General features: G+C 43.8%; 3 protein-coding genes, 1 long non-coding RNA gene and 1 pseudogene across 7 annotated transcripts; 3 read left to right on the top strand and 2 right to left on the bottom strand.

The window, feature by feature from the left end:
- Nucleotides 1-789: 789 nt before the first annotated feature.
- Nucleotides 790-9,708, bottom strand: LOC115202587 (nuclear factor 7, ovary-like; annotated as a pseudogene).
- Nucleotides 9,709-9,938: 230 nt separating this feature from the next.
- Nucleotides 9,939-11,172, bottom strand: LOC115203933 (uncharacterized). The gene is made up of 3 exons (XR_003880282.1): nt 10,763-11,172; nt 10,408-10,502; nt 9,939-10,128 (listed from the first exon to the last, which is right to left on the bottom strand). It is a non-coding gene; the product is annotated as an uncharacterized LOC115203933 (long non-coding RNA).
- Nucleotides 11,173-11,499: 327 nt separating this feature from the next.
- LOC115203934 (AP-3 complex subunit beta-1) lies at nt 11,500-67,942 on the top strand. The gene is made up of 27 exons (XM_029769032.1): nt 11,500-11,821; nt 16,865-16,940; nt 17,173-17,247; nt 18,941-19,036; nt 19,619-19,779; nt 19,905-19,971; nt 24,271-24,453; nt 25,200-25,355; nt 26,262-26,359; nt 26,488-26,542; nt 26,987-27,058; nt 27,151-27,213; nt 28,045-28,177; nt 29,207-29,316; nt 29,435-29,611; nt 31,563-31,749; nt 32,584-32,714; nt 34,673-34,823; nt 34,947-35,100; nt 38,334-38,481; nt 40,134-40,200; nt 40,482-40,585; nt 46,814-47,042; nt 51,548-51,632; nt 51,964-52,061; nt 53,000-53,138; nt 67,022-67,942. The coding sequence occupies exons 1-27, from the start codon at nt 11,682-11,684 to the stop codon at nt 67,173-67,175; spliced, it is 3,309 nt and encodes a 1,102-aa protein (XP_029624892.1). The 5' UTR covers nt 11,500-11,681; the 3' UTR covers nt 67,176-67,942.
- Nucleotides 67,943-104,775: 36,833 nt separating this feature from the next.
- Nucleotides 104,776-115,969, top strand: LOC115203935 (tubulin-specific chaperone A). Its single transcript, XM_029769033.1, has 4 exons — nt 104,776-104,943; nt 109,261-109,387; nt 113,377-113,463; nt 114,446-115,969. The coding sequence occupies exons 1-4, from the start codon at nt 104,891-104,893 to the stop codon at nt 114,524-114,526; spliced, it is 348 nt and encodes a 115-aa protein (XP_029624893.1). The 5' UTR covers nt 104,776-104,890; the 3' UTR covers nt 114,527-115,969.
- Nucleotides 115,970-120,722: 4,753 nt separating this feature from the next.
- Nucleotides 120,723-125,473, top strand: LOC115203936 (homeobox protein orthopedia B-like). 4 transcript variants are annotated; one of them, XM_029769034.1, is made up of 3 exons: nt 120,723-120,880; nt 121,433-121,860; nt 124,804-125,473. In XM_029769034.1, exons 1-3 carry the CDS (start codon nt 120,805-120,807, stop codon nt 125,329-125,331), a joined length of 1,032 nt encoding a protein of 343 aa, XP_029624894.1. In that variant the 5' UTR covers nt 120,723-120,804; the 3' UTR covers nt 125,332-125,473. The 4 variants fall into 4 exon arrangements, with proteins under 4 accessions (XP_029624894.1, XP_029624895.1, XP_029624896.1 ...); XM_029769035.1 differs by having other exon boundaries at nt 121,433-121,839; XM_029769036.1 differs by having other exon boundaries at nt 120,723-120,841.
- The last annotated feature ends 18,706 nt before the right edge of the window (nt 125,474-144,179 follow it).

Consider the following 144,179-nt stretch of genomic DNA (forward strand, 5'->3'; position numbering starts at 1 on the left):
TGAAGAAGAAAAAAACTGGGTAAATCAATGAGTATCCAAATGTTACAGCACAGAAGATACCGACACTACCAGTACGCTTGTTTACTGAGCTGCACTGGGTCGTAGCGCAATCATGGTTACATTAAGACACCGTGGAGCCGGCACCAGATATGTTCCGAAAAAATGATCCCTTTATCCACACTGCTCCATCCAGAAGATTGAAATACTGCTAGCTAGCAGTAGCCACAGCAGCCATTATGGAATAGCACGTCGCAATGAACAATGTTCCAAAATGGTTGAGGTGGCTACTGTTAGCTAGCATAAGGACAAAAAGGGCAGTTTCCGGGAAAACCAGCAGTATTTCAAGCTTCTCGATGTATCAGTGTGGATAAAGGTAACATTGAGTACAGAGGCATATCCCATTCCTGCACTGAAGTACGTTTTCCGACCCATATCTCACGCCAGGCTTCATGGTGTCTTAATGTAACCATGATTGCATTCTGACCACAGTGCAGCTCACTAAAAAAGCATAATGGTAGGGTCAGTATCTTCTGTTCTCCTTTTGCTGATGTTGGTGAACATGGCTGGCTGAATGTGCTTCTATTTCACAGTCAAATTAAGTCAGCAGTTTGCAGTCATGCCTAATCAAATACTGGTCCATTGCTGCCATCTACAGTAACAGACGTTCTTCAGGAAACAAACAGTTTCATTGATGAAACAGTGAAACAGTATTATGCTGAGCTCAGATCCAGATGGCAGCGTGAAGAGATTTATCAGAATAATAATAATATTAATAAAGAGTGACTTGCGTCCGGTTAAAAATGAATTGTTTTAATCATGTCTTAATGGACTCATTAACCTTTACATAAAATATTCTCTTCTCTCAAGACAAAAAAATGGCACAATGAAAATATATCTTGGTGACATATCAACATGAAACATCAACTAAAATCCAAATGAACAGAGCATTTTGCTTACAACAAATGCCACTTGTATCAGCTGGTTCTGACTGCAGTTCCACTGAAAAACATCAAAAGACACCAGTTTTCGTGATCTGAAAATGACAGACAAAGAAGCATTCTTCTTCAATTCATCTTCATTCTCAGAGTCTGGATCGGCTTTACACTTGACAGGTGATATCACTAACGTTACCTCCCCAGGTAAGATCGTCAGAGGGTATTTGCTGTTATTACCAAGATGTGGAAAGACTCTCTCAGTAAAGGTGTGTGTGAACGTGTGTATATTATCTGTGGCATTATCAGGGTTAGAGAATGAGAGTGTCCCTTTGTCCCAGTCCAGCTGCACTCTAATTGTCCTGGTATAGTCTACAGTGAGGAGGATTTGGTCATTTGGTGGGGGAAAAGCTTTGTATGTACCATACAAGTGTGTTAAATCCCAGGACTGGTCTCTAGTCTTTATTTCTCCCTTCCTCAGGGCAGACTCTGATAGAACACCCACCATCCACTCTTCATTTTCCACAACCACAACATCCTAAGTGTGTAAGCCTGAGTCAAAGCCCTCAGAGCCCAGGACCGAGGGCCATTTATCAAACCTCTCTGGGTTGTCAGGAAGCTGCATGCTGTGCTCCAAGTGTGTGCCAATGGTAAGATCATCAGACAGGACAATTTGTGAGTGGGCAGTGTTGGGGTCCAGAATCACAGGAGCTGAGTGGAAAGATCAGAGATACTTTAGTGTTAAATCAGTGGGTGATTTTTGTTGTTGTTGGTTTTCTCGTTGTTTGCACCCTCTTCGGTCTTCTTGTTGAGGCGACAATGAACGAGTCAAATTCCTAGTAGTTGTGTAATTCAGGGTAGTTCCCTACTCAGTGATGGAGTTAGCGTGTACATTACATAGTAACATTTGTATGCCCTAAGCCTTAGGCAAAGGCACAGATACCTGTTGGTTAATGTGTACACCTGGGTACCAAGGCACATACCAGTGATAGTATTTTTCTGAAGAAATAAACTTCAGTGGGAAAAGTATTTACGAGTGATGGGCACCGATATGGAAAAGAAATGCAATCGTTATCAGTTGCATTTTTCCGAGCTGATATCATGATCATATCGGTTTGTAGAAAATTAGGGCTGTCGAGTTAATGACATTAGTTAGTCGCAATTTTAGAATTTGCTCAAATTTGGTCCTAAAAAATGTTGTTTTTTTCCATTAAAAAAGCAATGCATTGAGTTACAGGCATACTATGTTTTGACAGTAAGGGACGGAACAACTAAATTATCTACATCTAAATGTTAATAGAATTTTACCATTAACAACACAAATGTCACTGTAACATACAGCTTATCAATGTTCTTGAAGTTGAACACCTGTGCACAGCACACACACACACACACACACACACACACACACACACACACACACACACACACACACACACACACACACACACACACACACACACACACACACACACACACACACACACACACACACAGCAATCTGTACTGTTCAGATCATTTTAGTCTTACACTCTCCCTCCCTCCCACACCTGCTCTCTCACTTACTCTAGCTTTCACACACATCCTCTCACACCACACACAATCTCTTCACAATCTCCCCTCTTGCAAATGCAGCCTACTGTACCTTTGAAGCATCTCTTTGAGTAGCCCAACCTGGTCTCAGAGCATTTCATATTATTTTGTAAGTAAACCCAAGACACTCCATTTAGTATGATACGTTACATTTCGTATGGTCTGTATTCATTTGTGGTTGTCCATCACCCTTTTAGTATAATATGTTACAAATTACAATTCGCATTATATATATATATATATATATATATATTTACGATTTATATTACGAATTTTCGAAATGTACAATATGTTACGAATTCTAGCTAGGTGGCTAACATTAGCTTGGTTAGGGTTAAGTTTAGGAGTTAGGTTAAAGGGTTAGCTAAAAGGGTTAGCTAACATGCTAAGTGGTAAGTAGTTAAAGTTGCTAATCAGGTAAAATGCTAAAGTTGTCCGTGACAAGATTCGAACTCACAACCTTTGGGTTGCTAGACATTCGCGTTATACATCCACCCTCCTTTTTTTTTTTTGAGTAGCCTATTCCTTTTCAGTTCTTCCTGTGCCCAGGGGCGGAAATCCCAGGGGGACGGGGGGGACACGACCCCCCCATCCTGGGAAAAATATGATTTGTCCCCCCCAATATATCACTGTAAACATAACTATGTAATTTAAATAATATTAATAATACGCAATGAAAGCAATTGTGCTGATTATAGACACTTAATAGCGTGTTTTTAAGTTTCAAAAGATTGCGACCCCTCCCCCACCTTTTGCCTCACAATGGTTTGATCCACTGCCAGTTCCTTAGTTGTCAAGGTAACAGAGGGTTCGTGTTTACTGTCTGAAAGGCACTCAATGCACGTAACTGACGGGAGGTTCATCCAGTCAATCGCGCCTGGGTTCACACACACACTAGCTGAATTTGCAGAGCTAGCGCGCAAATATTATCTATTAAGCTAGCTAGTACCTATTCCATTTATGTGGCGTCGTCAAAGATGGAATCTTTGCTATCGTCAATTTATTCCTAGATCAGCATGCATGTAAGTTAGTGCTTCAAAGTCCCTGTGATAAAGGTTATCGATAAACTGAACAGAACTACACTCTCTTCTACCATTGTCTTAAATATATTTAATGGTCTTGTTGCAAAAGCTAAATTATCGCAAGGGAACTTTTATTTATTTATTTTATTTCACCTTTATTTAACCCGGGTAGCAAAGATTATAGCAAACACCACTGAAACGGAATTGGTGCTCGCTAGCTTTGCAAATTCAGCTATTGTTGGAAGCCAGCCAATATGAAACAAACTATTAAAATTACAAAAGGTTGCAGCATATGTTGTGTAAATGGTGAACTCATACAGCTGTCAACTCTTGTCACTGCAATCCATTTCACATTTGCTAGCTACCTTTTAGATTGAAGCCCATATAGAATGATAGAAGATAAGTTGGTAGAAGCCCATCTCCTACTGTAAATAACCTACACACTGTGTGTGTGTATGTGTGTGTGTGTGTGTAGCCAGCCAGGTAGAAAAATGGCAGAAAAAAGACGGACATTGGTGTGTTTTTCAGTACACCGAAACGCAAAGTAAGAACCCTAGTAGCCTAATATCTCAAAGACTAGTTGATAAAATGTTCATAAGAAAGAAGTGAAATTCTAATTGAAATGTTTCACAATGATGTCATTAGGCAGAGCAGGCAACAGATGGCACACAGACAGCAGAGCTGGGGACAGATATGCAGGGACAGACTGGCAGAGACAGGGAGTCTCAGGTAAGTTTGTTGAGTCTTTCTTTGGCAACATTATGAAAGGTTCTCAATTTTTTTGACTTGTAAAATAGGAACATAATTGGAAAATGCCATGGATACCACCACTCTCAACTTAAACTGGTGACTGAACTAAGATTTGTTAAAGGCAATGGTATTGCTGTTGTGATTAGTTGTGTCGTTTTGGGTACCGGTAGTTAGGAGTACGGCAAACACCTTATTTCTTTGGTTCCTCAATATACATTTACCATATTACAATGTAGGCCATGTGTTACAGCACTACTTTTGGTGTCCCCCTCAGGAATTGCTCTTGAGAAAATGTCATGTAATTGTCCCCTCCAAAGTTGATATCAGATTTTCGCCCCTGCCTGTGCCATCCAAATTTGTGCATAGCCAAGTCAGTGGTAAAGTTATCAGGTTGCTAGCTAGCTAGGTAACATGACTAGCTAGATAAACAATGTTTATTACCAAACCCCAAAATACCGGCTTGCGACTAGTTTAAAACGGCCCGCGACATGCTCATGAATTCATGACAGAAAGAAAGAAAACATATCTCCGGTAATATTGGGCATAACTTTTACATGATTTTGGCAAGAGGCACACAGTCTTCAGAAATGTAAAGGGGTTGTCACTAGTTACCATAGCCACAAAGTCATAAACACCACCTATTTCAATTTTTTGTTTTCATGAAAGCAAATGTTTGTTATCATACATTTTTTACGATATATAGGCTATATCGTAAAAGTGAATGAAAACAAAAATGTGCTTTTGGTCTTAATTTAAGGTTAGACATAAGGTTAGCGGTGTGGTTAATGTTAGGTTTAGCCAATTTTGACTTTGTGGCTGTGGTAACTATAGACACAATAATGTAAAGGCGCAAGCATTGACTGTAGGCAAAGACTATGGATATACTGACAAGATTACATGTCTCTCCGCCCTAACAATGGGAATCGTAGTCCATAAAGCAGAACAGCAGGATGTCTAGCTCCCGGCTATCCTTTCTTTGGATTGGTGGATACATCTCTTTATTGTAATCCTTTTTTGAATATTGTTGACGTCAACCGCCTGTATTCAATGGAGATAAACGCTATGCTACTAGCCTCATACTACGAATATGCATAGCCACCTCGAGACAACTCCAATATAAAGTGTTTTTTCTCAAAGTTGCCGTGATGTCACGTGTCATATACAGTGCATTCGGAAAGTATTCAGACAACAAAAATGTTTAAAAAAATTCAAGGTAAGTTACAGCCTTATTCTAAAATAGATACAATTATATTATTTCCTTATCAATCTACACACAATATACCCCAAAATGACGAAGTGAAAACAGGTTTAGACATTTTTGCAAATGTATTAAAAAGAAAAAGACAGACATACCTTATTTACATAAGTATTCAGACACATATCATATCAATCATATCTGAAGCACTCTATCAATCAGGCCTTTATGGTAGAGTGGCCAGACGGAAGCCACTCCTCAAATCAAAATCACATTTTATTTGTCACATACACATGCTTAGCAGATGTTATTGCGGGTGTAGTGAAATGCTTATGTTTCTAGCTCCAACAGTGCAGTAATATCTAACAATTCACACAAACTGAAAGTAAAAGAATGGAATTAAGGAAAACAACAATTAGGATGAGCAATGTCGGAGTGGCATAGTGTTCCATTATTAAAGTGGCCAGTGATTTCAAGTCTATGTATATGGGGCAGCAGCCTCTAAGTTGCAGGGTTACGTAACCAGGTGGAAGCCGCCTAGTGATGGTTATTTAACAGATGGCCTTGAGATAGAAGCTGTTTTTCAGTCTCTCGGTCACAGCTTTGATGCACCTGTACTGACCTCGCCTTCTGGATGATAGTGGGGTGAACAGGCAGTGACTCGAGTGATTGTTGTCCTTGATGATCTTTTTGGCCTTCCTGTGACATCGGGTGGTGTAGCTGTCCTGAAGGGCAGGTAGTTTGCCCCCGGTGATGTGTTGGGCAGACCTCACCACCCTCGAGAGCCCTGCGGTTGCGGTCAGTGCAGTTGCCGTACCAGGCAGTGATACAGCCTGACAGGATGCTCTTGATTGTGCATCTGTAAAGGTTTGTGATGGTTTTAGGTGCCAAGCCCAATTTATTCAGTCACATGACAGCCCGCTTGGAGTTTTCCAAAAGGCACCTAAAGGACTCACAGACCATGAGAAACAAGATTCTCTGGTCTGATGAAACCAAGATTGAACTCTTTGGCCTGAATGTCAAGCGTCACATCTGGAGGAAACCTGGCATCATCCCAATGGTGTAGCATGGTGGTGGAAGCATCATGCTGTGGGGATGTTTTTCAGCGGAAGAGACTGGGAGACTAGTCAGGATCGAGGGAAAGATGAACGGAGCAAAGTACAGCGAGATCCTTGATGAAAACCTGCTCCAGAGCGCTCAGGACCTCAGACTGAATCGAAGCAAACAACCAAGACAACACAGGAGTGGCTTCGGGACAAGTCTCGGAATGTCCTTGAGTGGCCCACCCAGAGCTCGAACTGCAACCCGATCTAACATCTATGGAGAGACCTGAAAATAGCTGTGCTGTGATGCTCCCCATCCAACCTGACAGAGCTTGAGATGATCTGCAGAGAAGAATGGGAGAAACTCCCCAAATACAGGTGTGCCAAGCTTGTAGCATCATACCCAAGAAGACTAAAAGCTGTAATTGCTGCCAAAGGTGCTTCAACAAAGTACTGAGTAAAGGGTCTAAACCCTTATTTAAATGTTATCAGTTTTTACTTTTACTGTTTTTGCTTTGAAATGATGGGGTATTGTGTGTAGATTGGGGGGGGGGGGGGGGATGTAATCAATTTTAGTATAAGGCTGTAATGTAACAAAATGTGGAAAAAGTAAACTGGTCTGAATATTTTCTGAATGCACTGTATATATACAGTGCCCGTCAAAAGATTGGACAAACCTACTCATTCCTGGGTTTTTCTTTATTTTGAATATTTTCTACATTGTAGAATAATAGTGAAGACATCAAAACTGTGAAATAACACATATGGAATCATGTAGTAACCAAAAAAGTGTTAAACAAATAAAAAAACATGTTATATTTGAGATTCTTCAAAGTAGCCACCCTTTGCCTGGATGACAGCTTTGCACACTCTTGGCATTCTCTCAACCAGCTTCATGAGGTAGTCACCTGGAATGCATTTCAATTAACAGGTGTGCCTTGTGAAGAGTTAATTTGTGGAATTTCTTTCCTTTTTAATGCGTTTCAGCCAATTAGTTGTGTTATGGCAAGGTAGGGGTGGAATACAGAAGATAGCCCTATTTGGTAAACGACCAAGTCCATATTATGGCAAGAACAGCTCAAATAAGCAAAGAGAAACGACAGTCGATCATTAATTTAAGACATTAAGCTCAGTTAATGCGGAAAATTTCAAGAAATTTGAACGTTTCTTCAAGTGCAGTCGCAAAAACCATCAAGCGCTATGATGAATCTGGCTCTCATGAGGACTGCCATAAGAAAGGAAGAACTAGAATTACCTCTGCTGCAGAGGATAAGTTCATTACAGTTAACTGCACCTCAGATTGCAGCCCAAATAAATGCTTCACATAGTTCAAGTAACAGACACATCTTCGGGGGAGAATCAGGCCTTCATGGTCGAATTGCTGCAAAGAAACCACTACTAAAGGACACCAATAATAAGAAGAGACTTGCTTGGGCCAAGAAACACGAGCAATGGACATTAGAGCGGTGGAAATATGTCCTTTGGTCTGATGAGTCCAAATTTGAGATTTTTGGTTCCAACCGCCGTGTCTTTGTGAGACGTAGAGTAGGTGAACGGATAATCTCTGCATGTGTGGTTCCCACCCTGAAGTATGGAGGTGTGATGGTGCTTTGCTGGTGACACTGTCAGTGATTTATTTAGAATTCAAGGCACACTTAACCAGCATAGCTACCACAGCATTCTGCAGCGATACGCCATCCCATCTGGTTTGCGCTTAGTGGGACTATCATTTGTTTTTCAACAGGACAATATGACCCAAAACACACCTCCAGGCTGTGTAAGGGCTATTTGACCAAGAAGGAGAGTGATGGAGTGCTGCATCAGATGACCTGGCCTCCACAATCACCCGACTTCAACCCAAGTGAGATGGTTTGGGTTGAGTTGGACCACAGAGTGAAGGAAAAGCATCCAACAAGTGCTCAGCATATGTGGGAACTCTTCAAGACTGTTGGAAAAGCATTCCTCATGAATGTCAAAGCTGTCATCAAGGCAAAGGGTGGCTACATTTTTATTTGTTTAACACTTTTTTGGTTACTACATGAGTCCATATGTGTTATTTCTTGGTTTTGATGTCTACACTATTATTCTACAATGTAGAAAATAGTAAAAATAAAGAAAAACCCTAGAATGAGTAGGTGTGTCCAAACTTTTGACGGGCACTGTATATATACAGTGCATTCAGAAAATATTCAGACCACAGTACTGCACATACACGCATCAGTACACTCGTAACAACTTTGGCATTAAGAAACTTCTATTCGATCAAATAAACCTCATGAGGCAAATAAGCCATTCAGTTTTTTGTTGACCAAATTCGACACTCTCATTGATCTCCATACAAAAACTCCTTACCTGGTGGGCAAAAAAAATTTGAGAAAAAACGCCCCCTGTTGGAGGGAAACAGGTTTTCCGCCAAAAATCTGGTATGAGGATAGTAGCAAAGCACCTCTCCATTGAATACAGGCGGTTGACCTCAACAACCCTCATTGAGTATTCAAAAAAGGTTTACAATAATGAGATGTATCCACCAATCCAAAAAAAGGATAGGCAGGAGCTTTTTGGACAACGACTCCCATCGTTAGGGCGGAGAGACATGTATCTTGTCAGTATATCCATAATTTTTGGCCTCTCTCCCTCTCTGCTGTAGCTGTGTTCCGTGTCGTGTTCTGCGCCTAAAAGGGCCCGTGCGGAAACACGTGCGCTTAAAAAGTTCTGTGTGGTGAAGAAATGGAGACGTGATTAATGGCATCAAAAAAAGTTGCGGCAAAAAACATGTCATTCCTTAACAGGTTATTAACGTTAACAGCCCTATATAACATTTTCACTTTTCTGTTCACTTCCACAGCTCTGTGAAGTCCAGACAACTGCTTGCGGATTGCCCATTGGGCTAGGTCAGGTTAACAGGAATAATAAACCTATCACGATATGCCTTGCTCATATCAATATCATATCGAATTATCAATATTGGTGTCCACCACCAGTATTTACTAAGATAAAAAAAATGGATACAAACTGTAAGTGACAATCCCATTCCTCTGCATCTTCTCCCAAGCTTTGAACTGCAGATTGCCCAGATGTTTAGCCACGTCAATCAGTGCTCCTGAGACCAGCTGTGTATCTGGATGTGGCAGTGTGCACTGGGCTCTGGAAGAATCTTCAGGAGTCAGTGGGAGTCAGTTGTGCTGTGGCAGTTCCGAACACACAGAGAAGAGAGAGACAGGATGCAGCTCACTTACCTTTCCATTATAGTCTTGTAGTTATGCAGAAGAACAAACTACCAGATTCAATTCTGATATTTATCTATCACTATTTACCAGTATAAATGCACCAACAAATCATGTTAATTTAGAGCAGTCCTGACCTGAAGGAATGAGGTGTCTTCATCTCATAGCTCATCCTCTATAGCTTCAATTGTGTTTACAAGTGATGACATCTCTTGTCTCCACTGGTCAATTCTATTAACCCATTGCTGAAGTCTTCACAAACTGTTCCTGCCTCAGTGTGTCAATCCTGGCCTTCTCTTCATCTCTAAGAAACTGCTGAAACTCCTTGAATTCATGCTTGATCTCCATCTCTGTGTCTTGGAATTGTCTCTGGAGACAGTGGGAGAACTGTTATTACATTACGTTACTGGAATTCTCACATTTCATCCAGAAAACCAATTCCCTGGTTTGGTTGACGGACTCTGGTCTGATTTTAGCTAGCCATCAGTACAGTAGTGCATGAATTAGTCCTACTACAGAGTCTAGCTGTGCAAAATTATGATTTAGCCATCTCTATCAAACATTTGGCAACCAAATGCAAACATAATTCAATATTGATCTAATACATTATTGCTGCTTTCTCTTATATTAGACTCAATGTCGTCCTACCTGAATGTGAGGCATTGTGGGAGTACAGATTTCTGTAGCTTCTTTGAACACCTTCAGCATCTCCTGTAAGGGTTTAGTGCTCTCTGGAGTTCACCCTGAAACGAAAGGACATCTTATCTTACAGTAGAATAATCTGTATACAGTATTTATAAACACCTCACATAGAAAATGTATTATGTTCAATAAAAACGTGACTCTGTAAAACGCATGTCTTTACGTCGTTGTGCCTTGTCCTTGAGGTCCTGAACAGCTTCCTCTATGGGGCAGCAGTCATTACTCTTGTGTTTTCTAGAAGATTGATACACTGAACAGATGGGCTGCTTGTCCTCCAGACAATAGTACTTGAATTTCTCACCATGCAGACTGCTGAGCACTTTAGACTCTCCTCAAGGTAGGCCTCACACAGGTTCTATAGTGCCAGGTTACAGGGAGGATTACCCATTGAAAATCTCTTTCTGCAAACGGGGCATTCCCGAAACCCCTTCAACTCCCAGCAGTGCTGCAGACAGACTTTACAGTAGCTGTGGCTACATGGTAGGAGGACGGGATCCTTGAAGATGTCAGCACACAGGACGGGTGAAATCTTCCTCTGGAAGAGATGATCTGGAACATGAAGCCATTTTCTCAGCCCCACTCACAGTCCAAGCTCCTAACGTTAGCTACATGTGGAAGCAAGATGCAGGTATTTAGACAGGCAGCTAACCATCTAGCTCTGAAATGTACTTCTTGCGACACCCCTAAAACAAAAATACTGGACGCGTTCGTTTAGCGCGCACGCGCGTCACTGAGTATACCCCTAAACTCATTTGATTGGCTTGCGGCCAAAGTTGCCATGGCAACGGGGCTACCACAGCTGCAAAGTCAACATCGGCTATCGTAAAAATTAATGAAAACTAAAATTAGCCTTTTGGTCTTCATTTTACGGTTAGGGTTAGGCATACGAATAGCAGTGGGGTTAAGTTAAGCTTAGGGTTAAGTTTAAATACAATTTTAAGTAAAGAATTGAAGAAATAGGCGGGGTTTATGACTTTGTGACTGTGGTAACGAGGGACGACAGATTTCTCTTCCCCCTGTCATGTGACTCTGACACAACGTATCCAACTCATACTTCCGGTACTGCGTGGATAAGCGGAAAAAAGTTGCACGTTCAGGACAAAGTTTTGTTTTGCGTTTCTCCTTCTAATTGGCATCAACAAGCTGTTAACGACTGGGATTTTGGTTCCGATAGTTTTACTTTATACAATAAAACATTCTGTACATTTGTGAAACGTCAAATGTTGAGCATGTCGACGAACAACTTGTCGTATAACGACCAAGGAGGATCGGATTCAGCGGTGGAGGTTGGTCAGGAGACTACCCCGACCTCCTCCAATGCTGGAGCTGGATTTGGCCTGTTCAGCACCAACTTTAAAAAGTAGGTAAATTAGCTAGGAAACATTTTATTAGCCTACTTGTGTGTAAACTGTGTTTGCAACTTAATTTTCTATCTAAGATGGATGCTAGTGGTAACTAGTTGGCTAGATATACAGCTGGTAGCTTCACGGTTTAAAACGCTTTTGTTGACAGCAAGCAATGTTTCATTTACCGAAGATGCCGTGTGTAAGGAATACATGTTTACATGAACAAAAAAGCAACAAGTTGACAGAGACACCACCAGACATTTTCTCTAACATGCATATATTTTACATTCAGCAATGTTTTTCCACCACGTCGTTTTGTGTTTGTAGAGTTGTGCGAGGTCCATGTATTCTAAATGAACATCTACACGGACATAATGCTAGCTGTGCTATGCACATAGGCTAAGCTCTGTTGTAGTTGGTCTGGCTACCCAACTCAATTGACGTGGTCCTCCAAGGTCCTCCGTACAACGCAGGTAAAAAAAATAGCCCATCTTTTTCCCCTCACTGTCATAAACGCAAGTGATTAGGATAAGTGTCAAACAGTAGCATATCATTAAAATATTGTTTAAAATCCTTGTAAACAACCCATTTTAAATAAATAGTAAAAAGTGAGATGGAAAAGGAACTGATTACGTGTGAAATGTGCTCTATGTCATCAATCAACATCACGTTATGATACCACTAGAGGGCAGTTCCATCACTAGGTCGGCCATCCTCATCCTGTAGTCATGATGTGTCTCTTACTGTAAATCAGGGCCTGTATTCACGGTGGATCTCAGAGAAAGTGTGCTGACCTAGGATCAGGTCCATATAGCCTAATCTTCTTCATTATGATTTTGAATACATGCCCAGTAGTTGACTTACTCAGCTGTAGGATTGAGTTTACTGTGAATCAGTGTTTCCCAAACTGTAGCCTTGGAGTTGGGATCAGTTCTAATTTCACTATCAGAAGGTTAGTCTTTCCCCAGACAAGGCCTCAAGTCACTGTCTTCTCTGAAGGCCATTTTCTCCCGCAAAGTCTCCCCAACAGTCAGCCATTATCATATGAAAGTCTATTCAACCTGATTTATCATGGAAGCTTTGAATTGTCCACTTACTGTTAGTTTGTCTCTTTCTCTACACTTGGGCCTGTTTCCCTTATCTATCAATTCTATCAGTTTTAAGAGGTAGCCCACCCGTAGAAAGGTTTCATTGAAAATGTTTGCATTGTGCTCGTGTCATCATTATACAATGGAATGTTTACTGGTACGTCCGTTCCATGTAGCCTAGTGCTGCTCTTCATAGCAGCGGGCAGTAGAACACTTTCAACCATCTGTCTCCGTCGAGCAGTGACTTGCGTCAGCCTAATATTTAACGTGGTTTGGCCCTAAGGCAATCTCTTAAGGCCTCTCACATGATCAGATGGTTGGTCTGTTGAGCAGCGAGGCAGGGCCAGTAGGCCAGGTCTGGTAATGGAGACTAGATGACTGGCTGAATGATTCCACTGTCCACACAAACTATGACACACAATGCCTCGGCTTTACTATGAGATATAGTAGGGAGTCTGTCCTATCAGTATCACATCTTAACATAATCTAGGCGTTTGTCAGGCATTCACAAGTTCACTCGCTCTATATTCACCATGAGCCTAATTCCCTTTCCATTATAGTTTTCAAACGAATCGTTTTTTTTCTTCTTCTGTACTCCCCAAACTCAAGTCAGTGACTGATAGCGTTGTTCTATGAAATCAACCCAGTAGTCCCACATCGCTCGTAGATCTGAATTCAATGGCTGGATGTAAGCGTAAGGTAGGTGGAGGTTTTTAGCATATTGTGTACACCCATTCAATCCTATTATTTCTTCAGGAATAGCTTCAGAGGAGGGTCATGAGGTTGATTTCTGAGAATATGTTGCTCTGTGTAGTTCTCTATCTTGCTGTGATTGCACCATAACACTAGATGGCAGCCTTGAATGGTAAGTCAGAAAGCAGCGAAGCGCTGATGGAGCTTTTATGTTTTCTTTTAAATGAAGCTATCGTCAATGTTACTTTACTTGCCTTTGACGTATATGCAACACCCGTAAGCTTAATCCCCTCTTGCACTTTATTGCTCATAAAGGTATCGATAGGTGGCCTTTTTTGTTAGTCCGCTTTCTCCAATGAAATGAAACCACAGTCAGTTTGCTGTTTGAATAATGTCATGTGACACAGTCAGAGTCAAAGTCACGTTCCTGTAGATTATCCTGTATTGGCTGGGCTCTTGTTGCCTCCCGGTCCACTTTACTGCTCTGGCCTTGACAGAAGCACAGCAACATGTGACTGGCTGGTTGTCCCCAAGTGATCAGCTGCTTCCTAAAACGCCATATTATTTCACTGCGGTTCAGTTTCCCATGTTCTTATAGGGCCTCCACGTGAAGTCAGATTATTTATTAGGCTATATCACCTGAGCCATGTCCGACAACATTATCATCCTGGTTATAAACACTAGAGGACATGGCACACAGTAGTAGGCTAAATAGCATCAGCTGATTGGAGCTGTTTACAGTGCTTTACCCTACTGGTCGTTATGTGAATGAATGACCAGAGAATCTTCCCAGGCTGGTTGGTAGTAGACTTGCTTGCCAGTCTTGAAAACCTGGAAAAAGAGACTAGGCTGGTTTTAAACATGAAGAGAGACATGTAGAGTTGTTGGTTGTTGGGTGTCGTTCTAACTCTGTGTGGTTCTTCTGGTGGTGTGTGAGGCTGGCAGGGCCTTTTTTATCTAGCCCTGGCAGCAGTTCCCTTGAAGGGCACTGGGCAGGTGTGAAGCGTTGTGCTGTGGACTGGACAGAGGTGGTGAAAGCTGCTCACTGATTCCCCCGAGGCTGATAAGGCCTTCCTGTTTCCCCTGGAGGAAGTGGCCTCAGGCAGAGAGAACCAAACTACCACCCAGCTACACACAGACACAGAGAACTACAGTACGGTCAGAGAAGAGAAGGAGGAAGTAGCTCCTATCCGAGAGCTACAGATCCATCAGGCAGGCAACTTCAACCCGTCTCTGGATTGCATTTACAAGCAATGAAGACTCAAAGCCTACTAGTAGCCATTTTAAAAGAGGGGCACTTCATCTTGCCACTCCCATTATCATCTTAGAACTAAGGATGTGGTGGTCCCTTAATTGCTTAGTAGCCTGATACGTTAGATTAAGGAGAAGGTGCTGTCAGTCACAGCTTCAGTTTACAGAGAGAGAGAGCATACCAGAGAGAGCATGAGTAGTGTCTGTCTGTGTGTGTAGCAGAACCACTAATGCTAGATCATTAGCCGGCAGAATGGGTATCCTGTGACCACTACAGTTGGTCTCTGCCTGTGAAGTTGGAGGGAAATAGCCACAGCGAACATGTCAGTCAGGAAACGTGTGTGTGTGTGTGTGTGTGTGTGTGGTGTGTGTGTGTGTGTGTGTGTGTGTGGACTCGCGGGTACAACCGGATGGCCAGGGGGAGCTCTGTCTGTGCCAGGGCGAGGGCCGGAGCTTTAGCCAGCAGAGAGGGCATCCTGTGACTTCTCTTATCAGCTGAGAAAGGAGGAGGAGGAGGAGCGAGGAAGATGGACAGAGAGAGGAGAGCAACAGACGGGCCTGTGATTTTTCTCGGTGCTGAGGCTGCCTGTGAAGTGCAAAAGCGGTTGGAGGGAAGTAGCCACAGCGATCGTTACTGCCAGCTGACAGTCAGGAAGCGTGTGTGTGGACTTGCGGGGACTGTGAGGACAGCTCTGGTGTCTGCTGAGAACTTCCAGCTCAACTTAAAGACCGAACTTCGCCAGGAGGAGCAGCACCCTCACGCACGCCAACGGAGGCCCCGACGAGGCGCTCGCCAAAGGGTTCTCTACAGTAGTATCACATGCTTGTGTGTGTGTCTTTTCAAGTATACCAACTCGCCTAGTTTCCTCATCTCTCTAGCTGATTATTGATTGTGACATTATCGTGAGTCACAACGTGACTTTCTTTCCTCTGCGCCTGGCAACAACTCCCAATATGGTTAATTTGTGTTTTTCCATTCGCTCTCTACCCATGCGTCCTCGTGTTGTTGTTCAATGTGAAACATCTGCCTGGTGTGTTGTTGAACCCAACAGTCCATTCTGATGCAGAAACATTTTGTCTCTGTCTCTCTGACCGTACCTCTCTCATTGAGGGTCCTTAACCCTCTCTCACTCTCACTCTCACTCTCACTCTCACTCTCTCTCTCACTCACATATATATATATATACATGCATACATGCATGCATACATACATACATACATACATACATACATACATACATACATACAATCAATGACCTGCCGTGTGGCTTCACGTTCTTCTGTTGAAGGTTAAGGGTCGTGTAGGCCTGTCTGGGTGAACATCACGTGAGATTCTGCTCGTTCTCCGGGTTGACGGCGTTTCCATAGCGACGCTGTGCTATTTTCAATGCGTCCACTTGAGATGTGGCGGTACGGTAAAGGGGTGAACCGTGGAAGCGGTTGTTGATAGTTTGAGCATCGTAGACCGCGTGGGAGAGTATCCTCAGAGAATAGGTCATCTGAGACCCTATATTGACGTTGATGGAACTAGAACGGTTCTCCTACCGGTATGTGTAAGCTACACTCTCTTGAAAATGGCTGTTTATTGCGGAGAGGTTCTCCACATGACTACCAATTTCTAGCAGGAGCCAAGTTAATGCAGGACATAATGCTCTCCATAGATCAGTATTAGTCTGGGTCTTGGCAGACCTTTGGCCTGTCTCCCACCAAGGACACGGCTAGAGATCGATCAAGTCAGGCTGCATCTCTTCTTTTTTTTTTTTTGTGCGATAGGATTGTAATTTGATCAAATAACTCAAATCTCTGTTATAAGTGTACCGCAGTTTTCCAGTCCCAATTCAATGACGTTCTTCAACTCCATTAGCCTAATGAATTTTACACCGGTGGAAGTGTAGAATTCTTGGCTACACCGGTGGAAGTTTGTCAGGCGTAAAGAAGGCCGTCCGCTATGCAAATAAAAAAAGCAGTGTGTTGATATTAAACAGCCTACAGCACATGTTCTGATCTCTTTCTCCTCTCCACCAGGAATGATGACCTGAAAGAGATGCTGGAGAGCAATAAGGACTCCCTCAAACTGGACGCCATGAAGAGGATCATTGCGGTGAGCACCACCTGCACACACATTCCAGGCCTGATGAGTGCACTTCCTCTAAGTGCCGTGCATTCTCAGTTCAAGTGTGCTTCGGTGTTCCCGTCTCAATTAAATTAGGCCAATTGTAAATTCCTCCTTTTGAAGAATTGATGGACAATTTCCAAAATGCAATTTACAGTGCGGTACATTGTTAATAACACATTGAATACTGTGAAACATGCAAGTGATGTTGTGTCAACAGCTGATCGCCAAGGGGAAGAATGCCTCAGAGCTGTTCCCAGCTGTGGTGAAGAACGTGGCCAGTAAGAATATAGAGGTATGAGTTCCATTCTGTTTGCATAACGTTTAGTAGATTCTATCTAAGACAAGATGGATGAGTTCCCTCCCACTGCCAGGAGGAGACCACCGAACCACTGCCTGGTAATATTGATCAGCAGAATAAACAGGCTGTACGAGGGGCAGTGTGTGTGTGTGTGTGTGTGTGTGTGTGGCAGGGCAGCCCATGGTAGGGAACTGGAGCATGTGGGTGGGGGTAATTGGCAGAGGAGAGCCCGTGGCCACGTCTCCTCTCTCTCTCTCTCCCCTCACACATACCAGCTGCTAGGGTAGTGCTAGGTCCTTCTCTGTGTGTGTCTCTCTCTCTCTCTTCACCTCTCTCTCTCTCTTTACCTCTCTGTCTCTCTTCACCTCTCTGCGGGCAGCTCAGTCAATCTGTCTCTCTTGCCCCCCCCCCCCCTCTGCTGCTGTGCTGTGTGTTATTGATTGTCTCTAATCAGAAAGCAGCACTGGAGGACACAGAGTATTGACGGACTAGTGTGATTTAATATCAGGATGCTTTGTTTACTTCAACCAGCGCTAGCAACAACAACCCGAGACTTGAAAGCCTTGAGGTGTGTGTGCGAGAGGGATGGAGGGCCATACGGAGTACGGTTATTGGCATTTGATAACTGATCAAATGATAGAAATGAGATCACTAGCATATTTGATTACTATTCCTAATTTTGAGCATCTATTTTCTGCGACGTTTTCGATAAGATGTGATTCCCCTCAGACGAGGCCAGAAGGGTTATGTCCCCTCTTACACTCGGTAATGATGTTAATTCACCCACTAATTACAGCAATGATGATTGAAAACCACAGCTGTACACCGAATAACACTGAAGTGAATCAGGGCAAACCTTTAAAGGGATACTTAGAGATTTTGCCAGTGCGGCCCTTTATCTACATCCACCAGAGTCCGATGAACTTGTGGATGCCATTTGTATGCGTCTGTGTCTGTCCGGTATGAAGGAAGTAAGAGGTCATTTCGTAAGCCGACGCTAACTGGCGTTAGCGCAATGACCAGAAGTGTATGGAGTATCTGGCAAGATACCCATAGACTTCCAGTCATTGCGCTAATGCTAGGTAGCAGTTGCGCTAGTTAGCAGCTTCCTTCATACTAGAGTCTAGACTTGGAGACATTAAAAATGGTATCCAGAAGTTCATCTGAGTCTGGAAGTAGATAAAGGGCGTGGGTGTTTTTGAAGGAGCTGGCAGGAGGAGAGCGGGGGCTGCACTCAGGCTCATTGCCAAAATCCAGAAGTATCCTTTTTAACTCAGTCGGACACTGGACTAATCGTAGCTAAGTCTCCGCTACGTGTGAGGAGCGAAGAGGGGGAGGAAGTCAAACAAACTTTCAGAAACTTTCTGAAGTCAAATAACTTTTTTTTTTAAAATTTTATTTGTATTTTTTAGCTCATTCTCTGCTCTCCCCGAAACAACATGCCATCTAGACTGTAATAATATCCAACAGGAACACTTTCAACCTCCGCTTTCCCCCCTCTAAAACAACCAGCCAAAGAAATACATCCGAGGTCTAGCCAAAGCCCCATTCTCTCCACTGTGTCAAAGAATAGTGTTACCGAAACATTTTGGAATGTGTACTGAGCTCAACCCAAAAGTGAATCAATAGACTTGGGATTTCTTCATTGACTAAATTCAACGTGTGTGTGTGTGTGTGTGTGTTCCAGCTGAAGAAGTTGGTGTATGTGTACCTGGTGAGGTATGCAGAGGAGCAGCAGGACCTGGCTCTACTGTCCATCAGCACCTTTCAGAGGGCGCTCAAGGTAACACGTGTGGTGTGTGGTGTGTGTGTGCACAGCAGGCTTTGATGCAGAGCGGTTTTTTTTCTTTACCATTTTGAATCCCCACACACTCATACAGGTGTTGGAGGAAAGTGTCATGTTTGGTATGTACGTGTATAAAGGTGTGAGTGAGTGTGTGTGTGTGTGTGTGTGTGTGTGTGTGTGTAGGACTATTGAGCCATTTATAGAGAAGCTGTCTGTCTCTGTGTAAGTTCTATGGACAACAGAGTTGTGTTTTTTAGACAGCCCACCCCGTCACCCTGATGTGTCTCAGGACCCAGAGCTGGAAAACCCATTTCAGCCCCTGCTAGCTCTACACCATGCTTCACTTCCTGTGTGTGTGTGTGTGTGTGTGTGTGTGGTACTGTATCATATCTTCAGTATCTCTTAACCCAAACCACATGAGATTTATGTCCCCAGTCCTTTTATTTTTTTCTCTTTTACTTTCCTCACTCTGTCTCAATGTGTACATCTTTGTGGAAGTGTGTGTGTGTGTGTGTGTGTGTGCACGCTCGTGAATGTGTGTTAATATTATCCTTATATCCCCTATCTGTCCTCTGCCAGGACCCTAACCAGCTGATCAGAGCCAGTGCTCTGAGGGTTCTGTCCAGTATCAGAGTCCCCATCATCGTTCCCATCATGATGCTGGCCATCAAGGAGGCTGCCTCTGACATGTCCCCTTACGTCAGGAAAACATCCGCCCACGCCATCCAGAAACTCTACAGGTAGTGTGTGTGTGTGTGTGTGTGTGTGTGTGTGTGTGTGTGTGTGTGTGTGTGTGTGTGTGTGTGTGTGTGTGTGTGTAAAGCACTGGAACTGGGCATTGACTCAAAGCTTTCCTTCTCCTCAGCCTGGATCCGGATCAGAAGGAGCACCTGATAGAAGTCATTGATAAATTACTGAAGGACAAAAGCACTGTGAGTAAAACCAGCTCCAGTCAAATGTTTTCATTGTAAACATAAACGACTACAACCAGATATAAAGTATGTAGAAAGATAATGGAGCTATATATCTTTTTATAAGATTATCTTTGAGACTAACGATCACCGAAATAAAAACTTGACAGTCGGGGAGAATCTAAAATTCCCCAAATGTCATTACGTGGGGGCCCTCATTGTTTGAGTCACTCAGATGGTGAAAGAACATGGCATAAGCCATGACAAAAATTTTAGGAGCCTAGGAAACCAATTTTAAAACTGTTAAATGTTCTCTCCGTCCCATGGCAAAATATGTAGAATTGCAGGAAATTAGGTTTAAAACAGCAACATTTTGTCTCTGCTACCAAGAGGAGCCCCCCCCTCCCCCCACGCTAACTTTGCCACCGCTGCTGGAAAAAAATCTTTGGGGGAAACACTGGAGACCGCATAATCTGAACAAAGCAGTAATAAGTATGGATTCAACTGTAATCATTCTGAATCAGATAGATAGGTTTACGTCCATTTCATTCCTTTGATATCAGCCGGGTTCAGCAGTCAGTCCTTACTCAATGCATTCATTCAAACCAAATCCATGATGTCACTGGTCTACTAGGTGCAGTAATCCCATCCAGCCACCAGAGGGTAGTCTAGTCCAACAGAACAGTCCCCCCCTCATCATCATCCCTCTCTCCTCTCTCTCTCAGCTCATTCACCAATGCCATGCTTTGTTAGCGCCCACTTAAATCCACACATCTTCAGATGCTCCTAGTTAACTGTCGATTTAGAAAGGCATTCTCTCACTGATGCTGGTGTCACCTTAATTTGCTTTCTAAGGCAAGTTATTTATTTTTTTCCTAGATTAGCCTGTTGGCATTCTCCAAGTCCAGTGTTTGAAGCACAAATACAGTCTCCTTCCACTATTAGGCTAATAGATGGCGCATATTCTCCAGAAGGTCACTATAAATGCATATGCTCCTATAAAGGCTAGTTAAAATAATGAAAATTGTGCACGTGCTGAAGTTAGCATATAGAATGCCCTGTGCATGTTAGTAAATACAAGCCATACATGGTCTTTCTCTCTCTCTTGCAATTAGGTATTCATAGCATGCATCTCTCATTATATAAAATAACCCGTAGCACTAAAAGGGGGGGGGGGACCCAGGACCAGATGCATAGCATATTTAGCTTCAGTCACTAACGAAGATAGATGATTTCTCCCCATTGAAACACTCTCTCAATGAGGCTGGCTGGCTGGGGGGACACTGAGAAAGGGCACAGTCACACAAGTCCGTGCGCTGTGTTTTGGACTGGAAGAAAAAGATTAATAAGACCGGAATGCTAATGTCTTTTCTGGAATAGTTGTTGTTGTGTTATGATTTGTTATTAGAATTTCAGAGAGCTTCTATACCAATTTATTTACTGCCAGTTTTAGCTCTTTGCTTTGTGTCGGTGATCCATCGTGTTGTTTGTCCTGTTATTCAAAGGACATCTGCATTTATATGGATAAAATTCCCTTGATCTTGACCAGAGCATCATGAGAACCATCTTTGAATGTGTTTTACAAATGCCTTGTATTACCTGTTTTATCACCGTTCATCCCACAGTAGTATTTCAAATCAAACTTTATTTAAAGTGCATTTACACAAGATGTCATACAATATACACTTGGCAGACTAGGCTTTTATTTATTTGCCTGGAGGAAAAATAAAGCTTTAAGCTTATATTCCCCTTCACTTTGAGATAGCAACTTCCTATCATTCTGGAGAGTGAGAATCACAGGCTGACCATGTAGATATGGACTGTGTCACATGAGTGTCTAGGGCAGTATATAAAGCTGAGGTGTCCCAAACATGCGGCCCAGGAGCCAAGTGTGGCCCACCACCATCAGATCTTATGTGTCCCCTACCTGTGCCCCAAAATTAGCCTCCACGATTATTAGAAATGATTGTGCGTTGTAAAAATAAGAATTATCATCAAGGTGGGGAATTCACAGTTATGTTGGGTATGTTACAATGTAAGTATATTTGGAGAGATATAAAAAAATATATATATATATTTAGCTGTCTCTGTTGTAGCCTTCGTGACATTGGTCTGAACGGTGATGGCCCCTTTACGCTAAATTAGTATGACACCCCTGGTTAAAGACAGGATGAAGAGAAGGGCTATAGAGAGAGGGGGGGGGAGAAACACAACACAGGAGGTTGTGCAGCTGTTTTACTGTGATGGATCTATTATCCAGCCATTACAAGATAAATGATCGATCCCTCCCATCCCGCCGCCCTGCCTCTCCCTGCACCTCCTGCAAAATTGAAATGAGAACAGGGAGGAGTGTGTGTGTGGTAGTGTGTGGTATGATTAGGGGCTAGGTGGGATGCCCATTCATTTAAGAGAAAGAGGAGGGAGGAGATAGAAAAGGCAGGGAGGGTAGGCCGACCGACCCTGCGCCGTGCCATCAATCAAGGCGGCGCGCCGTCTCTGGCGTGATGACCCAGCACTCGCCGCCTCCCTGGCGCCCTAATTAGAATTCATGACAAAATAGATGCAAGGAAATGGTTTGGGCCCTTCATAATTTTATACGAAATTTATTGTTATTAGAGGAACCATTTGCTTAGTGTGATTTTTCCATTACTGGCTTGTCACGTAGTGTAGATAATACGGTGGAAGTGGATGGGGGAGGGAGGTGAGGGAGGGAGGGAGGGATGGTTGTGGACTCCATAGATTGGGGTGTCAGTTTTGTTGATGGCGCATGTAGTTTACCTGCGTCTAATGGGGGAAGTTGAGAGGGAGGTGGGGGAGGGAGGGATAATGCACAAAGAGAGGCGGAGGCAGGCCCAGAGACACTGTAATAGGCTAAGAGAGAGAGAGAGAGAGAGAGAGACACGTCGAAGGGAACATACAACAGGGCTGAGATACTAGGAACCTCAGTGTATCCGTTGACGCACACAGGCACAATTTTCGCAAAATTCCTGTCAGTACTTTACTCCAATATAAAGGGCTATGCACTAGATGAGGTTTGCAGAGTTGGATCTTTACATCAAGCATCTGTTAGTTCTGAGACCATCCACGCTGTGCATAACAATTAAAATCCACACATACATTTCCCAACTAGGCCCCTTTCCAATTATAAACCACAAGCACGTCCGTTAAACTCTGCTTATATGAGGTTTCTTATTGCCTGTGGGTTTCTTAATTGCTTGCTAAACCAAGTGTTTAAACAATGTGTTCCTTGCCTCTGTTTTGATTTGTTTTCGCACATTTAAAAAAAATATTTTTTTAACGAACAGCTTGTTTTTAATTTACATTTTTTTTCATTTTGGTTGCCAAGTTAGGCCAATTCCAAACACGTATTTTACCTCGCACACCTTTTCTATGGTTTTACCAGTCATTTAGAAGCCTACCCCCTAAAGCTGTCCAGATTGTTGAATGATTAGCTCTTCGGTTCCCAGCTCCCCAGTTGTCAGAGGGCCTCAAACGCATACGCACACACACCTACATAATCAATGCAGCTGCACGGCAGGGATGATGGGTAAATGTACAGGGTTTCCACAGGGGCCACCAGGGGCCAGTCTTTTCTGATGGGAGAGACCGGATTCCGCTACCCCTCTCCTCGCCTACTCCTTCCTTGTCCCCCCTCCCCCCCTTGCTTCTCTGCGTTAATGCTGTTTGCATATTAATACACAGCCATGTCAATCAGTCAGTCTGCCAGCCAGCAGCGCTATAGGAATAGAACACGGACCAGACAAATGGATTTTTCTCCCAATAAAATGTACTTGATTGCCTCCCTTTCCTCCCTCTCTCCCTCCATCCTCCCGTTTCCCCCTTTCTCTTGTCACACGAATAGAACATTCAATTAGTTATGAGCTGAAGGAAAAATTTAAAGTCTGTGGTGAAATATGAGAAATGTTTTGGATGTGTATGAGCGATTTAGAAGGCTGCCTTTTACCATGGTGATGCCAAATTAGATTTGTTCAGTAAAGACTTTAAATGTGGTAATTTTCCACCCAGTTACTCCTGTCCTGTTTGGTGCCTGGCTCTTAGATTATAGCTAACTGTTCATAAACAAAATTCTTGCTCTTAGATCATGAAGTACACTGTCTTTCTAACCAAGACGTAACCAGGCATTTCCGTAGGCCGTCATTGTAAAATAAGAATTTGTTCTTAACTGACTTGCCTAGTTAAATAAATACACATACAATGGGACTCTGGCTAAAGCAGGGCTGCCCAAGACGGATCCTGAGAGTTACTGGGTGTGCAGGCTTTTACTCTAGCCCTGCAGTAACCCAACGTCTCCTCCTATAGCTGGTAGCGGGCAGCGTGGTGATGGCCTTTGAGGAGGTGTGTCCGGACCGTATTGACCTGATCCATAAGAACTACCGTAAACTCTGCAATCTGCTGGTGGACGTGGAGGAGTGGGGTCAGGTGGTCATCATCTCCATGTTGACCCGCTACGCCAGGACGCAGTTCACCAGCCCCTGGAAAGAGGTGAGAGATGGGAGGAAGAAAGATGGCGGCGGGGGTCATGTGGTCATCGGCTCCATGTTGACACAGCGCACCAGCCTGTGGTGCGAGATGGAGGGATGGCGAACGAGCGCAAGGGAGGCGAATGTGTGGTTTGTGTCAGAGCGGCGTCGTGTGGCGTGAGCTCTAATGAACGTTTTTTTCATTTAGTTTTGAGATGATTGAGATGTAGTGGCTTCTCTTGAACGTCTCATCAGCGAACAAGGAAAGGGCTCAGTTAGGGACTAAACACCAGATATCTATCAAACATCAACACTGAGGTAATAATGTCATTATTGCTTCAGTGTGACGAGTCAAATATAGCCTACAGTAAATGAATCAAAAAAGACTAAGTAGACATGTCAGTCAGTGTGTTTTTTTTATTTTTTTATTGTTAACTATTAAGTTATTTCAATAATAAACAAAGAAACTCAACACAAGATGTGCTTTCAGTATCCATCTAGTTGTCGTTACTTGACGAAGGTCGGAAGAGCAAAACGTTAGCGCAGTAAAAAAGTGATAGTTAGCGAGCACACTTATGCAAACAACTTCTAGATGTGAATATGCATCTGGCTTGGGTTGGCTAGCGGGCGTTGGCGAGCGGGCGTTGGCGAGCGGGCGTTGGTAAATAGCACCTGAAGGTAAATATGCGGGTGATGTGCTATCAGATTGGCATGTCTGCGGTGAATAACAGAATGAAAGACACGTGTGTGTGTGTGTGTGTGTTTCAGGACGGCCAGTTTGATGAGAACAGTGAGACGGCGTTCTATGAGTCTGATGAGAAGAAGACGAAAAATGGGGACGAAAATAAGTCCTACGTGATGGACCCCGACCACAGACTGCTTCTCAGGAACACCAAGCCTCTACTACAGAGTAGAAACACTGCTGTGAGTCTCACCACACACACACACACAAACAGATGCATAAACACACACGCATGCAGCAGTAAACTGTGTGTGGAAGTGTTGAGTACTGTTCAACCTGCTGGCTGTGAGGGATACAGGCAGCCTTGATGAAGGCGTCTGAGCATGGGGTTCTGTTGTCACTCCTTCCGCACAGCTGTCTCCGGAACCGAGGCTACACCACGACTGATGCTGCGCGCGCACACACACACACACACACACACACTGAGCAGGTCTCCATCACCCAGGAGACTCAAGGTCTGTGCGGCTGTGTAGCAGCGGGAGGAAAAATGGTCCCAAATGAGCATGTTGATTGAAAATGTGACGTGTTGTGTCTTTTAACAGAGAGAACGCAATGCGGCCCTCCATCTTACCGACACTTAACGTCACGTCTTCCAAATGTGACTCCTCAGTCCTTACTCTGGCTGTCTGTTACCTTCTAAATGTGACTCCTCAGTCCTTACTCTGGCTGTCTGTTACCTTCTAAATGTGACTCCTCAGTCCTTACTCTGGCTGTCTGTTACCTTCTAAATGACATTCCTCACGTAAAAAAAATTAAAACCGCATGACTTCAGTGTTGCTATTTGATATATGGAGCTTTTTAAAGAGCTTTGTGTCCTGAGGGAGGATGAAAGACCCGTCCTACACGAGGAGTAGATACAGCACTGCCTGATCCCAGGTCTGCTTGTATCGTCTTGCCGAATCCTAGGGTCTGTGACGCCAAACAATGGCGTGACAATGACCGCAGGACTCGGCAAGACCGCACCAATTCAACGTGGGACCAGGCTAGGTAGGGCGTGACTGGAGTTGAGAAACAACCGCCTGTATTTGAGGCGTGGCTAGGCGGCCATGTTAGAGGGGGGAAAAACCTGTTGACGTCTGTCGTTTCAGGTGGTGGTGTCAGTAGCTCAGCTGTACTGGCACCTGGCTCCTAAACACGAGGTCGGCGTCATCACCAAGTCACTGGTCAGACTGCTCCGAAGCCACAGGTACACCCCAACCCCTCTCTTTACGTTCTTTGTTTCTTTTCTCTCTCCGTCTCTGTGTGTCTCTCTATTGTGAGGACAACAACAAAAAAGGCAGCCCATAATGTTTCCCCTCTGTCTCTCCCTGTCAGAGAGGTGCAGTACGTTGTCTTACAGAACATAGCCACCATGTCTATCCAGAGGAAGGTAAGCTCCTCTCTTCAGTGTCTGCTGGTGTGTGTGTGTGTGTGTGTGTGTGTGTGTGTGTGTGTGTGTGTGTGTGTGTGTGTGTGTGTGTGTGTTACCTGTCACTGTTTTACTATCAGAGATGGCTTAACAACCGTACCTTCATCGCCTGACGTACTGTGGCACATGCTCAGAGGAGACACAATTCTCTCTCGTTGTCTGTGGTTCTAAACGGCATGATCGACATGTTGTACGCACTTTGTCCGTTGTAAACGTCACGATTGTGATGACGTGGACTACTACCTTCTGTTGTGACCAATAAACGACACGCTGGGCAAACTTTGCCGTGGGTTTTGAACGAATAACATTGCAGTATTACAAAGCGGTGGGAAGAGCAGTTCAATCCAGTCGCGCGGCCTCTGCCTTTTATTATGAAGTAACATTCTGGTTCTTCTCTCCCGCCAGGGCATGTTTGAGCCTTACATGAAGAGTTTCTATGTGAGATCCACAGATGCCACTCACATCAAATCACTCAAGGTAAGCTCCCTCGTGATGACCAAGCTAATGTAAAAGTAACCATGAGGTCAGGTGTGTGCATGTGTGTGATCAGACCTATCTTGTCTCCCCAGCTGGAGATCTTGACCAGCCTGGCCAACGAAGCCAACATCTCAACCATCCTTCGAGAGTTCCAGGTAAGTCTCTCTCTCTTTGGTTCTCTCTGTAACATTCTCTCTCTCTCTCTCTCTCTCTCTCTCTCTCTCTCTCTCTCTTTGGTTCTCTCTGTAACATTCTCTCTCTCTCTCTCCTCTCTCTCTCTCTCTCTCTCTCTTTGGTTCTCTCTGTAACATTCTCTCTCTCTCTCTCTCTTTGGTTCTCTCTGTAACATTCTCTCTCTCTCTTTGTTTGTTTCTCTCTTGTAACATTGCTCTCTCTCTCTTTGGTTTCTCTCTGCTAACATTCTCTCTCTCTCTCTCTCTCTTTGGTTCTCTCTGTAACATTCTCTCTCTCTCTTTGGTTCTCTCTGTAACATTCTCTCTCTCTCTTTGGTTCTCTCTGTAACATTCTCTCTCTCTCTCTCTCTTTGGTTCTCTCTGTAACATTCTCTCTCTCTCTCTCTTTGGTTCTCTCTGTTACATTTCTCTCTCTCTCTCTCCTTTGGTCTCTCTGTAACATTCTCTCTCTCTCTCTCTCTTTGGTTCTCTCTGTAACATTCTCTCTCTCTCTCTCTTTGGTTCTCTCTGTTACATTCTCTCTCTCTCTCTCTCTCTCTCTCTTTGGTTCTCTGTTACATTCTCTCTCTCTCTCTCTCTTTGGTTCTCTCTGTTACATTCTCTCTCTCTCTCTCTCTCTCTCTCTTTGATTCTCTCTGTAACATTCTCTCTATAATTCTCTATGATGCTCTCTGTTACATTCTGTCTCTCTCTCTCTCCATACTCAATGTCCCTTTCCGTCACTGGCAGCAGTTCCACATATATTATCACCTTTTAGCTACAATGAATGGCTCCACCTTGTGCTTTGAACAGACTTATGTGAAGAGCCAGGACAAGCAGTTTGCAGCCGGTACCATCCAGGCCATCGGCAGGTGTGCCACCAACATCTCTGAGGTGACAGACACCTGCCTCCAAGGACTGGTGCTGCTGCTCTCCAACCGAGACGGTACGGAACCACTGACCCACTGGTCCTCTTCGTCCAGAGAATCAGTCCATCGGTTGTCTTTATCCAGCTCCTGTTCAAAGTTGGACCTATATGTCAAACCCTCTCTTTTGTATGTATTGTTTTCACCTCTTAGATGTAAAGTCTCCAGTTTTAGGCACTTGCGTGGTTCTGGTACAAGTTCTTCTAAATGGATATGTGGACACCATAGCTTGAAGTGGTTTGCATTGAGCGGTAGCCCTGCTTCTCATGGACAGAGGATTATATCTCTTCTGCCTGTGTGAAGCAAGGTGTGAAATCTGACACCAGTGTCCAACACCACTGTCTAACACCTGGCTGAACATTACTTCACAGCCACTAACATTGCATATGCCTGGAATCCTTACATTGTAACGCAGCAGGAGAGATTGGTTTTGTAGCTGTGGCACGTTCAGAGAAAATGATTCCTTGATTTTGAAACAAACACTTTCTGTTTGTCAGGGACAAGATTAATATGAGATGAAAGGCGAGTCCTAACGAGTTCAGGAAGCCAAGCTAGAGCTCTGTGAGACGCGATGGGGGCAGACGTTTTGCACATTTTATGCACATTTTCTCTAACACAATATACAAATATTTATTTTAAAGTTATAAGGAAGGTGAAATCTCATAGTTAGTCATTTTATACATTTATTATACTATATTTAGAAAACATATGTAACTTCAAGCCTTTTTCATACTTTTGTTGAATAGGCAATACATCATATACAATATTTGTATTATGTTTGTACTGTGTACTTCAGCTTGTGTCCTCCTTGTGACTACACCTAGCAATTGATAAAAATGACCAGAAAGGTGAGATTTTAACCTTTCTTGGAGTATGCAGCAACGATCCCCAAAAAGTAATGATTTATCATGAGGGCCATAAACAATAACTAGTAATTGTTTATGGCCCTCCTCATGATAAATAACTGCTTTTTGGGGATTCCGTATATATTAAATTTTTGATTACCTTTAGTTACATTTTGAACTCGAAATGTGTTGCCCCCTTCACAGAGACGGTGGTGGCTGAGAGCGTGGTGGTCATCAAGAAGCTTCTCCAGACCCAACCCACCCAGCACAGTGACATCATCAAACACATGGCCAAGCTTTTCGACAACATCGCTGTACGTCTACCGCGACCTCCGTGCGTCTGTGGACTTGCTCTTGCGCCCGAGCGAGTCGGGACTCAAAATGCACCCTCCCCCCCAAAAAAAACAGGACTAACCCCTCTTGTGTGTCAAGGTGCCGATGGCGCGGGCCAGCATCCTGTGGCTGATGGGAGAGTACTGTGAGAGGGTCCCTCAGATCGCCCCCGACGTCCTCCGCAAGATGGCCAAGAGCTTCACCTCCGAGGAGGACATCGTCAAGCTGCAGACTGTCAACCTGGCTGCCAAACTCTACCTCACCAACTCCAAACAGGTACATTAGCCTACGCTAAACAGGAGCTACACAGAACAGTCGAGTCAGCAGTACACGTCGCAGCATTATTCTGCCCTAAAATAATTCATCTTATTCAACTTTTATTATCGTGGAGAAGAGAAAAAAACCGTCATTAGCCTCCAGTTTCTTGTTATTTGGCTACTGCGATCTAGTTTTCCCCGCTTCCTTAAGTGCAAGCTTTAATGTTGCGCGTCGTGCCATTGCCTTGCCTCTGTTTGGTAACTACAGATCCGTTCTATCAGATGCAAAGCAACATGGCGGCCAGGCTGGGTTTATGACCACACTGCAGATGCTGCTGCTGCCTCCTCCTCAAATGAGCACGTTATTAGACCTCTTTCCCCTCGCTAATGTTTCAGAGAGATGAGGATGGATGGACGGAGGGAGGGCTGGGGGAAGAGAGAGTGGGATGGTGAGAGATTCGAGGTGGACGGAGAGGGAAGAGGTAAAAAAAGGGATGAAGAGAGAGGGAGTGTGAGAGAGTGCTAATGTCGTCCTTCTGGGGGTAGTAACTTGTTTTTATACCTCCCTAAATAATATATGTTAAAGGCAAGCGCTCCCCATCTCGGACCATAAACCCACCTGGCACAGAGAGAGGTTGTCACTCATACAGCTAGAGAGGGGGAGCAGACTGGAGGAGAACAGTGTTTGTATGAAGAAAATGTAGCGTGAAGCACCATACTGATTCATGAGCTTACCTTAATGGAGCTGTGTGTTTAATGTTGGATTGGCGGCGTCTTCTCTCCCGATCTCCCTCTGCTCCTTCTCCCGCTTCCTCCCCTCCACCTTTCTCTCCCTCTGCTCCTTCTCCCGCTTCCTCCCTCCACCTTTCTCTCCCTCTGCTCCTTCTCCCGCTTCCTCCCTCCACCTTTCTCTCCCTCTGCTCCTTCTCCCGCTTCCTCCCTCCACCTTTCTCTCCCTCTGCTCCTTCTCCCGCTTCCTCCCTCCACCTTTCTCTCCCTCTGCTCCTTCTCCCCGCTTCCTCCCTCCACCTTTCTCTCCCTCTGCTCCTTCTCCCGCTTCCTCCCTCCACCTTTCTCTCCCTCTGCTCCTTCTCCCGCTTCCTCCCTCCACCTTTCTCTCCCTCTGCTCCTTCTCCCGCTTCCTCCCTCCACCTTTCTCTCCCTCTGCTCCTTCTCCCGCTTCCTCCCTCCACCTTTCTCTCCCTCTGCTCTTCTCCCGCTTCCTCCCTCCACCTTTCTCTCCCTTGCTCCTTCTCCCGCTTCCTCCTCCACCTTTCTCTCCCTCTGCTCCCTTCTCCCGCTTCCTCCCTCCACCTTTCTCTCCCTCTGCTCCTTCTCCCGCTTCCTCCCTCCACCTTTTCTCTCCCTCTGCTCCTTCTCCCGCTCCTCCCTCCACCTTTCTCTCCCTCTGCTCCTTCTCCCGCTTCCTCCCTCCACCTTTCTCTCCCTCTGCTCCTTCTCCCGCTTCCTCCCTCCACCTTTCTCTCCCTCTGCTCCTTCTCCCGCTTCCTCCCTCCACCTTTCTCTCCCTCTGCTCCTTCTCCCGCTTCCTCCCTCCACCTTTCTCTCCCTCTGCTCCTTCTCCCGCCTTCCTCCCTCCACCTTCCTCTCCCTCTGCTCCTTCTCCCGCTTCCTCCCTCCACCTTTCTCTCCCTCTGCTCCTTCTCCCGCTTCCTCCCTCCACCTTTCTCTCCCTCTGCTCCTTCTCCCGCTTCCTCCCTCCACCTTTCTCTCCCTCTGCTCCTTCTCCCGCTTCCTCCCTCCACCTTTCTCTCCCTCTGCTCCTTCTCCCGCTTCCTCCCTCCACCTTTCTCTCCCTCTGCTCCTTCTCCCGCTTCCTCCCTCCACCTTTCTCTCCCTCTGCTCCTTCTCCCGCTTCCTCCCTCCACCTTTCTCTCCCTCTGCTCCTTCTCCCGCTTCCTCCCTCCACCTTTCTCTCCCTCTTTCTTTCTGTCTCTCCCAACATCCAGACCAAGTTGTTGACCCAGTACATTCTGAACCTGGGGAAGTATGACCAGAACTATGACATCAGAGACCGCACGCGCTTCATCCGCCAGCTCATCGTGCCCAATGAGAAGAGCGGCGCACTCGGCAAGTACGCCCGCCGCATCCTTCTGGCGCCCAAACCAGCGCCCGTCCTCGAGTCCACATACAAAGGTACCTTTGGAAGTAGTGCACTAAACAGGGAATAGGGTGCCCTTTAGGAGACACAAGGGTGTTTTTAATATGCTGGTGTGAGTCTGTGAATGGCAGAGGGTCCAGGGCCCTCTCTCTCTCCCGGCTCTGATGAGATGGGTGAATTATTACCTGGCTAATGATAACCTTTGAGATGCAGATAACACACACACACACACACACAGTTAACTTGAATGAGAGAAAGACAGAAGCCGCCTCCGAAACATTATTATTCTGCTGTGGTCTCTGCGTCTACTAGATGTTTATGGAAAACGTTACCACTCCTGTCATTCTTAATATTCACCCTTTTAACTCTTGATTTCTTTTCTCCCTCTCTTTTTCGTTAGAGAAGGCCGACCTCCCCAGGCACTTTGACTGATTACACCTCCTATATTGACCATTAGGGAGGGAGAATCGTTTTACTCTTGTGCGTGTGGGCTCCTGGACCCTTTATTAAACAGCAGTGTGTGTGTGTGTGTGTGTGTGTGTGTATACAGTGACATTTCAGAGTGTTTAATGCCAATTACTCTCTGTCCTGTTGATTGAGAGCGCACTGCTGTGACATTGAGACCCCTGCCTCTTTCTCTACCCCCTTCTCATCCTCCAATGTTACTCATTATGTTTCTCTCGTCCCTCTTTTCTCCCCTCTATCCCCCCACCATTTTCCCTTCGTCCTCTCACCCCCTCTCCCTCCTCCAATGTTACTCATTGTTTCTCCTCTGACATTTTTCCCCTCTTTGTCTACCCTTTTTCCTTTACTTCCTCCCTCTCTCCGTCTTCTCCTTTTCTCCTCTCCCCTCCATCACTCTCTGTCAGACCGTGATCGTTACCAGTTGGGAACCCTGTCCCACACCATCAACACCAAAGCCAGCGGCTACCTGGAGCTCTCTGATTGGCCTGCCGTGGCTCCTGACCAATCAGTGAGGAACGTGGAGGTGATTGAGCCGGTAAGGATCAATCTTCTACTCCCTGTTCCCGCTCACCACCCAGGCCCTACACCAAGGGTGGCCATGGCCAACTCCGACATTTTAATACAGCTCCGTGTTGATACACTATAAATACAAACGTATGTGGACACTCCTTCAAATTAGTGGATTCTGCAATTTCAGCCACACCCGTTGCTGACAGGTGTTTAAAATAGAGCACAGAGCCATGCTATCTCCATAAACAAACATTGGCAATAGAACGGCCATACTGAAGAGCTCAGTGACTTTCAACGTGGAACCGTCATAGGATGGCACCTTTCCAACAGTTCGTCAAATTTGTGCCCTGCTAGAGCTGCCCAGGTCAACTGTAAGTGCTTTTATTGGGAAGTGGTAACATCTAGGAAAAACACCGGCTCAGCCGCGAAGTGGTAGGCCACACAAGCTCACAGAACGGGACCACCGAGTACTGAAGTGCGTAACATGTAAAAATTGTCTGTCCTCGGTTGCCACACTCCCTACAGAGTTCAAAATTGCCATTCTAGACAATTCTGTGCTTCCAACTTTGTGGCAACAGTTTGAAGGCCCTTTCCTGTTTCAGCATGACAATGACCTCTCCCAACATCGGTTCCCGACCTCACTAATGCTCTTGTGGCTGAATGGAAGCAAGTCCCCACAGCAATGTTCCAACATCTAGTGGAAAGCCTTCCCAGAAGAGTGTTGGTCTTATAACTTTGTTATAACAGCAAAGGGTGGACCAACTCTATATTAATGCCCATGATTTTGGAATGAGATGTTGATGAGCAAGTGTCCACATAAAATAACAGTCACAAGTTTGCACACCTACTCATTCCAGTGGTTTACTTTATTTTTACTATTTTCTACATTGTAGAATGATATTGAAGACATTAAACTATGGAATCATGTAGTAACCAAAAAAGTGTTAAACAAATCAAACTATATTTTATATTCTTCAAAGTAGCCACCCTTTGCCTTGATGACAGCTTTGCATTTTCTCAACCAGCTTCATGAGAAATGCTTTCTTGAAGGAGTTCCTACATATGCTGAGCACTTGTTGGCTGCTTTTCCTTCACTCTGCAGTCCAACTCATCCCAAACCATCTCAGTTGGGTTGAGGTCGGGTGATTGTGGAGGCCAGTTCATCTGATGCAGCACTCCATCACTCTCTTTCTTGGTCAAATAGCCCTTATACAGCCTGGAGGTGTGTATTCGGTCATTGTCCTGTTGAAAAACAAATGATAGTCCCTCTAAGTGCAAACCAGATGGGATGGCATATCGCTGCAGAATGTTGTTGTAGCCATGCTGGTTAAGTGTGGCTTGAATTCTAAATAAATCACTGATAGTGTCACCGGCAAAGCACCCCCACACCATCCCATCTCCTCCTCCATGCTTCACGGTGGGAACCACACATGCGGAGATCATCCATTCACCTACTGTGTTCATGAAATTTTCCGACTTGACTGACTTTCATGTCTTAAAGTAATGTTTCTCTTTGCTTATTTGAGCTGTTCTTGCCATAATATGGACTTGGTCTTTTACCAAATAGAGCTATTGTCTGTATACCACCCCTACCTTGTCACAACACAACTGTTTGGCTCAAAGGAAAGAAATTCCACAAATTAACTTTTAACAAGGTGCACCTGGTTGAGAGAATGCCAAGAGAGTGCAAAGCTGTCATCAAGGCAAAGGGTGGCTACTTTGAAGAATCTCTAATATAAAATATATTTTGATATGTTTAACACGTTTTTGGCTACTACATTATTCCATATGTGTTATTTCATAGTTTTGGTGTCTTCACTATTATTCTACAATGCAGAAAATAGTAAAAATAAAGAAAAACCCTGGAATTAGTAGATTTGTCCAAACCTTTTGACTGGTATTGTACTTTTTGGTATTGTACTTTCCTTACTTCCTCTTACTGTACCTCCCTTCCTCTGACCTCACTTCCTAATCCGTTGCCAGGTGAAGGAGTGGGCTCCGTCGCTAGGGAAGACTGGAAAGTCCAAGCTGTCCAAGTCATCAGATGATAAGTTCTACTCTGACTCTGGAGAGGAGGAGAAGGAGAAGGGCTCAGGGAGCAGTAGCAGTGATGACAGCAGCAGCAGTAGTGAAGGTCTGTGTTTGTCCATGTGTGTACCATAAAGTATAATGTTATTTTGTGAGTGTTTGCAATGCCAGTCAAGGTTGTATTCATAATCGTACGAGATGAACCTGTGTGTTTGTGTGTGTGTTACAGAGTCAAGTAGTGAGGCGGAGAGCGATGAGGAAAAGAGCAGTAGTCAGAGCAGTGAAGAGTCCGACAAGTCCTCCAGCCAATCGGAGAAGAGTTCCAGTGAGTCCGACTCTGAACAGAAAACTAAGAAACCACAGAAGAAGACAGTCAAAGACAGGTACCACACTATAATGAAATATTCAACATGTACAGTGGCGGTTAAGTATGTTGGCACCCTTGTACGATTCACTATTTTAGTGCTGAGGGGCTAGTGCTTTCTGAGGTCGGCTCAGTCTTTGAACACTCCTCACGGTTTTTGATTTGGGTTTTGATTAATGCATTTATTGCAAAAATATATATGAAGTCAGTTGAATTCTGTAACACAGAATACAACTATTAATAAAAGCCCATTGCTGCTTATCGCTTATTCTGGGTTTTTTTTCACATTTTAGTTGGGTATGTTAAATATTTGTTTTAGTATGATGACTTTAGTAGCAGTTTCATTAATGAAAGCAATGCTAATGACTAGCCATCTGTTATCCCATGACTTTAACACATTTCAGTTGTGTAATATTCCATTATTTTCATATGACTTTGGTATTTCATGCCGAGTCATCACACCTCTGCTCAGGCAGTAGCAGCCACCATCTATTGCTCTGCTCCCCAATGTGTCATCCTAGTTAGGCTAGCTAGCTGGTGGACGAAATCACTATTTTAGTAGTTCTTCAAAGTGCATAAGGCATACCTTAAAACCTGTTTTTAATGCCAGCTATCAGTCAATTACATGTATTATTGGCTAGAGATGGGGCTACCTCACGAAGCAACTGTTTCCAGTTCTGTCCCACTCCCTCATGTCACGCTTTTCTCTCTTTCTTGTGTGTGTGAGTGTGTGAAGAAGGCTACGTAATGGCCGTTGTAGTTAAGTACCATGTTTTCTGCGGTAAACCTTTTGAAAACGACGACTTCCTACAAAGTCCGACAACAGTGCTTTGAGCTCACAGAAAATACCAGAACTAAATGGAATTAGACTCATTGAACAGACGTTGGTCGATTTTAGTTTTTTTTACAGGAAATAAAACGACGTTTCAGCTGATCGCACAGCTCAATATTAATTCAAAAGTTGAAATTCGAACTTTTGGTGTTTTTGTTTGATTTACAACCGCACATGACCAAGAAATTCAAATGAATTTGGTTGGAGGCAAGTGATATTTGTTTACTGTGTAATTCATCTCCCCTGTGGTAAATAGCCGTTCAACTAGTTTTGAAAAGAGGAACTTTGCTTTATTGTGCTCCATTGTAAAGTGCTCTCATACGGCAGTGCAGCTGTGGATTGGTCATTTAGCTTCCTGGTGGTAGCAATGAATGAGATCTGAGACATTACTGTTGAACACAGACACACACTGGCAAATTTTGTCCCTGACACGTTCTATTTCACTCTCTCACACACACACAGACACACACACCCTACCTGCTCGCGCTGTGTGACAGGCCGGCAGCTGACCCTGTTCCCTCCATTAGAGGGTGTAATTATCCCAGCTCACCCCAGTGCTTCCACGCACCCACATGCTATACCCACTATCCCACACACACACACACTATCTCGCTCTCAAACACACACCCACAGTAATTATCCCAGCTCACCCCAGTGCTTCCACAACAAACACAGCATAATGCCCTCATTACGGCCCAGTCATTCCAGGCAGGGCTTAATCAGGCCCGCTCTGATTTATATCGCTTTTTCCTGTTCGCAACAAATGAAATCTGTAGGCCAAATTAATACTGGCTTCTCATCATCGGCCAAGTTAAAAAGCCAGTTACCGTCACAATTCTGCTCGTTAATTTAACAGCTGAAAATCCCAGGCAGCCCGAGTAAACACTCATTATCAGGACAAATTGGAGAGAGAGATGGAAAGAGGAGAGCGAGCGAGAGGGAGGAGGAGAAAAAAGTTTCAATGAAAGCGATATTAAATTAAGTGGGCAAACCAAAACAGATTGATCTTGGTTGTTCTGACAGAGTTTTTAGCATGAGCTCCAGCAGACTGCAGGACGTGGTGGGGGTGGAAAGGGTTTTGGTTAGAGTGCCTTTAATGGATAGATTCATAACGCGTTCCCCTTTTTATAATGAAACTTTTCATGTTTTAATATAGGAAAACCCCAAGTTAGTTATATTTCAATCTGTGTTTATAGATGGAATCCGCGGTAGGGGGAACAGCGCCACCGTCTGCCCCAATGTTTTTGTTGTCGAAGTGGAGATGAGGAGCATCGCACAACGCCATATCCAAATGTCATTTCGGTACATATTCTGCTGTTTGATCACACGTGCAATGATGTCGGAGTGGGGAAAATCCCAGTGTTCATTGTTTGCCATATAGCAAACGGTAGTGGCAGTTTTCACCACTAAGGATTCCATCTTTTGACTCTGTAATATTACTCTTTTTGTTTTCCACCCACGGAATAACCCTTCAAGATGTTCTCCTTAATCTCACAGGTACGTATAGAAGACGCTCATGGAATTTTGGATGACGGTTATTGGCCAGCCAATTAATGTTTAGCTGCAACTCCTGGCTACATGTGCTGCCATAGAAAGTCAATGGTTTAACAATGGTTTAATAATGGTTTAATAATGGTTTAATAATGGTTTAATAATGGTTTAATGCCATAACGGGTGGACTGGCGGCCATTGCCAGTGTAATAAAAAGGGGACCACCGAGCTGTCCTAGAAGCTTGGGCGCTGCACAAAAACCCGCGAACCCAGACAAACAAATGGTGTGATGGGTCCGCACCAAAATAAAAGATGTTGCATAAAGCTTACTTCAGCTTACTCCGTTGCAAGCGTACCCATAGGCTAAATTATAGATTTTCCACCTAGCCCATAAGAGCACAGCAGGAAGTAAAAGCAAAACGTTTACCCATCAATCTGTGCTGTGATTTGTTGATTCAACTCCACTGACAAAACAAATGCATTCCATTGCACAAGCCTCATCAGTAAACGTAATTTGAATGAAAATGTTACATGGAAATTATTGCATCACATTACCGGGCAGCCATTGCGAGTTTACCAGTCAAATTGCCAGGGTTAAGGGATACCAAGCCAGTTTTTATTAATTCTATCTCTGTGTGCTGTTGCTGCGGTAAGGGGGGCGTTGCCTAGGCAACCGAAGACTTGTTTGCTCCAACACCTCGCTGGTTTCAGCTAGGAGCAACAAATTGTTACAACGGAGTCAACCACAAGAATGTCCATCCCGTCGTCCCACAACAACAAGAAAAAGTCACGACGGTTATTTTATTTTCATGACTGTCTTCATCCATAACCCTCTGATATACGGTAATTGTACCAGCCCCCCAGTTGTATTGTGATTAGGCAGTTTTAGCTCTCTAACACCCTTTCGTGTTATTTCTCCTCCGTGTCAGTGATTCGGATGAGAATGGGAACGTACCTAAAGAAGCCAGCAGTTCGTCTGCAGAAGAGACCTCGTCTGGTTCCGAATCTGGTTCCGACGCAGACTCCCACTCAGGCACCGAACGCAAGAAGAAAACCAAGTCTAAAGCCAAACCCAAGGTGAGACAACCAACCGTGAGGGCGACCGCTTGCTGGGTGCGTCAGTTTTAACATGGTTAACACCTCAGAAATAACCCCTAGTGGGGTTTTCCTTTAGCTGCAGCTGATTGAATTGAGGCCATGGTCTGAGTCTGAACAGATGAACTTCTGTTGACTTGTGGCCAATCTGAGCTCTTCTCCACACTGTAAATAAGACTGTTTGAACCAACCTTCTGTTCGTCATAGTACAACGCTATATAATGTGTTAGCGTGAACTGTGGGAGAATCTCAATTGCATCCTCTCTCCTCACCACCTTCTCAAATCCCGTTGGCGTAGAAGGTCCGGTGGCAGGGACTTCTGGCCTTCTCATCCAATGGGTTTTGAGAAGGTGGTGAGGAGAGAGGACGTGAGGGAGTATGCTATTGAGATTCTCCCACTGTCTAGGATAGGCACAATGAGAATCGCTATACAGAAAAAACACAGGGAAAGTAAATCATCATAGCACATCCATCTGGTGACATTTTTCTTTACTTGAATAGTGGAGCTAGTGGAGGCCGAGAAATCAGATTCAACACAGTGGAATAGGATTTGGTCTGCTTCTACCTCAACCCCCCCCCCCCCCTTTTCCTTCACTCATCCTTCCTTCCCTCTCTCTGTCCCTCCCTCTTTCGTTCTCCGCTATGAAATTCTCATTTTGCATACTTTGCTTCTGTGACCCATGCATCTCTCTTTTGCTCTTCCACTTTCTTTCACCTCGCTCACTCCGCCTGCAAACAAGGGTTCCTTCTCTATTATACCGCCACCAAGCGTCAATCAGAGACGATTTGATAAGATACGCCTTCAAACTTTGTTTGTTTTCACGATTACACCTTCTCTGTCTGTCTGTTAGTGGATCCCGCAGTAAGCAGAGTGTAATTTTACGCTTCTTTTTATAAGATGTGAACAGGGCCGTGTTGGTTAGGAGGGCATGGAGAGCGAGAGAGGGCCGTAAAAGCGCTCGTATGTTTAATAGCGTTTTTAATGCTGCCCGTTTTGTAGTGTAGATCTGGCGACGCACGTCCTAATATTCCGAGTCGCCTTTTGACAAGCCTGGCCTGGCGGTTGGCGGTAGAGTCACTAGAGTGCGTCGGGTTGGGACGGGACACGCCTCACGGCTGGCCCATGCGGATCAGAGACACGCTTCAGATGTACTGTGTGCATGCACAGCAGCCTGCGAAATAGAATTGATCTCGAATTGAATTTTATGTACATAGCACATATGTTTAGAAATGTCATGTTACATTGGATTGACGCTGTCAGTCAAATTAGGTAGCGTAGGCCACATCCCCCCCCCCCCCCCTAAACAATACATATGGCGTTTACTTCCAATATTCTGCTTGTCATCTTTTCTCTCCTCCGATTGTTCCTCTATCTCTTTCATCTATATCCTTCATTCGTCTCGCCGTTCACGTTGAAACATTTAGCTAGAAAGGGAAACTGTATATGTTATGATATACCGTTCTGTCCTCTGCCAAGTGTGTTTTACTATAAATTTGTTTCCCAATATGACAAAGACCTAAGGGTCGCACATTTGAATGAGTATTTATTTAGTTTTCCAGCACCTGCTCCAAGCCAGTGGACATCTGTATGCTCTAGAGTTTGTTTCTCACGTAGGCATCTGTTCTTCCCCTAGATGGAGGTGAAGTCAACGAAGGAGGTCTCCCTGTTGAAGGAGGTGTCCCTGCTGGATTTGGATGACTGTACGTTTTCTGTCTGCACTACAGCACGTAACTGTGAAAAAATACATCAACTGTTGTCATCACAATATTTCCAGTGGGAATTAAGCCTAATTCTGCCGTAATAAAAAATAAATAAATATATATATATATTATTTTTTTATTACGGCAGAAATGGGCTTAATTCATATATATATATATATATATATTCCATTTAGCAGACACTTTTATCCTAAACGACTTACAGTAATGCGTGCATACATTTTACGTAAGGGTGGTCCCCGGGCCTTCTCTTTGTCCTGTAGTCACTCCTACACCAATGACCCGGCCCAAGATGTCTGTCCTCTCCCCCAGCCTACTCGGAGACCTGGAAGGCCTGTCTCTCTCCAACATCTCCTCCACCATACAGGTGTGTGTACTGTCTGTGTTGGTTTGTCTATCCCTCCCTCTGTAAGTCCACTGGGTCCTGTGTGTGTCTGGTTGACAGAGCTTCGAGAGAGACAGCATCCAGTAGTGTCTCTGAATGAGTCGGGTCTCTCCGGTGGCTGAGATGTCTCCTGAGGTTGGCTACTGACCTTTTTTTTCCTCTTCCCTGAACATATTTAGTACTCCTCTCTCCTCCTCCTCCCCGTCCCTCCTTCTCATCCAGGTGCAATGCCTGTGCTTTTCTCTGTCTCTCTATCTGCCCTGTTCATACAGCCTCCGATGCCACCCTCCGTCCATCCGTCTCTCTTTCCACCTGTGTGCGCGTTGGCCTCGCGCTAGTTTAGCTGAGGACCGTGCGTGACCAACCAATCAGCTAATCCGTTAGAGACCCGATATGTCCCCATAACGTCGCCATACGGACCCGTAATGTCCACATTTATACGTTCCTAATCTCAGCTACAAAGAAGTTCCCTCGGGGGAGAAGTTCCCTCGGGGGAGAAGTTCCCTCGGGGGAGAAGTTCCCTCGGGGGAGAAGTTCCCTCGGGGGAGAAGTTCCCTCGGGGGAGAAGTTCCCTCGTGTAGCCAGTCTTTGTGTCCTTTTTGAATTGTTCTGTCATGACTCGTCCAAGGCGTGTGTGATTGACAGCCCTTCCCAGGCCTGTCTGTATGCAGAGTGGTGTGTGTACTGAAAGGTGAAAGCCCGGGCAGTAATGGAGAATAGAATTGCAGATTAAACAGGGTGCTGTTTGTGCATCAGCGTCTGATTTGAGAGTCAATCCTATGCATACATACATGATGGCCATCAGGATTCATAGACTGGGGGGTAAATAACCTCAAAACCCTCTATTGATACTTACTTTCAAAAGTGTACGAACAGACGCGCACACACACACACACAAACACGCGCGCAGTGTCACCCACTCACTCACTATCTTTCTCTCACACACACTTACCCCTGTGTCTTTTCTATATCATACCAATCCGCCTGCAGAAGCGGTGTGTGTCTCAGCTGAGCGCTTCAGCCCTTTTTAGAGAATTACTGCCTGGTTATCAAAGATATTTACATTAACCCTGGTCACCGTCTCTGACCCCCCCTCCCTCTCCTCTCTATCGCCCTCTCTCTTCTCCTTCTCCCCCCTCTTTTTCCCTTTCTCTCTTTTCTCTCTCTTTCATGCTCCCTCTCTCTCTAATAACATTTTGATATTAGAGGATCTCTCAAATGCCTTTTAAACCAACCCACCCTGCCACACACCCTCCGTGTGTGTGTGTGTGTGTGTGTGTGTGTGGGGGGGGGGGGGTGGGGGGTTGACTAAGGCTGATAACTTTTCATTCATAATTAGCATTGGGCGAATGGGGCTGCGTTGGGGGGAAATTGAACTGTCAGCAGCAGGGCGCGGGCCGTTTGACCCCATCACACCCAGAGGGGGCCATCATAATTTGTTCATTTGGTGCCCATCAGACGGGCCTCTCCTCCCCCGTCTCCCCACTCTGACCTCCCCCGGTGTGGGCGCGATGGGTTAAGGTCTAATTATGAATCAGCAGTGGGCCGGGAAAGGCTGGAATATAGCAGCCCTGCCCTCCACACACCCCTACCTGCCACTCTCTCTCACACACACACACACACACACACACTGGCTGGGTATAAATAGGTTTAAATGCCCTGTAGGAAATAGTGCAATATGCAATCGGTTGGTTTTGATGGGATGTGGCTGGGTGAGTGTGTCAGGGTTGTCTGTCTGTCTCTGAATCAAGTCCCTGATGCAAAGGCTTCAATTAAACTGGTGTACTGTACTGTACCATAACTATCCATGATGGTTTGAAAGTAACCAGATGAATCACTTAAAACAAAATCACATTCGGTGATGATTTACCCCTGATGAGCTAACCTCTGTCGATGTGCTCTGGGCTAACTAACTCCTGTTGGCTTAATATGGTTGTCGGTGACTGCAGTGACATCTAGTTGACTCCTAGTCAAGGTCTTCTGATAGACTGACTCAATTAATTGTCAGCTCCTGACTGACTGAGGGGAGGGGGAGGGGGGCAATTACAATCAGACGCACGTCTCTTACACACCTTTCTCTTTCGCTCTCTCTCTCCGTCGCTCTCTCTCTCCGTCGCTCTCTCTCTCCGTCGCTCTCTCTCTCCGTCGCTCTCTCTCTCCGTCGCTCTCTCTCTCCGTCGCTCTCTCTCTCCGTCGCTCTCTCTCTCCGTCGCTCTCTCTCTCCGTCGCTCTCTCTCTCTCGTCGCTCTCTCTCTCCGTCGCTCTCTCTCTCCGTCGCTCTCTCTCTCCGTCGCTCTCTCTCTCCGTCGCTCGCTCTCTCTCTCTGTCGCTCTCTCTCTCTCCGTCGCTCGCTCTCTCTCTCCGTCGCTCTCTCTCTCCGTCGCTCTCTCTCTCTCTCCTGTCGCTCTCTCTCTCTCTCTCTCCGTCGCTCTCTCTCGCTCTCTCTCCGTCGCTCTCTCTCCGCGCTCTCTCTCCGTCGCTCTCTCTCTCCGTCGCTCTCTCTCTCCGTCGCTCTCTCTCTCCGTCGCTCTCTCTCTCCGTCGCTCTCTCTCTCTCCCTCGCTCTCTCTCTCCGTCGCTCTCTCTCTCCGTCGCTCTCTCTCTCCGTCGCTCTCTCTCTCCGTCGCTCTCTCTCTCCGTCGCTCTCTCTCTCCGTCGCTCTCTCGCTCTCTCTCTCTCCGTCGCTCTCTCGCTCTCCGTCGCTCTCTCGCTCTCCGTCGCTCTCTCGCTCTCTCTCTCTCCGTCGCTCTCTCTCTCTCTCTCTCCGTCGCTCTCTCTCTCTCTCTCTCTCTCTCTCCGTCGCTCTCTCTCTCTCCGTCTCACAACGTAATGAAATCCTCTTTCGGAAGTAACAAGCCGCCAATGTCACAAAAGCATAAATGGATTTTCAATACGTCCTCGTACATCTCCTAACACGCACTCTTTCTCTTTAAATTGGACATCTTATGCGTCCACATGCTCGCCAGACGCCCGGTTACGGTTAGCCCCTTTTTGAATATGTCAGCGGGATTTTCAGGTCATTTACCAGAGAGGATGCTGGGAGGGAGTGATCGCGTCGTCCCGTTGTGTGTGTGTGTATCCGGGCCCTGAAGGTGACTGGCGTGTGTGTATCATCCATCACAGTAGCATCCTTTAAGTTGAGACATAATAAAGCCTCTCAATCAACTTCCTCACCCCATTGTCAGCTTCCCTCAAGTCCAGGAGAGCCAGAAAGAGAGACCCTGTGTGTACGCCACAGGGGAGTCAAGGTTACATCCCTAGCCTGCTGTTATTTACACTTTGGGTCCGGGGGATGCCTCCGGTGGCGGAAGACGGGGGGGGGGGGGGTTGTGTGCGTTAAGCCGTCACTGTCCGTTGTGTGAAATTGGTGATGATAAGCCCTTTAAAGCCCTGTCCTATCCTGCCCTCCTCTCTGTATCCCTCCCTCTTCTCGGGTTGTGTTAGACAGGACCTTGAGCGCGGGTTGGAGGCAAGGATGTGCTTGTCAGGAAGGTAAATCTGCTTTGTGACGGGGTGGCAGACGTTACGGCCAGCTTTATCGACAGCGACTGCTCTGACACGGGCGAAAGTGGCCCGATAAATTTCCCTCGTTGGCGTGACGGGCGAGTGTGAGGGCGGCGCGCTACGCCGGCAAATGTTTGTTTGACCCCCCCCCCTTCCTGTCTGTGTGTCCAGGATGTCTGAGGGTACGCAACACAGAAATGTCACGTCAAGGCTGACTGTTACCATAGGAGGTTTGAGAACCTCCTCTTCTGTGTCGTTGTATGAAGATTACCACCTCTCCTACTGTATTTTGTTGTGTATATTTTTTATTTAACAAAGCGAGTCAGTTAAGAACAAATTCTTATTTACAGTGACGGCCTACCTGGGGAACAGTGGGTTAACTGCCTTGTTCAGGGGCAGAACAACAGATTTTTACCTGGTCAGCTCGGGGATTCGATCTAGCAACCTTTTCGGTTACTGGCCCAGCGCTCTAACCACTAGGCTACCTGCCGTCTGTATTAAGAAGACCCTTTGACTGTGATTAGCCAGTTTCTGTTTTACTAAAGTAAGCAGTGTCATTGAATGCTGAGTCAGTTAGGGACCCAGGGCGGTAACGCCCCAGAGACGGCACTTTTGACTTCCAGTTCTTCAGCACCCTGTTGTATTTCAAACCTGATTCTCCACACGCCATGACAGCCCTGAGAATTGTTTCACACACATCTCTTCTTCTCTCCCTTTTCCTTTCGTCTGACCCGCCTTATCTCCTGTCAAACAACGTGTTTCTGACACCTCTCAAAACCGTGTGTGTGTATATTCCCATTTCAGATATGAGGAGTTATATTCGCCCCCTCGTTTCACTCTCACCGTTTCACACGTTTGTTTTTCTTGGGCCCATTTTATCTTGCTTGTTGACACTTTTGACGTTGCGTTGTGAGATTTCTCACACCTCTTTCTATTGTTCCCCTCTCTCTCTCTCTCTCTCTCTCTCTCTCTCCCTCTCCATCCCTTCCCCTTACTTCCTCTCCATCTCTCAGCTTGTGGAGGTGAACGCATGGCACCAGCAGCCGCAGGTGTAACGGAGGGGTTCGGGCGTTAACTACTCGTTTTAGCGTTCTGTCACTTTACTCTCATTAACACAGTTGATATCTGTGTCTGTTTGACAGAGGTTCATGTTAAGCTGGTGGAGTTATGGGCGTTCTATAGCCTAGTTAGTATATATGGCCATGACAGTCCTGATATTTAGTTTTGACAGCCACGCCGTCTTTACACTCTGAAGGCAGCTTGGCTGTCGAAATGTTGGTTATAAAATTATTGCAGCTGAGCTCCTAGAGTGTGCGACTCTCTCCCTTTTTATTTTTCAAGTGTTCTACTCCGCTAGCCAGCACCTCGCCGAAACAGGTGTGCGTTTGTTTCGCGTCCTGATAGTTTGACAGTTATGTGTATACTGCATGGCTGGGCTGAGTGTCACCAGGGCAGCCTTTTACTGCTCAAGAGGAGGATTGAGCCACAAAGCAACGTCACATTTGTATGAGTTTACTTCCTTATTCGCACTTGGATGCGACATGAGTGGTTACACATCAATGTTACGAAATGCTACTTTTCAATCCTCATTAAAAAGTAGCTTTTTGATTTTTGTAACAGTTGTTGATGGGGATATTGCAAAGGAGGGTCGTTTTGTGCCTATGCAAAGTGTTACGAAACCACCGAGCCGACTTAGGTTTATTTGTTTTTGCATGTAGCTTAATTGTTGTTGCACCCGTCTTCGTCTGTGAAGTAGATGACTTGTACTACAACACGTCGGCCTAGGTACAAGTCCATGTACAATGCTAATGTAGGGTAGGTCCTCTTGAGTCGAGAGGAGGCCGTCGCCACTGTCAAACGGATGAGTCGAGAGCGAGAGAGAAAGGGAAGAGTCGAGCCGGTTTATGCACCGGGAAAAGAATGAAAGGACCAGAATAAGAGCGGGACCATGCTAATGCAGGGAGCGGGAAAATAAAGAAAAAGCAAAACACTCCAAAGGACAAGAAAAACACTCCACTTAAACCCAAGAATGTCTCTCTAAGTTTCTTCTCCTCCTGGCGTGGTGTTTTGTCCTGCCTTTCTGTGCTATGGTAATTCCATTTTCTGCTGGTGAAAAGGTAAAAGCTCTGTTTAATGGAGAGTTGAATGGCAGGCCTCTAGTGTTCCCATTCATTAAGCCTGAGCAGTCCTTCAGCCTGCCATCAGACCCACTCACTACTAGTCTGCCTGATTGGGGAATAATACCAATAATAATACAGTGGGTTTATATGGGGCTTTTCTAGGACATTGGAACGGGCCCTTTTCAAGGGAGAAAGGTTGTGTTTTAATGAACAGAGCTAAGCTTAAGTTGTCAACAAACCCTCAGTTATTTTGCGGTCGAAAACAAAATCGAATAGCATAACCACTGAATTGTAGATGGTGAATAAATACTGAGTGCTGGGCCTACGCTATTAAAGCTATCAACCAACAAATGAAAAGAGTAAATAAGTATTTGTACGTGTACCTTTTTACAAAGACCATGTCGGTCAGAAAGTTATCAACCAACCTTTTTTAAGATTATACCTTCTTCATAGTGCCTGTCCTCTATCTGTGGTCCCGGCGAGCGGTTACACGGTTTTGTCCCGAAGAAGTGCCTGTCTCGCTCTCTCTGTTTTCTCTCTGTATACTCACCCCCTGTCCTCTTTCCTGTGCCGCCCTCCTCCTCCAGGTGAGCGGCCCGGCTTTTGTCCCAGAGAAGAGCCATGACCTGCTGCACCGTATGACAGGTAAAGGTCTGTCAGCCCAGTATCAGTTCCCCAGACAGCCTTGTCTCTACCAGCCCACCATGGTGTCAGTCCAGATCAGCCTGACCAACACCTCAGACCACCCTCTGGAACAGATCCACATCGGAGACAGGAGCCCCACAGGACTCAACATGCACTGCTTCAATACTATAGGTGGGTTAGATAACATAATACACTGCTTCAATACTATAAGTGGGTTAGATGGTAGCATAATACACTGCTTCAATACTATAGGTGGGTTAGATGATAGCATAATACACTGCTTCAATACTATAGGTGGGTTAGATAACATAATACACTGCTTCAATAATATAGGTGGGTTAGATAACAACATAATACACTGCTTCAATACTATAGGTGGGTTAGATAACAGCATAATACACTGCTTCTATAATATAGGTGGGTTAGATAACAGCATAATATACTGCTTCAATACTATAGGTGGGTTAGATAACAGCATAATACACTGCTTCAATACTATAGGTGGGTTAGATAACAGCATAATACACTGCTTCAATACTATAGGTGGGTTAGATAACAGCATTATACACTGCTTCAATACTATAGGTGGGTTAGATAACAGCATAATACACTGCTTCAATACTATAGGTGGGTTAGATAACAGCATAATACACTGCTTCAATACTATAGGTGGGTTAGATAACAGCATAATACACTGCTTCAATACTATAGGTGGGTTAGATAACAGCATAGTACACTGCTTCTATACTATAGGTGGGTTAGATAACAGCATAATATACTGCTTCAATACTATAGGTGGGTTAGATAACAGCATAATACACTGCTTCAATACTATAGGTGGGTTAGATGACATAATACACTGCTTCAATACTATAGGTGAGTTGGATAACAGCATAATACACTGCTTCAATACTATAGGTGGGTTAGATTACATAATACACTCCTTCAATACTATAGGTGAGTTAGATAACAGCATAATACACTGCTTCTATACTATAGGTGAGTTAGATAACAGCATAATACACTGCTTCAATACTATAGGTGGGTTAGATAACGGCATAGTACACTGCTTCAATACAATAGGTGGGTTAGATAACAGCATAATACACTGCTTCAATACTATAGGTGGGTTAGATTACATAATACACTGCTTCAATACTATAGGTGAGTTAGATAACAGCATAATACACTGCTTCAATACTATAGGTGGGTTAGATTACATAATACACTGCTTCAATACTATAGGTGAGTTAGATAACAGCATAATACACTGCTTCAATACTATAGGTGGGTTAGATGACATAATACACTGCTTCAATACTATAGGTGGGTTAGATAACGGCATAGTACACTGCTTCAATACTATAGGTGGGTTAGATAACGGCATAGTACACTGCTTCAATACTATAGGTGGGTTAGATAACGGCATAGTACACTGCTTCAATACTATAGGTGGGTTAGATAACGGCATAGTACACTGCTTCAATACTATAGGTGGGTTAGATAACGGCATAGTACACTGCTTCAATACTATAGGTGGGTTAGATAACGGCATAGTACACTGCTTCAATACTATAGAGTGCATTCAGAAAGTATTCAGACCCCTTGACTTGTTTGATCGCTCTGGCTGGGCCACTCAAGGATATTCAGAGACTTGTATCGAAGCCACTCTTGAGATGTCTTGACTATGTTCTTAGGGTCGTTGTCCTGTTGGAAGGTGACTCTTCGCCCACATCTGAGGTCCTTAGCTTTCTGGAGCAGGTTTTCATCAAGGATCTCTCTGTACTTTGCTCCGTTCATCTTTCCCTCGATCTTGACTAGTCTCCCAGTCCCTGCCGCTGAAAAACATCCCCACAGCATGATGCTGCCACCACCATGCTTCACCATACTGATGGTGCCAGGTTTCCTCCAGACGTGAAGCTTGGCATTAGGATGAATAGTTCAATGTTGATTTCATCAGACCAGAGAATCTTGTTTCTTATGGTCTGAAAGTCTGTAGGTGCCTTTTGGCAAACTCCAAGCGGGCTGTCATGTGCCTTTTACTGAGGAGTGGCTTCCGTCTGGCCCCTGTACCATATAGGCCTGATTGGTGGAGTGCTGCAGAGATGGTTGTCCTTCTGGAAAGTTCTCCCATCTCCACAGAGGAACTCAAGAGCTCTGTCAGTGACCATCGGGTTCTTGGTCACCTCCCTGACCAAGGCCCTTCTCCACTGATTGCTCAGTTTGGCCGTGCGGCCAGCTCTAGGAAGAGACTTGGTGTTTCCAAACTTCTAACATTTAAGAATGATGGAGGCCACTGTGTTCAATGCTGGATAAATGTTTTGGTATTTCAATGCTTCAATACTATAGGTGAGTTAGATATTTTGGCCATGTAGTGTATGTGGACACCTGCTCGTCGAACATCTCATTCCAAAATCAATGGCATTAGAAGGTAGTTGATCCCCCCTTTGCTTCTAAAACAGCCTCCACTCTTCTGGGAAGACTTTCCACTAGATGTTGGAACATTGCAGCGGGGACTTGCTTCCATTCAGCCACGAGCATTAGTGAGGTCGGGCACTGATGTTGGGCAATTAGGCCTGGCTCGCAGTCGCCGTTCCAATTCATCCAAAAGATGTTTGATGGGGTTGAGGTCAGCGCTCAGTGCAGGTCAGTTAAGTTCTTCCACATAGATCTCAACAAACTTTCTGTATAGACCTCTCTTTGTGCACGGGGGCATTGTCATGCTGAAACATGAAAGGCCCTTCCGAAAACTGTTGCCACAAAGTTGGAAGCACAGAATTGTCTAGAATGTCATTGTACGCTGTAGTGTTAAGATTTCCCTTCACTGGAACTAAGTGGAACTAAGCCCTACCCATGAAAAACAGCCTCAAACCATTTTTCATCGTCAACCAAACTGAAGTTGGAACTATGCATTCAGGAAGGTGGTGTTCTCCTGGCATACGCCAAACCCAGATTCGTCCGTCAGACTACCCGATGGTGAAGCGTGATTCATCACTCCAGAGAACGTGTTTCCACTGCTCCAGAGTCCAATGGTGGCGACCTTTACACCACTCCAGCCGACGCTTGACGTTGTGCATGGTGATCTTAGGCTTTTGTGTGGCTGCTCGGCCATGGAAACCCATTTCATGAAGCTCCCAACGAACAGTTATTGTGCTGATGTTGCTTCCAGAGGCAGTTTGGAACTCGGTAGTGAGTGTTGCAACCGAGGACAGACAATATTTAATGTGCTTCAGCACTCAGCGGCCCCGTTCTGTGAACTTGTGTGGCCTACCACTGAGCTGTTGTTGCTCCTAGACGTTTCCACTTCACAATAGCAGCACTTAAAGTTGACCGGGGCAGCTCTAGCAGGGCAGAAATTTGACAAACTGACTTGTTGGAATAGTGGCGTCCTATGACGGTGCCACATTGAAAGTCGCTGAGCTCTTCAGTGAGGCCATTCTACTGCCAATGTTTGTCTATGGAGATTGAATGGCGGTGCGCTCGATTTTATACACCTGTCAGCAACGGGTGTGGCTGAAATAGACAAATCCACTAATTTGAAGGGGTGTCAACACACTTTTGTCTATATAGTGTGTTTTCATTCATAACACACACACACACACCCCTCTGAGCGCGGACATTAAAGAAAAGCAAAAGAAACGGGGGACCAAGATGAAAAGGTGTGCACTCAAGCGCGTTAAAAGCATCAATTGGCTGTGGATTGATTGGGCATTGAAGGAACTCCGGCAGCCAAACACTGGGTAATTGGGATCGATTGAGCTTAGAGTGTTGGTGTGCGTGAGAGTGGAGTTGCTTTTCATATTGAGCAGAAGAAAGTGAATGCAGACAGAATACCTTACTTTACCCCACAGTGTATTTAACCTCATAAAGACATGTTAGACTAGCACTTGGCTATTCCTACTGCAGCATAGCCCAGTGTGTTACAATAGATCTGTCTCTTCTATATGTCAGCACCTACTGGAGTAAAGTCCACGTTTCTCTTAAAACTAAAATGGAGAGTGAGAGAAATGGGAAGACGGAGACAGGGGGGTGATGGAGGGATAGAAAGCAGCTTTGAGAAGAGTGGAGAGAAATAGTGTATGATGGCTCTGGTGTCCAGGGTCCTCTCCTCTGTGTGACAGAGTTCCGCTCCGCAGAGACACAGGGAAACACATGGCTGCTCAGGAGACCGTCGAGGATCCTTCTGTCTCCTCTTTGCCAATCTCTCCCTCATTCTTTCTCTCTCCCCTCGGTCTCTCAGATCTCTCTCTCTCGTTCTCTCTCTCGCTCTCTGCTTCATGTCTTTCTCTCCCCCCTCAGTCTCTCAGATCTCTCTCACCCCAATCTCTTTTCCTACTTTATACATATCCATCTCCCCCTCTTTCACTATTTCTCGCTCTCCTCTTTAGACCCTGACATTCTCTTTGACAACCCTGTTGTTTTGGAAATATGCTACTCCTTCATTTTTTGTTCTGTCTTTCATCTCGTTGTGGAGGGTGAGATTTGAAGGATGGATTTGTCACACGCGGTGGCCTTGCTTTGTGAAGTAGAAAACACAAGTGGCGTCTGCATGCCTGTCTGTTTCACTCTAATGACCTCCCCCTTTCCCTCTCTTCGTCCTCTGCCCCTTCCTCCTCTGCCCTTGTCGCTCACTCCTCTCTTTTCATCCTCCTCTCCTTCCTTCTCTCCGTTCTCAGAGTGTCTGCTGCCAGAGGCCTCGGTGACTGTGTCTTTGGGCGTCGACTTCAACGACTCAACACAAGCGGCCAACTTCCAGCTGTGGTAAGATACTCTGGCGTCTAGTCGTTCTAGACAGTGAGGCTGAAACAGCTATAGCCTCTTCTTCCTTGTTCCTATCCTGCTTTTCTTCCAGCTGTAGAAGGAACCTCTTCTCTTATCCATGTCTCTGCTCTGCTTGCTGATCAATAGGTTGATCAGATAACCTGTTTGGGATCGAGGGAATCAACATTTCCTAAAATGCCAATTGCCCAGTGTGTTTTGCATGACAATCGCAACAGAGATGGAGAAAACGTCAAACACACACGCAGCTGTACACACACACCACTAATTTCAAAGAGGGACTTGTTGGTCTGTCGTCCTGTTTGTCCATCAGCACGAAGGAGGACCAGTTCAGTGTGTCCATCCAGCCTGCCGTAGGAGAGCTCTTCCTACCCGTCACCATGACTGAACAGGACTTCCACAAGGAGCAAGGCAAGTTATCATACGCTGTTAACTCCCCCCAAAAATATCCAAATCATTATCTTGCACAATCAGACAGAACATTAGCTGACCAATCACGGGTGTTTAGGATTAGTCACTGTTAAAGATGTGTGCCTTAGTCCAAGCAGCAACATATGTAGTGTGTAGGTAATGGCTTCATAAGTGGGGCCAATAATTACTGGCCTGCTTTCAATGGAGGCTTTCTATCAATTGAATCAATAAGAAACATTCAACTTTGATTCGCCTCCCAAGAGTGGTTGAATATCTTTTACACACACACACGCAGAGAGAGACAGACACACACACACACACACACACACCCCTCACTCTCCTGTGAATATAAGAGGCATTGAGAGAATGCAGCGCTCTTAAGTGCCTGCTAAATGCCTTCCTCGTCTTGTTAATTCATTAACGAATCTTCATTCACTCTAGTCCTATTCTGGGCTCTCCTCCTCATAGCAATCAGAGGGAAGAGGATAGGAGACCGAACGGCTAGATTTAACCCGCCCTTCTCTTTTAAAAGAAGATTATTTCAACCAAACCACTTTACTTCTCTTCAGGTGGTCTTTAGAAACAGATTTGTTGTTATTTCAACCTGAATGGGGTATTTTCCCTTCGCTAACTTGTCCCCCACCACCCCACTCACTCTAAACTCCATCCCTCCCTCCCCCGGTCCTCATTAAATGCTCTTTCTGGAGTGTTGGGAGCTCTTGTGTTGTCCAAAAGTGCGCTTTCTTTCTTCGTCTTCTTCACAGTCAAGCTCTTCAGCATTATGTTAATTTCCTGTCGTTTGTCACAATCAGACTGGCTGTGTGTGTTGAGCACAGTGAACAGTTAGTGAGGATTCTTCTTCAGCGCACCTGCAGCGCAACCTCCTCGATGTGATGCGAGTGCATCATTTCACTTGTTTCTGTTTCTCACCCAATCAGGGAAACTGCTGGGCATGAACGAGAGCTCGGCAACCATCACCATGGCAGCAGAGAACACGATCAGCCAACCAATCAGCAGACAGGTGGCAACCGTGGCCAACCTGGGAGTGGTTCCATCCGGTCAAGACAACATCCACAGGTGAGATGTGTGAAGGCTTGTTGTGTAATTGGTGTACACATGGTGTGCTAATGAGCTTCCTCCTCCGTCACGCACACCCACACACCTGACGGATAATTACCCCTCCCTCTATCTCTTTCTCTCGCTCTCTGTTTCCTTATGTCTCTTTCACTTCCTCTCTGTCCCTCTTCCTGTCTCTCCTTTTATCTTTCCCTCTGTCTCCCACTCTGTCCCTCTTTCACTTTATCTTTACCTCCCTGTCTGTCTCTCTATCCCACTGACTGAATGTCCGTCTCTCTCCCTCCTTCCCTTTGTCTCCCCCGTCTCTTTCTGTTTGAGAGAGAGGATGAGAAACAGGGAGGGAGAGGATGAATAAGAGAGCGAGAGCGGAAGAAAGAGAAGTGGATGGAAAAATAGAGGGGGGTATAAAAGGTGAGAGGGAGAAAGAGGAGAGTGGGAGGGAGATGATAGGAGACACCAGCACAAGGTTACAGGGAGCTGGGAGGAGAGGAGAATCAGTGGAAATCAATGTTAGCCGGTGGGAGAGGCCTGCCTCCAATAACCCCATACTTCATTTAGAATAACCAATAGGACAAATGATTCTGGACTATCAATCTCTGTCTCCTGGCTGGCTGACGACTGGTGAGGAAGCTGCACTCTACTCACCGTCCCTTAATGATGACACGCTCTCTTCTGGTCTCACAATGATGACCTGGGCCTGTATCCACAAAGGGTCTCAGAAATGTTCCTAGGAATCCTGTTAACCTTTTTTTTAAGACAAAAGGAATCCCACCTCAGAATAGGTTTTAGGATGTTCAGACAAACGGTTCAGACACTGAGCCAGGAGTAAAATCACCTCCTAAAAGTATCTCAGCTGGTCATCGCGACAGTTTTTAGGTATCGCAAAGGAAAGGTGACAACCAAAGATACAAGGAGCATCTATATTCTTCTCCCTCTCTGATCGAAATAGAATCAGTGGTGCTAATTGACATTGTTGCAAATGATGGGGAATAACCAATCCCGATGAGGCATCGCCAGCTTGATTGTGAATGTACATCCAAATGTAGCGATGGTAAACCGTTTATCGTTTTCATCTGACACGACCACTTTGCCTACTCTTAATTTTTGGTTAGTATGTTGGCCTGCATAACCTTTAACATTTATTTTTACCAATTCTAATATTTCGAATAATGTGAGGCATATTGTACTGAATCATACAGTATAATGGTTGTTACAAGCAGGATTTTAAACGTTTTCTACACTGCATGGCAGTTTTCCCCAAAAGTTTTTCTGCTTTCTTGAACATACTGGTACGTTTGCTCCATTTGGTGGGTGTGACTTGAAGCAATGAGTGCCGTATTTAAAGGGCAGGCGGTGCACAACCCAACCCCTCCAGATTTCAGAACATGTCCATAGTCTCATCACACTCCAGCCTGGAAGGTGGCTTTTTCACCGGTTAGTATGGCTCATGAGGTCTCCATAATTACCTGTCGACTAGGTGAGACTCTTGTGGCTAAAGAGGCCAAAAAAATATATATATAATAATATTTAAATATAACAATAAAAAACAGCAATACCTTATATACTTCTTTGCTATGAGACTTGAAATTGAGCTCAGGTGTTTCCATTTTTCATCCTTGATGTTTCTACAACTTGGAGTCCATCTGTGTTAAATTAAATTTATTGGGCATGATTTGGAAAGGCACACACCTGTCTATGTAAAGGTCCCACAGTTGACAGTGCATGTCAGAGCAAAAACCAAGCCATGAGGTCGAAGAAATTGTCTGGAGAGCTCCGAGACAGTAATGTGTCAAGGCACAGATCTAGGGAAGGGTACCAAAACATTTCTGCAGCATTGAATTTCCCCAAGAACACAGTGGCCTCCATCATTCTTAAATGGAAGAAGTTTGGAACCACCATAACTCTTCCTAGAGCTGGCCGTCCGGCTAATCTGAGCAAGATGGGAGACTAGTCGGGATTGAGGGAAAGCTGACCGGAGCAAAGTACAGAGATCCTTGATGAAAAGTCTCAATGTCCTTGAGTGGCCCAGCCAGAGCCCAGACTTGAACCGGATAATGACCATCGTTATGTTTGGAGAAAAAAGGGGGAGGCTTGCAAGCCGAAGAACACCCTCCCAACCGTGAAGCACGGGGGTGGCAGCATCATGTTGTGGGGGTGCTTTGCTGCAGGAGGGACTGGTGCACTTCACAAAATAGATGGCATCATGAGAGGAAAATTAGGTGGATATATTGAAGCAACTTCTCAAAACATCAGTCAGGTGGTTAAAGCTTGGTCGCAAATGGGTCTTCCAAATGGACAATGACCCCAAACATACTTCCAAAGTTGTGCAAAATGGCTTAAGGACAACAAAGACAAGGTATTGGAGTGGCCATCACAATGCCCTGATATCAATCCTATAGAAAATGTGTGGGCAGAACTGAAAAAGCGTGTGCTTGCAAGGAGGCCTACAAACCTGACTCAGTTACACCAGCTCTGTCAGGAGGAATGGGACAAAATGTACCCAATTTTTTGTGGGACGCTTGTGGAAGGCTACCTGAAACGTTTGACCCAAGTTAAACAATTTAAAGGCAATGCTACCAAATACTAATTGAGTGCATGTAAACTTCTGACCCACTGGGAATGTGATAGAAATAAATCATTCTCTCTACTACTATTCTGACATTTCACATTCTTAAAATAAAGTGGTGATCCTAACTGACCTAAAACAGGGAAATTTTACTAGGATTAAATGTCAGGGATTGTGAAAAACTGAGTTTAAATGTATTTGGCTAAGGTGTATGTAAACTTCCATCATCAACTATATATATAGGGCAGCAGCTTCTAATGTGCTAGTGATGGCTGTTTAACAGTCTGCTGGCCTTGAGATAGAAGCTGTGTTTCAGTCTCTCGGTCCCAGCTTTGATGCACATGCACTGACATCGTCTTCTGGATGATAGCGGGGTGAACAGGCAGTGGCTCAGGTGGTTGTTCTAGATGATCTTTTTGGCATTCCTGTGCTGTCGGTATCCTGAAGGGCAGATAGTTTGCCCCCGGTAATGCTTTGGGCAGTCCGCACCACCCTCTGGAGAGCCCTGCGGTTTCGGGTGGTGCAGTTGCCGTACCAGGCGGTGATACAGCCCCACGGGATGCTCTCAATTGTGCATCTGTAAAAGTTTGAGGGTTTTAGGTGCCAAGACAAATATATTCAGCCTTCTGAGGCTGAAGAGGCGCTGTTGCGCCTTCTTCACCACACTGTTTGTGTGGGTGGACCATTTTAGTTTGTCAGTGATGTGTATGCCGAGGAACTTGGAGCTCTATCTGCAAGTCTCTGTTGTGCGGCGCATATGAGATGATGACGTTACACTTGTATGCAAGTCACTACTAAATATTTGCCATCATATCTTATGGCTTTCTGCCAGAAGTCAAAGAGCTCTGGTTGAGTTGTCATTTTTTCCCCTGTACTTCCAGCTAGTGTTTTTTTTCTTCTTCTCCTCTGTTCTCGTGTACACATGCTGCCCTTCCTTCAGAAAAGCATGCGTCACAACTTTGTTCATTTGCAGAATTTCACTCATTCACTTTTTCTTGTAAATGGCCATACTCACCGAATATTTTATTTGATAGCAACTAGCTCTGCTTGTATAAATTTATGAGCGGGATTTGCTTGTCTTGGCAAATTCTTTAACAGCGTCTGTGATTTTGCTCTTAGTTTGTGCTGATTTGGATAGCATTCTGTTAGAAGCCTAATGGGATTTTCTAGCGTTTTTAGCGCCCCCTTGGGTGCTATGCCGGTAATACCATAAATTCCTGTATGGGAGAAGGATGGTATGACAATATGAAAATCTGGATACCACCAAAGCCTACTGAAGAACCTCCCCTTCTGTCTCTGCAGAGCTCAAGGGGTTAGGTATATACTGGAAGGTTAGGTGGAGCCATCTACGGTTTCCTTCAGATGTAAAAATCCCACATGGGTGGTGGTATCTCATAGGTGAGGTATGTCGATGCTGCACAATTACTAGTGCTCACAGACACCACAGACTAATGCTGACACAAACGCACACAGTAGGAATGAGAGGGATCCATATGAGTGGATACACACAGAGAGCTCATTGTGGAGGTCACTTTGCATTAATATTACTGTGATGGAGGTGACCTCCACTAGGACCCCATCTCCTCACCACCTCTCCCCAGGGACAGGCCTCTCTGGCCTGGGCACCAGCACGTCCATGCCTGGGGGTCAAGGTTCAGACTTAATGTAGAAATAATGATCTGAAAATGGTATCATGTTATACCATTTATATTGTGTGGTGCTATTAGCTACAAAACTGTTACATTTGTTGTGGCTATTTGAATATTATTGTGGGGTGCTTTACTGCATATCTCAGGTTATCTTTGGTGTGTGTGTGTGTGTGTGTGTGTGTGTGTGTGTGTGTGTGTGTGTGTGTCAACACCTCTACCTCTCAGACATGTAGTCCCGTTGATCACCAGCAGGGTGCAGCCCTGTTGTAACCGAGGAAACCCTAACCACCACTTCAACACAGCCCAATTGATTGCTGGAAAGGAGGCTGGCAATAAATCAAGCAGAAAAGCAAATGTAGAAAAAGCTGTTCTTGTTTATGTCTAAACAGGAGGAATAGAATAAATCTGCTCTATTTTTCACTCAGTTTGAAAGCAAATTTGATTGTGTTTGTATGCTTTGGTTGGTTAGAGACCTTCATTTTTAAAAGTGCACCTTTGGAATTGTGAGCTATGTTTTCGCTTTGCTTCAATATAATCTATTCATATATCCAGTTTTGTTTCCATTTGGTGATAACTGATATATGACGTTAAATACAAGTAAACTTTTTGTTCCATTAGTCTTAAATGAATGAGGATGTTGAATATGTTATTCCATTATTTAAATAACCATTATAACTGTCATAATTGTTATTTGATTAGCACTTCTAATACCAACAATTTGCAGTCTAAAGAACTTTCATGACGTAATAATATTTATTTGTTTTATTATTCTGCGGCATCCAATTTGTGTCGGGTTTGTGAACTTTATTGCTGAATGTGCAACCAAATAATTATAGCTGTGAGCTGCAATGAATGGGATTCACAGGATGACAAAGGGAAAAAATATTATTTGGGTAACAAAGCAAGCACTATCATGTAGGAACTATCTTCCTTAATGTGCAATCAGTGAAAGCATTACGTTGTTTCTCTCAATACCACAAGGATGATGCAAGTGAAGTTTAGTCTGTAGGTTTGATGAAGCAGGTAATCATTCTTAAAGTATTGCGTTTATATACCAATTCTGGGGTAAATTTGACTGATGGTTTAGGTTAAGATTTGTGAAAATATTTCAATCTTAGTGTATTGGTATACAGTGCATTTGGAAAGTATTCAGACCCCTTACCCTTTTCCAAATTGTGTCACTTTACAGCCTTATTCTAAAATTGATTAAATAATTTTTGCACATGTATTAATAATAAAAAAAACTGAAATACCTTATTTACATAGGTATTCAGACCCTTTGCTATTAGACTCGAAATTGAGCTCAGGTGCATCCTGTTTCCATTTGATGATCCTTGATGTTTCTACAACTTGATTGGAGTCCACCTGTGGTAAATTAAATTGATTGGACATGATTTGGAAAGGCACACACCTGTCAATATAAGGTCCCACAGTTGTCAGAGCAAAAACCAAGCCACGAGGTCAAAGGAATTGTCCGTAGAGCTCCAAGACAGGATTGTGTCAGCATGGGGAAGGGTACCAAAACATTTCTGCAGTATTGAAGGTCCCCAAGAACATAGTGGCCTCCATCATTCTTAATTGGAAGAAGTTTGGAACTACCAAGTCTCTTCCTAGAGCTGGCCGCCTGGCCAAACTGAGCAATCGGTGGAGAAGGGCTTTGAGGTGACCAAGAACCCAATGGTCACTCTGACAGAGCTCCAGAGTTCCTCTGTGAAGATGGGAGAACCTTCCAGAAGGACAACCATCTCTGGAGCACTCCACCAATCAGGCTTTTATGGTAGAGTGGCCAAACCGAAGCCAGTCCTCAGTAAAAGGCACATGACGGGTACCTTTTGTCAAACTCCAAGCTGGCTAAAGAACTCAGACCATGCGAAACAAGATTTTCTGGTCTGATGAAACCAAGATTGAACTCTTTATCCTGAATGCCAAGCTTTACGTCTGGAGGAAACCTGGCACCATCCGTACGGTGAAGCATGGTGGTGGCAGCATCATGCTGTGGGGATGTTTTTCAGCGGTAGGGACTGGGACACTTTTCAGGATCAAGGGAGGAAAGATGAAAGGAGCAAAGGACAGAGAGATCCTTGATGAAATCCTGCTCCGGAGCGCTCAGAACCTCAGTCTGGATCGAAGGTTCACCTTCCAACAGGACATCGATCCTAAGCACACAGGCAAGACAACGCAGGAGTGGCTTCGGGACAAGCCTCAATGTCCTTTAGTGGCCCAGCCGGAGCCCGGACTTGAACCCGATCGAACATCTCTGGAGAGACCTGAAAATAGCTGTGCAGCGTCGCTCCCCATCGAACCTGACAGAGCTTGAGAGGATCTGCAGAGGAGAATGAGAGCCACTCCATAATACAGGTGTGCCAAGCTTGCAGCGTCATACCCAAGAAGACTCAAGGCTGTAATCGCTGCCAAAGGTGCTTCAACAAACTACTCAGTAAAGGGTCTGAATACTTACGTAAATGTTATCAGGTTTTTTATTAAAAAATTTAACATTTGCAAAAATGTCTAAAAACCTGTTTTTGCATTGTCATTATGAGGTTTTGTGTGTAGATTGATATGGGGGGGGACTATTTTAATCAATTTTAAAATAATGCTGTAACAAAGTGGAAAAAGTGAAGGCGTCTGAATACTTTCCAAAGGCACTGTATTGCGGTCATCTTTGAATTATGGGACTTTAATAAAATAAAATTAGTTAAGGCAATTGGGATTCTCCAGAATTTCTGAAGGCAATTCGTCCAGAGGCAACGAGGTGGGAATAACACACATTATGGTTCATTTCTTATAGGGTGTGAATATATTATGCCACTGGTGCCAATCTAAGGTTGCGGAGACTTTTATATTCGCACAGCTTCTAAGGACATATACATAAGGTTTACATACCAATATGTTGGCCCCATGTCCATTGGTTCAGTTCTTATAGCCCTGTTGTGGTATGGTGTCGTCTCGTGGTGTAGCGTGGCCATTTTTTAAATGCGGCAACTAATGATTCTCAAGTTCTTTTAGAGGCTAATTTATTGAGTCTATATGCTAAATCTATAGGTATAGTGCGGCCATATTTGAATGCTGCATCAACAAAAAAATATCTATACCATTCAGGGATACTATGGGATTTTGGCAATGAGGATGGATACCATTTTTTTATGTCTATGCGTGCAGTTTGAAGGAAGTTGGTAACTAGCACCTAGCGCAATTGCTAACTGGTGTTAGCGCAATGACTGGTAGTCTATGGGTACACTATATATATATATATATATATATCTCACACACACACACACAAAAGTATGTGGACACCCCTTCAAATTAGTGGATTTTTTATTTATTTCAATCACACTCGTTGCTGACAGGTGTATAAAATTGAGCATACAGCCATGCGATTTCCGTTGACAATTGGTAATAGAATGGCCGAACTGAAGAGCTCAGTGACTTTCAACGTGGCACCATCATAGGATGGCACCTTTCCAACAAATCAGTTTGTCAAATTTATGCCCTGCTAGAGCTGCCCTGGTCAACTGTTAGTGCTGTTATTGTGAAATGGAAACGTCTAGGAGCAACAACGGCTCAGCTGCGAAGTGGTAGGCCAGACAAGCTCCCAGAACGGGACCACTGAAGCGCGTAGCGTGTTAAAAATCCTCTGGCCTCGGTTGCAACACTCACTACCAAGTTCCAAACTGCCTTTGGAAGCAAAGTCAGCACAAGAACTGTTTGTCGGGAGCTTCATGAAATGGGTTTCCATGGCCGAGCAGCCACACACAAGCCTAAGATTGCCAAGCGTCGGCTCGAGTGGTGTTAAAGCTCACCGCCATTGGAGCAGTGGAAACACGTTCTCTGGCGTGATGAATCATGCTTCACCATCTGGCAGTCTGATGGACGAATCTGGATTTGGCGGATGCCAGGATAACGCTACCTGCCCAAATACAAATTGCCAACTGTAAAGTTTGGTGGAGGAATAATGGTCTGGGGCTGTTTTCCAGTGTTCAGGCTAGGCCCCTTAGTTCCAGTGAAGGGAAATCTTAACACTACAGCGTACAATGACATTCTAGACAATTCTGTGCTTCCAACTTTGTGGCAACAGTTTGGGAAGGCCCTTTCCTGTTTCAGCATGACAATGCCCCTCTGCATAGAGGTCCACAGTGTGGAAGAACTTGACTGGCCTGCAAAGAGCCCTGACCTCAACCCCATCAAACACCTTTGGGCTGAATTGGAATGCTGACTGCGAGCCAGGCCTAATCTTCCTAAATCAGTGCCTAACCTCACTAATGCTCTTGTGGCTGAATGGAAGCAAGTCCCCGCAGCAATTTTCCAACAGCTAGTGGAAAGTCTTCCCAGAAGAGTGGATGCTATTATAGTGACAAAGGGGTGACCAACTTCATATTTACTCTGGCTATGGAACCCCGAAATGTTTGTCGGACGTGCTCCCTGGTGTCAACATGCTTTTGGTCATGTAGTGCATCTGCTAGCATGTCTATGGGCATCGGCTAGCATGTCTATGGGCATCGGCTAGCATGTCTATGGGCATCGGCTAGCATGTCTATGGGCATCGGCTAGCATGTCTATGGGCATCGGCTAGCATGTCTATGGGCATCGGCTAGCATGTCTATGGGCATCGGCTAGCATGTCTATGGGCATCGGCTAGCATGTCTATGGGCATCTGCAGGCTAGCAGATACCCGTAGACGTCGTCATTGCGCTAATGCTAGTTAACATCGGCTCGCTAAACCGCCTCGAACTTCCTTTTTATACTAGACACGGAGAGATAAAGATGGTATCCACAAGTTCATCTGACTCTGGGGAAGTAGATAAAGGGCCTCACTGCCAAAATCCCGAAGTATCCCTTTTTAAAGACTGATGAAATGAGTCTCTAAATCCAAAACCTGGAGTGAATCTGACGTGCGATTCATGAGGAGAACATGATTTTGAGCATTAGCGTTACAGATGCATAGAATGAGTCGTTAATGGTTTCCTTGTCTTATGTCAATACCAAATTCTGTGTGGTTCATTATAGTGATGACAAGTTTCAAATTGGTAGGCCACTGTGGAGTGAATTAATTAACTGGACGTGTAAAAATTATATTTTTTATATTTGTCAGTAATTCAGCCATCTTTTGACCAATCATTAGCTTTTCTCAAATTAAGACAAATTTGGTGTCCATTTTGGACCTATGGTTCATAAGAATGAGGATTTTTGTATATTTAAGCACATTTGAGCATATTAGCATATGGCTAATATGCGTCTGCTGGTATAGTGTGACCATCTTAGAATGCGTTGTGATGAGTCAAAATACCAAATATGGAGTTAATCTGACTTTCAGTCAATGAGTAGAAAAATGTGTTATGATTATTTTAAGCATTAACGTTACATAGTCTAAACAGTGAATTGTTCATAGTTTCCTTCATTTTTTTTTTAAAGGTATCATTGCCAAACTTATCATGGTTCATCATAATAATGAATTGATGACCTTAAAACGTTTCAAGTTTATAGAACATTGTGGAGGGGATTTACAAAGGATTTGAATGGAATTGTGAAATCTGATTTCCTGATTTAATCAATACCTTAGCTTATCTCTAAGTTAAGAGATGTACCATGGGTCTACATACCAAAATGTGTGTTATTTGGACTTACGGTTCATGAGACGTTTTTCCAAAGGTTTTCAAAAATGTTCAAGATGGAGGATAATCTATCCTGGCAGACCTTATGGGTCCTTGAGGCAAGTTCGTTCAGCATGAGGAAAGACTCCTACATACAACGTTTTAAGTCTAGGTCAAACGATGTGACGGATATGAGGGTTTAAGTGAGGCTTGTTGTAACAGCTCCCCCTGTAGGACAATCAGTGCCATTATTTTTGACCAAATTGCTTATGGCCTCTACTTTCTGTGTTCCTAATGAGTTATTTGACCGTGTAAAGAAAATAAATTCCACAGAAAATAACAATAGGTATTGACAGCTTTGCTGTGAACCCCTAAAAACACTGGTAGCAATGGTTATTTATGAACATAACCAATAACAATGTGTGTGTTTGAGTGTGAGTACTCTCTCTCCACAACCCCAGCTCTGCATTAGTTAACACATCTGTTTACTGTCCTTGTGAAGTGGACACTACTTTCTCTCCCTTTTCTTTCTTTTCTCCCCTCCTCCTCCTCTCCCTCCCTCCATCTAGTGGTGTGTCCATATGGGCCGTAGTGTGGTCAGTCAGTGACCGTATTGGCAGTGTCTTGTGAAGTGTCCTGCTCTCCTAATAGGGGTTAATAACAGTAGGAGTCTGGCTGTAGCTGGTCTGATCTGGCCACCCTGCTGAAGGACACTTGGTCTTGGACACTCGTCGGATCACGTGGCCAGTGAACCCCAGCTAAGCTCATTCAGGACAGAGTGTGAGGTTGCTGGGAGCGCGTTGCCGCGTTAAGGGTTTTAACCAGGCAGGGCCTAGTTTAGTCCACCAGGCAGGGCCTAGTTTAGTCCACCAGGCAGGGCCTAGTTTAGTCCACCAGGTAGTCTAGTCCACCAGGCAGGGCCTAGTCTAGTCCACCAGGCAGGGCCTAGTCTAGTCCACCAGGCAGGGCCTAGTCTAGTCCACCAGGCAGGGCCTAGTCTAGTCCACCAGGCAGGGCCTAGTCTAGTCCACCAGGCAGGGCCTAGTCTAGTCCACCAGGCAGGGCCTAGTCTAGTCCACCAGGCAGGGCCTAGTCTAGTCCACCAGGCAGGGCCTAGTCTAGTCCACCAGGCAGGGCCTAGTCTAGTCCACCAGGCAGGGCCTAGTTTAGTCCACCAGGCAGGGCCTAGTTTAGTCCACCAGGCAGGTGCTGTCTGTCTGACCACATGATTAAGATAGTGGTCAAACAGAAATCTAACTAACCAGTCAAAACACCATATGTTTGTTTTTTTGGTTGAATATGTCCACAAAATGCAAAGTGCATTGAGCACCTGGAAAAGCTTTTCTAAATCCAACCAGGCATAATTGTAAAGCATCTCAAAGCCAGTTGGTTATGGTGGGTGGCAGACTGAACCTTGTTCTTCCTCACCCAGCCTAAGGTTGAATGTAAAGGTGAAGCCCACTTAGTGTTTGCATGGCGGAGGAGAATGGAGGGAGGGAGGGATGGAGGTGTAGGAGGCAGATGGCAACAGGGTGAGGCTCTTTCCACTGAGGAGAAACACAGATAATTGGAGAGTGATGCTTAGCGGCAGCCTGGCGGTCGATGCCAATCTCCCCTCTAAGTCCAGGGGTTATGATTTTCTTTTCATGCGCTGCAATTAATCCAGTGTTTAGCCCCACACACGCCTGCCTGAAGAGAGCACGGGCATACCAATGACCTGGTTTAGACCACGATCACCCCCGCTGATCGCTCTCTCTGTGGTTGTGTGTGGAAGTAAAGATTTGGGTCACGTCTGGTTTGTAAATGGATGCTCCTCGGGTCTCCACTGTGTGCCCTGTTATGATTTCTCTCCTCTAGTCGTTGGTGTGTGTGTGTGTGTGTGTGTGTGTGTGTGAGAGAGAAATCAGAACCAGGCAGCATCCTGCCCTGAGGCCTTCAGCACAGAACTAATGGATCAAGTAATTGTCCACCACTACCAAACTGACCTGTACAGAGAACACACACACAAACAGACTCTCTTAGAAGTACAGAGCACACACACAAACCAAACTCTCTTAGAAGTGCACACCATCCAGTGACAAATCCAACACAGTCTTCCCTGGTTCCAACACAGTCTTCCCTGGTTCCAACACAGTCTTCCCTGGTTCCAACACAGTCTGCCCTGGTCCCAACACAGTCTGCCCTGGTCCCAACACAGTCTGCCCTGGTCCCAACACAGTCTGCCCTGGTCCCAACACAGTCTGCCCTGGTCCCAACACAGTCTGCCCTGGTCCCAACACAGTCTGCCCTGGTCCCAACACAGTCTGCCCTGGTCCCAACACAGTCTGCCCTGGGCTGCAGTGTTCCAATAAGTGTCTTCAGAAAGAGAGAGAGAGAGAGAGAGAGAGAGAGAGCCCAGCCTCAAAGAGCAGCCTCGGGGCAGTGTTAGTGTTAATGATAGATTTATATCCTAAACCCATTAACAAAGCCACAGGGACCACACACACACCACACACACACACCTCAGGCTGCTGGCATGGAGAGAGGCTAAAGCACAGAACACAGTGGCGAGGTAGGACTTTTTTAAAACGCTCGTTTGTGCAATTACATGTGATGTCCTGTGATGAATAACAAAATTGGCAAAATTACATATTGAGGCCTATACAACTGCTGAACTTACATCACACTTTTTGGCTAATACTTAATATTTAACAATAAGAGAAGAGGGGATGAGGGGGCAAGATGGGCGAGGGGAAAGAGGGGCGAGGGATTAGTGGTGTTTTCAGTGGAGTGTGTATCCTGTTGAAGTGGCTAATATTTTAATTAGGTCTGAGAGGACTGAGAGCTGCCTGATAAACTCCCTCTCCTCTGTTGATGGTAATTTAGGCGCTCCCCAGGGGCACAGCCAGACACACTACTGTGTGCGTGTGTGCGTGCCACCGTGTGTGTTAATTGGTGGTCGTGCCGTTTATCTGTACCCGGAGACGGTGACAGCTGGTGACCCCTGGTCCAGCCTACAGGCTCTGCTCCAGCTCGATCTGTGAGGGGCTCCTCTCTCCTCTGCTCTTTACTGGGGTATTATCAGGCCTGAAGGAGGGTCTTTGTGGCCTGGTTGTCAGTCCTAAGAACGGTTATTTGTGAGGCCTAACCAGGGGCACGCAGGGGGTCTTTGTCCCAGGGATGTAGTGCTAAACGGAGGCAGATGGCTGGGTGGTGTCAGACTGTCAGCCACGTGGGGCTCCAGAGGACCAGAGGGAGCAGGAGAGAGGGGGCTCAGCCCAGACCTGTCACCCTAAATAGGGGCTGGGTCACCCCGGGTCAGGGCCCCTGCTTGGCTCTTGTTAGCACCCGCAATGGGCACCATGTGCACCCTATTTTGGTCCCCTGTCTGCGGGGCTGGTGTCCTAGGAAACTGGGCTGCTGAGAATTCTCCCAGGGGGAAGGAAGGGTGGGGGCTGTTCCTCAGGGGCCCACACCCTGCTCTCAGATTCCCCACACTGGGGAAAAGGGGGGTGAATGTGTTTGATTGACAGAATGGTGTGTCTCCTCCCTAATGGCTTTTTAGTTAGCTGGATAATAGACTGTCTTTCTCTCTCCTGTGTCTCTCTCTCTCTCTCTCTCTCTCTCTCTGTCTCTCTCTCTCTCCTCACTCTCACACCTTCTTACTAATGCTGTGTAATTGCAGGATTTGTAATGTTTTGGAATGTTTCTTAGTTGAGGATTTATGACGGGCTCGGTGTGCATAGGCAGCTGGCGCCCACATTGATTTTTCATTTCATGCAGTTTAGTTATAGGTCAGCTATTCAGCCTTTACTTTGGTCCCTGAACTTGGAGAACTAGCCCCAGATTAAAGACTAAATGTGTGTTCAGTAATTCTCTCTTTCTTGTATCCAGTCAGTCATGTTACCCTGTATCTACTCATTCCTGGTACCATTTCTCATGTACTTAGTCTGTCCTGTTACCCTGTCTTCTACTGTATATCTAGTCCGCCATGTTACCTGTTCTGTAACCCTCTCTCATATATCTACTTGGTCGTGCTACCCTGTAACCCTTTATTCAGTCAGTGTTGTAACCCAGTCTCCGATCTCCTGTTCCCTGTAGGTTTGCTGGTAAGACGGCCAGTAGTGGAGCTGTGGTGCTGGTGACGGTGGAGCTGAGGGGGGAGTCTACAGCTCTGATCACCATCAACACAGAGAAGAGTGTCATGGGCCCCATGCTGCTCCGAGACCTGAAACGGGCCCTGGCCCAGGCCTAGAGCCCCCCCCAGCCCCAGTCCTCCAACACACAGAGAAAAATACTGCTGCCATGATGACATCTCAAACTCATTCATCCAAAAACACACACGCACGCAATGTCTTTCTCTCTCCCGATCTCTCATTTTCTTCCTCTCTTCCATTCTCTGTCACACAAATACCCACTTACATGCAGGCAAGGAGATCTCAGATCGTCTCCAGAAAAAAAAATGGTATTGCTTAGAGAAAAGCACTCCTAGATTCCTTATAGCCTTATTTAAATACTGTTATTGGAATTTGAAACCTCCTGAAGCGTTTCAAGAGCCAAAAGCCAAGACGAATGAACTACCATGATGCTATATAGTGTATGACATTGATATAAACAAGATAGTGCTTTTCTTTTTAGCTGAAGGTAGCCTAGCGGTTAGAGCGTTTGGCTACTGACCAAAAGGCCGCTGGTTGGAATACCCCAAGCCAACAAGGTGAAAAATATTTGATGTGCCCTTAACCCTAATTTGCTCCTAGGGCGCCGTACTCTTATGGCTGACCCTGTAAAACAACACATTTCACCCCACCTATCTGGTGTGACAATATAAAAAAAATCCACTGTTACTGTGCCTCATCCATTCCAAACCCTCATATTGTTTCCAACGGAGCAACACCTGTGAAGTGCCTTTATAAATGAAGAAAGTTATGTTTTTTTAGGTAACCAAAAATGTGTTCATCAATCATTGAGGTATGTATCACTATTGGTGAAAAGAACTGAATTTATTAAAATGGTTAAGTGAACGAACAGTGGTTGTCTCTTGATTGTTGATGGCGGTGCGTATGCTGGTGTGTAGAGATGTGGTGCAGTGTGTTTGTGTGTAGGGTTACTTTAGAGTGTGTGTGTGTGTTGGGTTGCGGTGCATTGGAGTGCAGTGTTACTGGCTGTATCTTGGGATTGTGCAGCGGTTTGTCTGTGTGGGTTGGATTAGGGTGCAATGTTACTGTGTAGTGGCTTTGTGTGCAGTGTCAAATTTAAATTGTATTTGTCACATGCACCGAATACAACAGGTGTAGACTTTACCGGGAAATGCTTACTTACAAGCGCTTTCCCAATAATGCAGAGTTAAAAAGTAAAATTTGCTAAAAAAATAAAAAAGTAACACAATAAAATAACAATAACGAGACTATATACAAGAAGTACCGGTACCGAGCCAATGTGCAGTAGTACCAGGTAGTAACGAGGCTATATAGAAGGAGTACCGGTACCGAGCCAATGTGCAAGAGTACGAAGTAGAAGTAATATGTACATGTAAGTAGGGGTAAAAGTGACTGGGCAATCAGGATAGATAATGAACAGTGTAGTGTGTGTGCATAGAGTCAGTGCAAAAATAAAGATGTCAATGCAAATAGTCCAGGTAGCCATTTGATGAACTGTTCAGCAGTCTTATGGCTTGGGGTTACTGGTAGAAGATGTTCAGGAGCCATTTGATGAGCTGTTCAGCAGTCTTATGGCTTGGGGTTACTGGTAGAAGATGTTCAGGAGCCATTTGATGAGCTGTTCAGCAGTCTTATGGCTTGGGGTTACTGGTAGAAGATCTTCAGGAGCCTTTTGATGAGCTGTTCAGCAGTGTTATGGCTTGGGGTTCCTGGTAGAAGATCTTCAGGAGCCTTTTGATGAGCTTTTCAGCAGTCTTATGGCTTGGGGTTCCTGGTAGAAGATCTTCAGGAGCCTTTTGGTCCCAGACTTGGCACTCCGGTATCGCTTGTCATGCGGTACCAGAGAGAACAGTCTGTGGCTGGAATATTTGACCCTTTTTATGGCCTTTGTCTGACATCGCCTGGTTTAGAGGTCCTGGATGGCAGGGAGCTCGGCCACAGTGATGTACTGAGCCGTACTCACTATCCTCTCTAGCGCCTTAGTCGGATGCCAAGCAGTTGCCATACCAGGCGGTGATGCAGCCAGTCAAGATGCTCTCAATGGTGCAGCTGTATAACTTTTTGATGATCTGAGGGCCCATGCCAAATTCATTCAGCCTCCTGCGGGGGAAGAGGCGTTGTCGTGCCGTCTTCACGACTGTGTTGATGTGTTTGGACCATGATAGGTCCTTAGTGATGTGGACACCGAGGAACATGAAGCTCTCAACCCGCTCCACTACAGTCCTATTAATGTGAATGGAGGCGTGCTCTGCCCTCCAGTTCCTGTAGTCCACGATCAGCTCCTTTGTCTTGCTGAGGGAGAGGTTGGTGTCCGGGCAGTCTCTGACCTCCTCCCTATAGGCTGTCAACGTTGTCGTGATCAGGCCTACCACCGTCATGGAGTCGGCAAACTTAATTTATGGTGTTGGAGTCGTGTACGGCCACGCAGTCATGGGTGAACACGGAGTGCAGGTGGGGACTAAGCACGCACCCCTGAGGGGGCCCCCGTGTTGAGGGTTAGTGTGGCTGATGTTTTGTTGCCTACCCTCACCACCCGATCAGGAGTGAGTTGTTTAGTCCCAGGGTCCTGAACTTGGAGGGCATTATGGTGTTGAACGCTGTAGTCAATGAACAGCATTCTCACATACAGTAGGTTTTCCTTTTGTCCAGGTGTGAAAGGGCAGTGTGGAGTGCAATAGAGACTGTGTTATCTGTTGGGGCGGTATGCGAATTCGATTGGGTGTCTGGGATAATGGTGGTGTGAGTCATGATCAGCCTTTCAAAGCGTTTCATGGCTACAGATGTGAGTGGTACAGGACGATAGTCATTTAGACAGGTTACCTTGGCATTCTTGGGCACAGGGACAGGTTGAAAGTCTCAGTGAAGACACTTGCCAGCTGATCAGCGCATGCTCTGTGTATGCATCCTGGTAGTCTGTCTGAATCGGCATAAGGAGAGCGTGATCACACAGTCTTCCGGAACAGCTGGTGCTCACATGCATGGTTCAATGTTGCGTGCTTTGACTCGAGCATAGAAGGCATTTAGCTCCTCTGGTAGGCTTGCGTCACTGAGCAGCTTGCGGCTGGTTTTCCCTTAGTAATTCGTAGTAGTCCCGCTCCTTGAAAGCGGCAGCTCCTGCCTGTTGGGTCGGATTACGGTGCTATGTGCATTTGTGGTTTGCGTCTGGCCGCGTTTTGGGTCCGAGTATAGTGTGTGTTGGGTTTGGGTGAGGTGTTGCTGAGTGTGTTGAGTATGGGCGAAGTGTGTGGTTTGCATCTGGCTGTGTTTTCCGGCCCATAAGCGAGGTGTCTCCGAGGGCTGTAGAGAACACCTGTCAGATCATCTGTCAGTGCTGCACTGCACCGCTAGCATCCATCACCTCTCCCTACGTACCCATTCCCCCTGCCAGCTGTTCCCAGCACAAACACACACCATGGCACATCATACACACACACACCTCGACAGTAGATACACACACGACAGGCCGCATTCCCACCTCTACATACAGTATACCCCGTTGCATGCCGTCTTCCCCTTGCACGGACAGACACCCTGGGTGCTGCTACTGTACCTGGCAACTGTGTGGGGAAAAGGCTTGATCTTCCATTATGACGCAAGCCGTTAAGGCCTACTGCAGCCGTAACTTCCAGCTCCACACTGAGCTACAAACACACACGCGTTGGCATATAAATCTGGATCTTTTACACTCCCGGCATGGTGACGTTTTTATGTCACATTTAGAGAGGGAACGGTCTGATGCTGATACACACCGACTTCGGGCAGCGAGGGACGAATGTTTCACTCTGCCGTCGTCTTCACAAACACACCTCCATCACCACTCTGTTGGTCCTAATGGAACTAGGCCATTAGGCTGGAACACATAACAACCCATTCTATCCTGTCGAACATTAGGCATGCTATCCGGACTATAAGCACCACGGTCGGTTTATAGTTGGTGTTAGAGTTGCTCTATAAATCAGCGGTATTCTTCCAACACTGGCAGACTGCTGGTTCGTACACGGACCTAGTGAGGCTGAACCGAAGCCATGTATGTTTGCCTTCCATATTTCTCCCACTATGAAGATAGTCACAGTATTGTTATGATGAATGTGTTTTTAAGATGTTCTCATGTTCAAATTCACTTTGTTAGTAATTTATAGTAATCTGCTTTGTGTGAGCGACTGAGTTTGAACTGGGATTGACTGCGGGTCACAACACGGTGTAAACCCGCTTAAGTACTGTGAACACAATTTCCCTTCACATTCAGTCATTAGGTGCGGTGTAGAAAAGAGCATCTTAGTGGTAGAGTTGTTTGACTAATGGAGTGTGTGTCTGTGTGTTTGAGAGGACCTTTCATCTGTACATTGACTAGATTGGTATTTCCCATTAAAACACAAATCATGAAATATGGGAGAAAGAGAGTAGTCATTTATCATGTGATAACAACCAAATAAAGCGAACTCGACAAGCAAGGTGGTCGACTACCACACCCGTGTTCTATTTAATTATTCAGAATGGTTGCATGACCGGATTCTCTGGACGCTTCTTCCCGATTTAAATAATCATACATTCTGTGCATGTGCTGCTATACATTGAAAGGCATGTTCTTCTTTGTCTGCTGTAACTCTAATGAACCGTATTAAACAGTATTACAAACATGCAGGACACAGTCTAAGTAGTGATTTAATGTTGTACATTTTTTTTTATAATGGTTTTCATCTGACCGGCTACATGGTCTGACTGATTACTGGAACGTAAACAGAGTCCTAATTATACCGGGCGTCGGTGGCTGTTTGTCTTCTTGTTGTGATCACCACGGCAACAGCGCCACATCTACTATCTCAAAGTTCAGTCGCCTTCCTAATTTGACGTAGGCAGCGGCTGAGTTGTGTGGTTGTAGCTAGAGGAATGGAAACGACACGGAGAATAGCTACGCCGAGCCGTCGTGGTCTTGTATTCAATGCCTTTGACTGAGTGTTGGCCCTCGTAAGAAATGGTATATAGGCTGAGGTAGACAAACTAAGCGAACACACGCACAACCGCTAGTCTAATTTGTAGGGGTTGCTACAGTGGCAGTGTGGATGCGTGTGTAGCCTCTCCCTGTGTGTCTGATCCTTCTCCCAGGTTGGCACCAGCTATAATGGGGGGGGGGGGCTGCCTCTCTCTCCCTCCTCTCCCCTCTGGTCGGCGGTGACAGCCTGATTTTGTGCTCTCTCAGGGCGGCAGAGCGGTGACATGATGGGCCTGTTAATATGGACTCTTCGTGGTGTCTGAGGAGAGGGGGGGGGGTCCCGGACAGACAGTAAAGGAAACGGCTGCCTGACCTAAGCAGAGAAGGCACTTCTAATTAACCACAGTGTCTCCCTCTGCCTTCATCATCTGATGACAGGGAGACAGATGTGCGGACACACACACTACAATTCAAAGACACCTTCACTAGCAGCTTGCACTAGCGCACCTTTGTATATAAGTAATATACGGTATAATATGGGGCCATTTCAAAGCCTAAACCTGGACTGAAAGGTGACGTTTTAAGCTTTTTAGGTCTTCATCCGTACACTAACAGAAACGGAGCCTCCTCTCCAGACGTCTTCCTCACAGTCAGACCTCCTGCTCTTCTTTCCTCCCCAACTTCAAAGCGTTTCCTTATCGTTCCATCCACTTATTCTAGCTGTACCTCAAGCCATCTATTACAGCAACTGTATTTGAAGCTGTGCATTGAATGTCCCTCTCTTTCAATTGCATTTGTTTTAGCCAGACTCCCCACATTGATTTCTCCTAAATATGATAACAAACCAAGGGAAATAGTTGCAAACAAGAACTCACACTTTTAGGCAATACGTGGACAATTTACAAACCATAATACTTAAATGTTGATTTTATTCATTTGTGAGGTAAAGTGGAACAGTAACAGAAGCGCGATAACAGAATAGGGTGTAATGAATACTGTGTGTTTGGAGGTAAGTGGAAAATGACATATCTACACCAAATACAATCTTCTGCCCCAAACCCATCTCTTGTCTGTAACCAGGGGACCCCTGGGGATGGTGATTGTGGTGATTAGTCTTAAATGGATGCTTCACTGCTTATTGTGTCTCTCCTTTCATTGTAATTAGATTTTTTTTTTCTTCTTCCCTGCACTGAAGTTTATTTTAAATGCTGCTCTGAAGCGTGGAGCCTAATGAACTACATGTCCCCCCGCAGAAATGTTCAATCAGCTCCTTGTTAGGGCCACAAGACACATTCAGGCTCTCAGTACTTTAGATTTTCCCGCTGATACTTTTCGTTGCATTCGCATATATCTGTCTGCCTTGTGGAGACGAGTAGGGAAGGAACATGTTCTGTAAGAATAAGGTGGGGGTTTGATGGAATGTGTGCACATGCACGTGTTTGTGCGCGGCGGCCCATTGCACGCACACACACACACACACACACACACACACACACACACTGATGGAAATGTCCATGAAGTGATAGAGCAACCCAGTCTCATGAGCTATACGTTCAACGTAGAAGAAAAACAAAATCCAAGTAGTTGCATTTTAACTATTTTAATTTTTATTTTACTGTAGCGCATCGACTTTCCTTTTATAACGGGCGTATAAACCATTTAGAAAGTACAATAACATGTGAAGTGTTACCAAACCCGGGTTTTTGAGGAGCAGCATGCAGCCAGGTGCATTCTCCCTCTCCTCTCCTGCCCGTGTCTCTTCTCTCTGCTCTCTAAGTGACTGCACCATGGAAACACAGAACGCCTTTATGATCGCTCTCTGTAAGAACTCCCCCCTCCCCACCCTCCACCCTACCCAGTTCTTAATTAGCGTTTGATTGTGCTGTAAAAACCAACGGAGTGCATTAAAGAGGGATCAACGCAGTCCAAACGGAGACTGGCTTCATTAACACGGATGGGGGAAGTAAAAAGCTTGAGTGTGTTGATTCAAGCCGAGGTAAACACATTTTGTGCCTCACCTACACACACTTTATTTTCTTGCGACCATCATTTATTTGCAAGCAGCGGGGGATCTCAGGCACGAGGCCCCTGACAGGTTAAAATGAGTTAATGTAAGTTAATAAGTTAAAAGGGGTGAGAGGAAGGTGAGTGCCTTTTAAAGTGCTTGCCTGTCCTATTCAGGAGCAATTTGGGCCCATAAAGGCTTGCACTAAAACAGACTCCGTCGGACGTAGTGGAGTGTTAGCGACACAAAAGACATAAACCTCTGTGATTCACGCTCACAAAAGCCCCTTGGCGCTTCTCCTGTCCAGGCAGGCCCCTAATGAAGACCTGTATTTCACAGCACCTACACAATAAAGCGGAGTGGAGTGCTCAGGGCTGGTACTCTGCCCGGCCTATACAAGCACTTTGCATCTGCCTCTTCCTCCCTCTTCACTCTTGACTCTAAAAGCCACAGCAGGGAGAGCGATAAGACACAACCAGGCAATATCTATTTGGGTTGATCCGCCATGTTGCTTTTTAAATTATGGGACTCATTGATAGACAATTAGGGTTGTTAAAGCTCTGACCTGAGATACCAAAGTGTGTGTGTGTGTGTGTGTGTGTGTGTGTGTGTGTGTGTGTGTGTGTGTGTGTGTGTGTGTGTGTGTGTGTGTGTGTGTGTGTGTGTGTGTGTGTGTGTGTGTGTGTGTGTGTGTGTGCGTCCGGTCACATGCTCAAGAGGCAAGGTGAAATTCGAAGTCCTCCCAGGTTTCTCTCCTTATCAGGAGATGACTTTAAAAAAAACGGCCACTAGGGGCAACGGTAAGCGCTATTACTGTCAAGCAGACCAGCGGTTTGCGATGGCGTCGTGGACAGGGATGGCGGATGGGCATAAGATGCTCGCTCCGGCTCCGAGGGTCGGTTTCCCAGTCCTAGGCACTCGTTTTTATTTTGGGGTTTTAATCCTGTCCCAAACCTTAACCCTTACCTTAACCGTTCGGAACGAATGCCGAAATTGTACGTTTATGGACAAATGTTGGATTCTGAAGTGAGACTGTGAGAGCTTGTTTGTGTGTGTGTGTGGTGTATTTGTATTTATTATGGATCCCCATTAGCTGCTGCCAAGACATCTGCTACTCTTCCTGGGGTCCACCCAAAAACTATATTTTGATATTTGTTTCAGTAGTCTATTGTTGACATGGTCCCAAAATGTTTTGCTTGTTAGCAGTCAAGTTTTCAAGATATGTAACTTTCAAAATACAGAAATCCTCTCCATGTGATGCATTTTGCATCATATGGTGCTACGTTTTGCATTATATGATGCAAAATACATTATACAGGGACGATTTCTGTATTTTGAACGTTACATATCTTGGAAACGTGATTGCTGACATGCAAAATATTTTGGGACTATGTCAGCAATGGACTACTGAAACAAATACCAAAAGATTGTTTTGGGGTGGAGTTTTCCTTGAAGGCAGTTATATATGATTGAAACATTACATCACATTTCACAACAGATTTCAATACCACAGATTTCAATACCCTATTCCAATACCACATATCTACAACACAAAATCCATGTGTGTGTGTGTGTATAGTGCGTGTTATCGTGTGTGTGTGTGTGTGTGTAAAAGCATGAAAAAATGCAAAGTGGCTACAAAAGGTACAGAATACTTTCATTTGCACCAAAGGAAAAAGGAAATGGGCTGCTTATTTTATTAAAGAAGCGCATGTCTATGTTAATGTAAGGCACATGTTAATTCAGTGTGTATTTTCTGTCTTGGGAACTGAGAACACTGTGTACTGTACATAGCGTGACTGGAAGCAGCAGTGCAGTCAGATCCATGGACTGTTCAAATGGGGTTGCATTAAATGTTTTAACATGTTTCTTAACCAAATTTCAGTTGTTTCATGGTCTATCATTTATACAACACGACAAGAAATGAGGGACAACATGATATTTCGATCCGTATTAATCGTGTGTAAAGATGATACACGTTGGTCAATATGACAGAGCATTTGACATTTTGAGTTAGTCGCTCTATGAATGGTGAGAAGATTACTAGAAATTATATTGGGAACAAACCATTAGCCTGCTATAATTTAGAACACAACAAGCTCTCACAGTCTCACTGCAGAATTAGACGTTTATCCACGTTTCTCCAAATGTCAAATTTACAAGGGTAAGGTTTTGGTTAACCTTTCAGTTACGCTCTAACTGCTAGGCTGTCCACCTTCTGATCCAGAATGGTTAAGGTAAGGCTTAAGGTTTGTGATAAGGTTAACACAAAAAAAATTTAAACCAACATACAACCTTCTGATCCAGAGTCATGGGATTAGATCCAGAGTCATGAGATTACGCCCATCCTCCACCCCATCCACAACACCCTAACAAAACCCAAGCCTACTTGATGGTAATTGCGCTCACTGTTGCCACTAGTGGCCGGTTTTGAAGGCATTTACCGACGTCCTCGGGACATGGATAGACGTCCAATTTCGAAGTCACTCTTGAGTGAACTGCCTGTGGGAACAACCAGCTCAAACAGTGCCAAACCCATTCCAAGCACAACCACCCACCAACCTCGCCAGATCAGAATATGTTTTACAAATTGCCTATTTGTGTGAAAACTTAGAACCGATCCAGCAGGGGACTAGGCTGTATAGCGTGTCCATGGCGGAGAACTCCATTTTTAGCATGGAGGGGCTGGAGATTATGTCACGGAAGTGCGCGCAGAGTCATTAATATACCTCCTCCCTGCTCCCTCTCTTTTCAGAGGCGTGGGGCCTCCCGTCCCAGTGCCTCCCTCCATCCATGTAGCTCTCATCTGAATGCTAATTTCCTATTTATAATCCACCCTCGCGAGCGGGGATGGGGTGTGTAGGGGGGACGGAATGATTCTTCTAGAAACCACAGATGTAGAGTATCAAACCCTGGCTGCTGCTGGCCGCTCCTCCTCGTGCTCTGTCGCATTCAGGACCAATTAATTAACCCGCGGGGCGAGCAGGTACCCTACTCCTGCGGTGGCCACAGGCGGTGGACTTGCTAGCGCTCTCAGATTTAAATGCGCATCTCATTTTCACGCGATGAGCACGCATGCACCGCACAGCCAGGCACTTTTGTGTAGAGAGAGAGAGAGAGAAAAAAAAGCACAGTTTTGATATCCCTCCATCCCTCCCTATCCACCCCTTAATCCCTGAGGTCCATGGCCTGCGGTTTGGAGGATCTCAGAGGCGGCTCGTGGGACGGTCCAGTCGATCAGCAGTTTTGGAAACGCTTTTTAAAGGGTTCTATTGTTCTCTCCACGCACCCGCCTGGCTCTCCATAGAACGGCTCAAATAGAAAGTGACTGGCCTTTAATTGAAGTGGTCGGTAAGCAGTTGTCATATGGAAATATTTGAATAGAGATTATGTACGGCACTTCACTCAAATCCACTCCGTTTAGAGAATTAGAAGTAACCTATTTGGAAGGGCAGCGGCGAAGCCAAGGGGATTATATAAATGGACTATATTCAGACAATTAACACTTTAACGAGATCAGGAACAGGCTGGTTAACATTTGAAAGGAGTTCGGGGCACTTCGGTAGAGACCGTCTCACGTGGTGAATGACAGATGTGTCATAATAGCCTACCAGGGATTACTCGCTTTAATAGTTGTAATTTTGTCACTCATCACGCCTATAAATCCTGCTTCCAAATCACATATAAATGGACTACCAGAAAATAAGTCCACTGTAGCCTAAATAAAACAGTAGCCATATATTGAAAAATGTTACTAATCGTCAATTTCATCTAGTTTTTATTGCAAATGATTTCATATCTACTTTTCCAAACAACAACAAGGAAAAGCGGAAACAGCAGGCAGTGTCGTTTATATCGGGTTTAGTTTATATGGCATCCCTAATCATGGCGTTTCCAATTGTATGATTTATGTTGGGTCTCTAAATGTAGGCTATGATTAGGGGGCTTGGTGGTGGCGAGGCTTGGAGCCGAGTGCAGTTTGGATGTCTCCATGAGGCGATGCAGTAAATGGGCGTTTTATTTATCGCCGTGCCAGGGCCCCCCTTAGCGGAAGAGCGCTCTCCCAAATTGAAATATAGCGGAGTTTACTCTCCTGATTAGGGCCTCACGCAGCCCAAGGCTATCATCAAACAGAGAAGCCCCGCGCGCTCTGACACCTAATTGCGTGTGGATTAATGTGGTCGAGAGTGACAGCGGTAAAGCCTCAGTCTCCTTCCCTCCCTCCTCTCCACCCCTCGCTCGGACACAATAACCACCAGCCAGACAGCAGGACCCTAAATCGAGGACTGGCCTTTTTGAAAAGGACATGTGCTAAAATGGATCCTTGGGACGTCAATACTCAAAACCCTAACCTTAACCCTTACCCTAACCTTAACCATAACCATAACAATAACCCTTACCTAACCCTTTACATTTTAATTTCAATGGGGTAGGGACGTCCCAAAGATCCCGGACCTTTTAATAAAACGATTAATTCATCTCCGATTGGTCATTTCTTTGATTAGGCTACATTACATTTTGAGAAGCGATTATGAACATTTTTAAATATAGGCCATAGACAGACCCATGTATTGCCAAATTCTATGAATGGCCTACCCGAAAAGGCACACATTTCCCAAAAGACAATGTCAGGTGTAGTGGCAGGAGACACTTGAATGCTCAGATTGTTGGAGTACACTTTTCTATCTACATTTATTTTAAAAGACGGTGATATAAACAGCACTTGGGGGGGAAAGGCGGTTCAGATCAAACTCTGACCCGCCACTGTTATGACAGGTTCCTTAATTAATTCAGCAATCTATAACAAGATGATTAAAAGCAGGCCTACTACCGTAATTACATAATCAACTTAGAATATTGTTCGCTTCAGAGCTCGAGCCAACCGAAACGACTGCAGGCTTACACGTGCAATACTGTTATTTTGTTACTTTTGATTCAGAGTTGTTTATTGTGGGCACATGGTGGAGATCCCAAGTGGTAATTTTTTGGTGTATTGAATCATCAAGAAAGGCAAGCGGGGTTGCTTTCAATTCGTTGTTTTCCATTGAAACGTTTCAGTAGGCTACCATTTCAGAACCACGGCCAGCGACAGAATTGGTGGCTTGTTTGATGTTCAGCAACACAAGGCAGTGGACAGCGACGGTCTCAGGTGAAGCTGCAAATTACTGGCCTCTCTGGAAAACCCCATTTAATGGGAGAAGAGGCCTACACAGCCAGGAGTTGGCGCCCGGTGCTACTATCTTCATCCATACTGGTTTAAACCTCCGAATTGTGAAAAGGGAATAGGCCAGTATCTGCGAATAATTGCAACAGACTTCTCCAGTGAAACTGCATCTACAAATAGCTCAAGTTCATTGAAAAGCCATTCAGGGCACCCTGCCTGTCTCTGCCCCTCCGTGTGAGAAACACGGAAATGTGTCTGCGGCGCGCGGCCCTGGAGGAGCTCACCTGAGCGTTGCTGTGCAAACCGGAGAGGGCTCCCATAAAGTCGCGGCATGCTGTGACCTTTACCGTAATTCATCAGGCGCCGCGGTGACAGGGAGGCCCTTCACGCGCCGATAATTTGATTACTATAACATCTGTAACATCAATAATGTCTGATGAGATTGTTTTGCGCAACCAAACATGCAGAGGCCGTAAAGGATGGCGAGCGAGAGGCGGGAGAGAAAGAGAGGGGGGGGACAGCGAGAAAGGGACGGGTGAGCGAGAGAGATATAGAGGGGGGAGAATGGAGAGATGGGTGTCATATCGTCATTGACGTTTAACCCACAGCATGAGGCCACCTAGCCATTAACGTTGAAGAGGGTAGGATTTCAAAGGTGACGTCTTCCTCAGATGATGATGATGACGACGATGGTTATGACGATGATAGTAATGATGATGTAATGGCACATGTCATGAAAAAGTGCCGCCCCCCCCTATTATACATGAATCTAAACTGTTTGGCACAGCAGCATTAAACATTTATCCAAAACAACATTAATCAATGAATCATTATGCCTGATTACCATCAACATGCTCTAACTGCCATGAACGGACAAGGATGCATCGAACAAGATCAAACTAACTAGCCTATCCCTGCAAAACAAAGTGCAGTGAGAGCGTGCCGCACTCAGGTCTTATTTTGGGCCTCATTGTGCGCACGTGCATCTCCCGAAGCCCAGTTCCCCGGTTTCCCCTCACACTCAGAGAGAGAGAGAGAGAGAGAGAGAGAGAAATGTGGCGGATATAAATGTTTTGCTTAACTAGAGGAAACATCGCTGCCGCTAACCGATCGCCGGATCCATTAAGCTAATTTATTAAACGCAATTTGCCTTGTGTCATTGGGCTGTGTAGCGCTGCAGAGAGAGAGGGTTGAAAACGGGGAGACAAGGGGCCGATGGCGGGACAGCGGGGGAACACTGTTCTGACACACAGAATTAGAGGCGAATTAAGAGCCTCAATGAAGAGGTGGTTCCAGGATAAATACAGAGGAAGAAGAGACAGAGAAGAGAGGAGGATAAGCGTTTCACTGTAACATCTACACCTGTTTTATTCGGCGCATGTGACAAATAGCATTTGATTTGAAAAGCGATAGACAGAGAGGAGGGGACTGAATGGCTGTTCAGGGTTTACCAGAGGTTGGGTGTCAAACACAGAATAACCTCCACCTGTAATATATTCAAATAGCCTACATAGGCCTATGTCATTAGCAATCGACTTATACTGGGGCGGCAGGCTAGCCTAGTGGTTAGAGCGTTGGACTAGTAACCGAAAGGTTGCAAGTTCGAATCCCCGAACTGACAAGGTACAAATCTGTCGTTCTGCTCCTGAACAAGGCAGTTAACCCACTGTTCCTACACCGTCATTGAAAATAAGAATTTGTTCTTAATTTGTTCTTGCCTAGTTAAATAAAATATTCAGTGACTTTAGGCATAGTCTATTTTTCATAGCCTACTTCAGAATCCTGGATACCATTGTGACTTGAGCTCGTGCTTGGCAGCGAGCCCACTTGCAGGTAATCATGATTAGCGCGTTTCTCTGCTGGCTAATGTGGTCCTAGTTGTTTTCCCCACGCATACATTTACATTACATTAACGTCATTTAGCAGACACTCTTGTCCAGAGTGAATGTATACATTTCATACATTTTTTTTTTTTTTTCCCTGTGCTGGCCCCCCGTGGGAATCGAACCCACAACCCAGGTGTTGCAAACACCATGCTCTACCAACTGAGCTACAGGGAAGGCATACAGCGTTAAATCATCCCGCAGTTTGTTCTGCTCGGAGGGTTCCACTCATGAGGGTTCCCATCGTTCTGGTTCCACTATTAGGGATATTTAAGGCGCTCTAACAAGGCTCCAAACCTAACTTTTCCAAGGTTGCCTTATTTGTTGTGCAAAGCCACACCAGCTTTTTTTTTTGTCTCAGCAGCTGTTAATGTTACATTGGGTGTTTGATATTTCATCAGTTTAACCAATATTGTTCCGAGATAACGAATGTAAAATGAAACCGCAAGGAACGCGTTCGAATTCCCTCAGAAGGTTTCAGGGAGAAGAGTAACAAAATAAATAAATAAAAAATCCCATTCACCATGGCTATTAGCTTGGGTGATTTATTTTGTGTATGTCACAAAACAAGAAGGCAAGAAAAAGAATACGGCCTTTATTTTCTATTACCAAACATTACACTCGTATTTCCATCACTGCACCGTTAAGTAATTTGCGAGAAGAAGGGAAAAAAGCCGATGGACTCTGGCGGCATGCTCGTGGCATGTGTTTAAACCCATTACTTTGCCTTTTAATCAAACCGCGCGCTCGTGTCAAAACGCGCTATTTTCGCAATGCATCTCCTCGCGCTCGTTCCAATTCACCAAGTGACCTTGAAAATGTTTGCTCTCCTAAACGTCTTCCCCCGCTCCTTCCCTCTCTCTCTCTCTCTCCCTCTCTCCCCCCCTTTTCCCCTTTTCCTCTCCCTCATCCCCTCCAAACCTTAGTTTCTGCCTTACCGGGGAAATACACATCCGTGTGAAACGGGGGGAGAGCGTGTATTGGCAAAGTCATCTATTTTTATAAGGTGATAATGATAACGATGATGGTGGCGGGGAAGAAAGCTTGGCTGTGTGTGAGAAACTTCTAGCACACTGACGCTGCAGCAGACTGTAACAGACTCCTGCCTGAACTAAAGTGCCATATCGAAACCAGAATTCATTCACACCTTGAGCCCGAGTGCCTCGCGAGTTTAATCGAGTTATCTACATGTATTTATGTTACATAAATCATGATTAACAGAAAGAATTAGATTAATATTCGCCATAATTGTTCCGCCGATGTTATCACCCCAGTCTCCAGGCCTTGATAATGGATGGGCCTACTATATTAGTAACAATTACACTGGTGATATCAATTGATTTAACCCGAGCGGACATGGGTTAGTGAATTCAAGCAACACAATGTGAATTAGGCCTATAGGAGAGACTTTTTGGGGGGGCTGTGCGTGGTTCTCAGTGGAGATAGCTAGGTGTAGGTCTATTGGTATATTTCACATCGACAAAAAACGCGCCTCTAAAATAGGCTGTTGTTGTTCCAAGAGCTTGCCGTGCACGGTTTGTGTGTGTGTTGATATGGGGGGGAGGGGGGGGGGGGTAAACAGCAACATTCGGCCATATGATTTATCGCAATCCGGGGAAGGCAGCTCCGGTGTTGGGTCTGCGCTGTCCTAACGCATTTCGCCTCAGCCATCAACCGTGATTAAACACCTGCTGTTGCCGGGAAACAAAACGCGCTAATCCAATATGTATTTCTGACATATTAAATATCACCCAATCCCCTGACATCACGCGCCGCTTTTCCGCGGCATGGAATTCTAAAACATATTTTTCTAATTTATGGACGGACGATAAATCAAAATTAAGCTTGCGGACAACGAAATATACATCAGTGCAAACTGACGCTGAAGCAAGCTCATAGGTATATAGGCAACGTGCCCGGAGACAGCGGGAACATATGCTCTGTTCTGTGGTAGCAAGCTGTGTGTGAGCTGAGCCGAACTCTGTTCTGTTGTGTGGATACACTTGTATGCCGAGGCCACTCTTGTTCCCTTGGAGCAGATGGCTTCTCTTGAAACTCTTGTGTTAAACTAGGAGGTTGTTGCGGTCCTAGTCCTACCTACGTCTGTAAGGGACCGTGACAATATATCTGGAAAGTTAATGTCATTGCATATTGACATTAATTAGGCTTACTGAAATATCAAATGGGACTCACTCTTAAAATAGGCGAAAGGTCAAATTAAAAATTAAGCAGGGTTCAGTTTTTAGAAAACTACACCACAGAAAAAGTTCAGATGCTTTGAATCGCCTCCAAGTCTCAGAAAAAAGAAGGCTATTAATCCAGCTGTTTTGTATTTGGCCTAATTCATTCATTTACATTGCAATTTATTTACGTAATTAAGGCATAAGCATCAACACGTATTTTTGTGAGGCCGGTCCCTACAAACAGGCCCGAGTTAGAGGCAGGGGGTGGAGAGGGAAATTCAAATGGCGTAAAACGTTATCATTGGAGAATGTCTATAGAGCCCTGAAATAATGCATCCAGATATAGGCTTATACCCACAAACAAATAACATGTTAGTCCAATATCAATGGATCCGCATTAACGCACAGTGCTTTTTCCCTTTTTCAGTAAAACGATACAATCCGCAGAGAAGTGCAGTTTCCTTCTGTGTAATATAACACACTCAGCACAAACACACTGCTAAACCTCTACTACAGATTTGTCACTGATGTTGAGGTAGATCCCCTGGCCTACACTCGCTTTCTCTCTCCCTCCCTCTCTTTGTCTGTCCCCCCTCACCTCAGAATGTTGTTACCATGATGACAGACACCAAAGAGCACGCGGCGGGGTCCACTCTCCCCCTCCGCCACTGTCCTCCGTGCGGTGTGACACTCATTGTATGTGACTCCTCAATTCCGCTGCTTCCCCGAATCTCCTGCCCATTCTTACCGCGCTATGAGCTATCTGGACAACTAGTTCTTCTCTGCCCACTGTGCCCAGGTAATGGATCTGCCGGACCCGTCTGCTGTGCGGAAAATATCAGGGAAAGACGCATACACACATGCCGGAAATGATACAGGCCCCATCAAAAGGCAGACTTGTATTCCATTTGTTGCATCTCTGCCCCTTAAGGTAACCTAACTATGCTAAAATGGCCTCTGTATTAGTGGACATGTTTAAAAATGATAGGCCTACTGTGAAGTTTCTTCCATCACCACAATGACCCATTATAGGATAACGGAAAGGCGAACCTGGGTAATTGTTTATAGTGGCCTTTAATGAATGCATAATGATCGCATTTCATCCTTCCTAATGAAAATAAAGTATATTTTCAGGCGTACAAGGTTTGTGGCCAGTATGGCGGGTAATTCGCGTAATATTTTGTTATTGATATTTATGTAAATAATCAACTATTCTTAATTCAATCATTTAAGATAGATGAAAACGTTTGAATAGCACACAGGAATTCATTTAGCTTGTGGAAAATGAGGGCGACAGTAATTTTCAGCACCATGGACAACATGCGTCAAAAAAAGAGATGCATTCGGCTAAATTTGCTCACTCAAATCTCGCATTGTGTAGTCATAAATCATTCGGTGTTATTTGAATGCTTTTGATTTTCCGCAGTACCGGGACTTTCATACGCGCTATCATTCGGCTGAATTATTGGACTTTTATTCTTTGTAATGATGAATTTAACCTAGATGTAAACAGGACTGACTCTTGGCCTCCAACCTGGAACTATTTTCTCGTTTCTCTAGTTTCTCTAAATCTTTTCTTTTCTCAATATTTCGATAAAGGTGCTATATCTACATGCCAGGCCTATTATGTTGCGTAATGAAAATGGAGGAACTTTTAATGTGAGATGAGCAGTTGAAGGATAACCAATTAATCGAGCAGTTGAACATGGAATGATGATATTTGTCCCCAACGGGTGTTCAAAAAGACATCACCTTGTCAAAATGTAATTGCAGAAAAAAACAGTAGGCCAACAAAAAGATAAATGGAGAGAAGGAGAGTGAAACATGTAGACATTCCTATCTATTCAGAGACATTTATGTCAGACAGCACAATTTAAAGGCGACGTCAATGTCCAGAAAATGAATGCTTGCTTTAACTGTAATATTCATTTCCCTGACAAATTGCCTTCCTTTTCTTAACATGCTTCCCACAGCTCCACTTACCTTCTAGGGAGCAGGGTTCTATCCTTTATTTTGCAGTATTTGTGAAGCAAGCCATAACAACACAAGCTCATTATGTGATGGACCCTTTGCAAACACAATACAAGTTATTCCTTCCACTTCATATTTTCTGATTTGTTTAACAATCATTTGTGTGAATTACAAATTAAAAGTCCTCTGAATTACAGAAATGGTGCAGTGCATTCACTGTGGTCTATATTTCCTGAATGGGGAGACTTGTATAGACCGACATAATGAGGCCTCTGAAGCCAGTGTGTGTGTATGTTTACTGCCTGACCATTGGCCTTTTTTCTGTAAAGCATCTTATCATGCCTCCTGCTTCTTTCAGTGAATGGATTAATGGAATATGTACGGATAATGCGTTTCAAAAAAGTGTGTGTATGTGTGATCCTCGAGTGTACATACAGTTGAAGTGGGAAGTTTACATGGAGTCATTAAAACTAGTTTTTCAACCACTCCACACATTTCTTCTTAACAAACTATAGTTTTGGCAAGTCGGTTAGGACATCTACTTTGTGCATGACACAAGTCATTTTTCCAACAATTGTTTACTGACAGATTATTTCACTTATAACTCACTGTATCACAATTCCAGTGGGTCAGAAGTTTACATACACTAAGTTGACTGTGCCTTTAAATAGCTAGGAAAATTCCTGAAAATTATGTCATGTCTTTAGAAGCTTCTGATAGGCTAATTGACATAATTTGAGTCAATTGGAGGTGTACCTGTGGATGTATTTCAAGGCCTACCTTCAAACTCAGTGCCTCTTTGCTTGACATCATGGGAAAATCAAAAGAAATCAGCCAAGGCCTCAGAAAAAAAATTGGAGACCTCCACAAGTCTGGTTCATCCTTGGGAGCAATTTCCAAGCGCCTGAAGGTACCATGTTCATCTGTACAAACAATAGTACGCAAGTATAAACACCATGGGCCCACGCAGCTGTCATACCACTCAGGAAGGAGACGCGTTCTGTCTCCTAGAGATAAATGTACTTTTGTGCGAAAAGTGCAAATCAATCCCAGAACAACAGCAAAGGACCTTGTGAAGATGCTGGAGGAAACAGGTACAAAAGTATCTGTATCCACAGTAAAACGAGTCCTATATCGACATAACCTGAAAGGCCGCTCAGCAAAGAAGAAGAAGCCACTGCTCCAAAACCGCCATAAAAAAGCCAGACTACGGTTTGCAACTGCACATGTGGATAAACATCGTACTTTTTGGAGAAATGTCTTCTGGTCTGATGAAACAAAAATAGAACTGTTTGGCAATAATGACCATCGTTGTGTTTGGAGGAAAAAGGGGGAGGCTTGCAAGCCAAATAACACCATCCCAACCGTGAAGCACGGGGGGTGGCGGCATCATGTGGGGGTGCTTTGCTGCAGGAGGGACTGGTGCACTTCACAAAATAGATGGCATCATGAGGCAGGAAAATTATGTGGATATATTGAAGCAACATCTCAAGACATCATTCAGGAAGTTAAAGCTTGGTTGCAAATGGGTCTTCCAAATGGACAATGAACCCAAGCATACTTCCAAAGTTGTGGCAAAATGGCTTAAGGACAACAAAGTCAATGATTGGAGTGGCCATCATAAAGCCCTGACCTCAATCCTATAGAACATTTGTGGGCATAAATGAAAAAGCGTGTGCGAGCAAGGAGACCTACAAACCTGACTCAGTTACACCAGCTCTGTCAGGAGGAATGTGCCAAAATTCACCCAACTTATTGTGGGAAGCTTGTGGAAGGCTACCCAAAATATTTTACCCAAGTTAAACAATTTAAAGACCATGCTACCAAATACTAATTGAGTGTATGTAAACTTCTTACCCACTGGGAATGTCATGATAGAAATAAAAGTTGAAATAAATCATTCTCTCTACTATTATTCTGACATTTCACATTCTTAAAATAAAGTGGTGATCCTAACTGATGTAAGACAGGGAATATTTACTAGGATTAAATGTCAGGAATTGTGAAAAACTGAGTTTAAATGTATTTGGCTACGGTGTATGTAAACTTCTGACTTCAACTGTAAGTATGTACACTGAGTGTACAAAACATTAGGAACACCTGCTCTTTTCTTTGACATAGACTGACCAGGTGAATCCAGATGAAGGCTATGATCCCTTATTGATGTCACTTGTTAAATCTACTTCAATCAGTGTAGATGAAGGGGAACAGACAGGTTAAATAAAGATTTTTAAGCCTTGTGACAATTGAAACATGGATTGTGTATGTGTGCCATTCAGAGGGTGAAGGGGCATTCGGGCCTTTAAACTGGGTACCGCATTAGGTGCCAGGCACACCGGTTTGTGTCAAGAACTGCAGCACTGCTGGGTTTTTCACACTCAATAGTTTCCCGTGTGTATTAAGAATGGCCCACCACCAAAGGATATCCAGCCAACTTGACATAACTGTAGGAAGCATTGGAGTCAACATGGGCCAGCATCCCTGTGGAACGCTTTCGACACCTTGTAAAGTTCATGTAGACCGTCGTTTTAAAATAAGAATTTGTTCTTAACTGAATTGCCTAGCTAAATAGAAGTTAAATTGCAACTCAATATTAGGAAGGTGTTCCTAATGTTTTGTCCACTCAATGTATAATTGTCTGTTTGCATGTGTATGCGAGCTTGTGTGTATACTTACATACATGTATGTATTTGTGTGTATTTGTTTTAATTTTTCATTGAGCGTGCGTGTGTATATATATATATATATATATATATATGTATATATATATATATATATATAAAATATGTATATATATATATATATATATATATATATATATATATTATTTTAAAAAATTGGGGGGGCAGCAGGTAGCCTAGTGGTTAGAGTGTTCGAACAGTATATATATATACACACGCACGCTCATAGAAAAATTAAAAGAAATACACACAAATACATACATGTATGTAAGTATACATACATGTATAATAAAATGTATATATATATATATATAAAATATGTATATATGTATCATGCAATCATATATATATATATATATATATATATATATATATATATATATATATATATGCTTTCGACACCTTGTAAAGTTCATGTAGACCGTCGTTGTATATATATGTATATATATATGTATATATATATATACACATTTTACATTTTACATATACACATTTTATTACATTTTACATATATACATTTTATTTTTCAAAATTGGGGGGGAAGCAGGTAGCCTAGTGGTTAGAGTGTTGGGCCAGTAATCAAAAGGTTGCTAGATTGAATCCCTGGGCTGACAAGGTAAAAATCTGTCGTTCTGACCATGAACAAGGCAGTTAACCCACTGTTCCTAGGCTGTCATTGTAAATAAGAATTTGTTCTTAACTGACTTGCCGAGTTAAATACAACAAATATATGGTGCCTTAAGAAATTATTCAGTCCCCTTGTCTTTTTCAACATTTGGTTATTGTAAAATGGATTTAAAAAAAATCCTCAGCAATGACAAGGTTTTCAGACATTTCAGAAAATGCATTAAAAATTAAAAACAGATACCTTTTTTACATAAGTATTCAGACCCTTTGCTATGAGACTTGAAATTGAGCTCAGGTGTAGCCTGTTTCCATGAATCATGCTTGAGATGTTTCTACAACTTGATTGGAGTCCAGCTGTGGTAAATTCAATTGATTGGACATGATTTGTCTATATAAGGTCCCACAGTTGACAGTGCATGTCAGAGCACAGATCTAGGGAAGGGTACCAAAAAATGTCTGCAGCATTGAAGGTCCCCAAGAACACAGTGGCCTCCATCATTCTTAAATGGAAGAAGTTTGGAACCACCAAGACTCTTCCTAGAGCTGGCCGCCCGGCCAAACTGAGCAATCAGGGAGAAGGGCCACTCTGACAGAGCTCTTTGGCCTGAATGCCAAGCGTCACTTCTGGAGGATACCTGTCACCATCCCTACGGTGAAGCATGGTGGTGGCAGCATCATGCTGTGGGGATGTTTTTCAGTGGCAGTGACTGGGAGACTAGTCAGGACCGAAAAAAGATGAACGGTGCAAAGTACAGAGAGATCCTTGATGAAACCTGCTCCTGAGTGCTCAGGACATTAGAATGGGGAGAAGGTTCACCTTCCAACAGGACAACGACCATAAGCACACAGCCAAGACAACGCAGGAGTGGCTTCGGGACAAGTCTCTGAATGTCTGTGAGTGGCCCAGACATCGAACATCTCTGGAGAGACCTAAAAAAGCTGTGCAGCAACGCTCCCCATTCACTTGACAGAGCTTGAGAGGATCTGCAGAGAAGAATGGGAAAAACTTCCCAAATACAGGTTTCCCAAGATTGTAGCGTCATACCCAAGACTCGAGGCTGTAATTGCTGCCAAAGGTGCTTCAACAAAGTACTGAGTAAGGGTCTGAATACTTATGTAAATGTGATATTTTTTTTTTATCAATTAGAAAACATTTCTAAAAACCCTGTTTTAGCTTTGTCATTATGGGGTATTGTGTGTAGATTGATGAGGGATGCAAATAAAAAGTTAGAATAACAAATGTGGAAAAAGGCAAACGGTCTGAATACTTTTCTGAAGGCACATTTGCATATGTGTGTGTGCAAGCTTGCCTTTCTGTGTTTCTCTGTGTGTTTAAGTGAAAGAGAGAAATAGTGTGCAAGATCAGAGATGATTTTTCACTGTGTTTCGCTCCAGCCTCTTCCCCCTCCACTACAGAGGATCTAATCAATCTGCCAGCTATTAAGTTTGTTAATTGATAATGCATACTAATTAGGCCGGCCGCAGTTACTTTGGAGACTCTGAGGAGGTAATTGTAGGCTCAGGTCCAAATGGAGTTTACAGCAGGCTGTGCCAGGTAAAAACTCATTAGAGGGAGGGGGCGAGGAGAGGAGGGAGGAGGTTGCGAGGAGGTTGAGAGAGGAGTGGAGGAAGGGGGAGGATGGAGGAAGAAGTTGAGAGGAGGAGGAAGGATGAGACGGAGAGGAAGAGGAGAGAGAAAAAGGGTGGAGGAAAGGAGGAGAGGGAGGATGGGTCAACTCCAATGTCGGTCTACAGGTACAGAGATCTCCTCTGAACTAGATGCTCTAATTACGGTTTTCCATTGTGTCACTAGATGAGAGAGTGTAGCTGCAGTTGAAGGCGGATGTTTACATACACCTTAGCCAAATACATTTAAACTCCGTTTTTCACAATTCCTTACATTTAATCCTAGTATGTTGCTTCAATATATCCACATCATTTTCCCTCCTCATGATGCCATCTATTTTGTGAAGTGCACCAGTCCTTCCTGCAGCAAATCACCCCCACAACATGATGCTGCCACCCACGTGCTTCACGGTTGGGATGCTGTTCTTCGGCTTGCAAGCCTGCCCCTTTTTCCTCCAAACATAACGATGGTCATTATGGCCAAACAGTTCTATTTTTGTTTCATCAGGCCAGAGGACATTTCTCCAAAAAGTACGATCTTTGTCCCCATGTGCAGTTGCATGCAAACCGTAGTCTGGCTTTTTTATGGCGGTTTTGGAGCAGTGGCTTCTTCTTTGCTGAGCGGCCTTTCAGGTTATGTCGATATAGGACTTGTTTTACTGTGGCTATAGATACTTTTGTACCTGTTTCCTCCAGCATCTTCACAAGGTCCTTTGCTGTTGTTCTGGGATTGATTTGCACTTTTCGCACCAAAGTACATTCATCTCTAGGAGACAGAACGCGTCTCCTTCCTGAGCGGTATGACAGCTACGTGGTCCCATGGTGTTTATACTTGCGCACTTTTGTTTGTACAGATGAACGTTGTACCTTTAGGCGTTTGGAAATTGCCCCCAAGGATGAACCAGACTTGTGGAGGTCTACAATTTTTTTCTGAGGTCTTGGCTGATTTCTTTTGATTTTCCCATGATGTCAAGCAAAGAGGCACTGAGTTTGAAGGTAGGCCTTGAAATACATCCACAGGTACACCTCCAATTGACTCAAATGATGTCAATTAGCTTATCAGAAGCTTCTAAAGCCATGACATCATTTTCTGGAATTTTCCTAGCTGTTTAAAGGCACAGTCAATTTAGTGGATGTAAACTTCTGACCCACTGGAATTGTGATACAGTGAATTATAAGTGAAATAATCTGTCTGTAAACAATTGTTGGAAAAGTGACTTGTGTCATGCACAATGTAGATGTCTTAACCGACTTGCCAAAACTATAGTTTGTTAACAAGAAATTTGTGTAGTGGTTGAAAAATGAGTTTTAATGACTACAACCTAAGCATATGTAAACTTCCGACTTCAACTGTATTTAGGTCATAAAGACTGGGCTGTCATCGGTTTACAAATGACAAAAAAACGTGTGGTGTGTATGTCCTGCTAGAATAGGCCTGGGCAACTCCAGTCCTCTGGGCCTGATTGGTGTCACACTTTTCCCCCGATCCCTAGCAAACACACCTGATTTTGAACTAATTTCATTCTAAACTGAAAATAAAGATAGTTGATTATCGGAGTCAGGTGTGATAGCTGGGCCTGGGGCAAAAGTGTGACGTGTGTGTATTTGAAATGTGGATAAGAGGGCTGCTTGTTAATTGAGACGGCTGTGGCGTGTGTTTACGTCTCGCCTCAGTGTCAGCCTGACGACCCTGTAATCCCTCCGTCAGTCCGAGGAACAAACAGATAGGCACTGAGGGAGGAACATGTCAAGAACACGTTCTACACTACAGCACCGCTCACTGTCTTTGTCACAAAGAGAAGATGGGAGAGGAGAGAGAAGAGAAGATGAGCGAGGCAGTTCTCTCTGTGATCGGTGTCATGGTTCGCATTGCAAAGAAACATCAGAAAAGCAGTACATTTATTTCCACAAAAGCTATATGTGGTGGGACTGAAGGACCTATTCGTTCAAACTGGATGTCCAGAGGTTTTGGAATAGGAGGAAGCAACATGGAAGCAACATATACAAATCAAACATATTTTATTTCCTGAGAGGGAACTTTATGACGTAACGCGTTGTTATATGTAGCCAGCAATCCAGGTGTATTTTTTTGTAACCTGCGTCTGTAACTTGCAAATCATGTCACTTTTTCCTGTCTCAACAAACTGTAGTTGGCCTGTTAATTAAATTAGATGAGAATGGATGTGACGGGGGAAAAAAACCATCATGGCATTTCCTCGCTACCCCAGCTATGTGATAGAGCTCTACAGAGAATTATGTGTAAAACACTTTCTGTTTCATTTTCCGTCAGACAGGTTCTTTTTGGTTCTTCTGTTTCGCAACATTGTTTTTGCAGATGACAAAATGTATTAGTTATCCACTTGTGGTAATGTGAAAAAGCGGGACCGTTTTTTTGTCAGATCAAACTCAATGAAGAGAGAGAGCGTGTTGAGCTCACGCCAGTTAGTTTGATGTTGTCACGTCATTTCACAAGCCCTCTCCTCCATTTGAAATGACAAAACCCTTTGTGGATTTAATAATCCATTTTGAGAGATTTCACTTGCAATGTAAACTTATCATTCACTCTCTCTCTCTGGCCACTTGTTAAATCTCTCTCTCTCCACTCTCTCCTTCCTCTCTCTTTCAGTCGTGTTTGTTTCTCTCTGGCCTCGCGGGACACCCTTGAAACAGACAGCTTTTGCCAGATTCATTTTCTGATCAAAGCTGTTTGATTTGGTCAAATTTGCCACGTTGGAGCTGATCTCGATTACTGAGATAAATAGCCCCGCGCTAACTGTCAACGAAAACTTGTAAGCTAATCAATTATTCCAATTTCTTCCAGCTGGATTTCTCCTGGGAGTCGGCCTCTAGGAAATACACTTTTTGATTAGTACATTTCTGTGTGTGTGTGTGTCTGGACATTCGGATGTGTCGTATTTGATTAGTGTGCAGGCTGTTGGAGTGAGCAGGGAGGCAGAGGGAGGCAGAGGGCCTGTCAGACAGCAGAGGAGAGGAGGCCTCTAATGCATTATGCATTGACAGAGCCCTGGAACCTGGATGCTGCTGCCACCTTGGCTGGCACGCCTGGGAGAGAAGAGGGGAGATAGGAGAGGGGCTGGATGGGCCTTCTTACCTGTGGGGGCCTTAACTGGGATCTGGACTGTTCTCAGCTCCTTGCCCAATCTCTCCTGGGGGGGGAGGGTTTGACAGAACCAATAAAACAAGGCAGAGAGTCCCGTTGGATGGCGGGCGCACACACACACACACACACACACACACACACACACACACACACAAACGCACTTGCTAACACATGCATGAAAGCACACACACACACACCTTCCCCTCCCCTAAGCTCCTGGCCTGGAAATGGGTGGCTGGCCATAGAAAGTGTGTCATCAGCAGAAACAGACAGAGTGAGAGGACGTGACTGATAGACTGGGAGAGAGAATTGATCGGCTCCCACGTCCCCTGGCCAACCCCTGGTCCTCCATCCCTCCATCCATCCATCCCTCCAACTCCTCTCCCCCTGTTCTCTCCTCCATGGCCAACCAGTTTGTCCTCCTTCTCATCGCTCCATCCCCTCCATCCCTTTCTCACACCCTCTCCTCCTCTCTCCTTTCTCTCTCTCTCTCCTCTCCTTCTCCTCCCCCCCCCTCTCCTCTCCTCCCTGGTCTGTCTCTCCGCTCTGCTGGTCCTGGTGACTCAATAAGTCCCAGCATGCTCCATACCTCCCGGCGCTGCTCGGCTGCGTTCGGACCAGCAGCAGATAAATAGCTGTGTGTGTGTGTACGAACGCCAAAACCACACACACCATTCATCAAGCCACCAAAACTGTCCCTAGATGATTACCTCTTCCAAACCAGCCCAGAACCAGGAGGAGGGCCGGGGGGAGGCATGGGGGAGCCAGAGGGAGATAGAGGGGAGAGGGGAGACGGTAAATGAAACTTTTGAGGGGTCAGTGGTTTTGTACTTTGGCTATTCATCTTCTCTCCCTCACCTCGTTGGGGCTTGCGGGCGGGCGCAGGGAGAGGGTGCTTCTGGGTAATTACCTCTCGGAGCGCGGCGCTGCTTCATTATGTCCCGCTATTCCAATCCACTGAAACATCTTTAATTTAGTCTGCTGAAGCAGCTAGCGCGCACACACCCACACACAGACCAGGAGATGGAGGAGGAGGTGTGTGCATGTGTGTGTGCGTGCGTGCGTGTGTGTGTGTGCATCAGCAGGGGCCTTACCTCTCAGGGTAATGTGTGTATGCATATTAAGGGGTTGGATCACTTCTATTTCAACTCAGCCCATTTAGGAAATGAATCGAAATGCAATTCATCAGCTGCAGAGATTGCCCATTATTTTCAATGAGTATTGTTTTTCAGCTCAGGAATTGGATTTTCGTTGTTTGACCCCAAGCTGGGTAGGAAGAGAGCGGGTATGTAAAAGAGCTCGAAATGTAGTCATTATTGAATAGGACTAATTCACGATAGGTCAGGGATATTGAATAGCAATAATATGATTTGTTTATTATTAATTCAGTGTGACATTTAGTTATTTCGTACAAACGTAAGTAGTCGGCATATTGGTGTAGGTCTAGGTGTTTATGTCTATAATGACATGACCTCTGTTTAATCCTTCTTTAGCTCATTCTCATACTTTGACTTATTCTTTACAGTCATTGGTCACACTCAGAGTCAGACAGTCAGACAGACCAGTGACAACTTCTGTATGTATGAAAAGACCACCGGGCCAGAAATGACAACATGTCGCTCTGTCCTGGCCAAGTATGTGTGTATCTCGCATCTGGAACGAGACAAGAGGACGGACAAGGACAGAAAGAGTGGCCTTTGTTATGACGGAGCCTTGGGGACCAGGGTTACAATCTCTGGGAAGATGTTATTCTCTGTTCTCTGTTCCCCATAACAGATCAGTCAGCCGCTGCACACAGTACTGCCACTCACACACACGCTGTAGAAAGCCTTATGACAGAGACAACTGTGTTGGGTGTGGGATGAAACTAGACTCATTGGGAAGTTGTTTGATTCTCCTTTGTGTACTTGCCTCTTGTGGAGATTTGTATTTTTAAGAAGTAGGCAACTGTTTTAGGCATGTTTTAGTTATATCAAACATATTTTTTGTAGGCTTGAAAAATATGTCTTAAACTGGTTGTAATCTTGTCATCTGATGTCCATCCAAAACAGATTTTATTAACCAAGAAATGTACCATGCCAAATTTTGCCCGCTGGGGTGTCTCTCCTGTGGCTTCTCTAGCCGCATCATATCCTGTTCCCAGCACCTTCACTTCCTGTCTCTGTCCTGGTCTTCTGAGAGGCTCCTCTAACAAACTAACTAACCAGGGTTCTAATAGACACAACCCTGTTAGAGACTACTGGCTGGCTGGCTGGCTGGCTGGCTGGCTGGCCCTGAGTATGAGTGCTAATCAGAAAACACATTTCCACACACACACACACACACACACACACACCTCTTCCTGTATGAGGGACCTGCGACAGAAGTGGAAGTGTAGGGAGAGAGGAAGAGATGGAGCGAAGGAGAGACGGAAGGAGGGAGAGAGGGAGTATATGGAGAGAGGGAGCGAGGGAGTGTAGGGAGGGCAGGAGCAACCAGCTGGGTTGTAGGAGTAATAAAGAAGGAGAATCAATAGGCCATGCAATGGAGCCAAGGTGCTGCCATTCATCATGCCGCCTCCCTGACTCCCATCATTCATCATGCTCAATGAGGCAGCAAATAGGAAAATGACTATTTGTATCAAACACATCTGCACTCATCCACTGAGGTATTTCATTCCCATTAACTCTCAGAGTAAAATACGCACAGGGTTCGGGCTTTTCTGTGTTGTTGTTGCTTGTGATTGTGTGTGTGTGTGTGTGTGTTTTCTTTGTGCTGTGGTGTGTGTTTTTGTTTGTACAGGTTGGCGGTGGAAAATGTATCTGGCAAAGAACACATTTATGGTTGTTTTTTTTGGTGTCGTTGTGGAGGTACGTTTCTACAAGGGCCTGTTCATCCCTCCAAACAACTATCCCTCCCCCAATTCCTTCCTCCTTCTCTGCCTCCCTCACCCCTTCCTCCTTCCCTTAGTCCCTCACCCTCCCTCCTACTCACCCTCCACCCAGACCCACGCCCCAGTCATCTTTTATGGGCTGTCATTGGTGAGTTTTTGTGTATGTCTTTATCGCCGTCTATCCTTTCAACTCATCTCTGCTTTGTTTCCATGCACACACACACGCACACACACACGCACGCACACACACACACACACAGACACACACAAACACGGCTGCTCTGTTTGCGTTTTGGGTTTGAGAGCACTGTAATAAATCTAGGTGCTTGACTGTAAGAATGGCTTGTATTATTCCAGGACAGCGTCTTCATGTCCTCAAGCCTTATAAATCCACCAGGCTGCCAGGTAAGACAGAGGTGCTTCTCTTCACCGCAGCCACGGGAGGCAGGCAGGATGGGATGCAAATGTGGAGGGCTATCATCATTATAGTGTAATACCCCATGAAATGGCTGGATCATTACTGTCTATGGCAGCAACATTATCATCTACTAGCTTTATGGGCTGCTGGGGCGTGGTAGAGAGGCTGTATAGAAAAGAGAGATGGAGGTGTGTGTGTGTGTGTGTGTGTGTGTGTGTGTGTGTGTGTGTGTGTGTGTGTGTGTGTGTGTGTGTGTGTGTGTGTGTGTGTGTGTGCGTGTGTGTGTGTTACTATAAACCTTTGCATTAAGCTAGTGTTGTGCATTTTTATGCGTTTCCCCTGGTGGTAGTCCCATCACATCAACAGCAGCCACTGTTTTAATTGCGTTTCAAATTCTGATTAATGTGGACCATCTTCAAAGCAAAAACATGAAACAACTGGATACTCATTAAAAAGAGAATTACGAGCCTGGAGATGTGTAAGATAATGGAAATATCAGCCAATGCTTTGCTTATAGCCGACACATTCAACCAAAAACGATATTCTCCCATTTCTGCAATGAGGCAAAAATAACATTCCTCACACAATTTGACTAAAACAAGAATGTTACGATGCTTACGAAGAAGTGACTTGTATTTCTGGCGCGCTTTCTAGATATATATATAAAAGTGTTGAGATCAAACTTACCTATATATATATATATATATATATATATATATATATATATATATATATATATATATATATATAGGTAAGTTTGATCTCAACACTTCTGCTAGGTTGTCTGTGCATGGACACACTTCACCATGGAGAATAAGTATGTGTCCAGATATGTAAATGAAGATAGTATATCCGTCTTTTTGTAAGATTTGCTGAGCCTTATTACATTTCAAAACATGCAGCTAATTGTTACGTTCGTACATCAGATGTTTTGTGTGTGTTCTCGCTGAGAGATTACGCAATTTAGTAGCCTTTTATTGATTTCCTTTCAAATAGTCCAAAAAATTGCAAGGTATTCTAAACTAAGTTTGCTCTAATTTGCTCGTGGTAAACTAAAAAGGTAGAACAAATCTACTCCCTACAAAGTTCAATATCACTCAGCTGGAGGTAAGAATGTGTGCATTGCTGTAACCCACTAATACTATCCGTCATTCTAGCAGAGCGTGGGAGAGAATAGGCAAGGAAGGTTAATAGCACTGTAATTTAGGATTTAGTTGAACGAAAAATACTGTGATTTTGCAAATGACTGAAATTAGATTATTTATTGCCAATTACCCACACCTCACTTAGCCTCCTATGGTCTCATTCACTACAGTGTCATTCATCGCAGTATGTTAAAAAGTAATTGAGGTTCCTAAGACCATTTATACCACGGCGTTTAAGAGCTGGCCGTATGCGGTTTTGAAACCACTTTAACTGCACCGTAAGTGACCGTGTCTCCGCTCTGCCCCTATAACCATATAACGGCCTATACCTGCCTTCTCGCACATTAACCCCCCCTACAATGTAGCCAAGTCTAGAAGGACCGTATTCAATCAAAATAGATCCACGGGTTTTTCGGAGTGATAGAAAAACAACGTTCCTTTTGTACTGCGAGAAAGGATGTTTGAATTTTCCATTTTCACACAATAGTTTGATTATATCCGAACGTTCCAGAGAACCCGGAGTTCACGTAAAATAGCTCAAATCATGAAACCTAAAATCGATAGGCCCTACTATTTTGACACTTAAAAGTTCCACCTGGCAAGACATTCTTGGCTTGACGCGAGAAAAGGCCCGCTTCACATAGCTTCACGGTGCGCACGCATTTCCCTCTTCATCGTAAGTTGAGATTGTCATGTTCCACTCCTTGCGCTTCTCCTCTTCTCTCATCCCTCTCTCATTCTCCTCCTCCTCCACACTTGGCGACGTGCCTGCGCCCTACTTTCCAGTTCACTCCTCCGGGATCAGCCAGCCAAAGTCACAGACTGCGGGAACAGACCTTTCAAATTCAGAAAATTCATAGGATTTTTCACAAATGAATGAACACAATTTTATACCAATTTCCTCATTATGCAAATATGCAAAATATCACATTTAGACCAATTACGGTCCCGCACAGTTCCAAATTCACCCGTTTAAGCCGTAATTGCAGAAACTATCAAATAATTACTGCAGCTAATTGGGGATATTTGTGACAGATACAACAAATTCTAACACAAATTAGGCCTACATTTTATTCAAGGAGCCACTGAATGCCACTGCAATATTTTTTTATTGAAGTCTAATTTAACTTAGGCTACATAGCTAACGAAGTGAATTGAGTGCTTGTTATCAAATTTGAACAACTCATAACGCTCTAATGCAGAATGATGAAATTAATAGGTTTAAGATCTATACAATATTTTCCGGATTTCTTTCCTCGGCCTCTCTATTTGCGGAAAATTAGGCTATCCCCTGCTATGATTTTAGGTGTCATAGACCTCCCATCTGAGATCTGGCTGTCGTTAAAGCTGATTAAAGATGATGGCCCACATTTTATTTTATAACCAAGTAATGGTTTCTCCTCTGAACCGGGCTGCATGGATTTAACGGTGAAACGTGGTTGGCGTTTTTACACATATTTGGCAATTTGTTCAAAATTATAGCAGAGCTAATATTGAAAGAAGAAACAAGAGGCAACAGAACAGACCCCCCCCCCCAACACACACACTTTACCTGAAAGCGCCGGTGTTGTGCACCGAGGAAGGTCATTTTTGGACACGGACATCTATCCCACCTAACCAGCAGACACCAGCATTTATAACTGTCTGGCTGGTGACCCGTTAGCGGGTTATGGGTCTCCCCCTCGGGCAGTGATTAGTTTAATCCAGGGGAATGGTTCTGGCGCTATGTAAACAAGACCAGGGCAGAATAAAGGTGGCCACCCAAGTGTAGCGCCGAGGTCTATTTGTCAGAGAACCTTCATAGAATAGTCGGCTGGATTGGAGAGTTGACGTCTCTATTTTTACGCAGAGGGCACGAAGAGGCTCAGAGGGTAGACGGTTAGAGGACAACATTAACTGGGAGATATAGGCCTACCATCATTTTTTTCTGTAATAGGCCTAGCAGTATGTTATAGGGGAAAAAACAACAACAATCAGTCATAGCCTAATGTGTTTTTAACCCCAAGGCTTGACATGTATGTAGGCCTGTATGCCCAAATAATCACGCGTTTGGATTCGACTGAGGCGCGAGGTAATAGGCCAAAGGTTTTAACCGCCAATTTAAGAACTCCAAACTTCTCAAGCTGTAGGAGTATAAATCATCCTTTCACATATAGACATTTAAAAGCATGCACGTGCATTTTAATTCACCACCATAGTCGCTAAGTAATTTCTAATTGAAAAATTACTGAGTTCTAATGAACTAAAATGTATTCTTAATGACTTAAGTGTTTGCATACGTTCAGAAATTACTCTCTTCATTAGAAGGTACATTTTTTTATTTGTTAGAAATATTTCAGATGTAGGCCTATTCAAATAAAACTGGCCGTTTGTCACTGCTTCTCACTGATCTAGCGTTGTTTGGTATAGGTCAATAATTATAAATCCACTTTGATACTAATAGGAATAATTGCCTTTTGATTGACTTTGTAAAATGTACATTTTCACTGCATGAATAATTTCTCTTTTTTCCCTTTACTAACCACATAGGCCTATATCCCCATGTTCCTCTTCAACCCATAATCCATTTAGGAAGAGAACAGATTTTTATAAGTTATGTTTCACTGTGGTGGGCCAAAATGTTCTACTTTATTTTGTGTTTCATTTTTATGAAGCTCGAGAGGTACCGGGCCAGTGCTCCCCTATCCAGTTAGTCCATGACGTCTCAATAAAGCGCAGATAGGCTTACATGTCTTGTCCAATATCTGATATTACTGTTTTTGAGTCTCTCTCTCTCTCTCTCTCTCTCTCTCTCTCTCTCTCTCTCTCTCTGTTTCTTGGGGTGTCAAGCCTCTTCCCCCTCCCCCAGTCCAGACCGCGCGGCGCTTGGCCCTTATGGAGAATCATTCTGGGAGTGAATAGAGATGAAGGAGGGGATATTAAGTGACTCTATATAACATCCAGGACACAATGACGGAGTGATTGATGGCGGACAAAGTGGGAACAGCAGGACAGGGGGACCCTTGGAGACAGCGCGCGCTGTCAACACGCGGGGAAAAAAAGGAGGAGAGGAGAGAGAGAGGACAGGGGAAAGAGGAAAAAACGCGTCTCGGGAGGGGCGGGCAGGCAGGCGCGTCCTGGCGGAGTTTGCAGTCTATTTGTATGAGTAATCAGCGCCCCCCACCCCCCCCTCTCTGTCAGCCGTGTTTACTCACTGATTTTCTCAACAAGACAGGCATTGACACTGGATGGATGGGGCTAATCCGCCACAGAGAGGGACGGCTCTGCCGAGGTTACAGGTCTGAGATAGAGCACCACCGACACACTCCCCTCACCTAATCTTCCGGCAAATATTTATCACTATCAATTTGGCTGACTCCCTGACATTAAAATACCGCGTATAGATAACCTCTTGCTGGGAGAATCGATCGGGTTCCAGTCAGCCCAGCAGCCAGCCAGCCAGCCAGGCAGTTGGCTCTCACTATCAGGCCGCTGTGGAGGGAGGGAGGCCGGGGAGAGGGGAAGAAAGAGAAGGTCACTTAGAGAAGCATGGAAGACAAACGCTCAGATGAAACAGGTCACCCATGCTGCTTTGTCGTTAACAGGGGGAGTATGAAGAGAAAGCCGTGGCCTGCATTTTAATTCGATGGAGTGGTCATGTTCTAAAGATAGGCTATAATGAAGCGTACAGTTGTTTTTAAATAGGTAGGCTATCATTATTATGTGTTTGTTTCTTAAACAGATGGTGGTTGATATTCAAATTAACACTTTTTTATTTTCGTGGCTGCCGATCCTGAAATATGTGTTATTCACCTGTCATATCTCCAACTTTACTTACTCTGAAGTGGATAGAGGGAATTAGAGGGAGAGAGAGCAGTAGATGAGGGAAGAGAGAGGAGGAGGGACATAGAGAGCGAGAGAGATAAACAACAGCAGGTGCCACTGTCCTCGCGGCTCCACGGGCAGATGCGTCATGTGCGCGTGCATACAGCTGATTTGCTCGTCCCCTTCCCTTCGCTCTCTTTCTCTCTCCCTCTTTTTCTTCCTCTCTGTCCCTCTCTCTCGCTAATTGGCCTTCCGCGTTCATACACACAATCTCACTAATTTCACATTTGCTATTCCTGAGGTATTCCGAGGCACCCTCAGTCACCGCGGACTCCATCAACGATTTTTCAGATAAATTAGCTGCTTTGTTTGATAATCAGATCTCCGTGATTCAGTCTAGTAGTTCCCCTTACCGAATATGTGCCCCCACGCTAGCAAACGAGGGCGACAACACACACACACACACACACACACACACACACACACCACACACCACACACACACACACACACACACACACACCGCATCAATATAAACGTATAAAATAATAAAATATATTTCCTTCTGTTACAAACAACAACGTAAGAGCAGGCTTATCTTTAGGCCTAGGTCTACCCAACATCCCATCCCATAAACATGCAGCAGTGTATTGGTTGCAGTGGAGGAGGCTGCATACCTGCACGTTTGTAAAACCACTGTCCATGGTGCTGAAATGATTGGCAGTAACACCGCAAGATTAGGCCTATGTACTGTATCGGACAACCATTATGCATTCCAATGTCAGGGGTTTTGTAGAGCTACAGAAAGTGTAGGGTTAGGTATTTATTTTTTATATCACATCATGTCAATGCTGTAGGCTAGACCAATGCGTGTGGGGGTGAATAAGTAGGTCTAGCTTTTCTTTTTTTTGCTTTACTTTACATAAATCTTGATGGCTAAACACACACACACACACACACACACACACACACACACACACACACACACACACACACACAACGCATTAGAAAACTCCAAAGTCATCCAGTTTGCTCTAATCATTACAATTAGTCCTGAATTATCACCGGACTCTGACAGACGTTCCTTGTAACTCTCTTTTATTTCCACCCCGTGCTAATCAGCCACTCTCATTACAAACGCTGATTAAACTGCAAATTACCCAGCAGTGGCCCCCGTCCGCGCCTACCAGCGCCTCGCTCAATATCAATTAAGTTTAGCAGCCCGTCTGTAGTCTCCCAGCGCTTCCAAATGCTTGATAGTGCCACTTATTAGTTTGGAAAACTCGGAAAATACCAATAATGAACGGTCATGGAGCTAGAGGGAAAAGCGCCAACGGATTTTTTCTCTTCACCCCTTGCAGTTTGAATAGATTAGGCCTACTGTAAGGCCTGGCTATTCGACCTTTGACCTTTTTTTCTAGAGATTTCCCTGTTTTTTTGTTGTCGCTTATTGGAACCATGTGCCAAGCATGCTGCAGGCCTCAGGTAATAACCACCGTCACCTACACGTGCGTGCACGTACGAGCGCGCGCGCGCGTTCCATTTGTCTTTTGTCCATTTTTTGAAATCTCCCAAAACGTGTCAAGTGCAAGGGAGGAAAAATGTATTCGACAAGGTAATATCTCTGGCTTTTTGGAGTCACTTTTGAAAATAATGAATCGCATTAAGGCATGACAAATCTAAAATCTTACATCATTAGGTCGTTACAGAGGAAGAGGGAATGGATACAGTTTTTTTCCGCTGGCTTTAACCTCTGTAGTCTGCTGGAACAGAAGTTAATCATGGCTGATTTTATTTATTTATTACATTAGATAAAGATTTCCTAATAAGACTATAATTATTTATCCCTCTCTCTCTCTCTCTCTCTCCCTCTCCCTCTCTCTCTCTCTCTCTCTCTCTCCCTCCCTCGCCACATGTAAACCTGTCCAACCGGTGGAAGTGGACATGATGGAGGGATTGAGGCACAACCTCATTTTGTTTCCTCTGAATCATGGATTGTTTTTGACCACAATCATTTGTAATAATCTAATTATACCAGTGGTTTTGATTGCGGATTGTATTAGGCTACAACAATAACAATTGTGATTATAAAGACTTCAGGCCTATTGTCTATAATGACGTTTTGCGAATGTGCTTATTACTATGTAGGCTAACAGTGCTATTGTTATATTATTATTTGTAGTAACCTCGTATAATTTCGTTTTTTTTATGCTTTCATGAAACGATGATAGTCTTATAGCAAATGGAGCCTAGTAGCTGTAGCAATATAAATTGTAAATTATTATTATCATTTATCATGATAATTATCATGAGCCTTCGAATGGATGCCGTAAAACAATGAAGAGTTATCAGAACAGATTGCATTGATGATACTGTTCTTGCACCTCCTCAAATGATTTGACTTATATTCTGTGTCAAAAATTATACAATAGGTTAAAACATGTAGGGAATATTTGAGTGACTTCTCTGCAACTGTTAAACAATAAAACAAATAGCAGAACATACATTACGATAACAGATTGCATCGAAGGGTTTAGAGAATTCATTCTTTGTAATAGACGTTACGGTAGAACTAGTGGCTGCTGTTGGTAAAATAGAGACAATGCAGCTATTCAATTGGATATAAGTTTGAAATGTGTGGCCTATAGATCTTAAACGGAAAACGCACACATTGCGACTGTATAGAAGCTATGATACAAGATTTGCTGACGTGCTTGCATTTGTGATGCAAGTCAAGGGGACCTTGAAGAATGCTATGAAATTAAATGATTTTTCATGGATAACACAGATCAATACCAGACGAGGACACAGAGATTCAAATGGAATCTAATGGGCTGTTTTGGAAGATACACGGCCATTTGTTTATGCCCCAACTAATCAACTAGCTGCGCAGACAAATACATGTACGGTGTATCTTGACTTATTATCCACAGGGATGTATCCGAGGTAAGGTTCTCAGACTGAGGGCTTTGAAAATCTAGGCTGTAGAATCTAGAATCTATATAGTTCAGGCGAATTCGTTTTTACAATCATTTACATTACACATATAAACATTACATCACAAAATGGACTTAGACAAAATGCCTTTGAACAAAGCTCATGGAGCAACATGGAAGCAACCCATGGGCAATGCATAATAATTCAGCAGCATAAGGTTTCGCTATTGCATCTCCATACTAACGTTATATAGATGGGTTTTTAAAAATCGCTGTCCATGATGCTGAAATGCTCAGCCTCAACACATGTACAGCACACAAAAACGGTACACAGTGCGCATGCCCAGGATCACAGTGCGCATGCCCAGCCCAGGTGTTGGATAGCAACTGTTTCACAGTGTTTCAGTAAACTAGTACTTTATTGTGTCGTTTAAGAATATCAGTTAACATGGCAGATCCAAGAATACGACAGATTAAAATCAAGACTGGCGTTGTTAAGCGGTAAGTGCAGTTTTTAAGTAATACAATCTTAAAAGATAACAGGCTAGCTAGTTAGCTTGCTAACTGACTAACATGCTACACCCACAAGGCCGCGGATACCTACGGGTCGAGACAGAAGTCAGGCTGTGCGTCGAGAACACTTCGCCGCTATAGATTTAACTATACACCGGTGCTTTAGGGAGGTGCATGCATTGTCAATCAAAAGAAGGCAGTGGCAAGGACATAAGAACCTGTACTTCATAACATATTTAAATATACATTGTATGTTGTTGAATGACATTTTCGTCTTTTTATACAATGTTTTAACCATTAATAGTAAGTACGCGTGTCACGTTAGCAAGTCATCCCTGTTGTGTTGCCTATAACGGTAAGCGGCTAGCATACAGGCTAGCATGCAACATACGTTTGCATTCTCTTCTCGACAATTATTAAGGATGCAAATCTGATGTTATGACAACCCCTCATGTACTGTTGTCCTACTTTTTATTTTATTTTTATGTTTCTTATTATTTTCTATGTAAATCTTGCTCAGGCCTCGTTGTGAATAAAACAACAAAAAAATCTACTTTGGCATTCTCTTGGAAGGTGCGCAATACGCAGTTTTCTCTTGTCATCTCTGTCCAAGGTGCGAGCAATGCACTCATCAGAGCCAATAGACCAGGCTTTGCTAGCTAACTTTTCAAGTGAATGTAGGCTAAAGGCCTATTTATGGTCAGTGACTGTGCAGTTGTAAACATACGCCTAAATGCAGGAATTTGATGCACTGCAGCTGATTTTCTGCAAGCTCATTCTCATCTGAGCCAGGTTCTTTTTTTGTTGACAAGGCAATCAGTTTTAGCTTAGAGCTGCACAATTAGGCCCTGGCTGCAAATGACTGATGTTTTCCCTGACAGGGCATTCCGTTGCTACAGTCCAACATCTGACCACAATCTGTTATTTATTTTATTGAACACACAAAAGTAGCCACGATTAGATCTAATTCACTAATCATACCAATAATTACAGTGTCCCCTTTTTTTCTGATGCAGCCTAATCTTTTATCTGAAGGACAGAGCAAGAATGTCATATTTTAATACATGTTCTCCTGAAAGCTATTCAAGAGCTTCTATTCATCGAGAGATTCCATCACGACACTGGACATCCTCCATATATATATCCATAAATAGAATAGTTGGCCTAAGCATGGAGAGTTTTTTTTTTTTTTTTTTTTTGCTCTCTCCCTCTCTCATCACCTCCAGGTTCGCTCCCTCCGTGGCCCTTTGTGTAAATGTGCTATCGATTGTGTTTTGATTAGGGTCACATTACTAACGGGCTCCCTGATGATTGTGGGTAATGGCGCTGGCGGCTGAGACTTCTCCCTCAGAGGGTGACGTCACAGAGAGGGTGTCTGATGCAGTGGAGAAACTGTAGGCCCGCCGTTGTAATGAGAGGTGGTGCTTTATCAAGTTGGTTCAAACGCATCTCCATTCTAGAATGGCTTCATTTCCATTCTAAAACGTCTCTATTCTCATTCCTTCCCATGCGGCCCCATTCGGAATAGGTTGACTTCATCGTCGGCTGTCCTAGGAATGGAATATTTCACTGAGGCAAATTAAGTAAGGAGAGATCCATTACCCGTTCAGCACCTGTGGCCTGTAGCATGACCTTGGTATTGGAACCTGCAGCCTCTGTTCAAGGTCAGGTGGAACAGACTGCCTTTTCTCTCTTTTTGTCTGTTTCTCGTGTAATTCTGTACCCGACTATGTCCTTCTGTCTTTCCCTCTTTCTCTCATGTCCCCCTCCCTCTCTTTCATTCTCACTCTCTCTTTCTCCCCCTCTCTCATTCCTCATGTGTTATTAAAAGCCTAGCAGCTCCCTGTCTGCTCTCTCCCAGTAAGGCCTGTTCCATTGGCTTTGTGGCGTTGTACATTCCAGTCAGTGCCTCCTCTCTGTCCTAGCGAGGCGGATGCCCTTAATAAAATGACAACAGTAATTTGGCTTTGTCATTCGGGCCTTGGCATAGGGCTAGGCCGGTGCTCAAAAATGCAGTGCTGCCGGAGGAGGAGGAGGAGGAGGCGGCCGAATGTGTGTCGGAGCTCTAATTCCCTTTTTTTCCTTATTTTCCAGAGAGATGCCTTTTCCATTATGTCCAGGGTGGCAGGTCTATTTAAAACCAGCCACGACGACCCCACCCCTCACACACACACACACACACACACACACACACACACACACACACACACACACACACACACACACACACACACACACACACACACACACACACAGCCAGCGTTTCCAAGACCCTGCCGGAGAGAAATAAGAAATGAACATCGGGACTGGATGAGAGGAAGAGGAGGATTGAAGGGGTGGGGGTGGACATTTAGTTATTAGACTGTCCTTCAGTTTTATTCAAATCATTTCATTCCCCCTTTCTTTTCCTTCCTCTCTTCCCCTCTCTCTTGTTGCTGCCTTCTTTCCCTCTAAATAACCTCAGAGGTGACGTCCTTACCGTGTAAAGCCGGAGCGAGAGGAGAGGAAAAGAGGAGAGGAGGAGCGCTCCTCTGCTGTTCGTTGTTGCATATGCCGCCCGTTTAAACAGCGTCTTGATGGAAACGTATTAAAATGAGCGGTAATTGACATAAAATATGACAGAGTGCCGTTGGCTTCCTCGGCTAAGCAAGGCGCCACGGGCAACACTGAGGGAGAGGGTGTTTCTGGGTAATGTGCCTGATTAATGAAGGATCACTCACACACACGAACCAACGCACACAGCTGATTTTATGAAAAATGAATTCGTCGTCGTCATCCCGACAAGCAAAGCTGCAGCCGGAAAAAGACTATTAGTCAGGAATCATTATCAATAGTGATATTTTCAAACTCCATTATGCCAATCAGGATCTGAATTTATTTAATAGATTTAGTTCCATTTGGCCCGTAATTGATAAATAATCAAAATGTATCAATGTACTCAAACCCATTTTCACTAACAATCAAGGAAAAGTGGTCCATTTACCACATGACTTGGTCCAAATTAGGGACTAAATTGATGATCAATTAATCGTAGAAAGGGCCAGTAGAGTGTGTGTCCTGCCAGAAGTGGCAGTTAAATGGAGAGCGTGGTGATCAGGCAGAGGAGGAAGGCAAGGCGCTGTACTGTAGTAGATCCACAGATAACCAACACACAGATGGCATTGTTACATTACACCAACGCTGTACACATCTGGAAACAACGGGACAAATTGATCAGGACTATTTTTGTTGTTGTTTGTTTTACCATTACTTTACCTGGTGGTAAGTTGAATGAGAACTCCTCCTCATTCCTCTTTGACATCTTGGGGCCTGAGTTTGTACAGCTTTTGTGTTTTAGGTGTTTGTGTTTTTTCTGTGTTGTTTTCAACGTCATCGCGCTAATGTTGATTTAAAAAAATAAAACTGTCCACCCACACCAGACGTGATCAAGACACGCAGGTTGAAACATCAAAACAAACTCTGAACCAACTGTATTAATCTGGGGACAGGACGAAAAGCATTAAACATTCATGGCAATTTATCTAGCTAGCTTGCTGTTGCTGGCTAATTTGTCCTGGGATATAAACATTGGGTTGTTATTTTACCAGAAATGCACAAGATCCTCTACTCCGACAATTAATCCACAGATAAAACGGTAAACCGGGTTTGTTTGTTGTAATCTCTGCTCCTTCAGGGTTCTTCTTCTTTGGACTTTATATGGGGGTTGGCAACCAACTTTGAGGTGCATTACCACCACCAACTGGACTGGAGTGTGGACCTCAGTTCATCTTTCAATGTCCCACGTGGGTATATGCTCCTAAAAACCAATGAGGAGATGGGAGAAACGGGACGTGTAGCACGTCAAGCATCACAAATCGAACCAAGTTCTATTTTAGCACCTGGCTACGCGGACGCTCGTTGACGAGCGCGAGCCTTGTGGTCAGAATGTTATTGAGCATTTCTCCATTGCCAAGATAATCCATCCACCTGACAGGTGTGGAATATCAAGAAGCTGATTAAACAGCATGATCATTACACAGGTGCACCTTGTGATGGGGACAATAAAAGGATACTATAAAATGTTTTTAGAGAATTTGGCACTACGTCCAACCAGCCTCACAACCGCAGACCATGTGTTACCATCATCTGAGACCAGTCACCTAGACAGCTGATGAAACTGAGGAGTATTTCTGTCTGTAATAAAGCCCTTTTGTGTGGGGGGGGGACTCATTCTGATTGGCTGGACCTGGCTCCCCAGTGTGTTGATTTGTTTTTGTATGTTTGTAACTACGCTGTGCTGTGTCTTGTCTGTTATTATCTCCCCAGGCTGGTGAAGGAGAAGGTCATGTACGTCAAGGAGACCAGGCAGCAGGAGGAGAAGATTGAACGACTGAAAGCAGAGGCCTGCGACGAAGAGGCCGACTCAGAGGCCAAGTATGTCATCAAGAAACAGGTCGGTGACAACTCAGCAGAATAAATAGCCTACATGAAGTTGTAAAAACATGCTTTACATAGGCCTACACATACAAACACTTTACATTAAGTTGTAAAAACATGCTTTACATAGGCCTACACATGCAAACACTTTACATTAAGTTGTAAAAACATGCTTTACATAGGCCTACACATACAAACACTTTACATTAAGTTGTAAAAACATGCTTTACATAGGCCTACACATACAAACACTTTACATTAAGTTGTAAAAACATGCTTTACATAGTTCTACACATACAAACACTTTACATTAAGTTGTAAAAACATGCTTTACAAAGGCCTACACATACAAACACTTTACATTAAGTTACTTTTAAAGCTGTGTAGTTATACTATATATTTATGTCATACTATATTAACAATGTTGTATTAAGTTCATTATGATTTAGCAATTGATTTGTGATTGCGTATTCATCGATTTGGAGCCATTTTTGTTATTACACAAGATAATACAATGTTGCTACTACACAGGAAAGAGTCGGCCTGATGAAGTAATGCATACAAATAGTCTTGTCCTCCGACGAGGCGTGCGCTTTTAGTAACGTTTTATTTTGCATTCTAAATGACCTGTTGTGTTTTTCTTTGTCATCTTCGTGGCTAAATGTATAGAAGCGTTGTAATGTGCTTTAACACGCCCATTGTAAAAGAGAAGTATAGTACAGTAGAGAACAGATGATGCCAGTAGCCCTACATTCACTGTAATGAGGTCAGCGTAGTATCATTATGAAGAATTAGGCTGGGGGGGGAGGGGTCGTTAGTGATTTAGTCATTTTCTGATTTAATGACGTTATGTAACTTTGGATGAGTTTGATAATTACTGACACATGCTGGTAATTTACAGCCGCTAGGAGATCGCTGGCCCAAATCCTCGTCTGCTCCCTCCCTCTTCCTCGCTCCCTCCTTTATTTTCCCTGCTTAGTGTAGAATGAGTGAGGGATGAGAGGCTGTTAGAAGATAAAGACCGAGGGTGACTTGTGTCCCCTGTGTGCCCTACCTCATAACCTTTGTTTTCATCTCAGCCATTCTAGGGATTTTACACCTTGTGGAGAGGATTATCTGCAACGATTTCATGCCCAGTGGACAACTGGTTCTACTCTTGCGGTATGCACATTAGGTAGCTCGTGTACGTCTGATATCAAAGTCAAATAAACGTCGCTTTTTCAGCCGTCTGTGTTTTTTTTCCCCCGCCGCAGAATTACAAGTTCTCTGGTTCGACACATTGTTAGGTTTGTTCATTTGGTGTGAATCGTTTTAGAACGTTGAGGGAGCTTTAGGTCTAGGTGTGCGTCCCAAATGGCATCCTATTCGAGCCATGTGGGATAGGGTCTCATATATATATATATATATATATATATAGATATATAGTGGGCTCCAAAATTACTGGCACCCCTGACTGGCAATGCACAAACAATACTTTAAAAAAATATAAACAATATAATTATAGAGAGAAACTCAAAATACCAACATGTGAGAAATACTGTACTTTATTAATGTTTCAATGGAACCCACCAAAATCATACAATTATTTAATACAAAATACATTTCACCAAAATCAAGGTTTCATAATTATTGGCACTCCTCATTTAGTACTTAGTGCATCCACCTCTGGCAGGGATAACAGCATGGTCTTTTCCTGTAATGTTTGACAAGGTTAGGGAACACATTTGGAGGGATTTTGGACCATTCCTCATGCAGATCCTTTCAAGATCCTTCACATTCTTAGGTTTGCGCTTATCAACTGTCCTCTTCCACTCAGCCCACAGGTTTTTGATTGGATTGAGGTCCGGCGACAGATGGCCATGGCAGAACACTGATTTTGTTGTCACAGAACCATTTCTGTGTGGATCTTGAGGTATGTTTTGGGTCATTGTCTTGTTGGAAAGTCCATCTACGACCAAGTACCAGCCTTCTGGCAGAGGCAACCAGATTGTCAGCTAAAATTACCTGATACTTGGTGGAATTCATTATGCCATCAATCTTAACCTGTGCCCCTGGACCTCTGGAATTAAAACAGCCCCAAAACATCACTGACCCACCACCATATTTCACCGTGGGTATGAGGTGCCTCTCCTTGTATGCATCTCTGTTTTGACGCCAAACATGTAGATGCTGTATCTGACCAAAACTTACATTTTGGTCTCATCTGACCAGAGCACCTTCCAGTCATAATTTAAATGACGTTTGGCAAACTCCAAGGGCTTGCGTCTGTGTCTTGGGGTCTGAAAGGGCTTTCTTCTGGCAACCCTTCCAAAGAGCCTGTGGTTGTGGAGGTGGCGTCTGATGGTGCTTTTTGAAACCTGGTGACCCCAAGATGACACCAAGGCCTGCAATTCTTTCACAGTGATTCTTGGGGATCTTGTTGCTTCTCTCACTATCCTCCTCCCTATCCTGGGGGGCAAAATGCATTTGCGTCCTCAACCCGTGAGGTTTTCAACTGTTCCATTTCTTTAGAATTTTTTAATAATTGCCCTGACAGAGCTCAGTGGTATATTCAATTGTTTGTGGATCTTGTTGTAGCCATTACCAGATTTATGAAGGTCTACGACCATCTGTCTCTCTTGAACTGCCAGTTCTTTTCTTCATGGTGTTGGATGACAGTGGGATATTGCATGCGTGTTACCTCATTTTTATACCCTAGTGAAACAGGAAGTGATGTAATGGCTCAATATAGTTCCTTAACACTTAGATAAACTTAAATAAGTGGAATATAATTCCTGGTTTAATTTTGGTAGATGTTATACAATAATATTTAAGGGTGCCATTAATTGTGAAACCTTGATTTGGAGGACATTGATTTTTAACTAAATCAATAAATGATTTTGGTGAGTTCCATTGAAACATTAATAAAGTACAGTATTTTTCACATGTTGGTATTTTGAGTTTATCTCTATAATTATATTGTTTATATTTTTTTTAAAGTATTGTTTGTGCATTGCCAGTCAGGGGTGCCAGTAATTTTGTCTGTCTGTCTGTCTGTCTGTCTGTCTGTCTGTCTGTCTGTCTGTCATCTGGTGTAGGTTAGTGGTGGGACTGGGAGAGCAGATGGATTATAGTAGGAGATGGTCAGGTTGGAGGGCAGGATGAATGGACGGATTAGAGGTTTTCACTGTAATAGAATCAATAGGCCTCTAAGTGTAGTCTTTATCCTGCTGCTGCTGATGGGATCATTCCACTGCACTGGTATTGGGCGGGCACCATGACCACTCTACCACTTCACCGTGTGTGTGTCACTGCCTGTGTGTCTCTCCACCTCACCACTGGAGTTTCTTAGAAGTGTGTCTGACTCCTCTGTGCTTTTTAGGATGCCAGTCAGGGGAATTCCCCATTCGCTTTGCCTGTTGAGAGACTCAGTTCTGCCTGAACCTCAGGCTCTAACTCCGCTTCCCCACAGGCGTAGCAATACCTCTCCATGCCTGATCACCGTAGTGCTACCTGCCCTGGGCGTAGTAATACCTCTCCATGCCTGATCACCATAGTGCTACCTGCCCTGGGCGTAGTAATACCTCTCCATGCCTGATCACCGTGCTGCTACCTCTCTGCTTTAGTCTTCTCCACTCACCCAGGTGTGCCGGAGGCAGAGCGAGGCGAGGACCCCTGCTGCTGCCCAACTCCCTGCCCGATCAATAACTCAATAAAAAATGTCACACAGGCAGAGAGCTTGTTGTGGGATGTTAACCTTAACACAGCGTATGTGGGATACTAAACCAAGACATTGCCTATTGCCAGGAACGACGCAGTGGTACTGCTGAAGCTGTAACGCGTTGTTTTTCAACCTTTTTAATACATTACGTTCTAAAGCAGTGTTTGTAAACCTTTCTTGTACTATGGTTCTTCCGCTTGGAGGACCCATTGACGAAAAACTAACACACACAACTGATATGCTTACAAATGGTGTAGATGATGATGCTGATGAGTAGTATGTGTTGTGTTGTCTCTGGGTTCCAGTTGGAGGTGCTACAGGAGTCCAAGATGATGATTCCAGACTGTCACAGGCGTCTGACCATAGCACACGCAGACCTGTCCCAGATACTAGTAAGAACCGCTCCGTTTTTTCTTCCGAGGGGGGGGGAATAAAAAACATATAAAATCACATGGAAGCAATCCTCGGGCAACAGTGACCAAGATGGACTCTGTTCGGAAGGAAGAAACGTTAAGAGGAACCAGACTCTGGAGGTGGAGCCAATCCTCCTTTGTCTTGGTTGCTGCACGTTTATCCAGATGTTTAGTGTTTTGGGCTTCCGTGTCCGGGGGTGTGTGTGGTTTTCAGTGACACTCTCATCATGCAGGTGCGTGTGACTGTGGTGTCGTCGATCCTGACAGATCTAAGAAGCCAGAGAGAGGAACATACACCCTTCTTTCACACACACATGCATGTCTCAGGGTCCTCACAATTAGCAGAGAGCAGGAGTCAGGCAGCCGTGGCCTCGGTGAGACACACGTGCAGGAAGAGGCGGAAGGGAGAGGGGGAGAGAGAGGAAATCACAGATGACTCCTCTGAGGGAGGGTGGGGAGACGTGACAGCGACTTGTCCCTCTCCGCCTCACACCAAAATCCCCTCTCACCCACCTCAACCCCTTCCCGCACGCACGCACACACACTCATTACAGTTCATTAGCAGTTCTGTCACTGCGGTGGGCCACCATAGGAACCCAGCAGCACTCGATTAGCACAGATGTGACCCACACACTCACACATCCACCCACACACACACACACACACACACACTCTTCTGCACTGACTAGAAATGTTACACTGTGGAATCAACGTATGCAGATCGTTAATGTACATTTTATTTAAATGGACTATGTTAGGGACATGTTAGAAAAACAGGTTTTGTATGATCATTTGGTGAATGGACTGTGGACTTTTCATGGCTAGGTTAACTATGGTTTGATTGTGGACTGTAAGTGAGATTTGGTGTTATGCTATTTGATGGGTTAGTCATTTTTAAAGTTGTGTGTGTGTGTGATGGGGTTAGTATTGATATCCTGTATGTGCTGTGTGTGTTTTTCAGGAAACGGAAGAGGACTTGGCTGAAGCAGAGGAGTACAAAGAGGCCAGGACCGTATTGGATTCAGTGAAGCTTGAAGGATGATGTTCTCACTCTCTAATGCGTCGCTTAGATGTCCATTCCGTTCGTCTGGGCTTGTTTGGAATCGTAGACAAACAGAATCGTTCAGCGCTCTTTTTCTCGCTCTTTAAAAAAAATGAAAATGATTTCTACATTTTGAGAACGACGTCGTCTGATCTTGACATCCTCCTGATCTTGACATCCTCCTCCGGAGTGCACACTCTCACACAAGCATCAAATGAACACTTCTTTCTGTTCTTACCATGGGGGTTTGCTTGGCTTCTACCATACAGCTGCAAATGAAGCCTAACTGTTGTTTATCTCATATTCAAGCTATTGTACTTTAGTGTCTTGCATCAAGTGATTTTAGAAGTGTTTCTCAATTTGTTGATTTGAGTATAGATTGTGCTTTATGATAACTGATACAATAATTAGTATGTATGTATTCTCTCATAAGAAGCAAGATGTCAACAGTGAACATAATTAAAGAACCAAATAACCTAACAAGGGGAGAGCTAGCTAAACCGTTATTATATAACATCCATCCTATTGTCTGTGTGGGGTTGGATGGAGAGAGACATTTAGCAGTGTTTTTGACATGGTTAGTGCTATCTGGGAGCCTTGGGATGTCCCTACCCTAAACCCTAACCCCTTACTTTAAACCGTGTGTTATTGTAACCCTAAACCATGTTCAATTTCATCTTCAATGGTGGCCCAGGGATCCCAGACAGCACGGACCGTTTTGGCATGATGCCTGTTCATAGAGGTTAGAATCAGGACACCAACCTCAGCTCGTCAATAACATCCATGCGGCCTAGTGACATCATCAGCACTGCCATCACCAACTGGGCATAGCCTGTCACATCCACTGTATAAGCATGGGGTACACTTGTACACACTATCTTCAGCCACTACTATACAGCTACGACCAGAAGGTGATTTTCGGTAACCCTTTTCCTAACCTCGATCTAATTATTTTTAACCTGTTGGGTAAGATCTAACCTGCTACGGAAAAAAATCACTTCCGGTCGTAGCTGTCTCGAAGCGGCTTGAAAAGAGTGTTTCTCATATAGGCATAGACTGTTTACCGAATGACCAGTGAGCGTAGTTGTTGGGCATCAAGTCACTTCTTATTTTGGTCCACAAGTGTAGACATGTTAAAAAAATATTATTAAATATTTTATTTGGGTTAACATATATAGTTTTTATGTTCCACTATGGAATTGTCCAAATAGTTTCTTTTTACTGGACCATAAAATGTTTCCATAGGCCAACCAAATAGACGAAACACCTATGGATTATATAAATACTATTATCCTAAAGGTAAACTAAACTATGCTTGAAGATGTTCAATGTAGGCTATATATGTTTTTTATAGCCGACAAAACATGTATTAGGTTGTGCTCAAATTAAGCCTGTTAATAACATTGGATATGAGTAATATGATTGATTAAATGTTCAAACAAATCTCATGGCCTATTATTTCTCCGAATAAGTTCAGACTCTTTCGGGGTTAAGGCATCCAAGACACATGAATGCCAGTCTAATAACACAAGACAAAAAAACCTGACTGGGCAGACATTAAGGGTTGGCTTGATCCTTATTTTACAGATTTCGATAATTATCGGGATCGCCCCGAAGTCTCATTATCGCCCTAATGAGACGCGCGCCTCTCCGTGACATCCAGCCTATCCATCTCGTTAAGGAAATCGCTCTTCAATGCTGATTATTTTATTTGGAACCATAATTATATTTCTTTCGGATGACTCACGGTCTAATCGAGTCCTCGCATAGGGCAGCGGCGCTAATTGAACCATGAGATGCGGTGGCGGGCCGCAGGCGCTACCTGGATATGTGGGCGAAGGACGCGTGTTAGCGTTTTTTTGTCATGAGTCTTGTTCTGGAGGCAGCTTACAGAGTGGCCATTACCCGGCACAGCCACAAAGTCATAAAAAAGCCTAACCCTAACCTTTACCCTAACCTGCTAACCGTATATGCCTAACCCTATACTCCAAGAAAACATGTTCTGAAAGGACCAACAAGGGTTCTATGCTTTGTTCATATATGGCACCCTTTAAGGTTCTATATAGAAACGAAATTGGTTCCATATAGAACCCTATATGGAACCCTATATGGAACCAATTTTAGTTCAGTGAAGAAGAACCCCCTACAGAAGGGTTCTATATAGAACCTTTAGGGGCGCCATAAATGAAGCAAGCAATATAACCCTTTTTGGTTCGATCCAGAACCTTTTTTTCTAAAAGTGTAACCTTAAATCAAGACCAAAAAGCACATTTTTGTTTTCTTGAATGTAAGGGAAATCGCTCAGTTCTGCCTCCAGGACAAGACTCATAACAATAAACGTCAACCTGCTGAAGGATGCGGCAAGGCGACGCACCTGATGGATGGAGCCCTTGCGCGCACCGCGCCTCTCTATTTCCTCGCTCCTCGCTCCTCTCTCCTCCCCAGAGCTCAAACACAACAACTTATTACTTCTAATCCCCCGACTGTCACCAAATCACCTGCACGAAACAAGAATATAATTTGTTAAACTGGCATTTCTGCAGATGGAAGATCGATTTTCTCTTTAGAATTCTCTAATTGAGTGAATACAGACGCCTGATGACTTAGATTCACCCGCAGACCTGGGAGAAGAAGAGGAGGAGGAGAAGAAGAAAAAGAGTCAACAAAAATCATCCTCCGTGTTATCTCTCTGCACCGTGGCCCGAGACGACAATGCACGCGGGGGAATGAAGGGCAGGCGGTGATGACGGGCAAAAGGCAGCACGCGGTGTCTCTAGCATGCAACTCCCGATGCGCGAGCGAATGCCCAAGGCCCCTGTTGAAAAGAGAGAGGTGCCCTGGAAATCTACAGCTCCAGTACTGCGTATAGAATTACATTTGTTTTTCTTGTGGTTTTATTAAAAGTCACTCCTCATCTCCAGAGCGCGTGAAAATGTCTACTTTCCACTCAGATGCGCCGCATTAACTTGCAGGTGGCGAATTTGTTTGTTTGTCTATTTTTATTTCTGTGCTGGATAAGATTGATGTTGTTATGGGGATCTCAGCCAGGAGAGAAGCCACTCTGCTTTGCTCCTCGTTGTTTACCTTAATTACAGCCTTTTCAATTCAGTGAAACGAGGACCTTCGTCTGACACACACACACACACACACACGCACAAACCCACACACACACTTTGTGTAAATTATAGGTTACAATTTCGTTGGAGCAATAGGCCTCAAAGTGTTCATAACCTCGATGTTCCTAATACGAAAAAATAAACAAAGTGATAATAATAATAATAGTAACAATTATTATTATTATTTGTATTATATTTACGGTTTTTTTTCTTGTGTACTATAATGTGCTTTCGATTTTTTGATTTCAATGTTTTCAAACAAAGATGTTTCTGTATGATTAACTCGTGATTTTTTTCCTATAAAATTGACTAACATGCTAACAATAAACAATAGCATATATAGGCCTATTGGAGAGAAACTATTCATTTTGTTCCGTTTTTATTATTATTATTAGGCTATTGATATTGTTATTGTGATTATTATTATTATTATTATTAGCATATGGCTATTATTATATTCAGAAAGGGTTAGGCCTATGGTAATACAGTGTAGGCTATTTGCAAAATTTCACGGGTGTAAACCTACTGAAAAGAGGACCTTTTGTTGCAGCGGGAAACGGTTACATTTCTTCCCACAAATGAATTTGATAAAATGATTTGTTTTACTCCACGTTTCGCAAATAAAGCTTGAAATCCCTGTGCTTAGTTCTGGGGGCAGGTATTGGCTTACAGAGATTCAATCTATAGGTATTGTACGAGGTAAACTAGCTGAATAAATTGTATTAGAGGGAGCCAATGTGTTTTCAGCCTAGCTATTGTCTTTCTTTGTCTCTGGTCAACAATCTGAAACCTATTTATTAGGGGAAAACGACTCCATCCGCCATGAAAAGTCCAACGTTGGCCATTTGCAGCACTGTAGAAAGGAATTTAATACAGGGTCACTTTCGACACAAAGACACCTTTTCATATAGCCTAAATGTGTATTTTGTAGCCTACATGATATCAATAAAAGTGCAGTTTAATGCATTCTTGGAGCGCCATGCCACTGCGTCTGCCTCTTGGCGTTTTCCCGGGTTAAATATGAGATGGCGCGCGGAAATGAGTCATTCACTTTTGTCGTACCGCCATAAAAGCGGTGAGCTATCGAAAAGTCGTAAAAATAAGCGCGCAATCAATCACACGCAATGGTGCCGTTCTGACGGAGTGGCGAACACCAAACAAAGTAATGATTTTAAATTATCGTTATGGTTTCAGCGCACAATCCAAGACTGCCTAAACTGACACAGGTAAACTGGTAACATATTAAATCATATTATTAGGATAATTGATGCTGAATAGGCATACGGCAAATACAGTTAATATGCTCTTCGAATAGAAATAGGGAAATGACAACACAAACCCGGACATCTTGAATAACGCACACATTCTCTGCTCTGGCGCTTTAATCCACATTACGGATGTGAAAAAGAAGAAGAACAGACAATTGTTTCCCAATTTAATCCACATTTTTCTAATTTTCAGGACGAGCGGTAGATAGTTACCCTGTGGTTGCGTGGCGCATAAGGGATTGCTGTGACCCCGGTGTGTCCGAGATTGTCTGGTGCTCCCCGGTCGGTCGTGACACCAGATTGCCACTAGATAAAAGATGAGCCGAGCTAATTCAACCCGGGATGGGTTGGGAGAGGACCCCAAAGTGCCCCAAGTTTACGCTCGGACGCTTCCTTTGTGTTACTTCCAAAAAGGCACCATTCACTATAGAACAAATGAACTAGCTTTCACAAAACGTTCCAACATCTGTGTGGAGCCTGTTGGAGTCTTTTGTGTCCCTTATATATTTAGAAAACGTGGTGTGTGACAAGAAGCTAGTGCTAATTGGTATAATGGCGGTTTATTTACAGACTGCATTACAGACCTTTTTATACCTGCTTTGTCTGACTAAAATGAATACACTTAATTTGGGCAGATTAAAAATCAATACCGTGAAAAGTAATTGGCCAACTGCAAAGTGTTTAGAACATGATTTTGTGTTCGTGTGTGTCTGTTCTAGTACGACAGTTTGCGACCCACGCCTTCAGCGGAGATCTGCTCTCTCCTCTATCAAAAGGAAACATTCCCAGCTCATGTTCAGCCACAGATCAGTTTCCACTTTCCGCCGAATTATGCACTTAATTTGCTCACATATCATTTACAATAAGTCCCTCCCTGCGTGACAGTCGAGCCTCAACAGTACTAAATCACCTCTAATTTATACTGATTTTACTCTAATAATCGTAATAAAAAGCTTATAGATTTGGCACTAATTACATAAAAGCCTAATGATGTGGAAAATTACTCTGGTTAGAAATATATCGCTATTCTAAACTTTGTTGGCTGACTGAGGAATCAGAGGCATTAGCAGAGGTTCACTTCGTGTCCAATAGGCAGGACTGACTAGGACACATTGGATATAAGAAGTCGAAAATGTCTGGTGAAACTAAAAATATCCACGGCCGTTTACAATGAAATAAAAACGGCGAAAGGGCCGTGCTATGCTATTAAAACAAAAAAACATTGACCCACTTTCAACAGACTCACATGACATAAACCTGACCTTAAATTGGTATTAAGATGTAGTGTAAAATGCACACTCAATGCTTTCATACTCGGGCTATGTATGCTTAATCTAATTTGAGGCATTCGTTTGTGTAGGAAATATGTTGTGTCAATTCACACGCCAGAAACGATGTTTATGTAGCCACAGAGGCTGTTTTAACGTGGCTAAATCGGTCGTTGTTCAAACCTGGCCCATATACTATAGAGGAAGGCAGAAACAGCACGCGCAATTAAACAAATAGTGCACTGATCCAGCTTCTCAATATTAAATCATGTGATTTTATTGGATATAATTTGGAGTTGAAATCAAAGCCAATTACAGAAATTAGAAGAAATGAACTTGTGAATGTTGCTGGATTTGGGAAATTGGCGTGGCTGGCTGCTCAGGGTTCTCGAGGTGTCTGTCATATCTCGAGCTTCAAATCTGATTGGCTTTCCTTTGAAGAAGCTCATGGGTTCATTCGGTTGTTAGGCGCCTCCCCGTTTCTCTAAAGGACATTATAATGCAAGGAACCTTCTTTTTTAACCACAAACCGAATTTGCTTTCATTTAGGCTATATATATTTTTTAAATAGGTTAAAGTCATAGAGATTTTTTTTGGAATAGCATTTCGCCCTGGAGCGGTGCGCAATGCTTTCGCACGCCGACCTCCTGGATGCTCGCCTCGGTGAGTTATCATCGCCAAACTCCGGTCTTCAACTCTACTGTAAGCTGGAGACACTTCTAATCTAAATCAAGCAGAGAGAATTGACAATTTGTTTCTTATTTTATCTTAATGTCATTTAAGTGAGCTAATTCAATGGAAAAGTAATTATTATTATTATTATATTACTGCGTAATTTGATTTAACCGTTTTCTAAATTATTGACGTGATGGAATGGAATTAAGGAGGCGATTATTCGGTGTATGCTAGTTGTGTGCTTGTTTGAATGGCATTTAGTCTCTGGTTGTATCCATACTACAATGTCCACTTCGATGTTTTCACCATGTTTTTAGAAAATATCATTTTGTAAAATAACAAAATGTTCAACCAACTATTTGCATGCATTGGCAAACTATAGCCTGTATTCCTCTCTTGCCAGACTTTGACACATTCGTAAAAGTGTCACTTGCAATAACCTAACTAAACAATGTATTTTCAGGAAATATCTTATAAATTATATATATTTTTTCCTTTAACACAGGGTAGGCTATTGCATTATGCAAAAATAATTGTGACATTGCCTTTAAATTCTGACCGGGTGTTGTGTCTATCCAGGGATGAAGGATGCCGCGGCGGAGCTACTGGGTCACAGGGAGGCTCTGAAGTGCAGACTAGGCGGTGGAGTGGGGTCTGACCCCGGCCACTCCGGCGAGCTAGCCCCGGGCCCAGACACCGTGGAGGGGGCTACCATGCTCCCTGGAGACGATATCAACAACGGAGGATCCAACCCTTCCGGCATGCAGGTCAACAGCAAAGAGCAACAGGACAAGCAGCAGCAGAATAACTCCAGCCAATCCGGAGGAAGTCAGAGTCAGAGTCAGAAACAGAAGCGCCACCGGACCCGGTTCACCCCGGCCCAACTTAACGAACTGGAGCGCAGCTTCGCCAAAACGCACTACCCAGACATCTTCATGAGGGAGGAACTGGCCCTACGGATCGGCCTAACGGAATCTCGCGTGCAGGTAACGGAATCTCGCGTGCAGGTTTGTTTGTGATACGGGTTGGGAAATGTGTGTCTCATAGAAAATGATTTAGAAGCAAGAATAATACAGCTGTAAGAGTAGTGTACTAATACGGCATACAAATATGTAATGAAATGTGTGGGCGTATGTATTATCCCTTTTAACCAAACAAGAGAACGTAGGCCTAAATATTAATAGTCAATGGCTATTATTATTTCACTTCATGTAGGACCTACACAATAACAATATTTGATCTTTGTAGCTAGGCACAGCGGCTAATTGCAAAGTAAACCTACATTATAGTCTAAATTAACATGAGGAAAATATCCTACTCACAGCTCTTCTCACATAAGTGCCAATATAACATAAGTAGCCGGCATCTAAAGAATATAAAGTGTAGCCTATAGAAGGAAGTACAATAATATATACCTTGATACTGTGTGAGAAATAGCTCAGTAGAAATGTATAATAATCTAAAACATTTGCCCTTTTATTCCCATCGAACCAAAACGACAGCGGAAGAATAATTAGCCACGCCTTGTGTATTTTCATCTTCCTCGAGGCAACCATTTTTTTTATTTCCTTGTATCAAAAATAATAATATCATACATCTGATCCACGATTGTATTTTGTGAGGGTTTTGTTTCTGTTCAAAGTATTAGAAAATGCAAAATAGGCTAGAAGGTAAAATCCTTCCCTGACAAAAACTGCTTTGGGCGCGCGGGCTGTCCATGGTGCAGAAACGAACGCGCCAGGTCCATTCGCCTGAAACCAGATGCATTTCTTTGATTCATACAATACATTTGTCCCAAAAATATGTTATTCAAGACAGAAATGAGAAAACTACGATTTTAAGAGATAACATTTTTCAGAAACAAACGGATATCTAAAAATAGATATTAAAACAGCTTTTAACTAGCCTATTATCAAAGTTGCATCAATAAATTGATTTGGATATAATTTACATTTCATGAGGGTACGTAGGCCTGTTCATAATATCTGGCAATCACAGATTGTGGGCTACATGTGGAAAAATTAAGGACATCCAATGTAGGCCTAGGTATTTGCCGATAATTCATGAAAATAAATTAAAGATTATTCACGAAAATAAGAATTGTATGTAGGCTATATTTTTGTATAAATATGAGTGTATTTTTTCATGTATGCCCTACTCATTGTATCAAAATAAATATTGCATTTTACATGGCAAAATGTGACTTAATATAAGATATTACGCATGGTAAAAAAAAAAAACATGTAGCCTACTACCTATGGAATAAGCCACTTAAAACTCGGAATTGGCCAGATAAAAACAAGAGGCACTTTACTTGGGATCAAAATTGGTTCTTAAAATCTAATAACGTTTCGTGTCATTTTCCTATTGGAATTGGCATATTCATGCGTTCTCATGCGAGATGAAAATGAAATGATCTTGCTTTATTATACCCTCACAATTAAACTCAATTAAAATGTAATTACTTTATTTTATTTCCCGTTACATTCCATAGCTCGCCAAAATAGCACACAAGATGAATTCAAGAACAGCGCGACATTGCAGTTGTCTTTGGTCATTGTCTGATGCATTGTCGTTCATTACCAAGTAGCCATTCTCACTCAGGGTGATAGTGCAATAAAACCAAATCCATTATTATCCACCAATTTCAGAATTATTTATTACAATGGGGGCTTATTAACCAGCAATGAAAAATGCAGACGAGTCGTTCACATGTGAAACAATAACGGTGGTAATCATCATTATTGCACGGATCAATTCGGTTTTGAATAGTTGATTTACATAAAGTAAGAATTAGCGAAATGATGATCCCTTTATAAAGCCCATCACCAATGATAATAACACTTCTGAACCAGCGGGTAAAAATAGATCTGGAATGTTTCAAATGAGGAGGCGCACGCAGCTCGCGCTGTTCTCTTGTGGAATGGGCCTGTCAGAGTTCCACGTCTTAATGGCGGACTCGCTGAAAATCTACTCTGTCTTTTAAACGGAATGAGAAATTGCATTTTTTTTTTTTTTTTTTTTGGATTTGAAGTGTAATGCATTTGAGGCTGGATTTCACGGCTGGCTACTCTGGGGGAGAGATTGGCCTCTTAATACAACGGCCCAGTTTCTCAACCAAATCTTCACATTAATCATCGGCGATAGCCGGGTTACTATAGTCATATATGAGATCTATATAGGCCTAGAAAGTCTCTCCCAAGGACCCGCGGAATAAACACTGGTGATCCATTTATAACGCCTTTATAACGTATTTACTTCCGAAATACTGATGTTATTGTTGTTTTGTGTAGGCCAATAGTCAGTGTTAATATCCATGTTATGCATCAAATTGGTTAAAGCAGAATATGTGTTGATATATCAAATAAATAGAGCTACTAATCATCGAAATAATAAACTGGTTTCGGATATTTTAAATTCATAACAAAATAATGGTCTATAATAATAGTTGCAATAACATACTTTCAGCTGAGATGCCCACCTCCCCCATAGGCGTATTGGTTTAGGCTTCATCGAAATGAATTTGTGTTTTCTGACATAGCCATTTTTATTTTATGATACCTAGAGGTGTTTCGGTTATGCACTAATGTAGGCATGCCACAGACGATTTACTGAAATGGATTTGGCGTAATGACATAGAAGCTATCAAAACCTTCGTTTATGGCATATCATTTAATCAGTTATATCATGTATAGTGTTATCCAGGGATTTTCCCTGATAGAAAGAAGATTTGTAATGGCCATATCTGAGTTATGTGCTACCTGCTTAAGAACTTATAACGCTTTCCCTTGAGTAAAAGTGAGCATATACAGAAACTATTCATTGTGTCTCAAAATGATTACACTGTAGCCAGATGCTAACCCATCTCTCTCTCTCTCTCTCTCTCTCTCTCTCTCTCTCTCTCTCTCTCTCTCTCTCTCTCTCTCTCTCTCTCTCTCTCTCCACTCCAGGTTTGGTTCCAGAACCGACGTGCGAAGTGGAAGAAGCGCAAGAAGACCACGAACGTTTTTCGCAACCCGGGGACGCTGCTGCCCACCCACCACGGCCTGCACAGCCAGTTCAACTCTGCCGCTGCCGCCGCCGCGGCCATGGGCGACAGCCTATGCTCCTTCCACGCCAACGACACACGATGGGCTACGGCAGGGATGCCAGGCGTCTCTCAGCTGCAGCTCCCCCCAGCCCTGGGTCGCCAGCACCAGCATGCCATGGCGCAGTCCCTGTCCCAGTGTAGCCTGTCCGGTCCGCCGCCCAACTCCATGGGGCTATCCAACATGTCGTCGAACGGATCCGGGCTCCAGTCTCACCTCTACCAGAACCCGTTCCCTGGGATGGTCCCTGCCTCCTTGTCCGGTCCCACCAACGTGACGGGCTCGCCCCAGCTGTGTAGCTCCCCAGAAAATGACGTCTGGAGAGGGACGAGCATCGCCTCCCTGCGGCGCAAAGCGCTGGAGCACACAGTATCCATGAGTTTCACTTAGTAGTAACCACCACTAATCCAACGGCCACGTTTTACGCGTTTTTGTTTTGACTTCGTCTTCTTCTATAATTTTTTGTTTTGTTGCTGAACCCATCCAGCCAAATACAGCTGGGAAAGGATGTGAATGTCTCCAAGCAAAAAAGCAACAGGAAAATTACAGCCCTATCCCCAGTTTTGTTGCCAAACTAATACTGAAACCAAACAATTTGAAGGTGGATAAATGGGTAAATGTTTATCTTATTCATTTATGATGTGCATGTATTGATGACAACTTTATTTATTTTACATTGATAAAGCCTATATTTATTTATTTACTTATCAATGTATTTATTTATTTATACTTTTTTTTATATATATATATATAACACCTCGTTTTCGTTTCCTTCCTTTCTAACAAAATAGTAGACCACTGATATTTGCCACTGGAGTTTCTAACAGTTTCCACAGGCCGATGGTCGAGGGTATAAAAACTGTAAAAAAAAAAAAAAACAAGAAAGCTCATTTTTATTATCATCTGCTGCACAGCATGCGACCGACCATGATGGGCCACGGGCATGCGCCGTGCACGTGCAGATATCACACTTGGACGTTTTTTTTGTGTGTGTGTGTAAAGCATCAAAAGATTAATAAAACGGAAAAGAGGGAGACACGTGATCATCTCTAAGGAATCACGCAACATGGAAACGAACTTGACTGCATGTGCTGGCCAAGGCAAATTTACGGAAACACCATAAATAAGACAAGAAAATCGACTTGAATATAATCTGTTATATAGGATGTTTTGTGTAGAGGAAGCATTCTTGACTTGTTCGTTCCCATTTGGTCAGTTTGTGATATGTTCTAATCTAAATTATTGTATGTGCTTATTATCAAATCTGAATTTCTTAAATGTTTGATCTTATACTGAACAAACCATTTCCTTTCATGGACATGTTTATATCAATTGACTGTAAATGAACAAATAAAAATCATTTTCAATATGTCACATCACGAAGCAACCTCCTTTTCTTGAACGTGACGCATGCGTCCAGCCTGTAGAACTCGATCAAATAGTGTGACCTAATGTTTATTTGGACATCCCTGAAATGAATCACCGGGATGCAGGCGCAGTCCCCGGTCTCCGGTGATATACGGTGTAATAAACAGGAAAGCCGATTATCAAAACATCAAACTCTATCTAACAACGAGCTGTAATTAAAGTATATCCGTCCTAATATGTATTGCTACTGATATTTCACCAACGTAGGCTACTGATGGAATTCCACCCCCAGACTCAAGCAAAGCGAGTGGACAAAGATGTGGGTGTGTTATGGATATGAAAGCTCAAAGCAATGGAGAATTGATATCTATATATTTGTAGACGCAAAATCAATTTCTATAACATAAATACGTGTTTAGTAGCGCACCTCTTTCAAAACAACAAGGGTTTTTTGCAGAATCGAATGACATCCTATCCAACCAAATATGTCACGTAAATGCGACACCAGCCACGAGCCCTCCCGTCTCTTCCCGCCTCGCCCCGATGACGGGTTTGACCTTAGAGTTGATTGATAGCCTTCTACAGCGCTGTTAACGTTGATTGTACAGGCCTATATTTTGTTTTGTCATGTCAATGTATATCACGGATTCATTCATCAAGCCCAGACTTGGAGCAATCTCGCCTGCATCAACGCACGTCCATACGGATAATCTCCCCAACAAAACGGGGACAAGCACTAACACGTTGTGTACAGCTGCATCATTTACACCGCCACTAGCAGGACATCAAATAGGGGAGCGAGCTACTCAACTCTACACCTATTTTATCCCCTGTGTGTGTGTGTGTGTGTGTGTGTGTGTGTGTGTGTGTGTGTGTGTGTGTGTGTGTGTGTGTGTGTGTGTGTGTGTGTGTGTGTTTTGGAGCCATTGATCTATGTGACCTTCTGTTCGTATGACAGTATACTGTGCCTATGGTTGGATCTTGGGAGCATGGGACTATCTAGAGAGCGGACATACAGTATTATACCACTGGGCACAGACGTCAGTGTCATTGGATTTTGGTTAAAAGTTGGGTGAAAAAAAAGACGAAAATACCTTACATTTATGACTTTTTTTCAAATCCAATCAGGTTTCCACTTTGATTCAACGTCATCTGTTTGCATTTTATTTTATTTTTTACATGGAAACAACGTTGATTCAACCAGTTTTTGCGCAGTGGGATGTCTCCATATGAGAGACTTTGGGGCTGGATTCAGGTCTGCATTACTTCCACGATGTGGATTGAAACCAGCCCTTGGTAAATCCACTATTGCATTTCCATCCACCACTGCCAAATGAGTTCATCTTAAATCATCATCATCATCATCATCATCATCATCATCATCATCATCATCATCATCATCATCATCATCATCATCATCATCATCATCATCATCATCATCATCATCATCATCATCATCATCATCCTCACCATCATGCTCATGTTCATCCTCATCATCCTCATCCTCATCATCATCATCATCATGCTCATCCTCATCCTCATCATCATCATCATCCTCATCATCATCCTCATCATTATCCTCATCATCATCCTCATCATCATCATGCTCATCCTCATCCTCATCATCATCATCCTCGTCATCATCCTCATCATCATCATCATCCTCATCATCATCATCATCATCCTCATCATCATCCTCATCCTCATCATCATCATCCTCATCATCATCCTCATCATCCTCATCATCAGAAGATAGTATGGTTACTAAAACCCAGTTGCTTTTCTTTGACTAGGCTACATTCAAGATCTACCCATTGTTGCCTCAACTTGCCTGTTCTTTACTTGGATCTGAACCTGCAGCACACAATGTTGAGTATCAATGTTGATCTCTGGATGCTTTCCTCCATACAAACTAGAATAAATAAATAATAGTAGCAAAAAGTGCAACAACTGGCACCCAACACCTGAGCGAATACCAGTGTGTGTGTGTGTGTGTTGACATCTGGATGTGTTAATACTCACCGAGCATCACAAGACAATCAGGGGAGTCAGGGAGATTTGCACATGGATAAAGATTTTGCCAGTCCTGGCAACAGACGTGAAATAATATTACATAAATGTAATAATTTGTTTCACTATCACCCAGGTTAATTACTTTGTGGAAATGGGTAACCCATTTCTCATTGGGTAATTTGTCACACACAGAAGCTAGAGCCAATCAGTGACCCCGTTGTTGGTGGGATCATTTCTGCCAGAATTCTGTGCAGTGAGTGTGTCATTGAAAATGTGGGAGCAAGCCAATGTTTACCTCCTATTTATTTCACACAAATAAATGAAATCAGTCAATAAACCATCCGAGGGTGAATATGGCTCTCTCTATCCAGGAGTATACATTTTCTCTCAGTGTGTGTGTGTGTGTTTATGTGTGTGTTTGTGTGTGTGTGTGCAGGGGTGTTTGTGAGTGTGTGTCATAAAAAGTGTGAGAGAATGTGTTTGAATGCTTGTTGAGATTGTGTGTGTGCGTGTTTCTGTATTGGTATACATTACATGTTTATGCATATATTTCCAGACTGAATTGTTCCACCCTCATTTACCTACCTATTCGTTGGAAAATGTCACTGCAGACGTCTACAGATATCATGACAACTGCTATAGCCAATATCTCAACAAGCACACCAGTATGTCCAACATTTGTAATGCAACATTGACAACCACTTCCATTCCCTCAGAAATAGACCAGCATAACTGAGAATACAACAGCAAATGAAACTCTGGTCGCCAAAAATACATATATTACTAGTGTTGTTATACTATGCACAGCGTGTACAAATACTAGAAATATTATCACAACCAATGGGCAACTTTGGTTGGAACACTGTTTCAAACAGACAGGGAAGAGCGTTCAAGTCTACTTGAAGACCCTACAGCCCCAGGGGATTGATCTTTGCCTTGTACTCTACTCTACGCATGGTGTGGCTGTACAACGCCACTGCATATGTCTGAAAATGGGAAAGCATGGTTATAATGGAGGAGAGCTATAATACGGTTTGACAGACAGCCAGACTCTGCAGGAGAGTATCTTGGTTGGTGATTGTTGTTCCAGATGGTGCATGACGAAGAATTCCGTCTGAAGGTTTTATTAATTTCAGTCTAAGTGGTGAAGAGGCTGGCTCTGACCGCGTTTGGTCCAGTCTGACGAGACTGACTGACACCTCGGAGCTCCCGCCATCCGTCATCGTTTGAGAATATCTTAATTATATCACATGAAAATGAAGAGATTCGATTTTGTGCCCATTATCTATCCATAAGAGCAAACGAATGGAGTACCACCGGGGTCATAGAGAGAGAGAGAGAGAGAGATAGAGAGAGAGAGAGAGAGGGAGAGATAGAGAGAGAGAGAGAGAGAGGGACAGTGACAGAGAGACGGTCTTTGATTCTCTCTCTCTCTCTCTCTCTCTCTCTCTGTCTCTTTCAGAGATATTTTAATAATAAGATGGTTGTATTATTTGTGTGTGTGTGTGTGTGTGTGCGTGTGTGTGTGTGTATGATAGGTCAGGGTTGGATAATTAACCTACGATGATGGATACACAGCAATTACAGTGATGCTCATGTGACAAATCGGAGTGACAGAGGCCTGAATGGGGTCATGCATTCTCCTTAGTCTGCTCTTACAGTAAGTCTCAGACCAAACATCCCAATTACTATCCCTTATAATGCAGTGTGAATGTATTACAGTATATTCTATATATGCATATATTACTGGTACAACAACACTTCTGTATACAACACATTCTTCTTATCAGTCCTGAGATGCAAGCTTCTTGCAATACCTCTTGTATTGCACTGTGAGTGTAGTGTGTCTGTCTCTCTGTCTCTCTCTCTCTCTGTCTCGCTCTCTCTCTCTCTGTCTCTCTCTGCCTCTCTCTTTCTCTCTCTCTCTCTCTCTCTCTCTCTCTCTCTCTTTCTTTCTCTCTCTCTCTCTCTGGAAAGTAGTGTGTATTAATAGTGCTAATAAAGTAGTGTTTATCAGTGTGACTGTAGTATGTATGTACACATGTAGGATCTTAATTTGAGCCAGTTTTCAACAACAGGAACATTATCCTGCAGCAACAGGAAACGTGAATTATTATATGAATTATAATTAATGGACATTTTTGTAGGGGTTGATACATTTTTCGTAAGGGAAAATCAAGTCTGAAATTTCAAAGTGGAATTTACAAACTTCAGAAGCCTTTTCAAACTTCAAATAAACTACACGTTTCACATTTCCTGTTTTAAAGTTCTCCTGCTACAGGGTGATCAAATTAAGATCCTAAATCTACGTACTGTGTATCAATAGTGGAACTGTAGTAGTGTTTATTGGTGTGACTGTATGCATCAGTTTAGTGTGAATGTAGTGTGTATCAATATACAGATGTATGATCTTAATTTGATCATCCTATTGCAGGAAAAATGTCTTGCAATTCAGGACATTTTTGACTTGCAGTGTATTTGAGGTTTAAAAAGTCTTCGGGATGTTTGTACTTTCCATTTACCAAAAATGTCCATTTATCAACCCCTACAAAAATGTATGTTAATTCTAATCCACATAATAATTCACATTTCCTGTTTCTGCAGAATTATTTTCAGGGGGGGGGCGATACCGAGTCAAGACCGAGACCGGGAAGGGAACAAGGGGTCCGAGACTGAGACCAGAAAAATGCGAGTCCAATGCAAGACCGTGATCAGAATTTAGTTAAAGTTAAAAAAAAATCATCATCTGGTTAGTGGAACTGTGTTTTTTTTATTGCAGCTCACTTGCTTTTGTTCGCCATCTCTTTGAAAATAACTTGTGTGTGTGAAACATTGTTGCATTTCAAATGGAACTGACAGCATTTTAGCAACATGAAACCTGATTAAAATCTGTTCATTGACACTTTACACTTTGCAGTCCTATTGATCAAACAACTATGAAAAGGGTAGGCTCTCTCTCCCTCAGGTATACACATCATCAACAACAAGATCAACAACTAATGCTAACCAGAGCAAGATGAGCTAAAATCTATCATTAGATAAACCCTCTCAAACCTTTTCAGCTAGTTGGCCATCAAAATAGCACTGATAAATGATTGTAGCCTCCTCGTCCTTCTGCAGCTTGCCTGCCAGTACATGCTTGTTCCAATCAAGCACTAAAGCTAAGTGGCCAAAGACACAAATGAGAGAACACCATTTTACTCGCCCTAGCAGAGCTGATTAGCCTGTTTTCATGTTAGCTAGAAGGATTTTTTTTTGCCTACATTTACTAACCCCGGTCATATTCAGCAGGTGTTTCACGTTCGTAAATTCATCAGTTGTTCTGCACTCTGGCACACTCAGATGAGAGTGCTCTGAAATCGGAGGAGATAGCTAGAGTAAATCTGCGAATGCAAGAGATGCTAACTGTATAACAGTCGTTCAAGTTCTTGCTCGCTAACGAAGTTACACCTGCATCTCTAGCTGTTTTTAGTCACCGAAGAACGATATGAGGGGAAAAAGTCAGTCGCTCATCCACTCTTCCAATGGCATGACATGACATCCTCCTAGCAGCTAGCGCTCTAACTAACGTTAGGCTCCGTGTTTTTAGCTTGCTACATAAATAGATACAATAGCCTATTACCCACGTTATGACTGACTTGTGATCATTGCCTTTGATAGTTTGATTAAACTGACATTCCCAGCCTTAGTTACGTTCGTCCCTTTTTGTCCCGAATATTTAGTAGTTGAAACTGAAACAATGTACCAGACCAGCTGTGATTTACAACCTGATAGACATATTTTTTAGACTTCCAAGAAATGTATTGGTGAATTATATGAATCAGATATTGAACTGCACTCATCTATTCTGCCCAAAATGCCTTAGTGTACGTCATGGAACGCTGAGTCAAACATAACCTATTTTTAAAACCTCTTATGAAGATGGTTTTGTAGCAGAAACTGGGAATTTGATATTTTTGACTGATATTATGATTGTCTGTTTGTTTCATATCTGCAAAGTAGTTAAAACGCTGTCAGTTCCACTTTAAACTTTAGGTCACTGGTTACTCTGTGTGCTAAACATGAATTGTTTTTTGCAATGGGAAGCAATAGATGTACATTTCAATTGGGAAATACTTAATGGTGTTTTTGTATTCTTATGATTGGGACCAACTGGCTTATTATGTCAGAGTTTATGGACTGCTTATCCTAAAGCATCATGCTGTGTGTGACTGCTGTCTTTCCATCGGCCCTATGCAGTGGTGTAGTGGTGATTTAACATCATGCTGTGTGTGACTGCCGTCTTTCCATCGGCCCTATGCAGTGGTGTAGTGGTGCTTTAACATCATGCTGTGTGTGACTGCCGTCTTTCCATCGGCCCTATGCAGTGGTGTAGTGGTGCTTTAACATCATGCTGTGTGTGACTGCCGTCTTTCCTTCGGCCCTATGCAGTGGTGTAGTGGTGCTTTAACATCATGCTGTGTGTGACTGCCGTCTTTCCATCGGCCCTATGCAGTGGTGTAGTGGCGCCTGGAGAAGTGGGTATGCTCTAATTCTGCCAAAAAGTTCCCAAACGGTCCACCAGTTTAGGAAAGGCACCACTGTGAAAAATCCTATGTTTTCCTATAGATTATTCCGATTTTCACTCTCAAAATCACTCTTTTTGTTATAGATTTTTGTTTGTTTGTTGATGTTCTAAGTCCACAACAATGCTTAAACCACATCAATATGATTGGGTGAGCCTGTCATGGCCTGGCTCCCCAGGGTGTGGGCCTGTGACCACCCAGGCCCATCTATGTCTACCAGTCAGTGTCGTTTATGATGAGGGAGGACAATTCTTATTTCTATTACAGCATATTGGATGACTGTCATTCATATTCCATTCACCCAGCTCATTGTAACATCCATTGGTTTAGGCTACTACATGATACTCTAATTTTCCCTGTACCCATCATGAGGTTGCTACAACCTAGCCTATGCATGAAAGATTACAATGTACACACACTGGGGCCAATCACTGGGGCCACATCAATGGGGCCAAGCTTCCTGACATCCAGGACCTACAGTACCAGTCAACATTTTGCACACACCTACTCATTCCAGGGTTTTTCTTTATTTTTTACGATTTTCTACATTGTAGAACAATTACAAAGACATCAAAACCATGAAATAACACATATGGAAAATATGTGGTAACCAAAAAAGTGTTATATTTATATTTGAGATTCTTCCAAGTAGCCACCCTTTGCCTTGATGACAGCTTTGCACACTCTTGGCATTCTCTCAACCAGCTTCATGAGGTAGTCACTTGGAATGCATTTCAATTAACAGGTGTGCCATGTTAGAAGTTAATTTGTGGAATTTCTTTCCTCCTTTCTTTGAGCCAATCAGTTGTGTGTTTAGAAGGTATGGTTGGTATACAGAAGATAGCCCTGTTTGGTAAAAGACCAAGTCCATATTATGGCAAGAACATCTCAAATAAGCAAAGAGAAACAACAGTCCATCATTACTTTAAGACATTAAGGTCAGTCAATGCAGAAAATTTCAAGAACTTTGAAAGTTTCTTCAAGTGCAGTCGCAAACACCATCAAGGGCTATGATGAAACTGGCTCTCATGAGGACCACCACAGGAAAGGAAGAACCAGAGTTACCTCTGCTGCAGAGGTTATGTTCATTAGAGTTACCAGCCTCAGAAATTGCAGCCCAAATAAATGCTTCACATAGTTCAAGTAACAGACACATCTCAACATCAACTGTTCAGAGGAGACTGCGTGAATCCGTCCTTCATGGTCGAATTGCTGCAAAGAAACCACTACTAAAGGACACCAATGAGAAGAAGATACTTGCTTGGGCCAAGAAACACGAGCAATGGACATTAGACCTGGTGGAAATCTGTCCTTTGGTCTGATGAGTCCAGATTTGAGATTTATGGTTCCAACTGCCGTGTCTTTGTGAGATGCAGTGTGTGTGGTTCCCACCGTGAAGCGTGGAGGAGGAGGTGTGATGGTGCTTTGCTGGTGACACTATCTGTGACTTATTTAGAATTCAAGGCACACTTAAGCAGCATGGCTACCACAGCGTTCTGTAGCGATACGACATCCCATCTGGTTTGAGCTTAGTGGGACTATCATTTGTTTTTCAACAGGACAATGACCCAACACACCTCCAGGCTGTGTAAGGGTTATTTGAGCAAGAAGGAGAGTGATGGAGTGCTGCATCAGATGACATGGCCTCCACAATCCCCCGACCTCAACCCAATTGAGATGGTTTGGGATGAGTTGGACTGGTGAGGGAAGGAAAAGCAGCCAACAAGTGCTCAGCATATGTTGAAACTACTTCAAGACTGTTGGAAAAGCATCCCAGGTGAAGCTGGTTGAAAGAATGCCAAGAGTTTGCAAAGCTGTCATCAAGGTAAAGGGTGGCTACTTTGAAGAATCTAAAATCTAAAATCTATTTTGATTTGTTTAACAATTTTTTAGTTACTACATGATTTCATACGTGTTATTTTATAGTTTTGATGTCTTCACTATTATTTTATAATGTAGAAAATAGTAAAAATAAAGAAATAACCCTTGAATGAGTAGGTGTGTCCAAACTTTTGACTGGTACTTTATATACTAGACGTGTCAGAGGAAGGCCCAAACAATTGTCAAAGACTCTGGTCACCCAAGTAATGGACTGTTCTCTCTGCTACCACATGTCAAGCGGTACCAAAGCGCCAAGTCTAGGACCAAAATGCTCCTTAACAGATTCTACCCCAAGCCATAAGACTGCTGAACAATTAATCCAATGCCCCCGCTTTGTTTTTACACTGCTGCTACTCCTTGTTTACCATCTATACATAGTCACTTTACAAATTACCTCAACTAACCTGTACCCCCGCACATTGACTCGGTACTGTACATAGCCTCCTTCTTGTTATGTCATTTTGTTTGTGTTACTTTTAGAATATATATATATTTATTTACCTTAGTTTATTTAGTAAATATTTTCTTAACTCTATTTCTTGAACTGCCTAGTTGGTTAAGAGCTTGTAAGTAAGCATTTCACGGTAAGGTTGTGTTCAGCGCATGTGACAAATACAATTTGATTTGATTTGATATCATAAATTGAAACGTCTTTCCTAGGCTATGTGGGTGGTGCTCATGTGAATATATTTCAGGTCCTTTGCGATTGTGTAAACTACCTTGTGCATGGTTTCTCAGTTGCACTACACAATTGATACGCATCATTAGGGATTAAGAAGTGAGTATAATCAATGCCCACTGAAAAATAACTGGGTATACGGTATACTGCGTATACCCTCCACAACACCACTGGCCCTTTGTGTTTTACTAAAAGTGCACTCTGCTACATGAGTGGGCTGGTATTACGGATGCTGTCCCTTCAGAATCACCAACCTGTCACACACTGAAGGCCTAAAGGGTTGCCGCTACGCAAACAGGTCTATTATACCAGATAGATATAAAGGCTGTTAAGATATTCATGTTTCCAGAAAGGAGTGTATGTATGTGGCCTGGCGAAGCGGTTTTATGGACTGACTGAATAGAAGCTGATAATTAGGAGTATTTTACTCCGGTGGTCTCGGGAAGAAATTACCAGTCCTTACTGTCTGAGACCCAGTACAAATGTATCCGACACCGAGACATGACTGAGACACTCAACATGTGATCAAGAGACCGGACACGAGACCGAAACCCGTCTCAAGTACTACAACACTGTGCTGCAGCAAACCAGCTTAAATGAAGATCCTACATCTGTAGTGTGAATGTAGTGTGCATCAGAACAGTGTGCGTGGTGTCGGTGGTGTGGATGTAGTGTGTATGGGCATGGATGAGGCAGGGGTGCGAGTGAAGCAGGACGCAGTGAGGAGGTAATGAGGAGGGACAGTGAGGAATGTTGGTCAGGAATGAGCCTCTCTCCACTATGAGGCTTCTACAGTCACAGCACGGGGTAGGTGTGGGAGTGCTCTTATCGAATGCTGTAGCCAGCTCTGTTAAATCACACCTTAATTCCTTTTCCATCATCATAACCATCTGTTTTCCTTTCAAGGAGGACGAGACGGGATAGGATGGGAAGCAGGAGGGAAGGGGAGGAGGTACACTTTGATCTCATTTTTTTTCTCTCTGTCTCTCTCTCTCTCTCTCTCTCTCATTAGTGGTCGTGTTAGGTGGTCCTCAGATTTGTATCATCAGTTCCTCATGCTGCTGATTCCTTCTATTGATCATGTTGACATATTGTGTGTGGACACTGGGTCCTTCTCCCTTGATTCTACTCCTCTTCCTTTATTTTCCTCTCAGCTCTCCTGACCTCCTCCTCTCTCCTCCTACGTGATCCGTCTTCCTCCTCTCTCCTCCTCCTTCATCTCCCCTTCTTCCTTGCTCTCCTCCTCTCTCACCCCTCTTCAAAACCTCTGTACGTCTGATCCACTCAGCTCAGATATTCGACAGATAGTTACACATTCAAGCCTCGCTCACCCCTCTTCCACCCCTTCAACCCTCTCCCTCCACCATTACCACCAAGCCTTCTATCTCTGTCTCCCTCCGCCCTTCTCCAGCTGCCCTCAAGCTTTTCTATTACCGCATGGAAAGCACCTCGCAGCCCCTGACAAGCGCGGCGGATCGACACTAAATCAGAAATCAGTGCCAGCCGCCGATCTGAGCCACCATGAAGGTCACAGACCCTCTGCCGCCGCGTCTCAATCTGGAGAACAGAGCAGGAACACTGACACTGTTAGAGCACACAGCCACCAGCCAGAGAGGTAGAGGGGGAGATAGACAGGGGAGAGCGGGAACACAGACACTGCTAGAGCATAGCCGAGCTAGTAGCCACAGAGGTAGAGAGATGAGGAAGTAGGGAGAGAGGGGAGGTAGAGAGCGTATAAAGAGTGAGATAGAGGGTAGAGGGGCAGGTCAATGAGGACCTGGGGGAGATTTGGGTCAGTGGTTTTGATGTTATGTTAATGTGCAAATACTACTGAGGCGCATAAACACAAACACTCTCCATTTAGAGAGAAAGAAAAGAATAAGAATCTAATAGCGCAGTCTTTGACAATGTTGTTTCAAATGTAATGTCCAGAGATGGACAGTAATTTGACTGAGATGAATAAGCACATTCTGTGTTTTGTATTTCAAGCCAAATATATTTGTCTAAACAATTCATGGATAAATAGCAAAGCAAACATTTTGGTTCACTATAATTCTCCAAACAGTGGCTTTCACTATGGATTTCCAAAGAGGGCTGGAGTTGTTGTACACTGCCATCTAGTTGTCACTGATGATTGTGTAATTACAAGGTAACAAAGAGAGTAGTTATTATGGTGCATATTCATGTAATAACATTTTTATTCAATTATTTTCAAATCTCTCCTCTGTTATTGTATATCGATTATTATTATTTTTTTAGATAAAGAACAACCAAAACAGTAATATCAATTTGTCAAGAGGTCTAGGGATGTTCTGTTTCCTGTTTTTCGCGTTTGCATGAATTTGTCTTGCCCAAAGGCAGGCAGATGGCGATATTGAGTCGTTTCCATTTTACCAGCCAAATGCAGCCGGCAACACACTCCCGCCTTCTCACTATTAAATCGAGTTATGGAAGAAATCGATGCCTTTGCAGTCTGATTGGAGAATGTTTTAGGTACGAACTAGTCCACGGGGGATACAAGTGAATTGCTGGCTGCATATAATGCGTTTGGATGGTAAGATGAAACCATCAATACCAGATCATTATCGCCATCTGCTGGCCTTTAGACTATAATTTGTACATCCTGCGAATCCGTAGTTAGACGCTGTCACATGAATGTTATGTTAAGTTGTGAAAGCTCAGCTTTACAATTTTATGTAACATTTCACGGTTCTTAGCTTGCAAGCTGGATATCAATGTTCCTGCTAAATAACAGCGAGATATCCCCAAAAGCTATTTTAAAAGCTTCAAGACGACCGTTATCTGGGAAAGTCTCACGCAAAATGATTGGTAAGTAAATCAAGATGGAATCACATTCACTGTTTGTTAACCTGAGCTAGCTAGCTATAGCTTGTCACGATTGTTTACATGCATGGGTCAGCTGTTTGTCATCCACAACACCAATCGCATGTCCTTGCATATTGTGTCACGGCAAAGACAGTAAAGTGGTCATGGGGCAACATCCAGGGATGCAAACCAGTCACCTTTCGGCGAAATTTGACCTACGTGATTCAAAGTGTGGCTATTCGAAGAATCTGAAATGTAAAATATATTTTGATTTTTTAAAACTATTTTTTGGTTACTACATGATTCCACATGTGTTATTTCATAGTTTTGATGTCTTCACAATTATTCTACAATGTAGAAAATAGTAAAAATAAAGAAAAACCCTTGAATGAGTAGGTGTCCTAAAACATTTGTCTGGTACTGTATACAAATAACTATCAATAGAAAACAGGTAAAACGAAACGAAGTACAGCTAGTTTGCTGTCTTTCTAGCTTCAGTTGGAAGTGATTGTGTTAGCTGTGTTGTTGGCTAGTTCCTCTGAACAACAGTGTCCTGATGAGAGAGCACATTTTCTACGCCAGAAAGAAATCGCGCATCATTAGCTCATTGTTATGGATGTATCCAAATAAATGTCACTGGAAATGTCACTCGACATGTGTACTTGGTGCATTGAGTTGGTTGGAACCTCTCCAGAACCTCTAATAATACAAGATGATTCATTTAAGATTGACTTTGAGTGTCCCTGTGTAGAATTTCCACGACGGGGCCTCCCGAGGGGCACGGTGGTCTAAGACACTGCATCGTAGTGCTAGCTGTGCCACTAGAGATCCTGGTTGGGATCCAGGCTCTGTCGCAGCCTGCAGACCCAGGGGGCGGCGCACAGGTATATGGTGTTTCCTCAGACACATTGGTGTGGCTGGTTAAGCGGGCATTGTGTCAAGAAGCAGTGGTTGGGTGGTGTTTTGGAGGATGCCCGGCTCTCGACCTTCGCCTCTCCAAATCAAATCAAATCAAATCAAATTTATTTATATAGCCCTTCGTACATCAGCTGAAATCTCAAAGTGCTGTACAGAAACCCAGCCTAAAACCCCAACAGCAAGCAATGCATGTGAAAGAAGCACGGTGGCTGGGAAAAACTCCCTAGGAAAAACTCCTGAGAAAGGCCAAAAACCTAGGAAGAAACCTAGAGAGGAACCAGGCTATGAGGGGTGGCCAGTCCTCTTCTGGCTGTGCCGGGTGGATATAGAGTCCGTACGGGAGTTGCAGGGATGAGACAAGACTGTAACTACCAATTGGATACCATGAAATTGGGGATAAAAAGGGTAAAAGTTAAAAAAAGTATAGAATTTCCACGACACATCTTTGGCAGCGATTACAGCCTTGAGTCTTCTTGGGTAAACTTTGACAGCGATTACAGCCTCGAGTCTTCCTGGGTAAACTTTGGCAGCGATTACAGCCTCGAGTCTTCTTGGGTATGACGCTACAAACTTGGCACACCTGTATTAGGGGAGTTTCTCCCATTCTTCTCTGCAGATCCTCTCAAGCTTTGTCTGGTTGGATGGGGAGCGTCGCTGCACAGCTATTTTCAGGTCTCTCCAGAGATGTTCGATTGGGTTCAAGTCCGGGCTCTGGCTGGGCCACTCGAAGACATTCAGAGACTTGTCCTGAAGCCACTGCTGCGTTGTCTTGGCTGTGTGCTAAAGGTTGTTGTCCTGTTGGAAGGTGAACCTTCACCCCAGTCTGAGGTCCTGAGCTCTCTGGAGCAGGCTTTCATCAAGGATCTCTCTGTCCTGATGCTGCCGCCACCATGCTTCACCGTAGGGATGGTGCCAGGTTTCCTCCAGACGTGACGCGTGGCATTCAGGCCAAAGAGTTCAATCTTGGTTTCATCAGACCAGAGAATCTTGTTTCTCATGTTCACTGAGTTGCTTTTCAACCGGTCTTTCTCTCCTCTTCTCCTTTATGTGGGCAGAAAAAAAAACTGGTTCACTGAACTTGCAGGTGGTGAAAGGACATTTTGACATTGTTTGATTTCTGTTGCAGATTGATAACTTCAGGTAAGCATTCCTCCTCTCTGTCTCTCTCTGCCCTCTCTGATCTCTACCCTTTGCTGGACTCCGTCTCTCAGCGTGATTGACAGCAGATCCTCTCCAAAAGCAAACTTACAGAGCGTGACAAGAGCTTAATCATCACCACTGCTGGACTGTGTGTCTGAATGTGTAGTTTCATACTGTATGTGTGTGGTTACACTATAGCCTACCCCTTTTATTAACCCCCGCCTCCCCTCACACATACACATGCTACCCCACCTGCTCTTCCACCCACCACTGACCCCTGAATACATAGTTAACAGCCGTCACAGGTAATGCATTGCTTGGCGAAAGCATGCTGCGTCCCACTATGGTACAGTGGGTCTGCATAAGTGGTCACATAAGTGCTTTCTAGCTGATCTGAGCGATGTGTGTGTGTGCTGCTATCGTGTGTCTGTGTGTGTGTGTGTGTGTGTGTGCGTGTGGGGGGGAGAGGGGCAATTCCACGGTAACAGAGGGACGCTGAAACTCACTTTTTCACTTTAAAATGTATGCCAAGCAAAAACGATTAATTGCAAAGTTTAACAAACCATAAACCTATATGCAGAAGTCTACATTTAACAATTGCCACTGAAAATGTGACTAAAACAAATTTACTTGAGGAACAGTGCAGATGCAAAATGAAATCTCCCTCAGTTTTTATCTACTCCAAATGAAGAACAACTAATTGGTAGGTCTACCTTTACCTTAACTTATAATTCTGCCTCCTTATGAGGGAGAGAAATGAGAAAATATCTTAAAGATGTGTTTTTTTTGGTAACAGAATGACAAGACACTAGGCTATACTTACGGAACGCAAATAATTTCAGCAAAAGTAAATATAAGTGTTGATATTAGTTGGCAGGGGCCGTTACTTAAACGTTATTGTGTTTTGATATCTAGATGTTTTTTTAAGAACCCCTTTCCATCAGTGTGTCCAGAAACCTAAGCCTTTTGAAGATGGAAAATGGTTGAAGAACATATCTATGTTTTCATTTGCTAAAAGTATAGACTCTGAGCTTTCATTTGACACTAACATTTGATATGCTCTTATACACTTCACATGTTGGTGCTCATGGGCCCTTTTACGTGGAACTTACATTAGGATCACCTGCTCTTTCCATGACAGACTGACCAGGTGAATCCAAGTGAAGGCTATGATCCCTTATTGATGTCACTTGTTAAATCCACTTCAATCAGTGTAGATGAAGGGGAGGAGACAGGTTAAAGAAGGATTTTTAAGCTTTGTGACAATTGAGACATGGATTGGGAATGTGTGCCATTCAGAGGGTGAATAAGCAAGACATAATATTTTATTGCCTTTGAACGGGGTATGGTAGTAGGTGCCAGGCACACCGGTTTGAGTGTGTCAAGAACTGGAATGCCAGCCCCCAAAGGGACATCTAGCCAACTTTACACAACTGTGGGAAGCATTGCAGTCAACATGGGAACACTTTTGACACATTGTGTTTAATTATATTTATTTTTATTTTTTATTAACCTTTATTTAACTAGGTAAGTCAGTAAAGAACAAATTCTTATTTACAATGAGTGCCTACCGTTATAGGGTCCCTGTGCTCATGGATTGAGGCTGTTCTGAGGGCGAAAGAGGCACCCTTTTAGGAAGGTGTTCCTAGTGTGTATATATGTATATATATATACACTACCGATCAAAAGTTTGGGGTCACATAGAAATGTCCATATTTTTGTCCATTAAAATAACATCAAATTGATCAGAAATAGTGTAGACATTGTTAATGTTGTAAATGACGATTGTAGCTGGAAACGGCAGATTTTTTATGGAATATCTACACAGGCCCATTATCAGCAACCATCACTCCTGTGTTCCAGTGGCACGTTGTGTTAGCTAATCCAAGTTAATCATTTTAAAAGGCAAGTTGATCATTAGAAAACCCTTTTGCAATTATGTTAGCACAGCTGAAAACTGTTGGTCTGATTAAAGAAGCAATAAAACTGGCCTCCTTTAGACTAGTTGAGTATGGAGCATCAACATTTGTGGGTTCGATTACAGGTTCAAAATGGCCAGAAACAAAGAACTTTCTTCTGAAACTTGTCAGTCTATTCTTCTTCTGAGAAATTAAGGCTATTCCATGCGAGAAATTGCCAAGAAACTGAAGATCTCGTACAAGGCTGTGTACTACTCCCTTCACAGAACAGCACAAACTGTCTCTAATAGAAATAGAAAGAGGAGTGGGAGGCCCCGGTGCACAACTCAGCAAAAGGACAAGTACATTAGAGTGTCTAGTTTGAGAAAAAGATGCCTCAAGTCCTCAACTGGCAGCTTCATTAAATAGTACCCGCAAAACACCAGTCTCAACGTCAACAGTGAATAGGCGACTCCGGGATGCTGGCCTTCTGTTGAGATGTGTCTGTTACTTGAACTCTGTGAAGTATTTATTAGGGCTGCAATTTCTGTGGCTGTGCAGCAGAGGTAACTCTGGGTCTTCCTGTCCTGTGGCGGTCCTCATGAGAGCCACTTTCATCATAGCACTTGATGGTTTTTGTGACTGCACTTGAAGAAACGTTCAAAGTTCTTGACATTTCCCGAATTGACTGACCTTTATGTCTTAAAGTAAGGATGGACTTACGTTTCTCTTTGCTTATTTGAGCTGTTCTTGCCATAATATGGACTTGGTCTTTTACCAAATAGGGCTATCTTCTGTATAACACCCTTACCTTGTCACAACACAACTAATTGGCTCAAATGCATTAAGAAGGAAAGAAATTCCACAAATGTACTTTTAACAAGGCACACCTGTTAATTGAAATGCATTCCATTCCACCTCATGAAGCTGGTTGAGAGAATACCAAGAGTGTGCAAAGCTGTCATCAATGCAAAGGGTGGCTAATTTGAAGAATCTCAAATATAACATATTTGGATATGTTTAACACTTTTTTTGCTTACTACATGATTCCATATGTGTTATTTCATAGTTTTGATGTCTTCACTATTATTCTACAATGTAGAAAATTGTAAAAATAAAGAAAAACCCTTGAATGAGTATGTGTGTCAACTGTTGACTGCTACTGTATATATATATATGTGTGTGTGTGTGTGTGTGTGTGTGTGTGCTGCTACTGTGTGTGTGGAGCTTGGTGGGTCCGGCAGGACTTCACGCCTCGTCTCTCCCAGTAATGACCCCCTACTCTAGGCATCGCCCTCTGCAGACAGGCCAGCGCCCGAGGGCAGGAGCCGGAACATTCTTGCCAGATTGCTTTTCAAGTCCCAAAATGTATCCTTTTCCAGCTCTTGTTCGCTAGACAGATAGTTCCTTTTCTCTTCTTTCTTATTTCTCATCCCTCTTTCTGATCCTCTCATCTTGTAGATTGGTTGTAGATGGGTAGGGGGTCAGAGGTCAGGGAAAGGAGCTAAGCCTGAGTAGAGTTATTTTTAAGATCCTTGGGGAGGTAGTGGAGAGGAAATCTCTCTCACAGAAACACGTCAATCTCTCTCACAGAAACACTTCAATCTCTCTCACAGAAAAACTGGTTCACAACTCATTTGAAGTTGATCATTTACATTGTTGTTAGGTCATTATAATCGAATTACCATTTAATTGTAATTTTTAGGTATATAGTGGTAAATACTGTAGCATACCATAAGATAAAGAGTTTTTGTCATGTAATAAGTAGACATTTCTTCCTCTCTCTCTGTTGTTTTCCAGGTTTGCCTCTGCAGGAGATGATGGCCTGGTGTTGGTGTGGAACGTTGAGGTGAGACTTCCTCTGAGAGGATAGATAGTGTGGTGATAGGAACATACACACATTCAACAGCTTTCAGCAGTAGTTTTATATCTGTAATTATAAACTGGGTG

This window comes from Salmo trutta, chromosome 12 (assembly GCF_901001165.1).
Source record: "Salmo trutta chromosome 12, fSalTru1.1, whole genome shotgun sequence".
Lineage (NCBI taxonomy): Eukaryota > Metazoa > Chordata > Actinopteri > Salmoniformes > Salmonidae > Salmo > Salmo trutta.

Bases quoted from the DNA above. Each gene is read 5' to 3' on its own strand.
- LOC115203934 (XM_029769032.1), top strand. From the start codon at position 11,682: ATGTTGAGCATGTCGACGAACAACTTGTCGTATAACGACCAAGGAGGA. The intron at 11,822-16,864 runs GTAGGTAAATTA...CCTCTCCACCAG, and splicing joins TTCAGCACCAACTTTAAAAA to GAATGATGACCTGAAAGAGA. The intron at 17,248-18,940 runs GTATGAGTTCCA...TGTGTGTTCCAG, and splicing joins TGGCCAGTAAGAATATAGAG to CTGAAGAAGTTGGTGTATGT.
- LOC115203935 (XM_029769033.1), top strand. From the start codon at position 104,891: ATGGCAGATCCAAGAATACGACAGATTAAAATCAAGACTGGCGTTGTT. The intron at 104,944-109,260 runs GTAAGTGCAGTT...TTATCTCCCCAG, and splicing joins AAGACTGGCGTTGTTAAGCG to GCTGGTGAAGGAGAAGGTCA. The intron at 113,464-114,445 runs GTAAGAACCGCT...TGTGTTTTTCAG, and splicing joins CAGACCTGTCCCAGATACTA to GAAACGGAAGAGGACTTGGC.
- LOC115203936 (XM_029769034.1), top strand. From the start codon at position 120,805: ATGCTTTCGCACGCCGACCTCCTGGATGCTCGCCTCGGTGAGTTATCA. The intron at 120,881-121,432 runs GTAAGCTGGAGA...GTGTCTATCCAG, and splicing joins CTCCGGTCTTCAACTCTACT to GGATGAAGGATGCCGCGGCG. The intron at 121,861-124,803 runs GTTTGTTTGTGA...TCTCCACTCCAG, and splicing joins TAACGGAATCTCGCGTGCAG to GTTTGGTTCCAGAACCGACG.